This window comes from Miniopterus natalensis, chromosome 17, assembly GCF_054644295.1.
Source record: "Miniopterus natalensis isolate mMinNat1 chromosome 17, mMinNat1.hap1, whole genome shotgun sequence".
Taxonomy (NCBI): domain Eukaryota; kingdom Metazoa; phylum Chordata; class Mammalia; order Chiroptera; family Miniopteridae; genus Miniopterus; species Miniopterus natalensis.
Window position 1 is genome coordinate 24,707,444 of NC_142097.1, and position 141,728 is coordinate 24,849,171.

General features: G+C 42.9%; 6 protein-coding genes across 7 annotated transcripts; 3 read left to right on the forward strand and 3 right to left on the reverse strand.

Moving 5' to 3' along the window:
- Window positions 1-1,260: 1,260 nt before the first annotated feature.
- LRRC3C (leucine rich repeat containing 3C) lies at window positions 1,261-2,994 on the reverse strand. The gene is given in 3 exon segments (XM_087825612.1): window positions 1,261-2,062; window positions 2,433-2,481; window positions 2,676-2,994. Coding segments are annotated over 3 exon segments (1,170 nt in total).
- Window positions 2,995-13,674: 10,680 nt separating this feature from the next.
- Window positions 13,675-20,343, forward strand: ORMDL3 (ORMDL sphingolipid biosynthesis regulator 3). Its single transcript, XM_016202267.2, has 4 exons — window positions 13,675-13,750; window positions 17,205-17,403; window positions 18,116-18,267; window positions 18,684-20,343. The coding sequence occupies exons 2-4, from the start codon at window positions 17,230-17,232 to the stop codon at window positions 18,817-18,819; spliced, it is 462 nt and encodes a 153-aa protein (XP_016057753.1). The 5' UTR covers window positions 13,675-13,750; window positions 17,205-17,229; the 3' UTR covers window positions 18,820-20,343.
- A 3,059-nt stretch (window positions 20,344-23,402) lies between these two features.
- GSDMB (gasdermin B) lies at window positions 23,403-33,494 on the forward strand. The gene is given in 13 exon segments (XM_087826497.1): window positions 23,403-24,067; window positions 26,810-26,986; window positions 27,131-27,254; window positions 28,584-28,761; window positions 29,620-29,704; window positions 30,079-30,117; window positions 31,128-31,154; window positions 31,851-32,011; window positions 32,135-32,273; window positions 32,668-32,738; window positions 33,171-33,299; window positions 33,301-33,343; window positions 33,346-33,494. Coding segments are annotated over 13 exon segments (1,560 nt in total). The 5' UTR covers window positions 23,403-23,829.
- A 4,303-nt stretch (window positions 33,495-37,797) lies between these two features.
- Window positions 37,798-44,192, reverse strand: ZPBP2 (zona pellucida binding protein 2). Of its 2 annotated transcripts, XM_016202215.2 has the most exons (8): window positions 44,144-44,192; window positions 43,941-44,006; window positions 42,695-42,820; window positions 41,612-41,773; window positions 40,645-40,863; window positions 39,993-40,066; window positions 38,833-39,013; window positions 37,798-37,892 (listed from the first exon to the last, which is right to left on the reverse strand). In XM_016202215.2, the coding sequence occupies exons 1-8, from the start codon at window positions 44,190-44,192 to the stop codon at window positions 37,798-37,800; spliced, it is 972 nt and encodes a 323-aa protein (XP_016057701.1). The 2 variants fall into 2 exon arrangements, 1 of the variants encoding a protein (XP_016057701.1); XR_015715831.1 differs by lacking the exons at window positions 37,798-37,892; window positions 38,833-39,013; window positions 39,993-40,066; ... (1 more) ...; window positions 43,941-44,006; window positions 44,144-44,192 and having other exon boundaries at window positions 40,708-40,773; window positions 41,612-41,681.
- Window positions 44,193-106,701: 62,509 nt separating this feature from the next.
- On the forward strand, window positions 106,702-117,291 carry IKZF3 (IKAROS family zinc finger 3). Its single transcript, XM_016202222.2, has 2 exons — window positions 106,702-106,801; window positions 116,588-117,291. The coding sequence occupies exons 1-2, from the start codon at window positions 106,717-106,719 to the stop codon at window positions 117,289-117,291; spliced, it is 789 nt and encodes a 262-aa protein (XP_016057708.1). The 5' UTR covers window positions 106,702-106,716.
- Window positions 117,292-132,310: 15,019 nt separating this feature from the next.
- GRB7 (growth factor receptor bound protein 7) lies at window positions 132,311-136,579 on the reverse strand. The gene is made up of 14 exons (XM_087825613.1): window positions 136,425-136,579; window positions 136,172-136,322; window positions 135,834-135,990; window positions 135,587-135,708; window positions 135,405-135,482; window positions 134,971-135,108; window positions 134,521-134,631; window positions 134,232-134,330; window positions 133,884-133,964; window positions 133,661-133,777; window positions 133,408-133,468; window positions 133,205-133,292; window positions 133,006-133,099; window positions 132,311-132,787 (listed from the first exon to the last, which is right to left on the reverse strand). The coding sequence occupies exons 1-14, from the start codon at window positions 136,574-136,576 to the stop codon at window positions 132,641-132,643; spliced, it is 1,596 nt and encodes a 531-aa protein (XP_087681739.1). The 5' UTR covers window positions 136,577-136,579; the 3' UTR covers window positions 132,311-132,640.
- Between the last annotated feature and the right edge of the window lie 5,149 nt (window positions 136,580-141,728).

Consider the following 141,728-nt stretch of genomic DNA (forward strand, 5'->3'; position numbering starts at 1 on the left):
TACCCCCTGCTCAGATTCCTGCTGAGAGAAAAGAAGATTGCCAGAGGGTAATAGCTTCCTCTCCCTTTGCTTCTTATGTCCCCCCAGCAAGCTGGAGACTGCCAGCTGATGCCTGATGCCCAGACTCTGCCCTCCTCCCCTCCTCTCCTTTCTCCAGGCCCCCTCCATTCCCCATCCTTCCAGCTTGTCATCATTAATTCATAGGCCCTGGCATTTCCAGCAGTTAGACTCTAGTGTCAGGAGCTGAGTGTCTAGTGCCAGGTAGGAAGGGAGAGAGGAGCTGGTACCCACCCCATCAGGAGCACCCACCAACAAAGGGTGAAGGTCTCAGCACCCTCCCCCTCCTCATTGCTAGGCCACATGTGTTCAAGAATTTGAACAATAAAAAAAAGAATCAAAAGCATTAATAAAAGTGACTTTACTGAGTTGTTCTGGGGTGATGTTCTGGGGGTGGGGAACCTTCTGATTCTCCCCACCCCTGCGCCCAGCTCTCCAATGAGTGACCCATCCCTAGCTCCCCAAGAGAAAGAGTTCAGGAACCCTTCAGTATATAAAGGAGGGAGCAGAAAGATAGGGAGTCTCTGGAAAAGGAAGAAGGGGGCCTTAAGCCAGGGGTTCCCCCAAAAAGATCAAGGGAGAAGAGCCTGGGGCCGAGAGAGAGGCAGAAGTGAGGGGGGAGCCTCTCAGTAGAGGCGGGAGAGAGGAGGAGCCCACAGGGTCCTTCTCAGTGTGACCACACCCTAACTAACTTCCCGCCCTCACCTCCAGCTTGGTGCCTCCAACCCTTCGCCCCCTTTGCTCCCTGTTTCAACCCCAAGGTAGGCCTTGCTGCTGCTCAGGCCCTCCGCGTTGTTTTATACCTTCCTTGCCTTTGAGCACTGCCTTTCAGCCAGGGTCCTCCCTCTTCTGCCCAAGGCCCTTCTCATTCTCGGAGTCAGTTCAAACACCCATGCAGGGAAGCCTCTGAGGTCAGCTTGGCCAGGCAGAGGCTCCCTCCCTCATGCGCCCACCGCTGTGGGCTCCGACCTCCGGGCTGGTGCACTCGCCGCCTACATTCTTGTTCTGTCGTCCCCCGCCACTGCGGACTCGGGAGCTTTGAATCTTGCACAATCTGGGCCCCAAGTAGGCACCAAAAACTCCAGGCACCAATAATGGTGTTGGTAGGGGAGACAGAGGAGGAAGGAGGTGCAATTTGGGGGACCGGATGGGGCTGCAGAGGAGGCAGAGGGGGTGGGAGGGAAAGAGGAGGGGGCCTGGTCCTCAGACCATTGTGCTGACGGTGGAGGAGTCTTCCGAACGCATAGGCACCTCAGGGGCCTTCTTGAGGGGGCGTCGGGTCTCATCCCGATTCTGCCACACATAGTGGACCAGATAAGCCACCACCAGTGCCAGCCAGCCCCCCATGGTGACCAGCAGGGCCACGTCTGTGCTCCGCCGGGCACCACCCCGCCCAGTCCCACACAGCTCTTCCTCCCCTGCCAGCGACAGAAACTCCTGCCCCACGAGGTCTGGTGGGGCTCCTGGGCCACACACGATGCCTGTCCCAGTGCCCGGTGCCAGCCTCACCTGTCTGAGAACCTCCTGGAGGGCACAGTCACAGAGCCATGGGTTGGCAGACAGGTTCACTTGGATCTGCAGCCCCATGAAGGCCTCCACAGGCACTGAAGCCAGCTGGTTGGCAGAGAGGTCGAGGTGCCGCAGTGTGCCCGCCAGGCCTTGGAAAGCAGCCCCTGAGAGGTGGGCAAGGACATTATGGGACAGATCCAGCTCCTCCAGAACAAGCAGGTGCTGGAAGGCACCAGCTGGCACCGATGCCAGTCGGTTGGCATCCAGGTAGAGCTTGCGGGTGTCGTTGGGGATGCCAGTGGGCACGGCACTCAGACCTGCCTGGCTGCAGCGGAAGGTCCGCTCACCAGCTTCCTCTGCTATGTAGCAGCCCTGGGGAGGTACCGGGGGGCTGGGCATGGTAACCCCTGTGCCCATCACCAGCAACAGTGACAGGAGGTGACTGGCTGGTGGGAGCATGGCCACAGATTGGCATAGTCCTGGAATGGAGTAGGATCTGGGGAAGAGAAAGTTCCATAAAGAAATAGTGAGCCAAGAGAATTCCATTCCCCACTGCCAGCTCCCTCTTCCTGAGGGCTCCCTGGGGAGTCTCTTTGGACTGGGGACCCTCCTTTGGGGGATCTCTCAGGCCTGGGTGACTTTTTGCTTCATCTTTGGGGTTTAGGGCTCCTCATTCAGGCCCTTTGGGTAAAAGATCCCCTGGGCCTGAGACTCTTCTAGGGTCTCTCTGATTCTGGAGGGCTAATCTATGAAGTCTCTTGGGCCAAGGCCCTGTTGTCATGCTGAGCCTGGGGGCTTCTAAGTTTCTGCTTCTGCCCATGTATTGATCTTCCTCACTGGAATAAAGTCTTTTTCCACCAACTTACCTGGGTGGCTGCCAGGTGGGCCAGGTGGGCACCAGAGGGCCAGTTGGCACTAGTGTGAAGAATACAAAGAGGACAGATCAGTAATAGGACTTCAGGGCATCCAACTAGGCTAGGTGACTAAGGTCCCACCTCTATGCCCATCCACCCCTTTTCCTGGAGCATCCACCTCTCTGCCTGCCCCAGCTTTGTCTTCTCCACCCCACCCCTTCCTGCCCTGTCCTCTCCCTCCTCCAGGCCTCTCACCTCTGTTGGTGGGAGAGCCTTCTCCTGGGCTGCCCTCTCCCCGGAAGTAGCCTCCCTGCTGCTTTGCTCTGGAGACCCACTTCCTTCTCTAGAAGCCCTGCTTGCTCATAGCTGCTAGAAGGTGGAGGCTGGGACCCAAGAGTATTGGGTTTCCTGGCATGTGACTCGAGGCCCCAGGTATCAGATACCTGAGCCATGGCCTGGCCAGACGATGTCAAGGGAGGGCAGATCCTGGACCCTGATGAACTCTGCCTGGGGAGACCAGGCGCCAATTCCATTCCCTCCCTCAGGTTCCCCTCCCAAGGCCTGCCGCTGTCATCTTCCATTCCTCCTCTCTCAGCTGGGGAGGAGACTCTTGCAGCACTTCTTTCCCTTGCCCAGAGCCTGGCTTGGCAGGCCTGTGGGGCAGAACCAGGTGAGCTTGATCTCACATCCATTGCTTCCAGCTCCCCCCAACTCTATCCCTTCCCCCACTCTCCTTCTCTGCCTTCCTACTGCACCCTGTAGCACCTTCTTCCCTGGTGTGCAAACTTGGCTCTGCCTTTTCCTTAGAAAGCTTGTCTCTCTCTGGAGGACTTCATCTCCTGGCTCCTCACAGGGTGCCCAGCCCTCTTGCCTGGCAGGGACTACTATGGTTCAATTTTAGTTTGTTCTCTGCACTGTTGGTAGATGGCCCCTCTAGGATTTGGAAGGGGTTCTTCAAGGTGCCTAATGTCTGATACGGTTGCCTACAAGTTTTCCTGTTGATTTTATGTTCTGGATTGGCACTGACTCAGGTCCCCTCAGTTTGCTGGGGCATTAGGTTCCAAAGTTGGTACTTTTAACTCTGTTTCATGCTCAAGAACCAAGGAAGGCTGGGACAATATTCCCCAGGGCCTCTTGATCCCACCCATCATTTGCAGCCCAAGCCACCATGTTACACCGCCCCCTCCTAATGTTCACTGGGTAGTGAAAGAGAGGGGTTTTGCAAAGACGTGCACAGAGGAGGCTGAGGTCAGATGCTGTGGAGGCCTCTCTGAGAAGGAAAACCTTGCTGGATTTTGTAAGAGACTGTGGGTGACCAGGCTCAGACACAATTGCAGGACCCAGTGCAAAATGAAAATGTGGGGTCCCTTGTTCAAAGACTGTTTTGAATGTCAAGATAGAGCAGTGGATGGCAGAACCAGGGACAGGGCTCTTCTGAGCACAAGGTGTGGCGCCCTGGGCAATGGCACAGGTCACATGCCTACGAAGCTGGCCCTGTGCAGGTGACCTTTGAACAAGCAGTGTCAGAAGCGTAACAGGGGCCAGGATCAGATGGTAGCATACTGGATATCATCTCTGGGGATGTACTGACCACTGACTCATTCTTGTGACATCTACAGGGCATTCCTCACACTCACATTTGTTCAAGGAATCAGTTAAGATACATTTTCTGCACTTGGGCAGGAGAAGCGAAACATTTGTCTGTGGGGTGCTTGTTTGTTAGACCAGGCACTGTGCCAGTGAGTAAATACTACAGTGTCCGTTTTGGGATTGTAGCTGCACATGGAAAAGAAAGCATGTGGAATACAACCCCTCCCACTGCTCTTCTCTCACACAGGGCCGGGTGGTTAGCTAAGGCATAAGAGCTGAGCCTGGCTCTTGATGGAGAGAGCTGCCTCCTTTTCAGATTAAGGTGGTTGCCAAAAAGTGTGGGACTGGGGTGCCCAGCACAGCACCTGAAGGAGAGGCAGAGGTCTGTGCATATAGGAGAGGCCATCCGGAGCATGGATGTGGTTAACTGAGGGAGGCTAAGTGTGGTGCTCAGTAGAAAAGGGAGACCCGAGAGGAAGGAAGAGCCACACTTAGCATGGTGCCCAGGACAGGCTGAGGGTTGACAAGGTTGGAGCAGAAATTCTTCTCTGCCATTCATTCATTCATTCATTCATTCATTCATTCATTCATTCAGTGAGGATTTCCGGGGAGCCCCATGTTTCAAACACTGGGCTTGTCGAAGGGTATACAGACAACTGTTTTTTGTGTGTGTTTTTTAATTTAAAAATATATCTTTATTGATTTCAGAGAGAAGAAGAGAGACGGAGAGAGAGATAGAAACATCAATGATGAGAGAGTGGCCATTGATCAGCTGCCTCCTTCATGACCCCGGGAATGTGCCCTGACCGGGAATCGAACCACGGTCTCCTGGATCCTAGGCCAATGCTCAACTGCTGAGCCAGGCCTTGCGGGGCCAGACAACTGTTCTTAAGAGCCTAGCTCTGTAGCTGTGGTTAACCCAGTCTGCACATTAGAATCACTGGGGGAGCTTCCAAAAATTAGTTATGCCTGGGCTTCACCTGGACCAATTAAATTAAAATTTCTGTGGATGGGGTCTAGGCATTGGTATTTTTCAAACCCTCCCCAGGTATCTTTAATGTGCAGGCTGAGTTGAGAACTGCCGGTCTAGGGGAGACATGGACATGTCGATACATGTCTCCATGATGCCTTAATGCGATGTCTGCCATAACTGATGTGCGTACAGGAGCTCTGAAGTTCAGAGATAATGTCATTGTGGCAGAATCTGTTGGTATTGTAGGGGAGGCAACATTTTACCTCCACCCTCCTAGAGCTTTCCAGCCAGGCCTGAGAATTAAACTGACATAAAACAGATTAACGGGCGAAAAGCATACATATTTACATAAGTTTTCCATGACATGGGAGCCCTCATAAGAAAACGAAGACCCAAAGAAGTGGAAAAACATAAATACTTTTGTCCTAGGTTGAATAAAGAGAGGCAATTGTAACCAAAATATACAAGGGAAAAGTAACCAAAATATACGAGGAGGCCAGAGGAAGATTAGAATTGTTTTAACAAGGTCTGTTTGTGCAGAGTTCTCTCGGCTTTGACTCCTTATTGAAGAATGTGTCTTTTCTCCCAGTACAGGGCGAGCACCTTTCACATGGCAGTTTCTGTCTTCTCTTTTCTGGAATAAAATGGGAGATTGGAATGCCCTTCTGGTGTCTGTTGTTTTTTTATGTTCCTTTAGCTCAAAATAATCCTTATGCCTAAGTGGCATATTTTGGGGTGGCCTATTCTGTCACCCTTCAGTATCCATTCCTTATCTCCTTCCTTGATGACACATACTGATTTGGGAGTAGCAATGTACTCAGTCTGTCATGACAGAGTCTGATTGGTCCTTTCAGTTTATTAGAAATCCTGGCCTTAGCTGGTTTGCTCAGTGGTTAGAGCCTCAGCCTGCAGACCCTAGGGTCCCAGGTTCAATTTCCGCCACGGGCACGTGCCTCAGTTGCAGGCTCGATCCTTAGCTGGGTCAGGGTGAGTGTGAGAGGAAACCAATTGATGTGTTTCTCTCACATTGATGTTTCTCTCTCTCTCTCAAAAATATCATCGAGTGAAGATAAAAATAAGTAAATAAATTAAAATTTTAAAAAAGAAATCCTGTTGCCCACTTTTCCCAGTCACCATTGCAGTTGTGGTGGCCCAATTCTGATCAATAATATATAAGTGGAAGTCTACTCAAGAGGTTTTTGGGACAGTCTTTGATTCCTTTTCCCTACTGCTTTCTCCTGGCTTTGGACACGAAGGGTCAACTATGGCCATCTGTGACCTTGGGGCAATAAAGCAGGAAGGAAAGGTCAAGAGCATCATGGAGACATTGGCCTGGATATCACTGAATCACTCAACCAACACCAGCAACCGTCTACCTCTGGACTCATTAAAAATAAATCCCTGCTTCAGTGCTTTCTAAACTTGGCTGCACATTAGAATGTGGGAGGTTTTGAAAACTACTGATATCTGGGTCCACCATAGAGATTCCGATTAAATGAACCTGGCATGTTTCTGGGAATGGACTTTTAAAACTTCCTTAGGCAATTCTAATAGCACTCTGGGGGCAGAATTATTCCTTTGCTTGTGTTTTCTGTTGCTTTCAGATGAGATCATTCTTATCTGGTACGACTAACTTTTCCAGGATAACAGGGAAGGAGTGACATTTGAGCTGGGTGGTTAAGGCTGAGTTCCTCGGCTGGAACAGCAGAGTAAGTGCAGGAGCAAGGGAGCATGAGAAGGCCTGGCCTCTCCTAGATTGTAGAGTGGAGGAGTGGTGGCAAAGGCTATGGTTAAACTGGAAAGGGACCAGATCCTTGTGGCCTTGTATACCCTGTAAGAATTGGGACTTGGTTTAGTAGCTGATGGATAGAAGGGTTTTAAAATTAGCTTTGATATTTGGGTCACTTTGCTGGCTGTGTGGAGAATGTATTGGTGGAAGAAAGACCAGTTACTACGACAGTCCAGGTGGGAGATGCAGGGCCTGAGTGGAAGCCATGGTGTGGGACTGAAGGAGCCATGAGCTGGGTGTTCCATCCTTTGCAACGGCCTGCGGGGTGCATAGGAAAACTCACAGGCCAGGCTCAAGACCATCCGAGATTTGTGCCATTGGGTACATCCTTCCCCAAATACCTTAGGCCTTTGGTTCTCTGGACCTCATCGTCTCTGAGATCCCTTAATGCCTGATGTTCAATGTATCTATGATGGTGGGGCAGGGAAGAGGCTGAGGCATGGCAGGACCTGGCTCCCAAGTTCAGGGCCCAGGAAAGTGGGCCTCTCAGGTCTCCGCCCTGGGTGGGCTGAATCACAGTTTCTCCCTTCAAGGGCAATAACTGTATGCCCAAAGGTGTGACCTTGAAGGGAAGAAATTCAGCAGGCCTTCAGGCCCCTGCCCGCCTGATGTTGGAAGCCCCCATGTTCAGCCTAGGTAGAGGCGGATAGTTGAAAGGAAAGGAGGAGGGCTAGCTACTTTATCTGTCATGTCAGCCAGGGACCCATCTAGTGCCAGTGTCCTGGGCAGTTTAGGCACGAGGGGCAGTAAAGGGCTCTGCTATTCTTGTTCCTTGTGGAAAATGGCAAAGCGTGTACACACCTCCTGCTTCCAGCCTTGGATGTACTCTCTCAATTGTTCAATGCACATCTCCTGGGCTTCTTAGGTATTGGGGATGCAGAGAGAAGTGAAACATCCCCCAGAAAATGCGGGAAGATGGACGTGGGCACAAATACAGCCACCTGATAGCCTAGGGGAGGGCTCTAGCTGAGGTGTCAGCAGGGGTCAGAGAAGCCCAAAGGATGAAGGAGTGGACGCTGCTGGGACGGTTGGGGAAGGCTTCACAGAGAAGGTGACAGGTGAGCTAGGCCTGGAGGAACGACTAGGAGTCTACCAGATGGAAAAGAATCGGAGGAGAAGCATCATAGGTGAGGTAAGAGCAAGAAAGAGCAAGGTGTGTTCTGAGAGTGGAGCTCAGTGCAGCGCTAGTCTGGGATGTGTGGGTGAGTTACCCCCTCCGGCTAACATTTACTGAGAATCCACCATGTGCAGGAAATGCAGCTGAGTAAGACACGGAGCAAGCACCCTATCAGGGGGAGTGGGTGTGTAATCGATAACTTAAATATAGCACCCTCAGGGCAGGAAAAAGTCTTTACAAGGCACCTATGGAAACATAAGGGACACCCAGGACTGGGGTAGCCAGGAATGGTTTTTTGGGAGAAATGCTACTTCCCAGCTGTGTGGCCTTGGGTAAAATCTTTACACTCTCTGGACTGCAGTTTTCTCATTTGTAAGGATAATGCCTACTTCCCAGGGCTGTTTAAAGAGTAATACAGGTTATACATGTACCTTTGCCCAGCGCCTGGAACACAGCAAACGCTAAATAACGTTAGCTGTGATTGTCACTGAAGGAAGTTGGTTGAAGCCAGGGGAAGGCTGCCTAGTGGGGCCACCCAGAATTTCTAGAGAGGCAGGTTCTACCTGGGGTAGTGATGCAATTAGAAGGGCACCAGAGGATCTTTTCTGAAAGCTACTGTTTTTATATGCATTGCCCCTTTGATCTGTATTATTAAGTTTTCTAAACTGTTTTTTACCTGCCACAGGAGAAAATATCAATTATCCATATCTAAGAAAGTGCAGATCGAAGGGATCCTAAAGAACAGCCCTGCTCTTGGTTCCCAGAGAGTGGTTCTGGTTCCCAGGCCTTGGCTCTGGCCCCGGAGGCCCTGGCGGGCTCAGCCCTTTTCCTCTGCAGCCCAAAATAGCCAACCACAGGGCTGGACAGAGGGAGGAGATGGAGTGCGCACTGGCAATCCTGCCATCCCTGCACCTCCCCCGTTTCCCAAGAGCTCAGTAGCTCTCACTCAGCGCTTGTCTGCTTAGCATCACCGCCCCCCTCTTCACCTCTGCCACCACGTACCTAGGGTGCCCCCACCCAAACAAAAACACAACTGCCAGCAAAATAAAGTTGTTTTCTTCCTTGCATTTGCTCTGGGAGTGACCTCAACACCTCCCCTCAGCAAGGGGCAAGGGGCAGAGGGGGAGCAGAAAGGAACTGAAGGGGAGGAGGGGTAGTAAGAGTGGCGGGGTGCCATTCTTTCCCCCAGAGGAGGGGGGAGAGGGCTTTGTTTGCTACACCCCACCTCCTCACTTCTCACCACTGCCATCACCCTGGAATGTGTTCCCAGTTTATCTCCCGCCCATGTTTGCTATCTCTGCCCACACGGGTGTATCTATGGCAAGCAGAGGTCTTGCCACCCCGCCAGATGGAAACAACCCAAGGCTGGGGAATGCAGCTATCTCAGTCGACTAAGGCACTTGCAGAGGGCAAGGAGAGGCTGTGAAGGCTGCTCACTCTGTTTTCAAAACCCAAATACATTTCATAAAAAATTTAAAGCTGATAATCTCACATTACACAAAGTTTGAAACTAGAGAATGAGAAAGATCACCCCAAAATCCCTCCTTCCTAACACAAGATCTGTTTTTATTTTGTTGAATTTCCATAGCCCAGTAAAGTATATGCTCCAATATCATTTAAATGTGGAATGGGTTAATAAAAGGCAATACATACAAGCAATTACTATATGCCAGGAATTGTTTTAGGTGCTTCACATTTGTTGGCCCATTTCATCTTTACAACAACGTGAGGTGGGCAGTATCATCATTGTTACCACCTCCATTTGGAAATGAGGTAACTGAAGCACAGAGAGGTTCAGCGACTTGCCTAAGGGCACACAGCTGGTAACTACAGGAGCTGGGAGTTGAACTCTGCCACACTGGTGCCAGGATCTCACCAAGCACACTACTTTTTTTTTTTTTTTAATCCTCACATGAGGATATTTTTTCCATTGCTTTTCAGAGAGAGTGGATGGGAAGGAGGGGGGAGAGAGAGAGAGACAGAGAGAGGGAGAGAAACATCAATGTGAGAGAGACACATTGGTTGCCTCCCGCACGTACACCAACTGGGGATGGGGAGCAAACGTGAAACCCAGGTATGTGTCCTTGACTGGGAATCGAACCTGAGACTCTTTGGTGTGTGGACTGGCGCTCTAACCATTGCACCACACTGGCAGGGCACTACTTTTTAAAATCATAATTGCTAATGCATGTGAAGGCTTACAATAAGTTATTATGGGCAATTTCAAACATAAAAACATGGGGAAAATGATGTAAGCAATCTCATGTCCCCATCACCCAGTTTTAATAATCATCACCTCATGGCCCATCTTCTTTGATTCCTGCACGTCCCTAGCCCAGATTATTTTGAAGCAAATCCAGTCATCATATCATTTCATCCACATTTTTTTTAGTATATATCTCCGGAAGAAAAGGAGAGTTTTTTATTTAAAAAATTACCACAATACCATATCATGTCCACGGACACAGACAATAGTGTGGTGAAAGCCCGGGGTGGGGAAGGGGCTGGGTGGGGAAGGGCAAAGATGGGGGGAAATGAGGGACACCTGTAATACTGTCAACAATAAATAAAAAATTATATTTCCTTAATAGCAATTTGACTAGTCAGTGTTCACATTTCCCTGATAATTTATTTTTTATTTTTTAAAAAAATATATCTTTATTGATTTCAGAGAGAGGAAAGGAGAGGGAGAGAGAGAGACAGAAACATCAATGATGAGAGAGTCATTGATTGAGCCCGCAACCCAGGCATGTGCCCTGACCGGGACTCGAACCCTGATCGCCTGGATCCTAGGTTGACGCTCAACCGCTGAGCCACGCCCGGCCGGGCTCCCTGATAATTTAATAAAATGTTTTTAAAAAAAATGTTGGTTTGGCCCTAGGCACTTTTGCTTAGTGGTTAGAGCATCAGCTAACTACTAGCATTAGTAGTTAGTCCATTAGCGGACTGAAGGGTCCCAGGTTCGATTGTGGCCAAGGGCACGACCGGGCCAAGGTCAGGGCACGTGTGGGAGGCAACCAATCGATGTGTCTCTCCCACATCGATGTCTCTCTCTCTCTCTCTCTCTCTCCCTTCCACTCTCTCTGAAAAGCAATGGAAAAAATATTCTTGGGTGAGAATAAAAAAAAAAAAGTTGGTTTGCTTAAATCAGGATCCAAATATATTGCTTAATTTGTTTTAATCTATAAATCTCTCCCTTTCCTTTTTTCTTCCAACTTATTTGGTGAGGGAATTGGGTGTTTTTCCAAGTCTTCCTTTTTCTACATTTTGCTGACTGCAGCCCTGGGGAATGCTCATGCTATTTTCCCCCCTGATCTTTTCATAGAACCTAGCATTTTCCCACACTGCCACATAGTTTTTACAGCCATTAACTATATGGCTTCAAGCTATTCCATCCAACCGATATACCATAATATTTTTCTTGGGCATTTAGGTTACTTTTGGTTTTCTACTATTATAAATAATGCCGGAGGGGGTAGCTCAGTTTCTTAGAGCATTGTGTGGATAGGCCAAGATTGTGGGTTCTATCCCCAGTCAGGGCACATACAAGAATCAACCCATGAATGCATAAATAAGTGGAACAACAAATTGATGTTTCTGTCTCCCTCTTTCTCTTCCTTCCTCTCTCTTTCTAAAATCAATCAATAAAATAAAATAAATAATGCTGGAATGAACATCCTCACATATACTAAGTACATGGGATGCTACCAGGAATGCAATCACAGCTATGAGGTTTCAGTGATTTTTCAGCCTCTTGGCACTGTTACCAATTGTTTGTACAAGGGGTTGTGCATTCCCCAGCACCACATAAGAGTGCTGTGACTCATTCTGAACAGTACTTAGGCCTGCCTACTCATGGCTCAGGGATGATTGGTGAAGACATGGTAATTATGAGGGTAGAGAGATAGAGAAGGAGAAATATGGTAACAGGGACTCAGGCTACGCTGAGCAGAAAGTGATCCACAATTTATCACAAACCTAGAGTGAGTCAGAACTCTGTTCAATCCCATTGTGAAAAAAAACCCTTGATAACAGGAGTTATTAATAGGGCATGGCATGTCCAGTAATCTTTCCGTTATACTATGCATTAGTCAGAACCTTATTTGAGATGTGAATCCAGTCTGGGTCAGTGGACTTCATAGAGATGTGAGGAAGCTGGGAAAGATCCAGACAGCTTTATCAACTCGATGAAGGTTGGAAGAATCCCAGAGAGAAGTCAAAGGACTGAAAGGACTGAAGTAGGTTCACTTTGGAAAAAACAGACCTTTTTTTTTTTTTTTTTGGCCTCAATGCCGTGGAGGTTTCTGTGGGAAGGACAACACTCAGTTATTTGCTTATGTCTTCAGAAGGCAGACTGTAAGGATAGGGGACTCCACAAGCAAGGAGAAACTTCTGTAGGACACAAGGAAGAACGTTTTCAGTTTCTGGGGTGATTATTTAGTCTTGGAATGGGTGCTCTTGTGCCACCGACCCTGGAACTATTAGAGAAGCTGTCTGTTCTCCTGCTCTGAGTGGTTCAGATATCCACCTGCTCAGTGCCCACTAGGTGCCTCCTGGGCCCCCACACCAGGTTTGTGACATCTGTTACTTGGTAGCCCTCTGGGGAAGGGTGGGTGAGGTCTGAAAGGTGTACTCCCCAGACTCCCTGGGCCAGTCTTCTCCTTTCTGTCCCCTCACATTCACTTCAGTGTGTGTTTACACCCAGTCAGTTTGGCATGTCATGATATCATCTGATCCTGCTATTCCAGCCCTGTCATGCACAAATGGACTTAGAAAGAAGTTGGGCGGGGCTAGTGGAAACTACTCAAAAAGGCCTTCTTGGTGATTCAGGAGACCTCAAGAGCCATTTAGTTAAACCTCCTACAGAAATAGCTTCCTATAATGCAACAGGTGCTTTACATACATTCTTTTGAATTTGCACAACCTTGGAGGTAGGGTTTCACAAGTGTGGAGTTAGAGACTGAGACAAGTTATTTGCCAGTGAAAGAGTGCCTGCTAAGTCTGCATGGCAGTAAAATCTGTGCTCTTTCCTTTAGAGCATGCAGATGTGAAAACTACAGAGAAGTGGAGCCTTCCACCCAAAGCCAAACATACCAACCTGGGACTGGAATTCTGTGTCCTATTTTTCAAGGAATCTTCCCAAGACACACGTCCTCTTCTGACATTTAATGTGGGAGGCCAAGGATGTGGCCCGGCTCAGGCCAGCCTTAGTCACCTAACTGAGTAGACAGGCTCTGGACAAATTCTTCCCACAGGCCACTTTCTCTGCTCTCCAAACTCTCATTCTAACCAATGTCATGAAAAGCCCGCTTCTAGAAGGGCCAGGCAGGACAAAGGGTTGGGCTAGTCTGATTCTGAAGGAGCCATTCTGGGGCCAGGGTGGAGGTGGCGAGTTGTAATTGAAATACTCTGACCTGAGATCAAATTCTGAGTTCTGGTTCAGGTTGGGACCCAGCAGGGACCTATGGCGAGTTACTTAAAACTGAGTTTGCTCATCTGCAAAACGGGGCATGTGTCAACTGCACTTGAAGCACCGCAGACGCAAAGGCAGTTATTACGCACCAAAATAATACCATTTGATCTTAGTATCAGGTCCTATTGAGACGCCCGAGGGGCCCAGAGAGACCAGGCCTAGAGTGGGCGGGGCTGGGCCGCGAGGGGACTACAACTCCCAGGAGGCACCGGGCCGGCCGGCGCTGGGCGGTGACGTTGCGGGGGCTGGCGCGGGGCGCTGATTCGGTCGAAGCTGCCAGCGGGGTGGCTGCGGCCGCGGGTTGTTGCAGCTGCTTAAGCAGCAGTGGCCCCCGCCCCCGGGCACCTCTCGCGGGCCCTCGAGGGCCCTACACCTCCGGCCCCGCAAGGTGAGTCCGAATGGGCGGCCTCGGGGTGGCCGAACCGGGAGGCGCCTGGGGATAGAGGTGGGGCGGGAATGGAGGTGGGAGCTGCAGGGGGGTCGCCCGGGGCTGGAGGGGACAGAGGCCGGGTGAGCGGAGGTGGGGGTGTGCATCGGCCCGAGGGATGCCCAAAGGCGAAAGTGGGGGCCGAGGCCGGGGGTGGAGCGTGGGGAGGAGCGCTAGAGCTCGCGCTTGGGGTGAGGGGCCCGGGGCGGCTGAGCTTCGGGGGTGAAGGTTTGGCCGCTTCCAGGGCTGGGAGAACGCGTGGAGGCGGGGGTGAGGCTCCGGACCTGGCCAGGCTCCGAGCGCGAGGTCCTAGGCTGGGGAGCGGAGCGGGTGGCCCCCCTTTGGTTTGAGGTCCCACTTAGAAAACCCAAACAATAGTGAGGACTCTGCCTCTTCTCTTCGCTTCACCTTCTCGCGGACTAGTGGGGGTTCGCTCTAGTACTCGCCTTCTTTCTATTTCTACCGCCCTCCGGAGTCCAGAGCTAAGAGGGGAGCTACTGTGGCCCTGCGGGTTGAGGGGTGGGCAGAATGAAAATGGCATTGTGGCGTGCTGCCAGGGACTCCCCGTCGGGGTCCAGTTGCAGGCTTGGGTGTTTTGTGCTCCTTTACCCAGAAGGGAAAAGGTTTGTTACTTAAAAGGCTGCTCTGCTTGAGGGAGAGAATGGGAATCTCTCACCTGGCAGCTGCCCTGGGACTACCTGTGGCCTTGGCTTAGGTGTTTGACAGACACGCTGGGCAGGAATATTTGTGTTTGGAGGCAGGGGGAAGGAAAGGGAGTAGTGGGAAACAGCTACCAGCAAGAAAGTAGTTAACAGAACAGAGTTGCTGCAGGCTCTGGTTGAGGCAGGTTATGAAACCACATCAGGGACTGGTACAGGCAGCCACCTGCCAGCTATGGCCTCTGAACTTTTCAGTCTCAGATGTTGTAGATTTTCTTTACTTCTGCCAGCTTCTCCCCACATCTCTCCTTCTGGGCTAGGGACAATTTTGGTTATTTTACTAACGGAAATGAAATGTATGTACCCTTAGTTACACAAAAGGCTTGGAGTACTTCCTGGCTGCCAGTCTGTTTTCTTAGTTTATTGATCTGGTCTATCCTTTTTTGGGGGAAGAGGTCTCCGGGGATTTCTGCTCTCAGGGCAGTTAGTGTCCAGGCTCACGAAGAAGCTTCCCAGGGTGCCAGCTCCTAAGTGTAGCCCCCTCATAGACTCATCTGGCTTCATTGGATGCCCTCTTTCAGCCAGAAAGGAGTGTAGAGTGACCTGGGATTCAGCAAGATCCTTGGCATTCCTGGACAAAATACCAGAGAGGGCTAGGGGTCTCTACTTCTACACCCTGTACGTCTAGGTTAGAAGTGGGGAGAGGCAGCAGCTTCTGGTAGACTGGGGAGCTGTTTCTCCTTAGTCAGTAGTAAGTCCTTCAGAGACCTCAGTTGCTAGCCAGCCCCATCTCTCCCCACCTCCCAAGGTGGAAGCTTTTGCATAGTAGGTTCCCAGGAGCTGTGTTAGGGTAACTGAAGCCCCAAGCCCCTGGGAAGGTGAAAACCCAGCCAGTCCTGGTTTTCTAGTTCCCTGAGTTTCTGTTGGGCCCAATTATCCAGCCTAATGGGCTGAGCTGATGTGCCCCAGGAACATCACTTCTTCTGAGATGCACCCTGGGTCATCTCACATATGTTTGCCTATTGGAGAAGTGTGTTGTGTGTCACATTTCCCCTGAGGTCTCTAAGCTTTGAGCTGTCTGAGAAGAGGAAACTTGTTTCCATTATCCTGGAGCTAAGGAACTAATGCTTGAGAAACCTGGTGCCTACACATGCTCGGCTGTGATCTTAGTCAGAGATAGATAGCAACGGAGTCTGGGGGGCTTCACTGCAGCAGGGTGAGGGAGGTGGCCTTCTGGGTACTTCCAGGATATACTTCCATCTGGGACCCCTTTCTGTGTCTCCAGGAAAGATGGGGCTGTTACCATGGTAATGACCTTAGGGTCTTTATCAGACAGGACCTTCCCTCAGCTCAGGAGATGAACCAATACAAAGGCACCATCTGTTCCCACCTCCTGCTGGTCACAGGGCCCTCAGGGATCTGGCGACAGCAGAGCTCTGGACAAGAGACTGCTCATTTCCTTCCTTACCTGCATCCAGGAGTGCAGCTGAGTTGCATTGTTTCCTGGGCACCAAGGGCAATCCTGGTTTCTGCTACTGCATGCTTCTCCCATCAGAGCTGGGCAAGGGAAGGCAAGGTGCTACGAACACCTGGAAACAGGTGCTGGTGCTGGGAAAAGAGGCTAAAGTGAGCCTCTTTTGGTAGACTTGGGGAACTGTTCCTCTCTCCTTAGTCAGTAGTAAGTCCTTCAGAGCCCTCAGTTCCTAACCAGCCCCATCCCTCCCCACCTCCCAAGGTGGGGGCTTTTGCATAGTAGGTTCCCAGGAGCTGTGTTAGGGTAACTGAAGCCCCAAGCCCCTGGGAAGGTGAAAACCCAGCCAGTCCCGGTTTTCTAGTTCCCTGAGTTTCTATTGGGCCCAATTATCCAGCCTAATGGAAAGGGGGCAGGAGAGAGGCTGCAGGTGTGGTTTTGTGACATTGGGAGGGGTATGTTGATGTGGGTTCCAGCTATTGTGGGAGCTGTAGATGTTGGCCATGTTCTCTCTCCTCACCTCTCTGGTGGGGAAAAGGGCCCTGGTGGTTTGGCAGCAGAGTGGGTCACATCACGAGTGTTAGCCTGAGTTGCTGCCAAGTGGATAAAACATCTGGTTGGGTGGTTTTGTGTCACCAAGAAGGAGACTTCCAGGTCTGGGCAAAGGTTGTCCCTAGTCTGCTGTTTTCTCTTTTCTTTTCTCCCTCCCTCTTTCTATCCTGTCAGCCCTCCTGGGTCTGGATTGGTAGACCCAGTACTGGAAAATTAGGGGAGATGGGTAGAAGCAATGACACCTGCCTCCCCCCAGTATTTTATCCAGTGGTCTCCTTGCAGGGCCCACATCCTTTTATTTCTTCTGATGTAGAAGGTGGGGAAAGGGTAGATGTTCCATATCAACCCTCGGTGAGACAGTCCAGCAGGGGTTATGCTGATTGATTTTTTAGGGTACAGGCTTTGTGAGAAGAGGGCCCTTGCGGGAATGCTCTGGATGATGAGACTGAGGGAGGGGTAGTGGTTTCTTTGCTCTGGGGCTGAATGCTTCTTGATGACCTATCCTCCCAGGCAATCTGACTGGAAGGGGACTGTCCCAGTTGGATGATGTATGGTGTTTATCCCAGTATTGGGAAATGAAGAAAGTTCAGTCCACATGGACTTTCTTTGGCCTCCTTGTTTGTGAATCAAAACAGTAGAACTGTCTGGAATTCTTGGGGAGAACAGGATTTGGAGGGTGTGAGGGGGCAGAGAAAGTGGTGTGACCTGTCTCACCTGTGCTGCTTGTTTGCAGAACAGCGGCAGGAGGGGGCAGCAGGATGAACGTGGGCACGGCACACAGTGAAGTGAACCCTAACACACGGGTGATGAACAGCCGCGGCATCTGGCTCTCCTATGTGCTGGCCATCGGGCTTCTCCATGTCGTGCTGCTCAGCATCCCCTTCGTGAGCGTCCCTGTCGTCTGGACCCTTACCAACCTCATCCACAATATGGTGAGGGTCTGCCTGCTGCCCACTCCAATTGTGTGGGCTGAGGAGTAGAAGGAGCCCCCAGACATGGGCCAGAAGTCAGGGTGACATGCTGACAACTTCTGTCACCAGAGTCCAGACCAAGCTCTCTCATCTCTGCCCCACTTCCCCTTCTGGGTTCCAGCCCTGTGCACTCAATGAAAGGACTAAAATCTGCAGATTTCTCCATATCTCCAGGATGAGATAGCTTGTGTACCTGAAAGATGGGCCATTGAGAGCTGAACTAAGGGTCCCAGAGTCCCCAGGACTCAGGCGCCTAGCCTGGTGCAGAAATTCCCCTTCCCCAAATTAGGATCTCAAACCATCTTTGACTCTTGCCTCTCTCTGCTCCCTCACCATCTGCTTGCTACCTTGTACTCTTTTGGTGGACAGGCAGGGGCCTAGTTCCTTCCCACCAGCTTGTCCCCTCCAGGCTGGCACAGGGAGGCTACTGTGGGACTGGAGGGCAGTTCTACGCTACCTCCTTCCATGTGTCTCCTCATGTCAGGCCTGCCCTCTCACCCTTATTCTCTTGCCAGGCTCCCAGCTGCTTCATCCTGACCTCCAGCCCACATGCCCCTGCCCACCAGAGGGAGGCTCCAGATCACCCAGAACCCACTTCTGTGACTAGGGTGGAGGAGCTAAGCTGGAGGGCGTTTTGCCTTTTGTGTCCTCTAATGAAAGCCCCTCCCTCCAGGGCATGTACATCTTCCTACACACCGTGAAGGGGACACCCTTCGAGACCCCGGACCAGGGCAAGGCAAGGTTGCTAACCCACTGGGAGCAGATGGACTACGGGGTTCAGTTCACAGCGTCTCGGAAGTTCTTGACCATCACACCCATTGTGCTGTGAGTGCCCTGGGTAGAGGAGGACTCTAGTAGTCAGGCCAAGGCCTGGGAGACCCTGGGGCCCACCAGGCCTAAACCCCTCGTTAGTTTGGCTCTTAGTATAGGAATGAGGAAAGGAAGGGAAGTTGGAGCATCTCTGGTCATATGTTGGCTCAGGCCTTGCACCTCCCTGGCCCTCTTTCTTTAGTTGGGGCATCCTTCCTGCCAGTGAGGTAGGCCCTCAGGCCTGGGGTAAAGCAGTGGGACTGGGTTGGGAGGGATCTCTCTATCCGGGAGATCTTGCCATCCTATTTCTGTCCTGGGGGCCTTTCCCATAACTTCTCAGCTGTCAGGAATTTGCCTCTCCCCACCCAGGGAGTGAGGGAGGGAGGGGTCCTCCAAACAGAGTCTTATACCTCTCCTTAATTTTCCACCAGGTACTTTCTCACCAGCTTCTATACCAAGTATGACCAGATCCATTTCATCCTCAACACTGTGTCTTTGATGAGTGTGCTCATCCCCAAGTTGCCGCAGCTCCATGGAGTCCGGATTTTTGGAATCAATAAGTACTGAGGGTGTAGCCCCTTTCCCTGCCCAGATGGCAGGAGAGGGGTAGAAGCCTGTGTTGTGTTGCTGAAGACAGAAGGAGCCTCTGGATACTGCCAGAGATGGGGGTTGAGCCTCTGGGCCCTAGTTTCCCCCCTTCCTTCCCCCAGTAGCCAACTTGAAGTAGCTTATAATGGAGTTGGGGTTTCCCCCCACCCACGCCCCCCGGCCTCTAACCCTTCTGATTTTTTTTATCTTTTTCTTTTGCCTTTTGGATAGAGACTCCTGGGGGGTGGTCATGGAATTGGCTGGGCTTCCAGGCTGAACACAGGCCCGTGAGCTTGGGACAAGAGGCAAGGGAAACCCCCTGCTCACTTTCTCGTTCTCAGATCGCTAAAGCACTTTAACCCCTGTGAGGGGACGGTACAGCTTCTAGATTGTTTCACTTTAGTTCTGAAGCTCTTAGGATGACTCTCAGTGTGTGCTTGTATTTATGAAAGCCAGTGGGTGATGGTGCCTCATTCCTCTGGGTAGAGCACGTCTAATCAAAGCCTCATGCTTTTGGTGGCTCTCCTATAACCCACCCTGGGTAGTGGGTGGGAGTGGGGAGGGTAAGGAGAGGGATGGTAGAGCTGGGTGTGGATGGCCTGGTCCCAGAGGTGAGGGGGCCAGGATTGCTGCCATGCTGCCTTGTTGGAGGCCGGGAGGGTATAAGAGGGGGTGGGGATGGTGAGTTGAGACTCAGAAAAAGGGGATCACATAGCAGCAGACATTGGTGTGAGGGAAGGAGGGTGGGGACAGAAGCTAGACCCAACCTCACCCTTTGGGAAGTGGTCAGGGAGGGGGCATGCTTGGAGAGTTAATTTACCTACAGCATGGGGGTTGTAATAGGGAGACTGCTGTGAGTTTGAGGCTCCCAGGTTGGTGTGAGGGGGTGGAGATGGGTGTAAGAGGCCTGTGAGTCGTTATAAGCACAGGTCCAGTTTGACACTGCCTTCTGCAGTATTGTGAAGGGCATGGGGAAACTGGGACAGAAATGATGAACGGTGGGGCCCTTCACTTCTCAGCCTCCCTGTGTAGCTGGCACTGGGGCAGGGCCTCTTGTGCGGCATGCACACATGGGGCTTTGAGGCCACCCCCAAGTGAGTCAGTGGGCTGCAGAGTCCTGCCTGGTCCCTGCTGGTGCAGGGCAGTGGAAGGAGCAAGGAGTGGCCTGTAGGCACTGTCTCCTCACCCTGAGAGGAGGAGAGGTTGGGCAGGAGCCCCAGCAGGGCTGGAGAGGAGCTGCCTTCTCCCTCCCCAATCTGACTAGGGCCTGTGTTACTTTTGAAAAGGTGTGGGTGCCCGTGCCCCTTCCCAGGGCCCCGAGGGACAAGGGGACGTTATTGGCTCTGTTTTCTGCCTCTTGGTCCCCTGGCGCCCACCCCATGTATCATAGGGAACTTTCACCTCAAAATCTTTCTAAGCAAAGTGTGAATAGGATTTTTACTCCCTTTGTACAGTATTCTGAGAAGTGCAAATAAAGGACAGTGTGTTCCTGTTTCCCCTTGAGTCTGGTTTCTGCTTCCTGGAGGGCCCTGGGGTGGGGGCAGGGGGCAGGGGTGTGGGAAGCAGCTCCTGCTGAGGGCAGTGTGGAAGCATCAGTTGGACCGTCTGCCTGGATAGTAGAAGGGACCCTGTGACTGCTGCTCTTCCTACTGTCCCAGCAGAGCAAGGAGCTGTGAGGGAACAAAGCAGCCACAGGCGGAGAGCAGAACTCTGTCTGTGACTTTACCTGGCTGTTCTAACCTCAGGACAGAACTTCCACCTCTGGGCTCCACTGGTGGCGCTGGCAGGAAGATGGCTTATGCCATGGCCAGGGAGGAGGTAAGTCCAGCAATTGCTTCATAAATGAAGCTGGAGGTGCCCAATCCGTTCCGCTGAATGCCTTCCCCTGTTCTGACTTCTCTCCCGTCAGTCCTTCCTCCCCGGGAGGACTGCATCTCCTCCTGGCCTATGTGTCTTAGAGGAATCCTCATGCCGCTTTTCCCTGCCGTAAGGATGAGTGGGAGGGGAGAAGGTAACCCTCAGGACTTACTTAGGCTCACATGGCCAGAGAGGGAGGAGTGCTTTAGCGAAGGAACTTAGCTCTCTGAACTCTTATCTCCAAGCTTCTTAGTATTTCAGTTTGTTCTGAGCAGTAATCATCTGCTATTCCTAGGACAGGTACAAAGTCCTGGGTATAAGGAAGCGGCTCCTCTCTGGCCCTGGCCCAGCATCACAGTGTCCTTGGAGTGGGTGTCGGGAAGAGTACAGGCCCACCTACCGCTGCTACCCCTACTGCCCCTGAGTGAGGCCCACACAGCACTGGGAGGAGAAATGCAGCCACCTGGGCTCAGTCCTAGAGGTGGGGTGTCTGGGAGCTTCTGTAGACCTACAATAGTGCAGTCAGCGCCCAGCTGGTGTGGTTCAATGGTTGAACATCGACCTATGCACCAAGAGATCGCTGGTTCAGTTCCCGGTCAGGGCACATGCCCGTGTTGCAGGCTTAATCCCCGGTGGGGGGTGTGCAGGAGGCAGCCAAATGGTGTTTCTCACACAGATGTTTTAATCTCTCCCTCTCCCTTCTCTCTCTCAAAAAATCAATAAAAAAGTATTAAAAAAAAAAGTATAGTCCGGTGAGGGCCTGGGACACATCGGCAATAATTGGTTCAAATCCCAGCTCTGCCACTTACTGGTTTTGTGGCCTTGTCAAATTACTTCTCTGAGCTTCAGTTTCTTCCTCTGTTGTATAAAGATAATACCTCTTAGGGCTATTGTGAGGATTAGCACAATGCCTGGCATGTAGTAAACACTTAATACATGATAGGCATATTAGTATGATTACTATTACTACCATCATCATCTCCTGAAACGTTCTTTTTTGAACTGAGGGAGGCAGGGGCCAGAAGACAGGATTATCTCTGACCAAGGGGTGGTCCCTGAGGTCCCTCCCTGGAAAAGGAGGTGGGTAAAGAAGACAGGTGCCTGAGAGGGCCACATGGGAGCATGTGGTGGGAGCGAGGCGTAGTCCTCCCCTTTGACCCAGCCTCTGAATCTTCAGTGTTTCCCACCATAGCATGGCATTTGGGTAATTGTTCTAGCTAGATCACTCATATCCCTAACACAGCCATAGCCATTGTCTGCTGGCACTTGGTTGGTACCCACCTGTATTCTATTTATTTCAAACTCACTGAGTTGCATGGCCTAGTGTGCCTCTTTCTGCAGCATTCCCTGGCCCAAGCTTGCCTGCTCACCTAGAATATTTATCAGATATAGATAGAGGTATACCACTTGCTCCCTGGGTTCAAAAGGAGGGGGAAGTTTCTTACCTCTTGCCTTATTTGCCTCCAGCCCAGCCCTAAAGTGGCTTATCTAAAGGTCTGAGAGGTGGGGCACCTAGCCCTACACAGCTTTCCAGTTCCTTTCGATTCCCTTGTTATAGCTTCCTCAGACGCTGTTGCAAGGAACTGTGCAGAGATCTTACAGAAGGGATTCTCATAACCATTTCTGGTGAGCAGCTGAAGACACAGGAGAGGTGGGTGGCACCTGAAATAGGTCTGTGGGCCCTTGGGCACTGCCTTTCCAGACACCCAGAAGAATTCCTAGGTTGGGAGTGAGTTGAGAGTTGGACACCATGATAGGGGCAGGGACAGAAAAGGAAGCACTTAAGGGAATGTGGTCAGAGGAAGGATGGGGAAGTAGAATCCTGGCCTCAGGAGGGAAGCAAAGGAGCCTGAGGGAAGGGAAAGAAATCTCAAAAAGAGGAGTTGCCGAGTGATTGATAGAAGGGGAGAAGGTAAGAAGGATCTGGAGGTAAGAGAGCCTGAAAGGCCTAATGTGGTGGGGACAAAGAGCTACTGCTGAACAGAAACGGGGAGGGAGCAGCTGTGTCAAACTGGACTGGGGATGAGCCTGTGGAGGGTCCCACAGAGCGGGGGACATAGAATGGTTACAGGGGCTACCTGTAGACCAGGAGAGGGTGAAGGGGAAAGTGGGTGGGGGAGATGCCCAGGTGGCATTTTGGAATTCATTTTATTTTACCAAGTGTAAGGAGACCCTTCAGAAGGTGACCAGAAACTGAGGAGAGAGACCTGGAGGGGGGCTGGCCAGGCTACCCAGCTCCAAGCCACTCTTGCACTCCACCCTCTTAACCCCCTCGTTAATCCCCACCCGAGGATATTTTTTCCATTGATTTTTAGAGTGGAAGGGAGGGAAGGGGGGGGAGAAAAAGAGAGAGGGAGGGAGGGAGGGAGGAAAGGTGAGACAGAGACATTGATTGGTTGCCTCCTGCATGTGCCCTGACCAGGGGCCGGGGATCAAACCTGCAACCCAGGTACGTGCCCTTGAAACCTGTCAGCATCAACGATGCTTCTGACTTCAGTAGAACCCGTGATCCTTCGGTGTGTAGGCCGACGCTCTAACTACTGAGCAACATGGGCTGGGAGCCTTTCTCTTTTGTTTCCTTTTGAAGTTTACTTGGGAAATGGTTGGTAGGGGTACCCATGCAACTGCTTTGCAGAAGACAGCAAGGGAGGGAGGCCCAGGAGTCAGAACCAAAGGAAGAAGTAATCATTTGGGGTTGGTAATGTGAGGCCTGGCAGCTATGCCCCTCATCCCTTCCTGGGTCCTCTGTTTATCAACACTGGTGAGAGTCTGGCTAGGGGATGGTGGGCCTGCCTTCCCATCTCTCAAGGTCCCTCTGGGCAAGGGGACAACTCTGCTCTGGGAGATACAGAAAACAGGTCTCACTTTCCATTTGGGACAATCACTATTCCATCCCTCCTCCAGAACGGTTCCATGAGGGGCAGAGGAGAATCAGCATTTGTGGTGATCACTCCTCTTTAGTGTGTAGTGACCACCTTACCTTCTAGAAACAGGGAAGGCAAATAATCCCAAGTCCTGGTTGTCCTAGAACCTTTGGATCTTCCTTGACCCCAAGCTGCCAAAGGTAGATTTAAAAACCTGAATATCTCCCAAACTGAAATTGGCTTTCTTTTCCCAGTTGGTCCAGGCACAATGCCCAGTATATTTGAGACCATCACAAGAGCTGTGGTCCATGAGTTGGATGCTGGAGGCGAGACGATTGCAGCCAGAAGCATCATTGATGCTGACAGGTTTCGTTGCTTCTGTCTGGTGACGGGGAAGAGAAGTTTGTTGGGACACCATTACTACAGTACAGGCCTCACCCTAGAGGACATACTGGAGAGAGAGGAGGATAAAGAGCAGTTTGAAAAATTGGATTCTGGACCCCAAGGTCAGTATGAGGTACATGAGAGATAACCAGCCAGGAGACTTTGCTCCCACCTACTCTACCCCACCCTCAACTCCCCATTGCCAACAACCAAGTCAACCAGTCAACAAAGAAACTGTGGAATTTGTATGAACATGTCCACACACCTCAGTTTAAGAAATACACAGAAGAGCTGCAGGGGAGATGGGAATGGGGGAAGTGGAAATTTGTTTTTCTTGGAAACTATTCCTAACTAGTCTTTTTCGCCCCCATTTTTTACGCCTGGTGGGCATGGGTGTAAAATAATTTTTTTGTAAATAATTTTTTTAAAGCTTTTTAAAATAATTAATTAATTAATTAAATATATCTTTATTGATTTCAGAGAAAGGAAAGGAAAGGGAGAGAGAGAGATAGGAACATCAATGATGAGAGAGTCATTGATTGAGCCCACAACCCCGGGCATGTGCCCTGACCAGGAATTGAACCCCGATCGCCTGGATCCTAGGTCGATGCTCAACCGCTGAGCCACGCCCGGCCAGGCTGTAAATAATTTTTTAAAAATATGTTTTTATTGATTTCAGAGAGAAGAAGGGAGAGGGAGAGAGACAGAAACATCAGTGATGAGAGTCATTGATCGGCTGCCTCCTGCACACCCCCTATTGCGGATTGAGGCGAGAACCTGGGCATGTGCCCTGACCGGGAATCAAACCATGGACTCCTGATTCATGGGTCAATGCTCAACCACTGAAGCATGCTGGCCGGGTATAAATAATTTCTTTTAAAATTAGCTGATGTCTTCCCATGTGTTTATATGTTTATCATTTAAGTGGATAAATAAATAGAGGTTGTTTGCTTAGCAGTTAAGAAAGGCTTTAGAGCTGGGGGCATCTGGTTTCTCAGCCTGGTTCTGCCACCTCCCAGCTGGGTGACCTCTGAACAAGTTTGTTTCTTCATCTGTCAACTCGAGCAGACTGTTGTAAGAATCAAATAAGATAAATTATGTAAATCATTTATCACGGTGCCTGCACAGAGGGAAAACTCAAAGTTCGCCCCAAGCGTCCTGCTGTGGCGGTTATTATTTCATCCCTCGTGTTCCCTGGAGATCATGACTAAGTGGCTGGTGAGCAGAACTCCCCAAGGGCTTGAGGGGATTCATAGAGGAGTATGTTCCATCCCCTGCCTCACACATAGCTATTCTTGGGGTTTTTTGGATTTGGGAAGCCCCAGGGTAAGTGTTGTTGAACCCTCATTTGGAGACTTATATCAATGTCTCACGCCTCATGGAGAGGAGTTTTACAGTTCAGACATCTCGGCTCCCACCCATTTGGGCCTCACCATGAGATGGGAGAGAATTCTAACAGTACCACTGTACAGTTTCAGAGCACCTGCCATGTGCTAGGCACTGCTGTTATGTGACTAAGAACGGTGTCCAGATTACTCAGAGGTGGCGGGTGTTTTCATATTGGAGTTTACTTAGGAAAATTTCAGATTAGCATTTTTCTAAGACTCTGAGTCAATTCTCTGAAAAGCAAATTGCCAAGAGCCAGCTTACTAAAAGCTAGTTCTCAATCAGTTTGCCAAATGACCTGTGCCCTGAAACCAGGACTTAGGATGTTTTGCCAAGATCATAAAAATTTGACTAAGTCAGTTTAACTTCCTTTAAGGGAAAGTCTCTCTGTTTGCATAAAACATTCAGAGGCAGAGGTGAAACCAAACTTTAAAAAAAATCCATAAGAATGAAGTGAATTGGTAATTTGAATTTTTAGCAACTTGACCTGCTCCCTTTTCAAATGGGTTATTTTTTTTTAACTACATGGTGCTGATGGTGTTGTTAAAGTGTGCCTAGGTTTTTTTGGTGTTTGCTTGTCCTTACTATCTAAAGTCCATACTTCACTGAGATTATCTTAATTTATCTAAAGTCCCTTTCCTGTTACAGGGCCCCATCCAAGATATCACATTACATTTAGTCATCATATCTCCTTAGGCTCCTTTTGGCTGTGACAATTTCTTAGACTTTCCTTGTTTTTGACAGTTTTGTAGGATGCCTCTCTACTGAAATTTCTCTCTTGTCTTTTTCTCATGGTTAGACTGAAGTAATAATGGGTTTTGGGAAGGAGGACCATAGAGGTAAAGTGCTATTCTCATTACACAATATCAAGGGTACATACTATCAACATGATTCTCACTGTTGATGTTTATCTTGGTCACCTGTGACCTGCCATAGGCCGAGGAAGTGTTCATCAAGTTTCTCCACTATAAAGTTAGTCTTTTATTCCCCTCTCCATGCTGTACTCTTTTTTTTCCCCCCTCTCTAACATTTTTATTGATTTTTAGAGGGAGAAAAAGGGAGAGGGAGAGAGACAGAAACATGGATGTGAGAGTGAAACAGCAATTGGCTGCCTCCTGCATGCTCCCATCGGAGATCTGCCATTGGAGATCAAGCCTGAAACCTGGGCATGTGCCCTGACCAGGAATACAACTGGCAACCCTTTGGTATATGGGATGATGCCCAACCAACTGAGCCACACTGGCCAGGGTGCCATGCTATACTCTGTGTGCATAAGGTTTGATTTTCCTTTTCTCTCTGATAAAGTACATACAAGCTTTTACACTGCTCAAGAGACAAATGGGTCCTGAGATGTTAGTGTCGCACATACAAGACTGATTCCAGGCACTATTTCCACTTCTGCCATGTCTCGCCAGTTCCAAAATGCATTTTCTCTGGAAATTCAGAGATCAGTGTGACCTTTACCCTTCTCTTTCCAGGTCAAAGGGCTGAGTTCGAAGCTGTGGATCAGGTAGACTCAATGGTGATGTCAGAAGTGAAATTGCCCAAAGACATTACAATTGAAGGGAGCTTTCAGGAGTCCCACGAGCATAACATTATGATTTTGGTGTCCAGGATACCCCAGAAATATCTGAATTCCCTCCAGAACAGGTGAGGTTGGAGGTAGGCAGCAGTGGGGAGAATGAAGAGAAGCCCATTTTGGGCACCAAGGGCACCTGGGGGGCGGGGCAGCCTCACTCCCCGTGCCCAGCACTCCTCCAACCCACTCCTTTCCTCACGCGTGCCACCTCCACCTCCAGGAAGTTGCCTCATTCTCCCAGGATCAGCCTCCAGGAAACCTTCTTCTGAAGCCCTCAATTCACTCACATCCCTGCTGCCCTCCAGGGTGACTGATTTCTCTGGCTTGAACCCTAACCTACTGGTTCCAAGAGATCACTCTCCTGTTTTCTTATACTGAGTGCCCAAATCTGTATTTTGTGCTTTTTTCACTCTGCTTTGTGGCAAGCCAGAGGTTTTCATGCCCCTCTCTTTCACTGGACTAGGAACAACTTGTGATCAGGGACTGACTTTACTAACCTCTCTGGGTTTATCCCCAGCATCCAGCAGGTTCTCAGTAAGAGAGCTGAAGAGAAGCGAGCACAGTGAAATTAAAGCACCTCTGTAGAACATTTCCTGCACAGAAAGTGCCACCACCCCACCCCAGTGCCACAGAGGTTCTTCCTCTGTGGAAGTACCTTGGTGATGTCCTTGAAGTCCCTCTGATAGCTGAGGTGCTTCCAAGGGACTTAAAGGACATCACCAGCCTTCCCCTCAGCAATTGTTTTTGTCGCTAGTGTTGATGTTTTCTTCCATAGCTGGAATTGTTGGAAACTGTGGAGCAGCTCAGGAAAGGGGGCCTCAGGGTTAGCCCTCCCTGAATGGGTGGATTTGTTTTTCCTTTTTAATTAGAAAATGAAAGGCTTATAGTGAAATTTTACTGGTCCTTTGGCCAGTCCTTTGAACTACCTCTCCCCACCACAGTATTGTTGGGAAGGAGTCTTTGGAATTTTTCTAAGGGAGCTCAATTTTTTTCTAGAAGGCCTGTTGTTTCTTGGGTGAGGTTAAGTGGTTTGTGCATATAGAGTTGGGGGGCAGGGTACTAGACAGGTAGAGGAAGGTCGGCAGAGGCAAGGATGTAGGTCTTCTGTAAGGGTCTTTGATTGCAAATACCAGAAGTTCCATTAGGCATTTAGTCACAAAATGAATTTCCTTATGGAATTGGAGATGCCTCCTGGAGCCCAAGGGTGGACAGTGTGTCCAGGCCCCAGAAACCAGTTTGAGGAGGTGGAGCCCTTTCTCAGAGAAGGGGATGTTGTGTGCTGGGTAGATGCCTATCTTGGTGTCATGGGAAAGGTGTACACTTTGGACTCATACAGAGCAGGGTTTGAATCCCAGCTCTGTACTTATTAGGTGTGTGACCTTGGACCATTCATAACCTGCCTCTGAGCCTCAATTTCCTCATGTGAAAATGGGTTCAATTCTGCCTGCATCATAGGGTTGTGGTGAGGGTGAAATGAAATGGCATGTGAAGGAGCTTGCAGTGCTGGCACATTCTCCCATAAATGCTAGTGAGCTCCCTTCCCACTTGCCTCCTCTTGCCCCCATGGTGGGTAAAGTGCACTTAATCACAAATAGGAACTGGCTGATTGAGAGGGACAAATGTCACTGAGAGGTGAGTCCCCTGAGATTCTGAACTTTCACCCCCTACACTCCCTCCAGGAAGCTGAAGAGTCAACTACCTCCTTCGTTTCTATCAATGCAGAGAAGGGGAGAAGACCTGTATCTGGTGACAGAAACTCTGGAGACAAAAAAGAAGGAAACCCTGAAAAGTAAACGACAGTTTACATTTTGGAGCCAGCTGAACTTTCTCAGCCTCAAATGTGAACGCAAGGTTGGGATCTTGGGGAACAGGGCCTGGGGGGAGAGCCAGCCTGGGCCCACCCACTGCCGGTGGAGGAATCCCAGCCCAGACTCCAGGCTCTTCAGCTCTTCCTCCAGGCCTCCCTGAGCAGGCTTGCTCAGGCCTTCTTAGGACTTCCTTCCTTGCCCAAGAAGATGTGTGTGCATCGCTAAGTTCTTCCCCTGGTACTCTCCAGTGATACCCTGTGCTCATCTGCTCCATAGGGCTTCCCGCGGTTCATCATTACATGGGGGTTTCTCTTATTCATTGTTCGCCCCCTGTTCTAAGAGGTAGGCGGGCAGGAGTCACAGCACCTGGAACAAAACAGGTCCTCAATGAACATTTGTTGAATGGACAGTGGAAACAGCATGCATTTTTAAGGTCAGATGTGTGTTCAGCCCTGGCCAGTTTTGCTCAGTGGTTAGAGCGTTGGCCCTCGGACTGAAGGGTCCAGATTTGATTCTGGCCAAGGGCATGTACCTTGGTTGCGGGCTCGATCCCCGGCCCCAGGTCCAGGTGTGTGCGGGAGGCAGCCAGTCAATGTGTCTCTCTCACATTGATGTTTCTTTCTGTTCTCCTCTCTCTCCCCCTTCCACTCTGAAAAGCAATGGAAAAAAATATCCTCAGGTGAGGATTGGGGGAAAAAAAGGTCAGATGTGGGTTCAAATTTCAGCTTTGCTACAGTTTTTAGCTGTGAAACTGGCTGACCTACTGACCCTCTCTGAGCCTCAGTTCTCTCATCTGTAAAATGGGCATAAAATCTCTACCTCCCAGGATTGTTTGGGAGGTCAGGCAAGATAACTATGTAAAGCACCTAGTAATCAATTAATGGGAGTTCCTTTTTCCTAGCACGGAAGGGAAGTGACTATCCCCCCAAATACGGTCCTGGGCTATCGAATAAAGCAGCTCTTCTTCCCCAACATGGAAGGAATGAGTAAGCAAGGCCTGGTTGGGGCAGGGTAGGGGGAGCCTGACACACAAGTGGGGTGGGGGTTGATTCAGCCAGGCTCTGTGTCAGCCTGCAGGGGCCTTGGGCTTGAAGGTGCTCACCAGGAAGGAAGAGGGCGGGTTCAGAGCTGGGAAGAAGGACTAAGGCTCCTTGCTCAGGCACCACTGAACCAAGGATCTGCTCCATCATGACACTAATTCTTCTTTAGAGGCTTTAACTCCCATCTCTCTCCCAGTATTTATTTTTTTTGGTGAGGGGGTGGGCGTGAGGACTGGGGAGAGACTAGAAAGAGGAACTTAAAGAAAATTGGTCTTTCTGATAACTGTTCTCTCTTTCTCTCTCTTTTCGTGTTGGTTTAGATATTTGTTTCTCCGGGAAAACAAAATCCTTTCCAGAAGGTGAGTGAGCTTCTGGGCCTGTTCATCATTCCAGAATGGGCAAGGATACTATTTTTAAAAAGAGGATAACAAATAACAAATGGCCTAGAAATGTAGAGTTATTAAGACTAAGAATGTAATAGGATGCACCAGGGGTGGAGACTGTGGGGAAGGCAGGAGAAAAATGTGTCTGTTGGAGAAGCAGATTGGATTGCATGTTGGCCTAGCGTTTCCAGGCTCTGACAACTTTGACTTGCTTTGTGGGGGTCAGTGTGCTGGATCCCCGGGTCACAGCCCTTACTGAAGCCTTATTGGCCTACGAAGCATATTTGAATTACACGGTCAGTGCCCATATGATAGCACTGGTTGTAAAAGGAGCACTGGATTAGGGAATCAGATGGCCTTAGGGTCTAGTCCTGTCTCTCTCACTCATTAGCTCTATAGCCTCTGGAGCCATGGTTTTCCTGACTTTAAAATGAATGGGTTAGACTAGAAGATCCCTGTGATTCTGAATGTGGCTTCCTTTGGAATTTCAGAGTCTTTCCCTGGATCCCAGGAGAACTGTACTGCCTAATAGGCCTTGGAAAGGGGTAGTGAGGTCTAGGTGTGGTTGAAAATTCAAGAAACTCCCAGGAGTTGTAGAAGTTACAGGTTCAGTCCTCGCAAGGCCTTGCTAGCTCAAAAGGGTGAATCTCTGTCATTCTTAAGTGCTGTAACAGAGGAGTCAGGAGGTGGACTCCAGTTCCTGCTCTGACGCATAGTTGCTGAGTACTGAAGGCATGCCGCACCCTCCTGGGCTGCTTTTTCAGTCATCTAGGCATAATCCTCTGGCTGCCTATCTCTGAGGATGTGGAAATGGGTCTGCAAATATAGTGCTTTGTCATTTATACACAATGATGAGGACACAGGCTCCCTGACATGGGCAGTGAGGGCTCAGAGTCCAGGAATGAAAACTTTCATCACCGGGGGAGAATGTCCACAGGGGGCTGGAAGTGACCTAAAGACTGAGATGACTTTTCCTTTCTTTGCAGAGGAAGGTGATGGTTCATCTTGTGTAGGTAAGGATGGGAGCCAGCTATGTTCAGGGTGGCTGCACCCCTTCACCCTTGAGTCCTCTGGCCTCAAGGACTGCTGTTCAGGTGAGGTAGCTGAGTATGTATGTGTGCGTGTATGTGTGTGTGTGTGTGGGGGAGGGCCCAAAGCATGTTTCGGCTTTAGTCTGGAGGTTGCATCTGTCTCCTCTAAACACAGTGGTTCCATTGGTTGTACATAGACATCACCTGGGGGAACATTAAAAGTAGTGATACCTGAGTCCCACCTCCAGAAATTCTGATTTAATTGATCTGGGGTATGGTCTGGGCATCAGGATTTTTAAAATCACTCCCCAGGTGATGCTCACGTAGTCAAGGCTAAGAACCACTGCTCTAACTTCCTCTAAATCCTCACTACTCTTAGTGTGATCTAAAGACTGTACTTTGAATGGCAAGGACTCAATACGTTTTGATTTCCTGGAGGTGGAGAAGAATTTGGGGTTGGTACTAGACTGGGGATGAGCTAGGGAGATGGAAGTGGGGCCAGTGCGAAGCAGTGATGGTGGATGTCTGGGAAGAAGGATGCTTCATTTTAGCAGGAAGAGATTAGAAGAGGGGAAGATGCAGGAGTGGTCTCCAGAAGAAAAATAGATGAAGAACAGGGCCTTGGTATGGGAGCCTGTTGGGCTGGGTAGGTTGGGTTCTTAATTGCTGCCTCTGCAGGGAAGTCCTTGAGCTTGGGGGGTTTCAGAAACATGGAGAAGATGCAGGACACAGTGAGAGACCTCCAGGATCTGACTGAAAAGGAGCGAGAAGACATGCTAAGCTGCCTCACTAAGTGCCTCACTGAAGATGAGCAGCTGCTGCAGGATCTAGATGGAAGGGTAAGAGGCCCAAGAAAGAACTGGGGCAGAGAGAGGGAGAATCCAGAGTGGAGGGCCGTGGATACACTGCAGGCAACCTGCTCTAGCGGGACTAGTGCTCATCTCCCCGTCTCCTGGTCCTAGGTGTCTGAGGCCCTGACCTCCGGTGAGCTGCAGATGGAGGGCCCAGGAGGCCATCTCATGAGTAGCCTTTTTAATGCTGCTGGGATCTTGGTCAAGGAACGTGGACAAGCCATTCTGGACTTCCTGGATGCCTTGAAGGGTGAGGAGGAGTCTGGATGGACGCTGGCGTGGAGGACATGCTGAGCCCAGGGGCCTATGGGGAACCAAATCTTGGGAGGAAGGTGGTACACCTTGCCTTTACCTCTGGTGAGGAATAAACCATTACATTTCAGAAACTAGCCATCTTCCCCAGGGCAGAGATTGAGGGACTGCCTCCTCTTCCCCCTTGGCACAGTCTGTGACCTGCTGTAGGCCAAGAGGGAAGCAGGAGGCACAGCAGGAGCCCACTTGGAAATACTCCCATCTCCATCTCGTGCTGCCAGGAGTTCTCTGGAACTTCCTCTTATATTTGTCTTGGGTCTGATCAGACACTGAAGCCCTGTCCCACTATGTGCCTCTCCTCTCTGCCAACTGCCCTCTTTTTTTACCCTCAGAGCTGTCTGAGGAGAAGGAGCTTATAGCCGAGACCCTAAAGAAGGGGACCCTACCCCTGTTGAAGGACCAGGTAAGAGAGCCCAGGCTGAGGGCCAGGGTCTTAGTAGAAGCGAATGCCCATGCTCTCAAGGGACCCAGAAGTCTCAGGATTCTGTCCCTTCTGACTTCATAGTTCTTTGTCTGCTCATGTCTATCCAGCTGGTTTGTGGCAATTCCCTGGGCATATAGTTTCCAGGACAATTAGGAATGGGCAGGAGAGGGGGATATAAAACTGTTAGTCCCAGGATGGCAGTTGGCACCATCTCAAGTGCCAAACGGGTTGGTTAGCAGTGCCTGTCACTGTGCTGGGAGAGTATCAGGCTCTCCAGGCTCCGCAGGAGAGGGCCACACTGGATGACTGTGTCTGCCATGGGCTCAGGGTTAAGGAGTGTGGCCAAGTATTATCCATTGCTGGTATATTTCTATGTTTCTAGCTTTTACAGTCTGGTGAGTTTCCTTCCAGGTGGAGTCTATCCTGGCGCAGAACTGGGGTGAGGAGGACCTTGATGTGGATTGTGACCCTGAGGCACGGGCCTTCTGTGCCCTTTACGTTGCTGTCTCCATCCTGCTGCAGCTGAGTGAGAAGCCTGCCTCTGTGTCTTCCTGTTAGCTCTTTAACCATCATCCCCACAAACCTCTGGGTAGTCCCCTCCCCGTCCATCCTCACCCCGCACCCCATCCCCCGAGTTGCTAGAATGAGGTCTTTAAAGCAAGCAGTTGGCTCTTCTTCAATTCATCCCATTCTCCATATGATCATGTACAAAACCAGCCTGCACTGTATGCATAGACTTCTGATTAAAAGTGGAAGATTGAGCATATTTATTTCCTCTCCTCGAAGCTTCACTAAATGACAGTAAAGCAATAGAAAAGACATAAACCCACAAGAATAAAGAGAGTGAGGTAGTAGGTAAGGGATTTCAACACATCTTTGGAAGCTAGAAAAACATTAAAGGAGTGCAAGCCAGGAGGTGTGGGACTGCGGGGTGCAGCAGAGATGGCTGCTTTTCCATCATAAGCCTTTTAGTTCTATTTATATCTTTTAAGACAATGCAATTAAAAGTAAAAGACATATGCTTGTTATAAAGTATTTCAAATATTTCTCAAAGTCAAAGGTGAGCCTCTTTCCCCTCTAATATATAACCACTATTAACATTTCGGGGTATGTTAACATTTTTCCTGTGCAACAGTTTTTAAAATGGTAATTTAAACATGAAGCTAGGATGATGTAACATAAATTTGTTTTGTATCTTTTGAACTAGAGTTATTTTTCCTTTTAAGATTATAAAAATATTATATGAAACGGGAATTCTCATACATGCTGCTGGGAGTGTATATTGGTCAGCCACTTTGGAAGACTGACGGTATCTACTAAAGCTAAACATGCCTGTGACCCAGCAATTCCACTTCTAAGGCATGTATCCAAGAGAAATGAGTGCATGTATTTACCAAAAGACATGCACACACAAAAATGTTAACATAAGAGCCCCAAGCTGAAAACTCTTCACATGTCCAGTAACATTAGGATGGATACATATATTGTACATTTATACAATAAAAGAGAACAAATTACTGCTATACATAACAACATGGATGACTCTCACAGACATATGCTGAGCAAATGAAAGAACTTTAAAAAAAAAATTTATTGATTTTATAGAGAGAGGAAGGGAGAGAGAGAAACATAGATTTGTTGTTCCACTTATTTACACATCATTGGTTGCTTCTTGTATATGCCCTGACTGAGGATTGAACCTGCAACCCTGACATATCAGGATGACACTCTAACCAACTGAGCTACCCGGCCAGGGCAAAACATTCAAAAAAGCATCTATCTACCTGCTGACAAAATAAAAGAGCTCAAGCCAAAATGTAAGTATAAAGAGACCCAGGAGATAAGTGAAGTATCAGAACACTAATAAAACTTTACCACAGGTAAAGGGGGTTGAGATTTGCAAATCCAAGCAAGCTGGCCAGTCTTGTGGATTGATGAGTCCAGAAGTCAAGGCCAAGGACCCACCCAAGCTGGGGAGTCTAATAAAAGGTGACTTTCTCCATATTAAAATGGAATCTCATTAAGGTAAGCGTGAATCATCAGTAAATCCACAGCTCTTGCCTCGCCTGCGGGCAACTATAGGGAAGACTTTTGGTATTAAGAAGAGGTTTATAAAAAGGAAAGGACAAAAGTTCTGAAATATTGTGGCCATAGGCTAGTCCTTTCACAGAACTTAAATTTGAGTTTCAGAGCATCTCAAATTGCAAACTTAGTTTGTGAGGGAACAGGAGTGGCTGTGTGCCTAGATACCTGTCAGAGCCAAACACAGATCTTCTCTGGAGAAAGTTATTTTCATTTCCAAAAAACTTTTAAAGGACAAGAGTGCTTCCCAGTAAAAAAACAACAAAGCATACAATGAAATGACACCATGAACAAGAAGAAGCAGAAACTACAAACAGCTCAGATGTAGATTCTCATGCATAAATGGGCACAATATTTGGGAGAAGTATCATTATAGATTAGTGGGGAAAGGCTAGACTTTTCAATAAATGGTCCAGGACAATTGGGTAACCACATGGATAAAAAACAAATTTGATTCTTACTACACAGCATATATAAAAATTCCAGGTTGATTTTAGATCTAAGTGTGAAAGGCAAAATTATAACTATATTAACATTAAAGACTTCTGTTCATCAAAAGATATAAAGAAGTGAAAAGACAAACCACAGAGTGGGAGAAAGTATTTAAAACATACATAACTTACAAAGCAATAGTACCCAGTATAGGGAGCTTATATGAATCAATAAAATAAAAAAAATGACCCAGCCCAGCTGGGCATGGCTCAGCAGTGCCTACATTCTGCAAAATTTTCTAAGGAGAGAGGAAGAAAAGTCAACTCACAGCTGGCATCAACAGAAAGCAACAGGTGGCAATCTTGTGGTAGTCAGCACTGCTAAAAGAATGAAGAGACAAGCCACCAAATGGGAAAAATATCTGCAAAACACGTATCTGATAAAGAACATGTCTAAAATATACAAAGACTTCTTAGAGTTCAACAGTAATAGAAAAAACAATCCAATAAAAGAAATGGACAAAAGGCTGAACACCTCACTGAAGAAGATACACAGATGACAAGCCTGTGAAAAGATGCTTGGTGTTGGATGTTGTTAGGGAATTTAAAATGAAAACAACAATGAAATACCACTATATACTTATTAAAATGGCTAAAATCCCCAAACTGAAAATACCAAAAGCTGGTGAGGATGAGGAGCAACAAGAACACATTCACTGCTGATGGGAATGCAAAATGGTAAACCAACTGGGGAGACTGTCAGTTTCTTACAAAACTAAACATAATCTTATCATAATCCAGCAATCATGTTCCTAGGTATTTATGCAATTAAGTTGAAAACTTATGTCTACACAAAAACCTTCACACAGCCCTGGCTGGTGTGGCTCAGTGGTATAGAGTCGGCCTGGCCAACAAAGGGTCTTGGGTTCGATTCTCAGTCAAGGGCATGTACCTGGGTTGCAAGTTGATCCCAGGCCCTGGTTGGGGAGAGTGGCACTTGTGGGAGGTGTCACACTAATGTTTCTCTCTTTCTCTCTCCCCCTCTCCCTTCCACTCTCTCTTAAAAAAAAAAAAAAAAAAATCAATGGAAAAAATATCCTTGGGTGAGGATTAGTAAAAACAAAAAAACAAAAAACCTCCATGCAAATGTTTGCAGCAGCTTTATTCATAGTTACCAAAAACTGGAAGCAACCAAGATGTCCTTCATACATCCATACAATGAAATACTATTATTATTATTGTTTTGTTGTTGTTAATCCTCACTGGAGGATATTTTTCCCACTGATTCTGGAAGGGAGGGAGGAATAGGGGGAGAGAGAGGGAGAGAGAAACATTGATGTGAGAGAGACACATTCATTGGTTGCCTCCCCCACATGCCCCGACTGGGGTTGGGGATTGAGCCTGCAACCCAGGTACGTGCCCTTGACTGGGAATCAAACCTGTGACCCTTTGGTGCACGGGTCGACACTCTAACCACTAAGCCACGCCATCCAGGGCACAATGAGATATTATTCAGCAATAAAAAATTATCAAGTCACAAAAAGACATGACAAAAAGACATGGAGGAACCTTAAATACATATTGGTAAGTGAAAGAAGCCAGTCTGAAAAATTTACATACTGTATGATTCCAAGTATATGACATTTTGGAAAAGGCAAAATTATAGAGACAGTAAGAAGATAGTGGTTTTCAAGGATTCTAGGGCAAGGGGGAGAGATGAACAGGTGAAGCACAGGGCATTTTTAGAGTGGTGAAGCTATTTTGTATGAAACTGTAATAATGGTGGACGCATGGCATTACACATTTGTCAAAACACATAGAACTGTATGACACAAAGAATGAACCTTAATGTAAACTATGAACTACAGTTAATACTGTATCAAGGTTAGTTCATTAATTGTACCAAATGTATCATATTAATGCAAGATGTTAATAATAGGGGAAACAGGAGAAATGAAGGTATGGGCTAGATTGAGTATATGGAACTCTGTAATATCTGTTCAATTGTTCTATAAATATAAAACTGTACTAAAAAACAAAGTCTATTAATTATGTAAAAAACTAAAAGCAAAGTGAGAAAAAGAACTTTTTGCTTCTAAATATGAAAGTGATATATATGCCTTTATATCATGTAAGAGCGATTTCAAGCAAATTAATATATGGAAAGTACAAAGTTTTTTATTGTATTATACTTTGCTACTCTTCTTGACCTTAATATAGTCTTAGGTACAGAGCAACAGATTCAGGTTGTAAACAAAACATATTTCATTAAAAATCATCCACTAATACACTTTCTTTTGTACACTGGAGATACTAGATTAAATGCCTTCTTAGAAATGCCATGTCAACTATCCTTTTGTATTTTTTTCAGTTTCTAAAATGTATGTTTTCCAATATTTTGGTCTCGCTGATCTTAGTGAAACTATGATGCTCTGGGATGTGTACAAATCTTATGTCCCCCACTTCCACAAGCAAGTAATAATGCTTTTGCCTCTAGTCTTCATATTGCAATTTTTGTTTGAAGTTTAAGGGCAAGCTTTTGCTCCATAGGTAAGGATGGAAGTGCAGATCTGACAAGTAACACCAGCATCAGGATTAAAAGTTCCAGGACTACAAACCACTGCAGAGGAAAACACATGGAGTAGATTATTATAATTTCAGTTAGAGGTATTTTATACCAATAATATAAATCTGCCTTTAATATCACAATATTTCTATACCTACGATATACTGAGTAGTGTTCAATAAATTAAGTTGTAGAGAATATTTATGAGTTTCAAACATTGTAATTTAATGATTTTAAAGGTAGGAGAAAGTTAGAATCCTATTTTTTCCATTAGTATCAGCATTTTACAGTATCTTCTGCAGTGCCCCATTTATGAGTTCCTATTTCTAGTTTTCTAGTTCCTATTCCCAATTCTGTTTTCTAGGTAGGACCATTCTGGTTCTTTGGTGTTTTTTTTTTAATCCTCACCAGAGGGTATTTTTTCCATTGCTTTTCAGAGAAAGTGGATAGGAAAGAGAGAGAGAAACATTGATGTGAGAGAGACACATTGACTGGCTGCCTCCTGCACACGCCCCGGCTGGGGCAGAGCCTGCAACTGAGGTACCTGCCCTTGGCCACAATCGAACCCAGGACCCTTCAGTCCAAGGGCCGACGCTCCAACCACTGAGTCAAACCAGTCAGGGCAGGGCCATTCTGTTTTCCTTCACAGTATAGTAGCTTAAGTCTGAACACTATAGAAATATAAGAGTACATTAGGAAGAATTAATATACATGAAGATAATTATATTTAGAAATTTTGTCTTTGAATTTTTACTTCCCTTTAGCTAAATATAACTTTTTTTGTAAGAAGATCACTATAAAGATTCAGTTCAATTATCCTAAGTGAATTATTCATTTATTCTTCTGACTACATACCCTAAATATTTAAATATTTACATATTTTAAAAAAATTTTATTGAATTTATTGGGGTGACATTGGTTAATAAAATTATATAGGTTTCGGGTGTACAATTCTATAATACATCATCTGTAGATATTTATATTTTATAATTACCGCAACAGGTAGCACAATTATCATGTAGACCTTCATTTTTCCCAAAGCCTGGACGACAGCTATCCATACGTGCCATTTGAAAACTGTGGTCTATAAAATGCATAGCTGGTAGAGATTTATTATAGTCATGGTAGAAAATATATGCTTGGCTCCGGAAAAATTCTGCTGTTCGATCTCTTGCCTAGATTTTAAAATACCAGTAAGAAGTACAATGACTAAATTGTGAAGCAATTTCTCCTTCTGCATCAGAGATAATGAAACATAAGCACACTCATGCCATCCATGTTTTTACACAATTAGATGAATTCCTGAAAAGCTGTTTGTTAATACTAAAATTAGTCTAGCCTTGACCTTATCAGTTACTATCAATTCATATGTACAATGGTTAAGAAAAATTAAATTGAGGTTAATGAACTCTTGTTTTGAATTATTTGCAGCATGTATTCCATTTGTAGATGACAGTTATTATTTCTAATTCCAAAGAGCCAAGTAAAATGGAAAGTAAAAGTTTTCTCTAATCAGCACTACAAACTAATGATATAAATTTTCTTTTATTTTTTAGCATAGAGTTTAATAAGTCCTCATATAAACTCAGTGCTTCGCATAAGCCATGTACAATATAAAGGTTATGGGCTCAGAAACTAGACCAGGGGAGTGAAGGGATTTTTTTAGACTATGTCCTTAGCCACTGATGATAATTAGTGATGATAATCAGAGGAGGCAGCAACTATTATTATAATCATAGATACAGTTTTGAAAGAACCACTGGTTTAACCTAGGATGACCTGATTGTGAGGTTGTTCTTCAAGCTATTGCTTAGTTAACATTTGGGAAACAAAAACCAGGGATCCATCCTCTGTCATAGAAAAATATATAATATTAACCTGGGGAGCTATAAAATATTCCACATGTACTATTCCAGAACAAAGCATCTTGAAATAGCCAAGACTCTCACAATCTCAGTATAAACAACCAAAATCAAAAGTCAATAATACTTTATATTTAAGTTTTTAAATAAAAGAATAATTTAAATCTACTTGCTTAAAATGTCTTTATTATTGATAAATACAACATGGAGAAATAGATTTTTAAGTAGTTACAAAATTTTAAATAGCTTTATTGACTATTCAAATACTTTTCCCTTATAATGAAATTCTCACCTGGAGGACATTATGATTAGTGATATCTTCACAGCCAACAGAATCATTGCATGCTTTTGGTGCAAAAGGAGTAACTGGAGAGGAAAAAAATTGTATCTTCACTAAAGGATTCTAAAAAGTTCCAAACATTCCAAGAAAGCTCTAAATACTGAATTCAGTATGAATGGGTGCACATGTTTAATCTATCTAATCCTAGTAAGAAAGTTGCATAATTTGAATAATTTATACATTATGATTTTACTCCATCTGGGGGCTAATGGAAGTAACTACAAGACTTTAATAGAAATAAAACAAAAATAAATTTGGTTTGGTTCCTCTCTTTTATTAAGTTCTCCAAATATAATTTAAAATTCTATTAAAAGCTATAGTAAATGTTAGCTGCATAGTTAAAGGCCATATTTATAAAATAATATTGACTTCTAAAAAACAAGCAACAGTATATCACAGTTGAAGGTAAACAATACGTTAATTTTTAAAGCTATAACCAGGCTAAGACCAACAATATACTTTAGTGCTTAACAAACACTTAAGGCCTACTATTTGTAAGACAGCTCACATTAATATGGTAATTACTTTTGTAACTCTGTCATGCTTCAAAATTAAATTCATAAAATTAAAGAAAAGTTAAATTTTTTTTTTTTTTTTTTTTTACCTTGAAAGGCTATAAATAGCTCAGGTATGAGGCCATGATTTGGAAGTTTGACAAAATGGCATTTATACGATGGTTCTATGATACGGCATGACAAGTCAGAGATTAAATTATCCAAGATTTTCTTCAGCACTGTAAAAAGCAGTTCATTATATTTTCCTACACAAGATTTTGTGGTAAAACGTACAGCTATCTGATAGGAATAATCAGGTTCCCGATAGGCTTTAAAAAAGATAAGAATAAAAACAATTGTGCCTAGCATTAATTTTCTGTAACAATTTTCAAATAACATGTAACAGTAAATTCATCAGTCTTGCAAATCAGCATAGAAACTTATCCAATAAAAAGTTTTATCAGTTTGGTCTCATAAAACTATACAAAGCTAATAACTTTAAGGAAAAAAGTTATTTTCATCTGATATATTATTTACTCAGTACAAGTAAAGAAATGGCTTCTGTGGGGTGGCTTATATATATATTTAACAGTAGCAAGGAAAAAATAAGATTGGGGGAAGGGTCTTCATTGGAAGAGTGTCGTTGTCAGAACATTTCAATGAAAGGGATCATTAATTTGCTTTTATAGAATTAAACATCAGTTTTTAAAATACCTGTCAAAATTATGATAAAGTAGATTGCATACCTAAACAGTGGGAAGTGGGAGATTGAAGCGGGATTATTTAGGATATACTATCTTGACATTAATTTAAGAGTTTGCCTGGTCAAATACATCCAAAATACTCTGTAAGTTATAATGATTATATAGGGTGTCCCAAAGATGTATACACACACTTTGAATAATTATAAAGGCAGTGTTTATGAAAATACATTTCATTTTCAAAATCGAGCTGTCAGCTATTAAGGTGTATATACATATTTTGGAAACATCCTGTATATAACTCATTTTCACTAAAGAAACCATACACTAAATTCTGATCCAAACCAAGTATATTAAAATGTGCCTATATTCTTACCAAACATCATAAAGTCATAGCTAAGCTTTACCATCTTTTCTTTTTGGGTTTGTGCGTTGACAATCTTATAAGAAAGAGTACATGTGTAAAGTCCAGATGAAGACTCCAGAAAATCTTTCACCAGCAGCTTTCCTGTTTCTGTTATATTTATTCGATAATTTCCTAAACAGAAATAGTAAATTACTTGGTTATTTAATATATAACAATTCAAACATTATTTAGTAAACTTAGGGTTACCAATAAATACAAAAATTTAAAAATTAATGGACTATTTTAAGAATTCAATAAAATCTTAATTCTGTCATATTATTCTATGGAGAACCACATGAGATAAGTACACCTTTGAAATAGGTTTTGGTTTTCTTTCATTCATTTCTTTTTTTTTTTTTTGATCCTCACCCAAGGATATTTTTTCCATTGATTTTTTTTTTTTTAGAGAGGGTGGAAGGGAGGGAGGGGGGAGAGACGGAGAGAAACATCAAGGTCAGAGAGACGTATCAATTGGTTGCCTTCCACTCCCTCCCCAACCAGAGTGGGGGTCAAACCTGCAACAGAGGTACGTGCCCTTGACCAGAAATTGAACCTGAGACCCTTCGGTCTGCCGCCAATGCTCTAACCACTCAGCCAAACCAGCCAGGGTTTTAATTCATTTCTTGGCATCTAATTTCAATTGGTTTATGCCAGTAACTCAGTAAATAAAATTACATGGCCCTGTAATACTATACAATTTCTTCACATAAGACAGAAATTAATGTTTATAATCCAAAGTACTCTTCTAATATCATGAAAATTACATATTAGATACTTCATCTCCTTTTACAGGTGCTATAAGGATAAATTTTAGGTTTTATAAAATTTTTTGAACCAATACAGCTCTGGGAAGTGGGATGCAAAATTACTGCTTCAGTTTTTTTATAAGGAGAAAATAAGGCACAGACCAAGGTATATGATTTGTCTAAGTATGGAACAAGTGAAACTGAAATTAAAATTAAACGTCAATTTGTTCATCCCAATAAGTGACAGTGCTTCTCTAAAAAATGTTCACATCATTAAAAAAGAAGGTATTAAAATCAAGTAATTTACCTGTTAATATCTTTTCATCAGGCCCAATCCAAAAGTAGGTGGGGTCCACTGTTTCTTTATTAGCAAGTTGTATATCCATACAGACAAGAAATGGGCTATTGTGGTGTAATTCTACATATATCTTCACTGTGACAAGATAAAATAACATATAACATTATATAGCAAAATTAATAAATGCACTACCTACCATTTTGTCCCAAAGATACTCTGATTAGTTCTTTTCAGATTTCACTACCTATATTTTAAAAATCAGCATATCATTCATTATAACATTTAGAATGCTAAAGCCCTTTTTGTTTCTCATAGTCTTTAAAACTCTAGATTACTAGTCAATAATTTTCTCTTTCTGTGACATAGTTTGGCTTATAAAAATGTACACGATACAATGTGCAATGTACAAATTCAGAACTCGCTGCAATCATAATTTTTTGAAGGGTTAATGGAATCCATTTAAAGGTCAGAAAAGGGCTTGGGTTTGGTTTCGAAACTATTTTAAAGATGATCATTGTCACCTCTAAGGTAAACTTAATATTTAAGTATAAATGTCGTCTGTTGGGAACAATAATTAAGCCTATATGGAGCATACTAAGTCGATTTTCTGCAATTACCAATTCTGTTTCAGATTCGGTGGCAGCAGCAACAATCTGCTTGGAACCAATGTGGCCCAAGATACTAATTTCAAAGCCTATTGAATGCCAGGTTCCGAACACAGAAAGACGACACCCTCCTACAATTTCTTGGTGGCGGGGAGGGGCAGGGCTCCAAACCTTGAGAGATTCCAAACATGACCAAAGCTATGAACCGGCCCAAAGTGTCTAAAGTTAGCCATGTGACTAATTTTCCATGGGCTGTGTGGGAAAGTTTCATCACAGTGACAAAGGGCATAAAGAACCTTAAAAGATGTGTAGCAGTTCTTCTAGATAATAAGAGGAGAGACAAGGGCGCTCCAAAGAGATTAACTTCCAGTCCTGGAAATTACTCCTCTGAGTGGGCCTGGTACGATGCAAAGCAGCAGAGACACCTGGAAGTGAGGCGGCATCAGAGAGAGAGATCTGGATGGAATCCTAGTTCCTTATCCTTATGAGCTGTGGGGCTTTAGGCAAGGTGATACAACTAAGGCGCTGCAGGGTCGATGGCGGGCGGTCAACAAGCATTCGCTGCCTTTCCCTCTACGGGAACAACTTGAGCAGGTCCACGGCGCCCCGGCTCTTCTGATGGGCGGTGCAGGCCACGAGGTCCTTATTACCTGTGTGTCCTGGCTTGCCATACACGAAGCCTTTCTCGGTGAATTCAGAAAAACGCTGCCATCCAACTGCAGAGGAAAGAAACCACTGACATTTTAGGTAAAAGAGGAGCCAGGGCCTCAGAGTGGGGCAGGGCGGGGCGAAGCGCCGGAGGTAGGACCTGCGAGACGGGAGAGTCCTGTAGGCCCGACGGGAGGATACCCACCTCCCACGAGGTGCCAGAGCACCGCGCAGACTAAGACCCACGCTCGCATTGCCGCTCAGGGGCTGGCGTCGCGGGAGGCGTCGAGGAGCCGGCTCCTTCCTACCTCGGCCCCGCCCAACGCCTCCCGGTCTCTCCAGCTCAGAGCTGAGCAAACGGCCGCGGTCACGCCCAGGGGCGGGGCGAGCGGGCTCAGGGCGCGAGCGCGGGAGGCCAGCGTCCCGCCCCTCTCGTGCGCACGCAGCCGCAGTCGTGTGGTTGCCTCGTGCCTCCCGTCTGGCGCCATTTTCCCGCGGGATCAGCGGGTGTCTTAGTTCTCTGAACAGCCCTTGAGGGAAGAAAAGAGGAAAGGAGAAGAACCCGAGGCTTGGCGTTTCGGTCACTTCCTTAGTCCAGGGGCTGAACAGTAAGATGAGAAGAACGCTGCGGGTCCCAAGTACGGTGGTGGGATAGGGCGGGTTGAGGATTCGATGATGTTAGGGCCCGGCGATGGGAGAACCTTGTGAGAACTTCTTCCTCGCAAGGAGCATTTCTTATGCCTTTTTTTCTTGTGAACAGAGTCCGAAACTGTGTCACAACCCTTTTCAAACCCTTACATCCAATTTTCACCCAACTGCATTTTTCTACGCACAAAACGAGGAACCCGAAGAACCCCACTAGTGCACCATCATGGCGCCTCCAGGCCTTCCCACTCTAGAGGAACATTTCATCTTCATTGTCAGCTTAATCAGACGACATGAGAGACCTTGCATGCAAATTTGTGTAGGGTTGTGTAGTAAACATGCTCTTAGAAATGGGCCCTGTTGAAAGGCAAGATCCCCAAATCTGCTTTTCCTGTGGGGATCGATAAGGCAAGACCAGAGAGCTCCGAAAGAGACCATGCCCGCGTCTCTCATGCTTCCTTTCTGGCTATTAATTTGGTGGCCTGAAAGCCTCTGTGTGTTGTCTGTTTCTTAGCAGCGGGACACCCTCAGTCGTGGTTTTGAGTAGGCTGGTGGGTAGAGAGCCCAAGGTTCAGACAGGGTGCAGAATGATTATTTTGGGTGAGATCAAGAGGGTTTTTTTTTCTTCTTTTTTTTCAGTTTTATTTCCTTCCAGCCGAGTCAGTACTTGGACTATCTCAGATGGTCCGGGAGCAACCTTTGTCAGTGATTTCGTTTTTAGTCACTGTTAATTTTACCTACATAGCATAAGCCATGAAATGTGATTCAGTGAGTCAGATCCACCCCTGTCAGTTACCGTGTCTAGATTCAGTTTAGCCTCAACTGTTCCTTCTTAAGGTGATGATAATGAAGACAAATTATCTTTGATTCCCTAGAAGTTTATCGTTCCAGTTTTAGTCAAAGTACGTTATAAATCCAGTGCTTTATTAGCTTCCAGTTATAAGTAATTGATCCTTGTAAATCCTGTATGAAAAATTTGAATACTATCAGAAGAGACTTAACCAAATTAATAGTAGTTGTTTGTTGAAAGTACCTGTCAACTTTTAAAATAAACTTTTAATTTTAGAGCACTTTTAAATTTACAGAAAAAAATTGCAAAGATAGTACAGAGTTCTCATGTACACCCACAGAGTTTTCCCTACTATCAACATCTTACATTAGTATGGTACATTTCTCACAATTAATGAACCAATGTTGATATGATACTATTTTTAAAAGCCCATCCTTTATTCAGATTTCCTTAGTTTTTAGCTAATGTCCTTTTTCTGCTCCAGGATCCCACATTACATTTAGTCATCATGTGTCCCTAGGTTCCTCTTGGCTGTAACAGCTTCTCAGACATTCTTGTTTTTGATGACTTTTGACAGTTAATAACAGTTTTGATGACACTGAGCTGACCATAACTGGTCAGGCACTTTGCAGAATGTCTCTCTTGGAATGTGTCTGATGTTTTTCTCATTGTTAGACTGTGGTTGTGGGGTTTTGGTGTGGAAGACTACAGAGGTAAAATGCCATTCTCATCACATCGTATCAAGTGTACATTCTGTCAACATACCTTATCACTGTTAATGTTACCTTGATAACCTGGCTGAGGTAGTGTTTATCAGGTTTCTCTACTATAAAGTTAACCCTCCCTTCATATGGTACTTTTTAGAAGGAAGTCACTATGTGAAGCCCACACTTAACATGTGTGGAGTAGCTACATAAATTATTTTACCCATTTACTTTTTATCTATTGCCTTAGATATCACTTTCTGGAATCTGAGGTACTGAATTCTGAATTATTTAAAGAGTAGTAACACATTCCAATGTTAGTATAAAGAACATTGTCATGGGAGATAAAAGTTTTTCTATAACTTTTTAATAACCAAATAACTATTCATCCTTACACCATCCCTGTGAAATTTTACAGTTCCTCTTCTGCTACTTTTGATGTGCTATTTTTGCTTTTAGAAACTAACAAACAACAAATTTCCCCTTTCAATACTAAAATTAGACCTGGTGTTTAGAGTATTTCTCTGAAATTGATATTATCCTGTAAAACTCCAACCCGTACAAGTTATAGAGATGCTGCCAGAGTACCATGATCTTAAAACAAAGCCAATCTAAGGTATTCACTCATTCAAAAAAATCACACACATACACAGATATGTGCATATATATACATACATGTACACATATATGTACATATATGTTGACCTCCTATTCCAAGGCATATTTAAAATAAACTAAAATTCATAAAATTGCAAGCATACTTTAACTTGTATGAGTGGGTTTCTTCTGATAAGGTCTGCTGATGCAAACTCCCAACCTTAAGTTTCAGATCTATTTATAAACACTAACAATATAAATTTATACCAAGGGTGGAAGTGACCTTTTTGAGAATTACTCACATGTCCAGTTCAACACACTGGGTATCTTTATAAGGGCTAACCTGAACATGTCCCTTAGACATCAGTGTGGAGAAAAGCTCTGCTTGTGAAAAACTGTTATGTGGTCACTTCCCCTTTCCTTTCCCTACAGTGCTTTACTTCTATAAAGTGGGAAGGATGTTGGGAAAAGATGCTTACAGTACATTTTTGTGTACTAACATCTTGGAGTTAATTTTACTATCTTATCACCCCCCCCCCCCCACACACACACCCTTAACTCTACTTGTTAAAATTACTTTTCTGCTACATTATATATGTATTTTAGTAAGCTGTCTCAGGTCCTGTTTGGAGGAAAGTAGGGTAATAGAATATTCACAGGCATGGAGTGTGTAGTATTTTGTGAATGATAGCAAATAGACTAAGCAGTTCCAAGAAAGGAAAACCAAAGTGAGAGAATTGCTCTCCCAAGATGAAAAAGTTGATAAAAGTGCCAAAATCCATTTTGAATTGTGTTAGAACTTTCTGCAAATTTGGACCAAGAACTTTTATCATGGGAAATAAAAAACTGAGGAAGGAAAACATAATACTTAACATGAAGTTAGTTCTCCTCATTATTCATGGCTATTATCCCCGAATCTAGACCAAAAGTTCCAGATCTTGCTCAATTTAAGACAAACCTCTTTTAACTCAAACTTGCAAGAAAGCCATGCAGACTCCCCCACCCAATGTGCTAGTACTCTCCTGGACATATCCTTCTAAAATAGACAATTTGAGACAATTTACTGATGCACCATTTCCATCCTATGAGGGTTCTCCGTTTTGACATTCAAAAAGGGGATGGAGGCGCGGAACCTCCTGCGCTCTTTGGTGAGCGTCTTTTAAAGCCGCCGCCAGCCAGCGCCGCTGTAACCCTGCGCACCGGCGGGTCGCGGGCTCCTGCCCCTTTCGATCTGCGCCGACGCAGCTGCGGATCCTGGGGACTCCCCGCGCCAGGAATCTCCCGCCAGCTGCACGCTGCATCCTGGCGACGGCAGGAGCACGTGGAGTGGCCGGGTAGCAAGAGCTGCTGCTCCAGCCCAGCCCCAGGAAAAGATGGAAGGTGAGCCTCCAGCCCGCTTGTTTTGTAAGGGGTCGTTGTAAAGCTCGACCAGGGCACGCAAGCAGAGAGATTTCCTTCTGAATCTCGGTTTTGCTTCTTTCTTTTGTCAAAATATGAGGCATTTCAGAGGGAAAAACGTGTGGGTTCTCCTGCATCTCTCACTTGCCTCCCCTCGACCCCCTTCCCAACTTTGGAAAGTGGTAACTTCTCCGCAATTTTATTTCTTTAGGGGGTGTTAAATATGAGAGGTTAACTATAAGTCTGCAGAGGAAGAGTACTTACACGGGGCGTCCCTGAAATGGCAGCAAACCTGGGTTGGAATAAATAATCCCTTTGGATGTTTTTTTCATCTATGGCCTCAATGTCTGTTGGAATTAAGCTAATCTGAGTGGCTTGTTTAGAAAGAAAGGTGACTTTTTTTCTAAGAATAAATGATGTCACATGGGAAAGGTAAAATTTAAAGTGGTTGGCACTTGCTGGTCCCTTGGAACTTGATCTTCTAATGATCCTTCTTTACCCAAAGCAAAAATCAGGCTCACATTGATTTTAATTTGAATTAATTTTGAAAATCATAAAATTATCTTTGCTTCTCAAAAAGAAATTTTAGTATGTACTTCCTTGGGATAACTAAAGTTTCACTCTACTATTGTAAACTTTTCAATAGTCTTTCAACAAGTGTTTCTAAAATCTTGAAAATGGCAGATGCATCTCAAGTTGGGGGAGGTGGTAATATTTAGAAAATCAGAATTTATGAGAAATGTATTCATTCAATTAATAAATGAGATAGTGGCACCTAATTAAAATGTTAATTTCATAAATAATATTAATAGCATGGATATTTTCTTCGTAAAAATCAAAGGATCTCTTATTGCCAATGAACCTTGATCTTTGGGAGCCTTAGGTTTAGAGTATCTGAAGTTATTGAAGTTAGATTAAATACTTCAGGACATGAAAATAAATATAATAAAGCTTTTGTTTCACAATATAATTGAGTAGAACAGTATGGTCCTAAATCTTCAGTTTGTACATGGGTTTGCTGACAGTTTTTTTAACTGCCGTGGTCCGTATATACTTTTTTATTCTCTAAGTAGAATGCTAAATAATAAGTCAATGAACAATAAGTAAATAAGTATTTAGTGTGTTCATAGAAACTTTAAAATGGCCATTATTGAATAATGCTTCAAGTGTTTTCTCTTACAAAAAATTCTTTATGCTTTTAAATTTTTTAATTATTAGGGTTTTAAAAATAACTTAAAAATTGGCACTTTGAATATTTTTAAATGGTTTTTGAAGTGTAATTTTTAACATGTAAAGGTTTCACTGGCCAAGGACAGGAAAAAATTAAGTTGCTGTACACTATGAAAAAAGAATTTTAAGAACTCTCATGCTTTATTATAAATGAATTGCTGAATTTGTTTTTGTGAAATTATAAATCAGTACTCCAACACTATTTTTTCCTAGTCTTAACCATTTCACTTCTCAAGAATAACATACAGAATAGTATAAATCCGTGGAAACTGGAGTGATTCTCTATAAATGATACTACCAAGTTCACTTACTTAATGTGAAGAAATTATTAACTAAATAACATAATTTAGGAAATTAATGCGATAAATACATTTAGGTAAGCCTGGATGAAGACTATCTGAATAAGGAAGGAATGAAAACTTATGTAGAATTTAATTCAGAACATACAGACTATATGTGGAAAGAGATACAATGTAGACTATAGATCAGTGATCAATTGTGAGGTTAGACAACTAAATTCATAAGTTCATGGAGATAGATGGCATATAGTAAGCTTAATGCAAAAACTTCAATACTTAAAAAGTAAAAATTTAAAAATGGTTAATGATGTAAATTAGGCTGTTCTAACATCAAGTCCATGAGGACAGAGTATTTAATGTAGTAAAATATCTTGTTCATTCATAGCCACAAAAATTGACTAATATGGCTCATGTGTGTGATAAAGTATTTTTATATTATTTTGATATTTTGGTCTCAATCTAGCATAGAGGTTTGATCTATATTGTATACCTCTCATTTCTTGACATTGTAAGAAAGTGGAATACTTTATGGAATATCTTTTTTTGTGTGCCCAATTTGTTAGCCAAATTAATATGCTACAGTGTATTGTGAAATGTGAAGTTATATAGTCCGTCATTTCTTTAGCATACAAAATCTTTTTTTAATTCATCTTTTTATTCAACAGACATTTATTGAGACTTTCTTTGTGTGAAAATGTCAGATAAAATAAGCTTTTGAAATAGAAATCTTGTTATATAAAATAGTCAATGCACAAAATAAATCAGAAGCTATAATTTTTTTCCTCACAATCTGTGCTCCTAAATATATCCTTTTGTTTGTTTTTCAAAGTACATATTTTATTTATATAGAACAGTGCAAGGTGAGCACAAATAATGGTTTAAATTCCAATTATACAGCATTATATGCTGGTTATATGTCCTGACAATCCTAAATATTTTCTATCAAAGACTCTTTATGTTGCTAAATTTTGTTATTTGTGTTGTAATATCCCATCTACCTGGTACGGTTGAGAAATGAGGTGTTTCACAAATATGAATTTCACAGGTATTGGCATGTTTCTCATTTAGTATAAAACCTTTCTATTTAAACAGTAATAGAGATCTTTCTAAATGTATTTATTAAACAGCCCCCTGCTTTATAAACAGGTATATAAGAGATAACTTTATCTTGGTGACCCTGGGTCACTATTCTGTCCATGAAGTAATGTATTGTACTATAGTATATTCTCATGGGGGTTTTGAACTATGCAGAGGTGAATGGCCCTACACTAAATAGTCCCAGGTTATTGTGTAATTTTTGTCTCCCTTTAAAAAAAAAAATCTTTATTGATTTTAGAGAGAGGAAGGGAGAGGGAGAGAGAGAAATAGAAACATCAGTGATGAGAGAGTCATTGATCAGCTGCCTCCTGCATGTCCCCCACTGGGGATCGAGCCCACAACCCAGGCATGTGCCCTGACTGGGAGTCGAACCGCGATATCCTGGATCATAGGTTCATGCTCAACCACTGAGCTACTCCCAGCCGGGCTTTTGTCTCCTTGATGTCATCTCCTTACCACGTTGCTTTTGTGGAAGCCATTTTTCATGGTTGAGATTTACAGAGTTATAGCCTTTGAATGGTGGAGTGTACTAGCCCTCCATTATGAGCAGATGAAGGATGAAATGATAAAGTTCAAAGGAACAAAAGCCACAGAAAAGCCATAGGGTCCTGGCAGAACATAATTTTAGAAAATTTCCTATAACCCAATAAAACATACTATTTCACACTTCTATGTCTGCTAAAATTTTCACCCCTTTCTTTACCTGGTTGTGCCAACTCATCTTTCAAAATTCTGCTCGGGCATCATCACCATGATCTTCTTTTGATGACCTTCCCTGGTGCCTTCTGGTAGTTATCCTACCCAGTTCCTCACCTCCCTTAGCTAGGCTAGAGGCCTTTTCCTTTCTGTGCATACTTCTGCCAATTGTACTGAAATTATTTATTGATTTAAGTGTTTATTTCCCCATTGGTTGTTAAGCTTCTTATTTTTGTGCACTCAGTGCCAGGAACAGTTCCTGGTTCATAAAAGACCCTCGGAGTTTATTGCATCCAGTTAAGAAAGCAGTGTTGAGAAGTAATCTTCATTATATTTATTATGATGCTTTTTAATTAATTTTTGCAAGTAGGGGATTGGTGCTAGTAATTCTTTGATAGAACTCAGAAAATTCTCAAAATATTTAATAAAATGGTATAATAGAAAAAGAAAGCTTAGAAAACAAAAATGTTACTGTTGTGGTTTTTTTGGCTAGACTATCACTTAAAGCCAAATCTTATCTATTAACTTTACATCACCAGATTTCAGGATCACATATTAGTCCATTGAAATACAGATCAAATATGAGCAGAAATTTGTTTTTTCAGTCGCTAAGATATAGATGGTATCATAAAATTAGCATAAACATTTCCAGTGATATCTTTTAAATACCTTATTATAGACTTGTTATTAATATATAAATGTATGTATACTTATACTTATTTATGACTAAAATATTATTGGTAGATCTTTTATCAGACATACAATGTTAATTGGCTCCTGACTCAGGCTGTAGTTCTTAGACCATGTATTAGTACAGAGTGATCAACACAGGAACCTGCATATAGTAAGTGCTCAATAAATATTTTTGTGTGCTAAGAATTCATTAATTATTGTGAAAAGAGACCCTAAACATCACAAGGATGTATAGTGCACTCTGCTATCTAGGCTTTTAAAAATACAACTCTCACCCGGCCAAGTGTGGCTCAGCAGTTGAGCATCAACCTAGGATCCAGGAGATCACGGTTTAATTCCCAGTCAGGGTTGTAGGCTCAATCCCCATCCAGGGGCATGCAGGAGGCAGCTGATCAATGATAACTTTCTCATCACTGATGTTTCTATCTCTCTCCTTCTCCCTTCCTCTCTCTGAAATCAATAAAGATATATATATTTTTAAATAAAATAAATAAAAATACAACTTTCCATTAGGTGGTACATTCATAATAATTAAAAATCATAAGGGTGACCCTAAGGCCTTTTAAATCACTACAAAAAGGTGAAATAATATAAAAATGATTATAATACATTTCTATTATATTATTTGAAATATGATCTGTGTATAATTCTATTCATTATTACAATGTAATCTCTCAAAATACTTTAAACCCCAGTGATTATGAATGAGATAATTTATGCAGCCTTAACTGAAATCTGCTTTTTGCATCCAGTTTTTAGAGTCCAAAGTGGCATGGAGTAAGTCAAAATAATATGGAGTTGATACTATATTATATTGAATATCTGTCCCATATAGGAGAGGTAAAAAAGTGTTTACTAATGGATATGAAATAGAATAAAATGCATTTATAGACCAGTATTCTTTACTCATTGCCAATAAATTCAAAATCAGCTCACCTCCTGACATTTTATATCAATGAAATTGGCAACACACATATACATATCACAAATTGTATTTATTAAGTGTTTTTAGAAATGACATTTTTGGCACATCAGGTTATTTGTGTGTTTATAAAGGAAACTTTTTTTAAAATAAGAGAAATAGAAAACATTTCAATAATACCACAATTCAAAGCTATATTTTCTACTCTTAACTCTTAATTATCTAAATATTATTTAACTAGATTTCTTGCTTATTTTGGACATTAATATAGCTGTAACCTCTCCTAGACTGTCACGTTCCAAAGTGTTGGGATCTTTTTTACCACCAATGATAATTAGTAAACAGCCCAGTCTCCAGCACATAGTAGGAGTGCAGTCATATTTATTGAATGAATTAATAGATGAGTTGCCTGTATGTTCGGTCATTTGACCATTTGTTTGGTTTTTATGGTAAAAAGAGTAAGGAAAATAGTGACTTTGAAATGAATTCATTTTGCTCGTTAATTTATCAGAGATACTGTTAAAGATTTGGTGGATTTTGGAATGTTGGCTAAATCCAATAGAATGATTGCTACCATCTTTCTAATCCAACATTGACTCTGCTCTGTGCAAAATAATATAATGCCTTCTAACTTTTGAATTTGCTTTTAAAATTTGCTACATTATTTCAGTGAAGCACTGCAATTTCCACAGTAAACCATTTCTTCACAACTAATATTTTCATTCTTAAAGTTAAGAATAATATATTTCACTTGAATTCTCTATCACTATCAGTTCATTTGCAATGTGATGTCTATTTGGGAGACTATTAATTTATCAGAATATTTGGCATATCAGTGCAATTTCCTGTAATAGTAGTTATATAGACACTGGATATGAAAAAAATATCATGCTTAGCAACCTATAAACATTTCTAAAGATGTGGAGTTACATCATAGTGATGTATAATAGTTCCAGTTTGAAAACTGAGGTAACTAATTTTTATAATATTAGCAACAAATCATTTTTGCCATATTTTTTAGTAATTATATATCTGAACTTGTTATAATTATATAAAGATACCCCTTTATCTGTTCTGTGTATGGTACTTTATGTAAGATTTCATTTGAAAAAAATGAAATGCCTCTTTCAAAAAAGTTTAGAAACTACTGGTATATTGTAGTCACTATGGAAAACAATATGGAGATTTCTCAGAAAAGTAATAGAATTACCAAATTACCCAGCTATTCCACTTCTGGGTATTTATCTGAAGAATACAAAAACACTTATTTGAAAAGACATATGCTCCTCTATGTTCATTGCAGCATTATTTACAATAGACAAGATATGGAAAACAACCTAAGTGTTCATCTATGGATGAATGGATAAATTACACACACACACACACACACACACACACACAAACACAAACACAAACTCATAGATACAGAGAACAGATTGGTGGCTACCAGAGGGGATGTGGCCGAAATGGGTGAAGGGGATCAACTATATGGTGATGGTACTAGACTTTTGGTGGTGATAGCTTTCTAGGGTATATAGATGCCAAATTATAATGTACACCTGAAATTTCTATAATATATACCAATTTTGCCTCAAAAAAACCCCCACCAAAACACACAAACAAAAACAGAAAACTAGTATAGGGAAAGATACTTTCCTGCTAAGTAGTCTCTGGAAGCCAGTATTCTCTAAGATTCAGCAAGTTCTGTGGAAATTATGACTGTCAGAAATTAAACCCAGATCCCTTTGGCTATATAACTTTCTTGTATGCCAGAGCTTCCTAATTTTATTTTGGTACTATGGATGTTATGCTGTACCACTCAGAGTTTGAGAAATAGATGCCCCATTGGACTACAAGAAATATTTGTCTAAAGCAGTTATGTGCCATGGATTCAAGGAGGCCAGCTGAGAGATTAATTATAACTTGTATAAACCATTGATTCTCTACCTCTCTTGGTTTGTGAATCATTTCAGCAGGACAAAATAGTGTATGGACCACCCTAACCAACACATTTTGCTTGCCACCATAAAAACAAAATTTCCCATAATTAATAGGAATATTTTTGTAAGTGGACAAAATAATTAGGAGATCATTGTAATGTTTTTCATGCAGTCTAGAAATAAAATTGTGCACTTGTTTGGTAAACAATAAAATAGACCCTTGGCATTTATGAGTATAATCTATTTTGACTCTTTGTGAGTGACTCTGAAAGAATACAACAATACATGGTAATTTGTAAATGTTACCATGGCTTTTGTAAAGATTTAAATAAGACAGTTGGTATAAAAATCATAGCTCAAATTTGAATTAGTAGGACTGAGAGACTGGAATACACAAACAAATATATAGTTTCTAAGTTAGCCAAGCCAATAGCATCCATGCACATCTTAATAAGAGGAATTTGGAGATTCTCAAAGGACCCTACAATTATCTGTTGTAAACATCAGTGACCAAATGTAACCCTATTTGCCCTAAACCTAAACAACTAGAAATTTTTTACAGATAATCTAATTTGGGGATGGAGGCACATTCTATTCAGGGGTGGACAAAAATAGATTAATAATAAATAATACAATAATTAATAAATAATGATACAAATATAAACTCTGTGTTTTGCATACTCACAGCTGTAAACCTACTTTTGAGCACAGTTTATTCTCGTATTATTTATTGTATTAGTCATTATTATTATTAACCTACTTTTGCCCACCCCAGATAATAGGACAAATAATAATTAAACAAACTGATACTAAAAATTAATATAATGCTTATAAATTTTATACCTATTATTCTATACAATGATACTTAATGATTGTATGATGGCCCCTTGAGATATTCCATGGTCAGTCTCTCAAGAGTTAAATGAGACATAAAAACAAGACAAAATTTTTTATCAACAGAATGCCCTTTTATATTCAAATCTTACGTGGGACAGATCCAAGTGTGATATTACATTTGAGATGGAGGAAGAGAGCAAGAGACCATTGCTAGGCCTACCTAGCCTGTTGGCTCTTTCCATCCCCTGCAACAGATCAGCACCCGTGGCAGCATCCTGTGTTCCCTGGACTTCCATAGAACACATTTTGAAAACTGCTGATTCAGACTGCTGATGTTTTTCCTACTGGTAACCCTGTATCTAGACTTGCCTCTTTTCATCCATTTTGAGTATTGCTGCCAAAATGATCTTCCTAAAATACCAAGTTACTCCCCTACTCAAAAACCATTTTAAGTATTTCTTAATTGGGCATTTCGGATGATCATTCACAATGTAGCTTCAGTATTCCTTGCCAGTGGTATCCTTTGTCCCCTCATGTTATTTTGGACTGCTTAGTTTTTCCTGAACATGCATTACTTTGCCTAACTCCTCATTTTTCTAATGCTGTTCAAACTCAACAATCCAAAAATGAACTCGTCTCTCCAACCCAAACCAACTTCCGACTTTTCTACACTGTTAATATTATCACCATCATGCCAGTTGAAATCCTCACTCATCCCTTATGGTCTATCCCAAATGCCATCTCTTACAGGAAGCTGTCCTTCATTCTAAGTTGGAATCTCTCCTTGTTTTGATACTCAGTAACATGTATGTCTAATGACTGCTAGAATCTAACTCCATTTTATGTGATAAACATGAAATATTTTTGCATGGTTTTAATACAATCCAAATTGTCTAAGAAGCAACTACTATATAAATTACGAGATGATTCTTGTTTATATCAGAGCCAAGACTTCGGCCCTTATTGATGCAACCTGTATCCTGCATTTTTAGCTCTTGCATTCATGATGATTCTACAAATATGTCTGACTTATTATTATGTCTTCTAGAATAATTGTTCTGGTACATTTACATATTGAAATACAAATTACTTTATCAATTTCACCTTTATATTATAGTTAGGGCTTTAGTTTTAAAAACTGTGTGTGGATGAGTTATGTTCAATTCATGATGGTAAAAGAGATATTATAAAATATTTTTTCTAAAAGGGGGCACTTGGTAAGGTTGAAAACCACTTTAAGTTTACTGCAAGAGACCAGCCACAGCTTAAATAACATAACATTTATGAAAATCACCTTGCATTATACTAGACACAAAATTAGGGTCCAGCAAATGTAAAGTTTGGTTCACAAATTATGTACAAGGATTCTTTGGACCCTTGTTAATCTAAGTATGGTCTCTAGACCAGCAGCAGGCTACATCTGGGAATTGTTACAAATGCAGACTCTTAGGCCAGACTTGCTGAATAAGAATCTGCATTTTAACAAGGTTCCTAAGGAATTCTTATGCACATTGTAGCCTGATAAATATTGCCCACTGTTTGAAAAGTACCCATGAAATTTATCACTCTTACAGCATATTATGGCTTAGTAGTGGGTCATCTTTAGATACATATTTAGAATGTATTTTTATTGTTTAAATGCTGACTTTAAAAGATAATTGAACAACAAAAGCTTTATAACATTTAATTTTGATGTTGTAATACAACGTAACACAAGACAAGTCATTTTTATTCAAAAAATATTTATTGAATGCCTGTTACGTGCTATGTATGCAAAAATATTAGCAATACAGTGGTAAACAAGACAGACAATGCTTTTGCCCTCATGGAATTTATAGACAAGTAAGAAAAACAGGCCCCCAAACAAGTAAATAACAAAAGAAATAAAACTATGCTATGTATTATGAAGGAAATTTAAAAAATGCTAATGTGGAGAATAGTAGTGGGGACAGGGGTTGGTGAACCTCTCCTCTAAATAAGAGGCTGGGCTAGAGATAGAAATTTGGTTATCCTCAACATGTAAATGATTCTTAACACCATGGTAATGAATGGTGTCGCCTAACGAGAGCATGTATTGTGAGAAGGGAGCTCAGAATTGAGGCCTGAGAAACATCTTATTTAGGTAGTCAGGTAGAAGACAAGGGGACAGCAAAAGAGAAAGCTGCAGGGCAAGACAGGAGGAAAATCAGCAGAATGTGGTGTAACGGAATTCAAGAGAGGAGTGTTCCGTGAAGGAGTGGGTGGTCAGCAATGTTGAATGTTACTGAAAAATCAAGTAAGGTGAGGACCAAAAGTGTGGGTTGGTTTTGGCGACATAAAACCTGATAGTGACCTTAACAAAACTGGTTTTTGTGGAGTGGTGGGGATGGAAACCAAATTGAAGTGGTTAGAGCAGGAATGGGAATAGAGGAAGTGGAAACATTGATACAGACCATTTTTTTCCAGAAGTTTAGCTAGAAGGTGAGAAGCAAGTGGGGCTGGTGCTGGAGAGAAATGTGAATCAAGAGATTTCGTTTGATTGTTTTTAATTTCCAAAGATGAATGGCAAACTACGGGTAGGCTAAGTTTACTGAAAAAAAAATCAAAGACCCCAAAAAATCACATAAAAAATCTTGAAATCTCAATTCTTAGGGAAGTTTGATTGGGGAATTAGCTATCACTGAAACTATCTTCATATTTAATTGTCACATGACATGTAAATAAATTTTCAAAACATGAGAAATTTTAAGATATATAGTGCCTTTTCAGTGGATGGTTATGTAGATATAATCTATAAAAACTATACAAGAATCATGAAAAAATCCTTAAAATTCAAACTTTTTGCAAAAGTTGGAACATACTGCTCTAATTGCATTTCTGAGGTTTGGACTTTTAGATATGTGAGAATGTTTGAATGTTCAATAGATTTTTTTAAAATTAAGGAATAACTTATACAATAAGTACACGTCTTATGTATGTAGCTTGATTCATTTTTACCTATATACACACCTTTCAGATCAAGATATGGAACATTTGCATCACCCCAGAAAGCTCCCTTGTGCCGATTATAATTAATATGTCCCCTTTGTCCCAAGTTAACCACTATTTGGACTTACATCATCATATATCAGTTTTCCTGTTCTTGAATTACATGTAAATGGAATCATACAGTGTGTGCTTTTTTAGTGTCTGGCTTCTTTTTGCTCAATATACTCTTGAGATTCATTCATATTATAACATTTATTAGTAGTACATTCTCATTTACTGTTGAGTAGTATAAATATACCACTATTTGCTTATTCATTCTATTGTTGATGGACACTTGATTGTTTCCAGTGTTTTTCTATATTATGGAAATTCTTATGCATGTCTTTTGGTAGACATATACTACTCATTTCTCTTGGGTATAGATATAAGACTAGCATTTCTGGGTCATAGGGTAGGTGTATATTTAGCTTTAATACATACTGCCAAACAGTTTCCAAAGTAGTTGGGCCAGTTTACCCTCCCACTAACAATATCTGAGAGTTCCAGTTCCACATCTTGCCAACATTTGCTATTATCAGTCAGTCTTTTTAATTTTGGCCGTTTTGGTGGGTGTGTAATGGTATTTCATTGTGGCTTTAATTTGCATTTTCCTGATGAATAATGATGTTGACTACCTTTTCATGTTTATTGGCCATTTGGATATCATCTTTCCTGTAGAGCCTGAATAAGTTTTCTATGCACTTTTTAAAAGTTGGGTTCTTTGTATTTTTAATTGGTTTTGTAGGTATTTAAAAAATATTTTGGAAATGTGTACTTTGTCAAAAGTGTATTGTAAATATTTTCTCCCAGTCTGCAACTTGCTTGTTTATTTTCTTAATCTATTTGATGATTAGAATTCTTAATTTTAATAAAGACTAATTTATCAAATTGTCTTCTTTGGGGATTAAGTGCATCTTATGTCCTGTTTAAGAAATCTTTGCCTACTCCAAGGCCATGAAAATATTCTCCTATGTAGAAATTTGATTTTAAAAATTTTCATTTAGGTATATTACCCACTTCAAATGAATGATTCTGTTTTTTACCCCAGTTATTTTACCTTTTAAAAACTAGGCATTTTCCAGTTATAAAATGAAAATTTTACTAGGAGTATGCTGGATTCACTCATATTAGCACAAACATTTTTTAAAAAGTAGCAATTCTTCCTTTTCTCTCACATGTTCATTTAGTGGCATGTGATATCCATGGTAAAATTGAAATATATTTATCTGTAACTTCAGAGTAACTGACCTTTCAAGGGAAAATAACACTAGATGTTAAATTTGCTGTTTTAAACCTGTGCTCCACAGTCTATAATTTCTTCATTAGACATTTAACCTAGGAGGAAAATGGAATACTTTATTTTTTAAAAGGGTAAGGTAGGAAGAATTGGAATGGTAACATGGGCTGTATTTGATCTGGTATCCTCAGAAAGTAGTCTTGATATTTCTTAACCTTTACCTTAATCCAAGGAAGAAAGAATTTCATGGTTGGAGGGATTCTCTCATTTTAAGGCATGCTCCTTGTTTTTACATTTTCCTTTTCCTTCAATCGTAGTCATTTAAAGTATTTGAAATTAATTGTGTCTGATTCTCTTTTATTTCCGACCTTCTAAGATCTATAATCTGGTACTGTAATTAAAACATTATTTAAGTTCTTTGAAACAAAGGTAAAACTCAGGAAATTAATCCTGCTTCTCTCCTTAATATGTCACTGACATTGTACCCTTGGACAATTAGGTACATTCTTTGTGTTGTGAATTTTGTCTGTAAAATGGGGAGAATAATAAATGGCATTATACCTGTTTATCTTCCAGAAATGCTATGAGATAATAATGAAATTTCATTTGCACTACTGGGCTAAGTGGTTGATGCCACCTTTTTGGAGGACCACAAGCAAACAAAACCAGGTTGAGAAGAAAACTCTCACCACGGTTAGGGAACTGAGTGGTAGCATCTGAGTAATAACTTATCTTGTATGTTCCCAGAAAGCTGAACTAGGACCTGAAATGGACATTTCAGCAAATATGAGTTCAGCTACATTTAAGGAGGAACTTTTTTAACCATTAGAATTTTTCTGAAATGGAAAAGGGTAACTTCTATATTATTGGAAGTGTCTTAACCAGAGGCTGACAACCCAAATAGGGAGATATGGGAGGAAATTCAAGGATCAGGTGGCAGAGGAAGGTCACTTTCGCTAGTTAAGATACCCACTCCATTTCTAATATTCTAATTTCATCAGTTTTAGGGATCATTTTTCATTATCAGAATGCAGAATTGTTCTTGTGATGCCAAGATTCCAGAAATTGATTATATGTGCTAGTAATAAAAAGAAATGGTGAAGGACCTTTCAGAAATAGTAGCTAACACTTCTGTCCTGAGTGTTAATGTTGCAATTGTGAATACATTTTTGTAGTGAGTGGCTCAGTGTCCAAAGCTTTTGGTTAAAAAGTAAAAGTGGACATTTTAGATAAAAGAAACTATTTTTTTCAAGAGGCATGGGGATAGGGGAGTCAGTTTACTCTTATGAAGATAAAAAGGGATGTCAGCGTTCAGAGACAGATTTCTGGCAGCCATCAGGCACCAGTGCTGCTGGCAGCTGGCAAAGTCAATGGAGGAGTCTTTCTGAGATTTTACATTTTGCTCTCCTTTACTACCTACACTTCCTACTGGGAAAACAGAGCAGCCAGTGGAAATCAGATCTCTGAAACTTAAAGTATAATTTTGTTAGCTGGTATTCTCAATTGAATAATAATTACTTAATAGTATCAAAAATGAAGCAAATTCATAACCATTCAAGTTAAAAATATAGTTACAAATTTTGTTGCTAATGTAAATATTTGGTTTTGTTAATAGTTTGTATTAGAGCAAAGAAGTAAAAACATTCACATGTGAATTTTGATGAAATCTTAATTAACCAGGATCTTTCCATTTCCAAATTTAAGTTTTAGTTGTAATTTACTCCCGTTAATTTTGCATCACATAAAATGCTAGAATCTCTGAGAAAAATATCGGTATCATAACAAAAATTCTAACTAGTGAAAAATTTTAAAATGGCATCTTTGTCAATGAAAAGAGAATCTGAAGGAATAAAAACAAATTTGAAATTGTCCTCTCTCAGTAAGCATGTGATGAAGTCTTGTTTTCCGTACTGGTAGAAAACAACTTGAGATTGCTAATAAAGCTTTGTACCTGGGAAGTGCTTTGGAAAGCTACAAAAGAAATAGCCTTTAACTTTTATAGTCTAATATATGTGTCAGTTATCTTAGTAATAGAACAGTTACGCCTTTTCCAAGATTTGTTATTTAAGAGGTAAGGTGTCAGTGGAAAACACTATGATCTAATTAAACCTTAAAAAATATTAGATTGAGTATTTAGTTGTGGGAAGGACAGGAGGGCACCTAATATGAATGAGTGTTAACTAGGGTTTTCTGCTAGTTTATAATTTTGGCTTTTAAATGAGATAAGAAAATTTGTTTTATCTAGTGATACCAAAAAATCCTAATGGAAACATGATACTACATATATATTTGTACACACACATATAAGTGCATTTTAAAATATTTTATGTGTGGTTTTTTTTTTAGCATCTGAAAAGTCACATTAATTTTTCAGTTGGTCACATTTGTAAAATACTCTGTATGAAAGGTGCTGTCTAGGTGATTTGTAACTGCATTAGGAAATCACAACTTTTCCCTAAAATTCCAATTATAAGAATTTTAGGAATATTGATAGGAAATGGACATTGTGAAGCTGTTTCCTTGGTTGATATTTAATTTTTTACATGGTTTGATTTACTTTTTTTTTAATCCATAGTTTTCATGTTTATTTTATAGTGATAGCTTTGTAGTAGTAGTATCCCAAGCAGCAGTGAGATATTCTAAAATCTATAACAGCACTGTTGGGTAGAACTCTCTGAGATGATCAAAATGTTCTTTTTGCTGTCCAATAGAGTAGCCACTAGCTACATGTTCTTTGAGCACTTAAAATGTGGCTGGTGTGATTGAGAAACTACATTTTTAATTTCAATTAAATTTAAACTTAAATACCCCAAGTGCCTAATAACTACTTTATTAGACAGTACAGTACTAGTATTAGAATAGTATTACTAATAGATCTAAAGCAGAGCTTGGCAAACTTTTTCTGTAAAGGACCAGATACTGAAAGTTTTAGGCTTTGCAAGTCATATAGTCTCTGTTGCAGCTACTCGACTTTTGCGCTGGAGTATGAAAGCAGCCATAGACAACATGTAAGTGAATGGGTTTGGTTGTGTTTACAATAGAATTTTATTTATGGACACTGAAATTGAAGTTTATATAGGTTTCAAGTGGCACAAAACAATATTTTCTGATTTTTTCTAACCACTTAAAAATATAAAAACCGTTCTTAGTTCACAGGCCACACAAAAACAGATGGTAAGCTGTGGTTTGCAGAACCTTGATTTAGAGTGTTCATAAGGATCAAGAGATGTAAAAAATCATGCCCATCATGAGTGGGCACTATTTTGGGAGCTAAAGACACAGCAGAAAAGCAATAAAAAATACAGACAACATCCCTGTTATCATAGATCTTACATTCTGGTTGGGGGAGACAGATAAAAATAAAAATGACCAAAAATATGTCAGGAGGTGACAATTAAGAAATTTTATGAAGAAATATAAAGCAAGGTAAAAGAAAACAAAGTGACAATGGAAGATGACATCTTATATAGGGTAGTTAGGTAAAGCTTGTTTGGTAAGGTGACTTTTGAGCACACACCTGAATGAAGAGAGGAAGTGGGCCAGGTAGCTAGCTGGGGGAAGAGCATTCTGTTAAGAGGGGAAGGTAAGTGCAAAAGGTCCTGAGCCAGGAGCATGCTTTACCTATTCAGGTAACAGGATATATATATACCCAATTGATTTATTTTTCAACAAAATCAACCTACTTTGCAATTCTCCCCATCATCTGTACCAGATATGCATAAACATCAGTACAGGAACTATATTTCTATCAAAAGCAATATATGGACTCTTCCTCCTTAGTTTTTTAGAGCGTTCTTTTGGAAAATATTTTAAAGCTATGTTGACTGCCAACATATTAATAGACTCCAGTAAATCCCATCAAATGGAAACTTTTTGAGGGTTGTTTGTTTTGTTTTCTTACTTAAGTATAAGAAACTACAGAATGGTCCGTTAAAAACTAAAAAGTTTTTGCTGCACTTAAAATATTTAACAGGATTCTGGTCTTCAGTTGGGAATTTCTTTACCATATATCCACTACTGGACTTCATATTTTTTATAAAGACCTTGAGTTCAGGGGGAGAAAATGTACTTCAATCTATTTTGTTCTTGTGTTTTAAGTATTTTTTAGTACTTAAGAAGAACATCATGTAGCCTGATTATACATGGTTTCAATGTCTCCTTTAAGTTCTGAATACTAAGGTAGTCAGAATCTTCTCTTATAAACTATACTCAGTTACTTCTGGTGTTATTTACATCACACAAAGGCTCTTGAAAAAATATCGAGAGCTATTTAAATGTCATTATCAGAGGATTTAAAAAGTTCAGGAGACCAGGACCTTTTCCCTGTAGGTCACCAAATCAAAAGCCATCTTGCTCTGTAGTAACTAGAAGACATTTTCACATGAAGGTTGTTCATGTGAAACCTTTGAGCTAGGTTTCTTTCTTTCTTTCTCTGTTAAGAATCCCTTTAGTATGCAATTAAAAGTTTCACAGGTACCTTTTTTTTTTAACTTTAAAAAAACACACACTATCAAACTTACAGAAAAGTTGCCATACAGTACAAAAAAATGATTTTTTCCGGAAATTTTGAGAGCAAGTTGCTGACATGTTACCCTATCACCCTTGAATACTTTAGTATGTATGTTCTTCCTTCTCCTACTAAACAACTTCAAGTCAGAAAATTAACATCGATACATTATTACCATTTAATCCTTGGACCTTGTTCAGTTTTCTCCAGTTGTTACTCTAATGTTCTTTACTGCAAGAGGATTCAGCTCAGAATCACACATTGTATTTAGTTGTCATAACTCTTCACTCTCTTTCAGCCTGGAACAGTTCCTCAGTCTTTCATCACCTTGATACTTTTGAGAATTATAAGTCAGTTATTTTTTAAAAACTTTAATTTTTTTACTTTTTAATCCTCACCTGAGGATATTTTTTTCATTGCTTTACAGAGAGAGTGGAAGGGAGAGAGAAAGAGAGAAACATTGATGTGAGAGAGACACATCATTTGGTTGCCTCCTACCTGGGGGACTGAGCCTGCAACCTAGGTACATGCCCTTGGCTGGAATCGAACCTGAGACCCTTCAGTCCAAGGGCTGAGGCTTTAACCACTGAGCCAAACTGGCCAGAGCTACAAGCCAGTTATTTTGTAAACTTTCCCCCAATTTGAGTTTAGTTTGCTTTCTCCTGGTTAGGTTTATGTTATGCATATTTGGCAGGAATATCACAGAAGCGATGCTGTATTCTCTTCGTTATCAGGTGGCACATAATTTTCATTTGTCCCATTACTGTTGATCACTTTGCTCAATTACAGTGGTGTTTGCTAGTTCTCCATTTTATGGTTACTCTTTTCATCTTTGTAATAAGTATTTTGGGAAGAAGCCCTTTGAAACTATATAAATATTCCCATTTGTCTTCAGACTTTCCATTTATTCACTTATTAATGTCAGTATGGACTCATGAATTTCTGTTTGTTTTAATGAGTTATAATCCAATACTATCATTATTATTTTGATGCTCCCTTGTCCCAGATTTGGCCAGTGGAAACGCATTCAAGATGATTTCTGTGTCCTTTTAACATTTCCTCTTCATTTTTGAACACTTCCTTGCTTTCTGACACAAAATGTTCCACACTCATCTTGTGCTTTCCCTACCCCAACCCTGGAATCAGTCATTTTTCCAATGAGCCTGGTTCCTTTAAGTGGAGAATGATATTTAGAAGTTAGTGTCTGGATTCTAGAAGCTGTTGTGTGTCACTGCTCCCCAGGTGCTTTCAGTGGACAGGGCTAGGGACTATATGTATGTGTACCCATACATACACATATACCTACATTTACACCTATATTTTATATCTTTATATATAGTAGAAGTCATGCGTTTATGCAAGTACCTCCATTTCCAGTACAGCACCACACATTTTCATATTTGTAACTCCTCTGACAGAGAAAAACCTGGCTCTCATTATCATTATTTGTTGTTGTTAATCCTCACTTGAGGATATTTTTCCATTGCTTTTTAGATAGAGTGGAAGGGAGAGAGGGGGAAGAGGAGGTGGGAGTAAGACAGGGTGGTGGGGTGGAAGGGGGAGAAAGAAGCATCACTGTGAGAAAGACACATCGATTGGTTGCCTCCTGCACACACCGTGACCTGGGCTGGGGATCAAGTCTGCAACCAAGGTGTGTGCCCTTGACTGGAATCAAACCCACGACCCTTTGGTGCTCCTGCCAATGCTCTAACCATTGAGCAACACTGGCTGGGGCACATTATCCCTAATATTGATACTTATTTGATCAGCCCTCCTTTATATAACCATCCATTGCCACTACCATATCCTTCTCAGTGTAGATGCTCTCCTTGCCTCATTTGGGTTCTGACATTCTGTACTGTAGCCGCTGTTCTGTGTGGACACACTTCTCAACTGCTTGGATTCTGACGTGCAAGGCTTACTCTAATATGTGGATGCCCCTTTCAATGGCTCCTTTACCCAACTCAAGTTGACACTTTGCATTGGGCTACTCCCATGCATAGAAGCTTTCCTCCATTTTGGTTCTATGGTGCCAGCCTCCACTGTCCCATGTGTGGGGGTCTTGCTCACCCTGTTTAGGCTCTGAGACTCTACACCAGACCACCTCCATGCATAGATGTTTTCTTCACTATACTCAGGCTCTGATTCCTCAAGCTAATTTGTCCTTTAGCTTGGTTACCCCCTTTATCCCTTTCGAACTCCATTACTCCAAGTCAGGCAGTTCTGCCTGAATGCCCTTCTTACCCTGCTCAGGCTCTGACTTTCCATGTTATCTTCCCTCCATGCAGAATCCCTCCTCTCTTCATTCAGACTGCCCACCCCACGTAGGCACACTCTTCATGCTGGTTTGTCTCCAGTAAGCTGCCCTAGATTGCCCTCATTCCTTGCATGGACATTCCTCTCACCTATCTTGGGTTTTGATACCCATACCAGGCTATATTTTGCTCATTTTTAAAGTATGTGTACTTTTCCTGCCTTTATGTTTTGTTGCTAACATCTAATGGTGATGTGTTAATTTTTAAAATTTAGAAAATATAAGTACAGTGACTATATATTTCAAAAATTTGGAATATGACTGCATTATACTATGTAATATTTGAAATGAGTATTATCCTGAACATTTTTGGGTATATGGTTACCCTTAAAATAAAGAACAAAGATTATCAATTTTTTTCTTTTTTAAAATTGAATTTATTGGGGTGACATTGGTTAATAAAATTATATAGGTTTCAGGTGTACAATTCTTTAATATATCATCTGTATATTGTATTGTGTGTTTACCACCCTAAGTCAGGTCTCCTTCCATCACCATTTGTCCTTCCTCTTCTACCTCCCCCGAAAATTTTCAATTTCTGGTAATGGAGGAGTACCTCCTATTATTGAACCAAACTTCCAACAGATAACAATTATGGATTCTGGACAAAATATGAAAAAAAAAATCTATTATCTGAAAGCATTGAAAATAACAAAACCAACTTGTTTTTATAGCTTTTTTTTGTCTAAGTGCAGGCCCCAGTTTTAGCCTCAGGGTGACCAAAACTTGGGTAGATAATCCACAGATTTACTGGCTTAAAAAACCATAGAAAGCCTGGCCAGCATGGCTCAGTGGTTGAGCATCAACCTATGAACGTGGAGGTCACTGTTGATTCCCTGTCAAGGAACATGCCTAAATTTCAGGATCAATCCCCCTTGTGGGGCATGCAGGAGGCAGCTGATCTATGACTCTCTCATCATTGATGTTTCTATCTCTCTCTCCTTCTTCCTTCCTCTCTGAAATCAATAAAAAACATATTTTTAAAGAACAAAAAAAAAAAATAGCAAGGCCCTGGCTGGTGTGGCTCAATTGGTTGAGTGTCATCCCATGTACCAAGAGGTCAGGGTTCAATTCCCGGTCAGAGCACATGCCTGGGATGTAGGCTCAATCTCCAGTAGGGGGCATACTGGAGGCAGCTAATCCATGTTTCCCTCTCATTGATGTTTCTCCCCCCCTTCCTCTCCCTCTAAAATCAATAAAAACATTTAAAAAAAAATAACAAAAAAGAACATAGGAAGTGCAGCAACTGGGAAGTAAATAAGGAGAAATCCTGGAATGAGAAGGCAGGGAGAGCTTTTTTTGTGTATAAATTCTCTGGCTGATGCAAGTCTGTAGCTGATCCTTGAACTACACTTAGATGAGTCACAGTCTGAGCAGCCCATCTGAACACGTTCTGGGAAACACTCAATCCCAGGCATACTGGGACATCTGTTTACCCTAGCTGTTGCCTACCACAAATGAGACAGAATTTGAGCTTGAATCCAGACAAGTATTTGCTTTAAAAAGTAAAATAAAGAAAAATTCTCATACTCTTCAAAGGAATATAATAGAATCCATAAGTTCTGTAACATCATTTACAGTGTCCAGGGTATTAGCCAAAAATTTTAGTTCAAATAAAGAAGGGAAATGTTACCTGTACTCAAGAGAAAAGGAAATCAGTGGTGACTGACCTCAAGATGACATAGATATTGGAATTGGAAGACAAGGATCTTAAACAGCTATAACAATTATACTCAAAGATGTAAAGGGATATATGTATGTAATGAATTAACAAATAGGAAATTTCAGCAAAGAAACTATAAAAAAAGGAACAAAGTGGAAAGTTTTAGAACTAAAAATTATAATGTATGAAATTTCAAAAAGTTCATTGGACAGGCTTACCAGCAAATTAAGATGACAGACAAAAATAAGTGGATTTGAAGATCTATCAATGAAACTATTCAATTTGAACAACAGAGAAAAAAACATTGAGGGAAAAAAGAACAGAGCATCAAGGAACTGTGGGGAAATATGAAAAAGCCTAACATACATATGCAATTGAAGTCCTAAAAGGAAAGGAGCAAGAGAATGGAGGAGAAAAATTTTTGAAGAAATAATGTTTGAAAATTTCTCAAGTTTGGTGAAAAACATAATTTTACAGATAAGAAGTTCAATGAACCCAAGTAGGATAAATTCACATACAATCACAACTAGGCATATCAAACTGCTGAAAACCAAAGGTAAAGAGAAAATATTGAAAGCATTCAGAGAAAAATAATAATATATAAATATTATCACTAACTTACCAGAAACAGTAGAGGCTAGAAGATAGTGGAATGCCATTTTTAAAGTGCTAGAAGAAAACTGTCAACCCAGGATTCAATATCAAGTAAAAATATTTTTTTAAAATTGAAGGCACACCCTGGCCAGTGTGTCTAAGTGGTTAGAGCATTGGCCAGCGCACCAAAGGGTTGTGGGTTGGATTCCAGTCAAGGGCACCCACCTTGATTGCAGATTCAATCCTCGGCCCAGGTCAGGGTGCATGTGGGAGGCAACCAATCGATGTGTCTCTCTCACATCGATGTTCGCTCTCCCCCCCTCCCCGTCCCTTTCATCCTAAAAACAATGGAAAAATATCCTCAGGTGAGGATTAAAAAAATTAAAATTGAAGGCAAAATAAAGATATTTCCAAATAAATGAAAATTAAGTTGTCACATTGTGGCACTACTAAAAATGCTGAAGGAAGCTCTTTAGATTGATGGGAACTCAGGTCTTCATGGAAAAAAATCAGAAGCACCAGAAATATTAAGTACGTGGGTAAATGCAAAGCACTAATTTTTCTTCTTAATTTCTCTCTTTTTAAAAGGACAATGTAGCAAGTTTTTCTTTTTTTTAAAGTTAATTTTAGAGTGGGGAGAGAGAGAGATAAAGAGGGAAACATCAATATGAGAGAGAGATGTAGATTGGTTGCCTCCGGCATGCACCTCTACCAGGGATGGAACCCGAAACTTAGGTACATGTCCAGACCAGGAATTGAACTGAACCCACGACCTTCCCTCATGCATAGGACAACACTCCAACCAACTGATCCACACCAGCCAGGGCTCTTCTTAATCTCTTTAAAATACAATTGCTGTGTTGCTAATACCTTTTATTCTCCTCAAGGCACTTTTTTGGGGAGGATATAGAGAAAGAATAGTCCTGCTCTGAAGAGGAAAATCTGCCGCTAAAGCTTCCAAAATGGTATCCTTATTAATTTTAGGATCCTCAGATCTGTAAAAAATTTACTCTATGCAGCTAATATTTATCATATTTTTTCTTTTCAGATATAAAACCAAATGTAGAACTGAAAAGCACTCAGGAGCAGTCTGTGGCCACAGGTAACATCCGTTCTTTCCTATATAGAACTATAACTTTACTGAAAATACTAAAAAAAGAGGAACATTTTGATTGCAGTAAACCTGAGATCCTCTGGTTTCTGGGCCAACGCCCTAACCACTGGAGCAACACTGGCCAGGGCAGTTTGCTGTTTATTAAGCATGCTTTTATTATGTCTGCTCCTTCTCACTTATGAACTCCCATAACACTATGTATTTCCCTTAATCTTTTGTCAGAGTCTACCTTATAGACTTCTATTATTTCTTGTCTGAGTCTTATATTACAGTTGTGGGCTTGTCTTACCTATATTTGCAGAGTATAAGCTTCTTGGGCACAGGAATTATAACTTACTCAAATCTGTGGCTTTGTCAGCATTTAGTACATATTTGAAGAACTCAAGGAACTTGAGGACCGATATGTTTTCCACAGAATCACATTTATAATGTGAACAGAAAAGGAAAATAGGAAGCTTACAGGCTTCCTCTAAGGAAAGCATCTTTCCCAAATTGGGTTATGTTAGTATTTCTCATCACTGCATATCAATACTTCTTGGTCATAAATAACAATAACATCCTACTGAATATTGTGAGACATCCAAAAGGAGAGAGAATTTCTGTACAGAAGGAACCTGAGTTCATTTTAACTCAGGTGGAAGAAATATTCAAGAAAATCATGTCTAATGGAAAGGTGCATGATCCCTGGATATATTTCTAAACCTCAAGAGTTTTCACATATATCCTACTTGGGGTATATGTGAAAGGGATACTATCACTAAGGGTTTATGTGAAGCTGAGATGGGAAACTACTTAATACATGTTTATAAAATTTTTTTAAAGTTGATTGCATAGTTAAAATTCTTTTTATCTCCTAGAAGGTCCAGTGATTTTAAATGACTACAATTTAACCAAACCTCATGAAACAGAAAATGTGGACAGTGCCGAATGCCCAACCAATGAAGATGAAGATATAGGAGGTGAGCCATAGTGTACAGACTAATAACTAATGGTTATAGATATGGTCAAGACTAAATATGAAAAAGAAATCAGGAACCCTCCAAGAAAAATTTGCATTTGTGGGTTGAGTTGGGAGTAATTCATTTTTATTAATTTTACAAGTAATTATATTTAATAATTTGCTATATAGGATATTAGCAAATCTTGAGAACCTAAGGTGTTTATTCAGTGTTCAAGTTATAATACATTTATTTTTTAAATGTTATTTTTACTCTTTTTCATTATAAAAATTATACATGATCATTGTAAAAAGATTTGTCTGCGGTGTTTTCCAACACCAACAACCAGTTCTCCAAACCTTCAGACACCAACTGGGCACCCAACAATGCAATTTTCATACTAACTCCTGGAGTTAATGCTGAACCCACAGGCTAAGTGGTCAGTTTTACATGACTGCCCTCACTTCAGATGCCAGTTGTAAGTACCAGGTCCCCTGCTTACCTGCACTTCTTCCAGCTTGGCTACAAATTCAGGGTTTTCCACAAACCTCTCTCAGATTTGATAATTTGCTAGAATGACTCACAGAACTTAAGAAAAGTGACTCACTTGACTTACTATTGCCAGTTTGTTATAAAGGGTACAACTCAGGAACAGCCAAATGGAAGAGATGCATAGAGCAGAGTATGGTGTGGGAGAGCTTCCATGACCTCTCTGGGCACACCTCAATGTGTTTATCAACCCAAAAGTTCTCTGAATCTCATTGTTCAAAAGTTTTTATAGAGCTCAATCTATAGTCCCTTCTCCCCTTCTTGGAGGTTGGTGGATAGGGCTGAAAGTTCCAACCCTATAGTCACTTGGTCTTTCTGGTAACCAACCTATCTTGAGGCTATTTGGTGTCTCCACCTTAAGTCACCTCCGTAGTGTAAACTCAGGTCTGACTGAAAGGAGCTTGTTATTAATAACAAAATATACTCCTATCACTCAGGAAATTCCAAGAGTTTAGAAACACTGTGCCAAGAACTGGGGACAAAGACTAAATATATTTTTGTACTATACCACAGTTTGATAATTCATAGAAGTGGAAAGAAAAAAGAAAAACCCACCTCTGTCCTACCACTCAAAGATAGTCTCTATTAGCATTATGGATTATTTCCAGGCTCTTTTTGTGAATTTTAAGCACAATATTCATATCAACATTGCACACATTTCGTGTTAATATTTATGTTGATAAATCTGTTCACTGTTGCTTTATGAATGTCACTCAGATCTCATCTTAGATCTCATTTCTTCAGAGAGATGTTCCTTGACAACCCAGTCACTCTTTTTTTTTTTTTTAAATATCTTTATTGATTTCAGAGAGAGGAAAGGAGAGGGAGAGAGAGAGATAGAAACATCAATGATGAGAGAGTCATTGATTGGCTGCATCCCGCAACCCGGACATGTGCCCTGACCGGAATCGAACCCCAATCGCCTGGATTCTAGGTCGACGCTCAACCGCTGAGCCACGCCCAACAGGGCCCCAGTCACTCTTTTGACACAGTACTCTGTTTTAATTTTCTGCATGGCACTTCCCATAGATAATTTTGGAGTTTTATTTATTTGTTTATTGTCTTTCTCATCCTACCCTTTATGAAGTAGGATCTTAGGCTTTTTTTTTTTGACTGCTAGGTATTTGCAGCCTCTTGAACAGTACTTGGCCCATAGTTGGTGCACAATAAGTATTTGAGTAAATGCCTAAATGAATGCCTTAGTTTAATTGTATGTATTTATATATGTGTTTATTAAAGGAATAAAAGAAAAAAGTGGTTTCTTGGGATCTTTTTCCTTTGTGTTAGATTCTTAAGGGATCAAGAAATAGAGTTCTGTGTCTAAAACTTCTGAGATTCAAATCACAGCTTCAACTAACATTCCAGCTCTGCCTAGCTATACTTTAATTTGTACCAGTTCTTAACCACAGAGACTGAAAAATGCTGCCTGGCACAGGATGTGGTCATTTGTGCTGAGGAAAGGCATATGGTGTTCTACCAGCTTCATGCAACTTCTTGAAGGTGACATCCATGGAGTCACACTCAGAATGAGGCAAATGATAACTGTGCCTTCAGCTTGCATTTTTCTGACTTATAGTTTCTGAGTTCTGGTAGGTAATGCCATTAAGTGTATGTTTGAAATGATGGTCCCTATACAACATTTGGTCTGGGAATTTATAATTTATGTTAGAATTTGCTCTGGGATCAGAAGTAGTTATGAGTTTTATGTTTTCAGATAGTTGGCAGGAAAATAGGTTAAATACCCAAAGTAAAAAAGAAACCAAATAATTTCTATTCAACAGTAGGAATTTAAAACAAATATAAAAACTCATGTGGTTCAGCACTTCCCTAGGAATCTATACAATAGTTTGCAGGCCTCTGAATTTGACCCTGCTCTAGAAGTGCTTCCAAGAAGAAAAGAGAGAGATTCAACCCCTGTGGTTCACTTGTTTTGAAGTCATCTTCAACTGCTGTAGCTGCCTAAGCCATTTCTATCACCTGACCTCTAATACATGTCAGTGGATTGATGGTATATCTGTGAATTTTTCCTCAGTTGTTAGGGCCCTGGGAGTGTCATGCAGTTCTTGGTATAAACTAGAAGATATAATCAATCATTCTAAATAATTTGGGAAAGAGAAAAAATTTTTCTTTTCTCTAAGCCTGACTTAGAAAGAAATGAATAGGTTAACTTTAGTGTTGAAAAACAAATCCATTATTTCATGATTAAATTCCAAACTGATTATTGTACTATTAATGTTGGCATTTAATCTGGATCACATACCTTTGGAAAGGGTTGTAACCAGGCCCCTGCCTTTTGTGAACAGCATAATCAAATTATACATGCTAAATTATAAAATATAGAATTGAAAAGTAGCATTGCCTGGTATACTATTGCATAAGTAACTTCTGCAACATGCAGCATAGGGAAACATTAAGACTAGAGTTAGAATTATACTTTTAAAGGTAATTGGGGAAATTTAGCTATAATATAATAATGATTATAAATAACTTTAAACATGCTTTAGAGTATTTTATTCTGTTTAAGTTTAATGGAAGCATTTTTAATGTCCTCTCTAAAGTTCTAGAAACTAAGACTAAACTAAAACTAGAATGTTTTAAATTCAGTATAATTGTAATCATGTTTAATTTATATGTTAAATAAATGAAATGTCATGTGCATCTTTCCCAATTTCCAGCCCTTAGAAAAATGTTTTATAGAAAATTTCAGGCTCCAATAGCTACAGTCACTTTATTTTTCTCTTGTGGAAAGACAGGTTAAATTTTTAGGTGGAAAAAGTCTACCTAACTAGAATTGTTGTTTGAGAAACAAAATAAAAGATTTGGAAAAAACTTTTTAAAAGTATTAATATTTAACATAAGTTCACTTATTTCCCACCCTACGGATATAGATATATTTTTATATATTCCTAGGATACTAGTGCAAGAGTTAGCAAACTTCCATAAAGGTCCAAATAGTCAAGATCTTAGGCTTTGTGGTTCATATGATCTCTGTTGCTGCGTCTCAACTCTGCTGTTGTAGTATAAAGCAACCGTAGAAGATACATAAATGAATGCAGGTGGCTGTGTGCCAGTAACTTTATTTACAAAAACAGGCAATGGGTCAGACTTAATCTGTAGGCCATAGGTTGCTGACTCCTGGTCCAGTGTGTACATTTGTTGTGTGATGAGTTCAGAAAGCTTTTGGTCCTTGAAAGGAACAATGTTCATATAAACATTTTGAAAAGATATCAATGGGGAGTCTAACACCATTATTTTTAAAATTAGGAAAAAAAAGTATTATTAACAGCTCTGTTTATCACACATTGAGAATGTATATAGCTCTGTGCCACTGCAGGTTACATAACTTAATTGGTCACAAATAAAACCATATGTGGATTAAATATTGTTTTACCATTGAGATGGCTCCTCCTTTCTTTATGAAAATTTAAATCTCATAGACTAATGCACTGGAGATATTTACATCAACTCAAATTTATTTTCTCCATGAGGCCTTCTTGCACTATCCCAGCTTCCCGAAGTGTAGTGTTAGAGCTGAGTTTTTGGACTGTGTTTGATTGGTGCTTGTTTAAGCACCTAATTATATTCTGTCTGGAATTGTTTGTGCATGACAAACTTTCACCCCTTATAAACTTAAAAAAAAAAAAAAAGAGTCCTAATAGCCCACATTTGTATCTTTCTAAAATACTCATCTATGAAGTGATATAATCTACCTGAATTGAAAAGCACAAGAAACGAAGAAGTTCAGAGTTCATTTTCCAGCCTGTTCATTGACCCCTATGAACGATTATTATTTCTCTTGTTAGTTGTGACCTACTGTAACTGTTGTCAGACTGGTCTTGAGCAGTAAGAAATAACCCAGGGATTTCCAAGTCTTTGTTTTTCTGTATTGTTGGATGAACGCTGGGGTATCATAGACATTTCACTGAATACAAAGGATATTGGGACCTTCCTATTGGATCTAAAATGTCATTGAGGCACCGTAATGTCAAAAGCAGAAGTTAAAGCAATATTTAAAACAAATCACGAGAAAGAATATTCCTACTATTGTATCTGACTTGTGTTCACAGAGGAACACAATAAAATAAAAGCCTCTGGGTAGTAGGGCTAGGGATAAGATATGTTTAATGGTAGTGTACACAGGGGTATAATTAGGTAAAGATGAGACACAAGATGATGGAACATCATCCCAGCAAGGCCCTGTAAAAGAGAAATGCAGTTAAGGGCTGCATAACTAAGGTAGAACCTCAGCTTTTTGTTGTAATCCTTCCTCTGAAATTGGATCCTCATCTTTGCCATTTCCCACTTAGAATATGGAAAGAAAGATTATGTCCTGGACATGATTGAGGTTGTGATTCTACATGCATATGCTGGTGGCATTACTTTTCTCTCTTTGAATAATTAGGGAATATGTATTTGGCTACCAGCTCCCTGCGTTGAACACTTGAGTGGCCCCATTTTCAGCAGCCCCCTACCAACCACCATCCCTTCCTACTTATACTAGCCGTTTGTTCTGGAGATACTGTGGGGCAAAAAGTACACAGTGTACCTCAATATCCATCACCATCAGCTATTTACCCTTCCTAAGTTGCACATTTACCCTTTGTTTAGTTTCATAGGGCTTCTACAACAAATTACCACAGTGGCTTAAAACAACAGAAATTTATTCTCTTACAGCTCTGGAAACTAGGAATCCCAAATCAAGGTGTCAGCATGGCCATTCTCTCTCTAAAGGCTCTAGGGAAGAATCCTTCTATGTCTTTTTCTAGCTTCTGGTGGCTCCCAACAATCCTTGTTGTTCCTTGGCTTGTGGTAGCATAACTCCAATCTCTGCTTCTGTCATCACATAACCTTCTTCCCTGTCTTCTCTTCTTGTAAGAACATCTGTTATTGGATTAAGGGCCTATCCTAATCGAATGTGACCTCATCTTAATTAATTACATCTATAGTGACCCTATTTCCAAATAAAGTCACTTTCTGAGATTCTTGACAGACATGAATTTTGGGGGGACATTCAATGCACTATACCCTTCATCTCCTGAATCTACAACTGAATATAAAACATACCTGGTACTCATTATAAAATAGATTTCTTTTTAAAATTGTATACAGTGGTGATCAATGAGTGTATTTATTGAAGTACTTTTGTTGTCTAAGAGTTAGGATCGTACCTAATTCCATGAGAAAAGTTGAATTTGATATTTTGAAAGGCCTTTTCTTTTCTCTATTGTGATACCTTATATGAAGCTTAAAGATAAGAACTGTAATTAGAAAGTTTGCTGAAAAAATAATTTTTTCCTCTTAGGAGATGTAGCTCCCATCTTCAGTAGCTTTCCATGTCAGTCTCAGTCTCTTTTGAGCTGTACAACTTTTTTGCACTCATGAGAAATACGAACTACTTTGATGCATCTGAAAAGGGGAAAAAAACCCCAAGCCACATTTGTGGTTTATGGATGCTAATTACTGCTACATTCAGATGTGTGAAGGAGGGGCCTATGGCTGGAGCAAGCTGGGAGAGACCAAGTCAGCCTCGCCTAGGCGCTCACTGAGGTTCCAGCGGTACCGCTCATACACGCAAATATATGCTTCTAAAGGAAGTGCCGTTTTTTATCAAAATATTACATCTCTCAAGCCCAGATCAAGACCTGTCGCTCATGGGATGCAGGGGTTATCTTACAAAATCAGCAGTACTTTGCTGCAGAAGTTCACTCACAGGGGATTTCTGTAAGTACTCACAATGGGCAGAGAGGCTTTATGGCTTCTACTGTGTCAGATGGGTAAATTCTGTTGACGATAAAACCCAGACACTGCTCCTTAAATTTTTTTTAACAAAAAACATCATCTCTGAATTTTTCTTAACCAAGTTGTGTGAACTAAAAGGAACTTACAAGAAGATATTTGGCATCTGCCAAAGAGAAATGGACTGCTGTAATGGTTGACAGAAAAATGGGTCTTTCCACTGTCCTTAGTGGGTCCTCCAAGACTCTTCCTCTCCTTTTACTTTACTTTAGCTGTGGAGCAGTAGTACTGGTGCCTCCTTGCAGTAGAAGCAAGATGAGTGTGAAATAAAATGGATTCCAGTCCAGTTGGTTAGTGGTTTGTGAAACACCCATATGTTCCTGCTAAATTTCACAGCATCAGCTCTCGCTAAGTGCTCAAAGTTTGACACCAAGCATGGTGTCCTGGGCCATTGTGTACCCTGGTACAGTTTGGTAACCACATGAAGGCACTCTGCTAAGAGATAAGTGAGGAGTCCTGGTGGTGTGCCAGAGTCAGCTCATAATCAGTTATTAAATTTTCAGGAATTTTGTGAGCTGGCTGACTTCACATTAGTAGCTTGAAATGGGCCATGGTATTTATACCACTGACATCAGCAGATGCTACAGAAAAAAAGCTCTTCCTCCAATCTTTGATAGTTAAGCATTTACCAGCACACTGCTGGGCTGAGGAATGAAATCCTGTTCTGGCTCACTAGGTCATTGGTTTTCACAATTTGTCAGAGGGGCTTTTTTTTTTTTTTTTTTTTTTTTAAATTTTCACGAAAGAGAATAGTTTTTGAGATGAGATGATTATATGAGATCTCTCCACAAAATGATAGATAGGATTTAGAAATTTTATCTTTAAAACATGGGGATCACATTACTGTAAAGTTAATGAAATGTAATTTTGGCTAGATACTGTTAGAAAAAGCATAAAGCAACAACAGTGAAGTTTAGACTAGACAACTGACCATACATCAAATTTAAAAAGTCCCAAGTGATCATGAGGCAGTTACTTCCTAGTGAATCCCATAAAGAATTTTAGCTTGCTCCTGTCAGAAAAGGGAGGAGCAGTGGATAACTGGAGGCAATCACCAATCCTGTTAGATCCAAATTCATACATATCACATTGTGTCAGGGCCTCACTGTACTTCATTGTCTCCCAAAGTGTTGAGATGACAAGGACAGAGGTTTTTTTAGTTTTATTCTTCTTTTATGCTAGAAATTGGAGTATACAGTAAATGCTCAGTATTTACCCATTTTTCTTTCTGCCTTTCCACCCATTCATCCATCCATCCATCCATCCATCCATCCATCCATCCATCCATCCATCCATCCATCCCCTGCATTGTTCCAAGTGCTCACTAAATCATTGTTGATTACGTAAAGTGAAGAAGAGTATCTGCATACAACTTGGCAATGGGATCTTTTTTCCAGTGTTCTTCAAACTGCAATAAATGGAAGACTTTCCAAGAATTATGTGAATGTGGATAATTTTAAGAGAATCAATTGCCAGGATTTTTATTTCAGTGTGTTTTCTTTCCTAAAACACTCTACCTTATAAGGATGCTATAGTTGAGGTTCTCCTTTCCCTCCTCCCCTTTCACAATGATCCTTCTTCATTCTATAAAGAAAGGCATCTCTCTCACCCATCCCAAATCTTACTTCTTTGCCATGAAGTGTACATACTTCCAGGATGCCAAAAAATGGGTCAATTGGGTAATTCCTTGAATCAAAAATCTTTCATAAGTGCATTTCCCTTCATCCATCTCATTAAGAGATACATTCCCTAAATTTTACTTTTTATATTTAATAATTATTTATCAAGATTTGTAATGTACCTATATTGTTTTATCAATTGTATGCTAATAGTTATAATAATAACTCAATCCAGAAGAATTTTTTAACACACAGTTCTTCATGGTAGCAAAAAAAATATATATATATATATATATAATTATTGTTGTAGAGACATGTGATAGGATGAGCAATAGAAGACTCAAGCCTAAAAGAATAGTATAAGGATAAAATTCTGTGAGGAAAGTGAAATGAAAATAAAAATTCAAGGAGAAAATTTCTGATTTTTTAAACAACTTATTTATGTGTTTTAAAATTTATGATTGAGTAGATCAAATCAGTAAAATTTATGTTCCATTAGATACATTTGAAAGAGTGCAGTAACAGTTTAAACTATCATTATTTACAATAAACAAAAACTTTTGTTTTATAATTTTTTCAAATTATGAATTTAGATGGCAACTTAATATCCATTTAATGTTCACTCTATATAAGGGAGAAACATAATTTTTCAAAATTCTTTTGAGGTACTTGAACAAAAAATTTAAAGGCTAACCATTGTCATATAAAGTATATAAAGTATAGCACAGAAAGCCTTCAATTTAAACCTCTGCCTATTTAGATGCCTAACACAAAGATTCTCAACCTGAGATCTCAAGGTTTGAGAAACCTATTAAAACTGTGAAATTTTGTGTTTATGGACATGTGTATACTTTTCTGGGCAAAGAGTACAGTTCTCAGAGAGGTCCAAAACCCAGAAAAGATTAAAAAGCTCTGACCAAAGTGTGCAAGGTCTTAAGGCTTTTTGACTTTGCTGTTTTTGTAATAGTTTCATATGTAATATGTAATGGACTATAGAACTGCTTCCAGCATAAATAATTTTGGCTCAGTTTTGTGTGGGCATAAAATAATATATACTAATTATGAAAAAATCTTGTGATAGGCACAATCCCCCTTTCTTCATCACCGACCTGAAACCTGTCTTAGAGCAGTCTTTTGATTTTGTTCCTTGCTGATTCAAAAGTCTTTTCTTTTTCTTAATTTTGATGGGGAAAGTTGCAGATGCTTCATCATTAGTAAAAGGCTAGCCTGACTGGGCTTGGCTCAGCGGCTGAGCATTGACCTAGGATCCAGGAGATTGTGGTTCAATTACCTGTCAGGGCACATGCCCAGGTTGTGGGCTCAATCCCATCGGGGGCGTGCGGGAAGCAGCCGATCAATGATGACTCCCTCATCACTGATCTCTCTCTCTTCCTCTCTCTCTCTCTTTCCCTTCCTCTCTCTGAAATCAATAAAGATATGATTTAAAAAATAGTAAAAGGCTAGATGGAAATTTGGAACAGTTTTGAAAAGAATAGACATCACCTGCCTCTGACAATTCTGTTATGTGGTTTCTTCCAGCATCTAATACTCAGCAGTCTAGTAATAGGTTGGCATAATGTTCAGGCTTAGAATTAGGAAAATTACATTTGGAAGTTAGTGACAACACAGTAGTATTAAAGCTTTGGATTTTAAAGTGTCACACACATAGCAGATGAATGAAGATGTCAGAGCCAGGCCTAAAGGAGGACCCTGGTAATCCACCCCTTGGTGTATAACCTTCAAATACCAATAAACAAGATTATCTGGATTAACATGTGACCTTTCTCATTCTGACTGGTAGGTCCAGATGTTTTCTCATTCAGTTGCCTGGTTGAAATCTGCTTTTTAACTGACAATTACAATTGGATCTAGATTTGAGGTTGCAGGAATGACAGTATTAAAAATTTGATTCTGCAGTGGGTGATGCTGTCTAAACAGTAATATATGGAAACCCATGATTTAATAATTAAAAGTAATTTATGACCATTAAAATATTTGTTAATTATGTCAACTGAGTATGGGATCATAGTAGATATTTCACTATATTAGTCAGTCTGGTGGCATTAAAGACATTGACAAGATTTGTTAGAATCAGCTTTTTCTGCACCTGCGTCTACAGAAGCAGAAATCCCAGTCATGCTTTTGTTATCCTTTGTTAACCTCAAGGAAGTTCATAGCAGCCCTAGAGAAAATAGGAAAGGCCCTTAATTAGATTCTCTTAAGTCAGTCTAGGCTTGTGGCTATGATTCTCAGTCACCAAAATTTGGACACAACTTAATGTACCTTTGTTACCTCTCTTCATTGCTTGGAGCCCAGAACTATTTCTGGCATTTGTATATGAACTGTTCCGTACTCATCATCATCTTGATTTTCTGGTTCTAGTTTTTCAGGTTGTACTAGTTCTCTGAGACTGTATAGAGAAGATAATTTTTTATTTTCTTCTTTTCTTATGGGAGCCTGAGTGAACCCTCAGAGAGCTTCACCATGGGCTTTACACTACTGCTGACTTGTAGGTCAAAGGTAGTGCTCATTAATTAAATAATAATCAAAGCATAGTGAAGCATACTAAGTTATTAAGAGTAGAAAGTGAGGCAGAAAAGCACACAAAAAGACATAAAAAGCACAAAATATTACAAAGAAGTAATATAATTAGAAAAATATGGATGTTTGTGGATTTTAGCAAAATTTAAAAAGAGCAAAAATCAGTAATTACTTAGATATTCTCTGAAGTTGATAATAAAGTAATTAAGTATGGGAGATATACCGAAGACAACTCTCTTACAGTTGATTATTTCAGCCTGCACCTTCTGCAGCTTGTGTTTTTTAATGTAACACTTACTAATTCCTTTGAAAAGGGCATGAAATCAGCTGTATAGGAATAAAAGGAGTTACAGATAGTCTTATGAGGATTTGTAATATGGGATAGCTCAAAAGGCTACACTTGGTATGATGTTTCTTATAATAGTTGGTGAATGAGTAGCTAGACTCTTTTGAGACACAGTATTATCTATCAGTTTGGTTTTCTAAATCCTTTTAGGGGTCTTCTTCTTTTTTTTTTAACAGGTTTAGTGTGGTTATAACTTACATACTTTTAAGTGTTCGATTCACTGATTTTTTAGTAAATTTATAGGATTGTGCAACTAGCACTGTGTTTTAAAACATTTCTTTCACCAGTTTGTAGTCAATCCCTATTTTTACCCTTCTGCCCCAGGCAACCACTCATCTGATTTATGTCTCTATAGATTTACCATTTCTGGCCATCTCTTATAAAAGGAATAATAACAATGTGTAGTCTTTTTCTTCTGGCTTTTTTTCATTTAGCATAATGTTTTATTTAAGTTTATCTAAGTTGTTGCATATATCAGCATTTTGTTTCTCTTCTTTCTTTTTTTTTTTAAATCCTCACCAGAGGATTTTTTTTTTCCTATTGCTTTTCAGAGAGAGTGGGAGGGAGAGAGAGGAGGGAGGGGAGAGAGAGAGAGAGAGAGACATTGATGTGGAAGAGATACATGGATTGGTTGTCTCCCACACATGCCCTGACCGTGGCAGGGGATCGAGCCTGCAACCACGGTACATGTCCTTGGCCAAAATTGAACCCAGGACCCTCCAGTCCCAGGGCCAATGCTCTAACCACTGAGCAAAACTGGCTAGGGCTCTCTTTATTTCTTATTAGTATTCCATTGCATTGATATAGTACATTTTGTTTATCAATTCACCAACATTCTGATTGTTTCCATTTTTTGGCTCTTATGAATAATCCTGCTGTGAATATTTGTGTACAGGTCTTTGTGTGGACATATGTTTTCATTTCTTTTGAGTGGATACCTAGGAGTAGAATTACTGGGTTGTAGAGTTAATTTATGTTTAATTTTATAAGAAACTGTCTATATTAGTGCCCTCTGCCAGGTAGCTCAGTTGGTTAGAGCGTCATCCCGATACGCTAAGGTTGCGGGTTCTATCCCTGGTCAAGACATATACAAGGAGCAACCAATGAATGCATGAATGAGTGGAACAACAGAATGATGTCTCTCTCTCTAAAACATTAATAAAAAAATTTTTTAAAGAAACTGTCTATATTGGTTATCAATTGCTATATAACAAATTACCCCAAACCTTAGGAGCCTAAAACAATACAAATTTATTATCTCAGAAAAACAGTCACAGTTTATCTGGGTCCTCTGCTTCACAGTCTCTCACAAGGCTGACATCAAAGTATTAACCTGACTGTGGTCTCACTTGAAGGCTTGAAGGGGGAAGGATCAACTTCCAGACTCACTCATGTGGTTGTTGAGATTCAGTTCCTTGAGGGTGTTGAACTGAGGGCCTCATTTCCTCACTGGAGGCTGGCTAGTAACTGCCTTCTGTTCTCGCCATGTGGGCTCTCTATCTTACTTTGTCAGAGAAGCACCAGAGAGAGAAAAGAACAAGTGGAAGTCACATCTTTTATAACCTAATAACAGAAATTATTTCCCATCACTTTTGCCATGTCCTGTTAATTGGAAGCAAATCACTAAGTCCAGCCCACATTCAAGTGAGAAGATTATACAAGGATATGAATTCTAGAATTCAGGGATCATTGGGAACCATTTTAGAAGGCTGCCTACTCTACTGCCAAACTTTTTCTAAATGGCTGCACCGTTTTACATTCCCACTAGCAACACATTAAGGTTCCATTTTCTCCACATCCTCACCAACAATAATTGTTGTCTGTCTTTTTGATGGTAGCCATTCTAGTGGGTGTGAAGTGATGTCTCATTGTGGTTTTAATTTACATTCCTTTAATAACTATTGATGTTGAACATCTTTTCATTTGCCTGTTGTTCATGTGTATAATTTCTTTGGTGAAATGTCAATTCAAATTATTTTCACAAGTTTTAGTTTGAGTATTTGTCTTACTGAGTGGTAAGATATTTTCATTTATGAATCATGCTTTTGGTATCAAATCTAAGAAATCTTTGCCTAGCCCAAAGTCACAAAGATATTATGTGTCAGCCACTATCCTAGGCCTTTACATACATTACTTTGCCTAATTTAATTACTGTAACAACCTTATTAAGTGTAGATATTATCATCATTGAAGAAATGAGAAAATTCACAGAAGTCAAGAGACTTGCCGAGATCACACAGCTAGTTAGTACAACTTGAACTTACATTTTGTCTTATTCCAAAGCCCATGTTCTTTCATCAGAACTTTAAAAAAAAGAAAGACATTCAAATCTATTTTCAGTGGGCAAAAGAAGAGGGAAATACCATATTGTCCCTTCCTTATAATACCAATACCTATTCTGATGCTATTTGAATACTGTTAGGAGAAACCTCTCTATCTGTGATCTTAAAAGTTGCCTTTTGAAATGAAAAGGGATGTGTACTCTAGTTTGTTAGTTAGATTTCATTCTAATTTTATTCTGCCAATGTTTCCTCCACAGTTTCTGGTGGAGCTAGGATGCATTTCTGCTTGCAGTCTCGAATTGTTACTGGGCAGCTGTTAAACAGTTGTTATACTTTACCTTCAGGGATGAGCATGTTCCAGTGACAATATAGCTTATTCCTTTATGTGCTTTTAACATTGTACATTCACCTAAGACAAGTCAGTGCTGAGTTTCTTTCATGTTTCTTAGTGCTCTATTCAATTATTTGAAAACCAGAGAGAGAGAAATGGAGGAAGCAGAGAGGAAGAAAAGTCCAAATAATATGTAGCAGATGGTATAAATTTTATATTATTTGTAAATATTTTGGCTTTTACCCCAGAACCTAAAACACTCTCCTTATTAGAAAAGATGTTAAGCCATGCTCCCAATAAAAAAGACTTGTTATAAGTGATAGTTGAAGTCCTTGGGCATCCATTGACTTCATCCAGTGTGACCACTGAAGAATCTTAGATTTGTCTAAGTACTGAGCGTGGTTGCAACCTGAGCACACCAGTTGTCAATGTCATCTGTCACTAAAGAGCAACCAATGGGATGTACGGCTGCTGCTGTTGTTTGTTTGTTTTTAAATTGATTTTAGAGAGAGAGGAAGGGAGAGAAAGAGAAATAGAAACATTGATGTGAGAGAGAAACATCAATCGGTTGTCTCCTGCATGTGCCCCAACTGGAGATTGAACCTGCAACCTAGGTAGGTGCCCTGATCAGGAATTGAACCTGCAACCTTTTGGTGTACGGGATGACGCTCCAACTGAGCCACACTGACCAGGGCAAAAAAGAGCAACAATCTTTTAATTCTTAATTCTTATACTCATTTCCATCTCTTCCAAAAATCCTTTATACCCTTTGGATTTGGTTGACATACCTTAATTTAGAAATGCTATTTGCTGTGGCCTAATATGGTAGCCTTAGGAAAATTACAATCCTTGAAATTTTTTAAAAACACCTCTAACCTTAATTTTGTAGTTGAAGTAAAAAACAGAATAATTATTTATTCTGCCTGCCTTCTTGCCTTCTTTCCTACCTTCTGTTCATTTGATAAGTAGTCACTGAACTGTATGCCAACCACAGTACTAAAGGTTAAGGTGCAAGTGGAATAATATTGACATCAAGCAGCCACTATGTAGAGGGAAAATGGGGAATACTATAGGACAAGCAGATTTAGAAAGGAAGTAAAAAGGAGAGAAATAATGAACTAGGTTGCAATTTTTTGAGTGTGAAACAAGTGTAAGAAATCCAAGAAATGATTGGAGATATCTATTGGGCTCAGCAAGAAAGACTAGGCTGGAAATACAGATTTGAGAGTCATCAGCAACAAAAAGTTGAATCAGGAGAATATGTAGAGTGAAAAGACAGAAGGTTCAAGAAACAGTCCACTGGAAATCATTCATACCTGAGACGGAGAAAGAGGAGTAAACAAAGGAAATAAATAGATGAGGCAGGAAGAGAACTAGGCATGGATAGAGCTCAGGAAAGAGGTTTCAGAGGCAGGGGCTGGTCAGGGGCATCCTGTTCCAAAGTGGTGGAGTAGGAGAGGCAGACGCCAGACCACTTCTGGCACGGGAGTCAACTGGAGAACTGGCTGTCACTGTGGGGCTTGGGCCTTTCTGTGATGAGGGGAAACTCTACATACTACAGCTCACTTTTAAACTGTTGTATAGACAAGTTAGGGAATGGTACACCAAATTGACTTACTACTTCTTCCCTGCCTGGTTTTTTTATCATTAAATTGGTTCAAGTTGTCCAAAGAGTTCATTCATTCATTTATTCATTCAATATCTATAGTAGCTGGGCCCTCTGAAAGATTCTGGGGTCACAGATATTAAAACCTGGCCCCTGCCTTGAAGATCCTCCTCGTCTATATGGGAAATAAACATGTTAACTGCCATATAACACAACACATACTATGTATATCAAGAACTTCTTAATGCTCTGGATATAGAAGATATTTTCATTCCTCCCCTTACTCATGATCCTGAGTTTGGTGTCGTGACAGAATGTTTTTAGCCAATTTAATTATATTCGGATGACAATTTTTTGAAGTTTTTTAAGAATTATATTTTAATATGCTTTAAATTTTTTAATTGAATTCTATTCAAAGAAAGAGTGAATATTCTCTACAAGGTTATTACGAAGGAAAAGAAAATTTTTTCCTCTAGATTTATAAATGAAATATGTACTAGGTGCATACTTTAGTCTTTCCTCCACTATGTTAGGCAACAACTAAAATCTTAATCTTATTACATGTTTTTTCATTCATTAATTTTCAATGGATAACAGTTAGTTTTCAGAATAATATAATACATAGGTTAAATGATCAATAGAAAAAGTTTATAGTTATAATGGACAGAAATGAAAAATACTTTATATCTGTGTACTTTTTTATAGTTTAGAAGGAACTTTCACACCATGTTTTTCAAGCCACACAATTCAAGATAAAGAATTCACTTGGTACCATGATATCTGAAGAGCTTAGCCCAACTGAGCTCAAACCTTACCTACTGCTCATGTGTAGTGTATTCCTGTTGTTAAAAGTAATAAATCTTCTCTTGTCCAAATGAGAAGTCAAAGAATTGCATTGAAATTATTAAACAAAATTATTTTTATTATTATGGCAATGAATGAGCTATTTGATAGTTGGATAATAAAACGAAGATGAGCCTGGCTGGAGTGACTCGGTTGGAACGTTGTCCTATGCACCAAAAGGTTGCCTGTTGATTCCCAGTCAGGGTTGTGGGTGGTACGGAAGGCAACCAACCGATGTTTCTCACATTGATGTTTCCCTCTCTCTCTCTCTCTCTAAGCATGTCCTCAGGTGAGTATTTTTTAAAGAAGACAAAGATTAATGTCTTTAGTAAAATTGCAGGTGGTTCCTTTGCAACTGAAACTTTCTTCATGTTCTCACATTAGGGTTCTTGAATTTGCAGTGACATGCTTTACTAATTACCAGTTTAAATTCTTTAAGGCCAAATTTAAAAGTCAATGTTTTAATGAGAACTTAAGAATATGTTTTAATGAGAACTTAAACCAAACTAAATTTATACTGCTATCTCTTATTTCACCATGACTGAGATATTAATATTTTATCTCTTATTGCTCTGATTCACCTTTTACAGTTTTTTCCTAACTTTAAAATAGGTGTTTTAAAAATTACTAGATGTCATTTTAAGTGATAAAGAAGAGAAAAATGAAAACATAGTGGATAATATAAGTCAATAACCAAAAGTTTTATTTTCATTGAAGCTTTATAATTTTACTGGTTAACAAATATTAAAACTTCTTATTCTTTAGTTCTCAAAATATCACTGGTTTTTTTTCCTCCTCACTTTACACATAAAAATGTAAATTAGAAAATGAAAATGACCCATAATTTCAGTGTTCTTGTTCATAATACAAAGAGGCTATTGTGGGAAAGGAGTACGGACATGAATTTTATAAGGAAAACTGTTCTAGTTCGTCTGTTTATGCTATGTTGGGTCACAGCAACAAACTCTGTAGACTAAATGCCTACAATCCATGTATCTCCCATTTTGCTCTTTAGTGCTTCGAGCTTCTAAATCCTATTAACAGCTGTCAAAACCTGGTAAACTATTTAGATGCTTTCACAATTTGTTTAATTGGATAGTTAGAAAATGGCATGCTAGAAAAGCCCACCCCCCTTTCTTTTAGCCTGGCTGAACATCTGTAGCATTAGGGCCTCATTATCTCTGAATTGGCATAGCAAATCAGTGGCATCATTAAAATGCCACATTAAGATGATTAAGCTTCTTTGTTATCCAGTTGACTTTTGCATGTGCTGAGGATTTCATGGTTATGACCCCCAATCCTTGTAAAACACTTAAACAACATCGCCCTTTTGTGTCTTCCCTGCCTAACAGCCTCTCTTGTTTTGTCCCCTCACAATATCTCTGGCAAACATGAGGCTGTTACTCCAAACTTTGTCCTTCTTTGAGTTGGATTCTGAGATCTCATAGTTCAGAGTGGAAATTCAGAGCCCGTTTTTACACTGGGAAATTCCTACTAACAACATGTTTTCCAAGACACCCAAGTTGCCTCTGTTTTCCATCTTTGATAGGTTCTTCTCTTTTCAACTGAGCATTTTATGTGCCTGTAAAAACAAACTGAGGCACAGTTGGCTGAGACTGCTATTGCCCCTGAAGGATTTAGATGTTGGATCCTTTCCAATACCCATTGTTTTTGCAGTGTCTCAGGTGAAACCAAAAATGTCTACTCTGGAGTGCAAGCCTTTCATGTGATAACCATCACCCCAGGAAATGAAACCATGTGCATCAGCCCCAGTGAGCCAAGCCTTTGTTCTCTTCAGCCTACAAAATTGTCTCTGGGGTGTGTGTGTGTTAGTGTGTGTCATCGTCCTAAGAGGCCTCCAGAACATAGACAAAGATGGGAGCAATTGTACCCCAGAGTAGCTCCTTTAGAAAGAAGTTCAGTTTAATCTAATTTTCAATGGGTTAGATTCAATTTAGACATCTTTTGCCCCCCTCTGGGAATGTTTAGCAATTACCTTTATCAGCAATTTGTGGTTTGTTGATAAGTTTCTTTTTCTTTTTCTCCATAAGTTCAATTATAAAATAATTATTCAGGAAGCCTTTAACATTTTTTATTATGGTATGTATCATACATACAAAAAGGCAAATATAAATATGTGTATAATTTAGAGAATAACAAAATAAGCATCCATGGACTCACCACCTGGCTTAAGAAGCAAAATATTGCTAGAGCCTATGAAGATTCTTGATAGTCTTTCAAGTGGCAATTTTAGTTGTATGTCTAAGAAATTTGAGACATTACAAGAGACTGAAATTTACAAAATTAAAGTTATTCAAATTACAAAAGGTATATTCACTTTACAAAAGACTTCAGGATACTGTAGGGCAGTTCCTCGTGTATACACAAGTATTTCTTGCTAGATTTTAAAAATTTTCTGCTTTTAGGTGTTACTAGTCACTGCCAACTGAAAACAATGAAAAATGAAGATAAACACACCTCTGAATGTATAATGTAAATCAGTGGAACAATATTATTGGTTTTACATGTAACATTTTATGAACACATCAGCTATACAAGGAGAATCTGTAGAGGTTAATAACATCATGCTTAATATAAAGTAGAATGAGGTAGGCATATGAGAAAGCACAGAAACCAGATTTTTTTTTTTCTAGTTTAGGGTATCAAGGAAGACTGCATGGAAGAAAAGGCATTTAAACAGCATCTGGAAGTTTGAATAGAATGTTGATGTGCGGGGAAGACTGGAGAAGAGGCTTTGAAAACTGATTAGTCACATTGCTACTGTGCTTCTCAAACTTTAATGTGCATAAGAATCCTTGAGGATCTTTGATAAAATGCTAATTCTGATCCAGGGGTTTTGGGGTGGGGCCTGATGGTCCGAATTTCTAACGAGCTCCTATGGCATACTGGAACTGCTGATCCAAGGACCTCACTTTGAGTAGCAAGGTTCTAGTCTTGGGAAAAGGATGATTCAAGGAGACTAGTGAGAAATGAGATGATTAGATAGGGTCGGGGCAGGTTCTGGAGAGGCCCTTGAATGTCTCTAAGGGGTTTGGAACTTATTCTGTAAGCAAAATGAAATCATTGCAAGTTTCTGAACTGGGTGCAACAGGATGGTTAATCTGGCAATAGGATATCATATAAATAGAGGTCACATACTCTGTGGGCCAGTTAGGAGGTTAGTGCTGTGATATATTCATGTACTAAGTGTTTATTTGTATGTACTTTATGCAGAACACTATGTCAAACTCTAGAGCAGTCTAAAATGCCATTGTGCATAAGATTTACCTAGAGAGCATGTTTTAAGTGTAAATTCCCAACTAGTAGATCTATGGTGAGACCCCAAAATTTCTATTTTAAAACTACATAACCTCTGGTCTCACATATATAGGTTCTAGGGGATACTAAGTTAAAAAAACAAGCAAACAAAAACCTGTGTATCTTCTAACCTCAGATAGTTTCCATGTCCATTCAAGAGATGAGGCGAGTTTATTACTAACTCAGAGAAAGAAGGAATAGATTTTTTTACAGCTGAGGGAAGGCATAGTGGGGGGAAATGACATATTAGTTTGGCCTTAAAAGATGTGTAGGATTTAGATCTGTGGCAATGTGGGGAAAGACCTTTTAGGCAGTGGAAATAATAACATCAAGAATACTTAGAAGTTGTTTAGTTTGGTTAAAGACATTTAGTAATCAAAATCAATATTATAAAGATCGGTTGGGGCAAAATATTGAAAGGCCCTTTAAAGTCTTTGTTTCTGAGTTTGGATTTTATTTTGTTGACAATGCAGAATATTGAAGAATTTTGACAAGGCCATGATATACCAAAGCTATCATTTAGGAAGAACTACATGGTGGTAATGTATAGTATGACCCGGAAAGGAGAGAGAAAGGCAGAGAGGACAATGTGGAGGCCACCACAATAGATTATGGAGAAGGTAATCAGGTCTGAGATTTAGGATAATGGGCATGCAGATTGGAGAGAGGGTGCAAAAACAGAAGCCATAGGTGATTAAATGTGGGACACAAACAAGAGGAAGGAAAGATGACTAAAGATTCTAGTCTGAGTAACTGAGAAGATACCAGAAGGCCTTTGGGACTAGAAGGAGAGAGAGATTACACCTGGAGATGTATATTTGGGGATTATTCATATAAAATGCTAGTTGAGGCCTTAAGAGTAGATTAAATTACCATAGAGGAGAGGGTGTAGAGGGAAGAAAAAAGAGCGTTGAGAACAGTATTTAGGAGGCAGAGAGAGGAAAAGGAGCTATAAAGAAGCAATCTGAAAGGTAAGGAAAGAAGGTAGTTTCATTGAAGCAGAAGTAGAGGAGAACAAGGAATAGTGATTTATAGTGTCAGGAGATACAGAGAAGTTGGGGAGAATAGCACACAAAAGGCCATTGGATTTAGGAATCAGGAGATTATTGATTTTCAGGGGAGCAGATTCAGTGAAATATGCAGGTTGGAGCCAGATTACAGGGAATTTTATACCAGTATTGAGGCTGTAGGGGCAGTAAGCATAGATTACTTTTGTAGTATGTCATCTAGAAAAGAATAAATCATGTAGAAAAGAATGTTGAGAGAGGATGAGTGTAGATATGATGAAATGATAGGCTGAACTAAATTGCAAAGGGAATGGAAAAGGGGAATTGGCATCTAGAGAGCCTGAGGACATAGAATCGATAGGTCCTGGAGACTGATTTGATGTGAAAATTGAAAGGAAAAGAATTCCAACTTCAAGACTTGCAGACTGGAAGAAGGAAAATGCCGTTTGTAAATATAAAGAAGTCATACATTAGAAGCAGGTTTGGGTTCAAAGATGGCAAGTTTCATTTTAGATACATATTAATATTTTCAGGAGATATTAAGTAGAATGCCCTCTTTTCCTCTGTTCCAATAAGTCTACCTCCCAAGGGATGGAATGACTCTCTTCCTTAGAGCAGTCTAGTGTCTTTCCTGATAGTTTTGGTGAACTATATTTGGAGGCTGGGTGCTAATCCCAATAATCTTTCAGGAATACCAGTTATATCTCAGATACTAATGTATTCTAATATTTAACTCTGTTTACCTTCACATGGTAAACCACAATGAATTGTTGATCCCCTGTAACCATACAGAGAAGACATCTAGATCTTTTATTTAAAATTGGTAAGACCCTAGCCCTGGCTGGTGTGGCTCTGTTGGAGCATCATCCTGTACGCAAAAAGGTCACAGGTTGAATTCCTGGTCAGGGCACATACCTGGGTTGTGGGTTTGATCCCAAGAAACTTCTCTAATGCCTGTCCATTTTCCTTAGGTCTTCCTTGTTTTACAGCTAAGTCCTAAGGGAAAAGTGCCAAGATTTTATCCTGAGCCTGGTCAGTGTAGCATTGAGGTCTAAGTCAAGTTCATTAAAGCCAAAACCCTGAGGGAACGAGCCAACTCATTGTGTTTTCAGAAAGACCCAACACATTGATCTTACTCATTTTTAATTGTCACTGACCATGGAATGGCCTAAGTCTGTCCATATTAACATTTATAACCCAAATTAAAAGGATCCTTTTCTGCTGGCCCTTTTCTATTTGCTGTGTTTTGGTTTTCTGTAGCTGAAGTTTTCCGTTGAGGTTCTTTTCAACGCCTACATGCAAACTGAAGAGCACTCAAGCTTTGGTGGGATATCACCCACAGCTGGAGTGATGGAGGAAGGGAGGAGAGTACACACCTCAGGTGCATCCTTCTCTAAAAAATTTTTTAAAAAAACAACAAAAACCGCTTAAGCAAACAAATTCCACTTGAAAGCAGGCAAGACCTGTCCAGAGAATGGAATGAACCTTTTTCCATCTAGCAAAGGGATATCAATTCATATATAATTCAGATGCATAGGATGAGCAAATTTGAGACATGTTGGACTTATCGTACAGCCCTGCATCTCTTTTAATCGAAGAGTGAGAGGTTGTGAACCATGAACCGTGGTGAGAATCAGTGGAACAGTGTTGCAGCAATGGCTCCTCTGTTGGTGGTTAGGCTCTGTCTTGCTCTATTAAGCAAGCACAGTTAATATAGATGAAAGGTAAGCTTGATAGAAGTGAAAATTGAAACTTGGTTGAAGGTAGCAAGCCAGGCACAGCTGCAGTTGTACTTCCTCCTATGTGGCAACAGGAGCTGCACTCACTGGTGTTTTTGAAGGGATTTTTTTTTTTTAAATAATCTTTTCTTCAGAGTGTTTTGGTTTTTAATGTCTACACCATCGATGGGAGAGTGTGGAATATGTCAGTAATGAGCCACTTAGACTTTATGTGTCTGATGTGTGAGGTCAAATCCAAGTTCAGCATTCTAATCCTATCTGTTATTAACTGGCCCTGTAACCTTAAACAAATAACCAAAACCATCTCCGTTTCCAGATTTTCTTATCTGAAAAACAAGAGGGTTGGATTAGATAATCTCTAAATTCTCTTCCAGTCCTAAAATTCCATTGATTTATGTTTCTTCATGGAGAAGTACAACTTCCAATTTCTAAGAACAAATGTTTGAAAAAGTAAGCACTTATGTAGCGTGTTTTAGATATGAAAAATCCCTTACAAATGTTTATTATTATCACATCAGGCAAATATTTAGGTTTTTGTTAGTGTCAGTACATAAATTTGCTTGGTTCATTTCTTATGTTCTTACATTGCAACTCTTTTAAAGATAGTACCTGGTCAGCCAACTCACTTGGACCAGACCCTCCTTCCTATCCAGTCCTACAATTCTTGGATCTTGAGTTTAGCTCTCCCTAACGTGGGTATAGGTGCCCTTCCCCTTGCTTACATTGAGCTCCATTTACCTATGTCAATGAAAGTGATTCCTCAGAAGGCTATGTTAAAGATTACTTCTCCTTTTATCTTTCTCAACAGTATTTCACTAGTACTGCCAGCTTCCTGTACTTTTAATGTTGTCTCTTTATCAGTTCCAAGAGAGATAGATAAGACTCATTTTAGCAGTTCATCTACATGGAAGGGGAAGAGACAAAGTATGGCTTAAAATCAGAAAAACTGTAGTAACTATTCAACTCTCAATCTTAGTGGCTTAAAATGGATGCATTGGAAGAACTAAAACAGTATTTTCTTCTTGAAACCAAAGAGCACATCACATTGCCTTTTAATTGAAGCCACCAAAACAGGTACTAGATCTGAAAACCTTTCTTCTCCCCCAGTACTGGATAAGAGTTGCTCAAAATGATTTTTTCATAGATTCTTTGAGAAGTCATATCTAAAATCTATTACATCTAATTTTCTGGATGGCCTAAAATGCTGTCGTGTGTGTATGTGTGTGTGTTCCCCTGACTATGGTTCTAAATTCCAATGATGAGTGATCATCTTAATGGTGTTTTCTTGTTTTATATATGTACAATATTATGTTAGCTTCATTTGGTATTTAATTGTCAGTTGCGGGTCTGCTCTCTGAGCTTCTTTGATAGATCCAAATACAATCATTGTTCATTTTTGCATTTTCCTTCCTGCAGATGATTCGATGAAAGTGAAAGATGAATATAGTGAAAGGGATGAGAATGTTTTGAAGCCAGAGCCCATGGGAAATGCAGAAGAGCCTGAAATTCCTTACAGCTATTCAAGAGAGTATAATGAATATGAAAACATTAAGTTGGAGAGACACGTCTCGTATGATAGTAGCAGGCCGGCCAGTGGCAAGATGAACTGCGATGTGTGTGGATTATCCTGCATTAGCTTCAATGTCTTAATGGTTCATAAGCGGAGCCATACTGGTAAATAGTCTCCTTTATCCATTCTTCTGAGAACTGTCCTAATGCAGCCATGTAAGAAATGAAGGGTAGAATGTGGGATGACTTTTGATTACTTTCATTGATTTTTGCTATAATTCTGATGTATCTCTCCCTCTCTGCATTTCCATTTACCCAGTAATTTTTATTTCTGCTTCACATGCATTTGGCAAACATTATAAATGCTATGAATAACAAAAGGAGTGTGTAGAGAGCAGTGTTCTAGGTCAGCCAAATATTTTTTCTTCAGTTAATAAGTAGGAGTTGAATTGTGCGATATACTTCTTAAGCATCTTTCTTAGATTTTTTACATAACTTTTATGAAAAGCAGATCTCATTATATTGGGTTCAAATTTGGTAGATGAAAGGATATCATTTTTATTACCAGTTTTTAAAAACTTACCTTCACCCAATAAACAGGCTATAGAAATGCGTACAAGTATAATAGTCCCATTGAGCCCAATAGATTTCCATCTGTTATGAATACTTTTAAAAAGCATTTCTGGCCCTCAGTAGCTAGTCTGTGGCTCTTTTTTCAGATTGAAATTATTTTTAAAAAGAATGCTAAGTAGTGTAAAAATGTACATCTAGAAAGCTCTTCTAGAGCTACTCTTGTTTTTGTTTTTTGCTCTGATTCAAGACAAGGTGATACCTAAAATAGCCTTACTAGGTGAGTGCTTTTTCTCTTCTAGAGGGAAGTTTCCATAAGGAAGTCTTATGTTTGCCTGGAAATACAGCTCCCAGCTAACCCCAATAAGAACAGAACTGTCTGAAAGATAAGCTTTTGCCATAGGCGTCTAATCTGTGCACAGGCTTAGCCACTTGCCAGTGATCAGAAATCTCCTTTTTGTCCTTTTTAAAGGTGAACGCCCATTCCAGTGTAATCAGTGCGGGGCATCTTTTACTCAGAAAGGTAACCTCCTCCGCCACATTAAACTGCACACAGGGGAAAAACCTTTTAAGTGTCACCTCTGCAACTACGCATGCCAGAGAAGAGATGCACTCACAGGTCATCTTAGAACACATTCTGGTAAGTGAGAGCAATGAGCATTCCATATCTAGTAAATGTATGTTCCTCAGTGCCCATTGCGAAAATGAGAAAGAGTTAAATATGGAGGTTTTCATCTGTCATTCCAGTTCTGAAGGGTTACAACAGCAGAGACCTCTAGGGCTAATTACACTTCCATTAAGGCATTAATTGCTCTCCGTCTGGCTCAATGGGGATGATCATCTCCTTACCATTCTTGCTGCCCTAGAGAACAACACCCGACAGGAAGAGCCTGCCCTATAAAAATGCCTTTTTAATTTTATTTTTGGTGCCTTTTTAATTTTTGCGAAAAAATGATAGCCATCAGTATTCTCTTATGGTGAACTTTATTAAAAGATTATTTTCCTTGAAAACACACACCTTTCATTCAAAGTCTGGGCAACTCAATGTTGTGTAGTTTGTAAATTATGTAAAATTGTAAACTGGATATAAATCATTGGTAGGTGGTTACTTTTGGCTATTCTGAGCTAAATTTGGGGGGTTTTTTTGGGCCATTCTGGGCCAGATTTCTTTTTTATTGAACTGTCATTGGCATAATATATCATTGTATTAGTTTTAGGTGTGCATGGGCTAAATTTCTTAAACCCAGCTTTCTTCTTGATCAGCCCATTTATTTTTAATCTCTAAAAGAGGAGTAGAAATAAGAATTCATACAAAACAATGTTCTGTCTTAATGTTTTTCACTTCTGATTTTAACCAAGCAAGATAATAAATTTGTTTTCAACATTTAGAATTTCCCTCCTACAAAAATAAAACTGACTTTATTTTTCAAATTTGGGACCTCATGTTCTTGATGTTATCTGTCAAAATTTTAATTGAAGAAAAAAAAAGATTTGTTTTTATGCCAATCCACATACTGCTTTGACTAAAACCCAGCCCCAAATCCTCAACTGGTCACAATTCAGAGACTAAGGATTAATCAAGTCATCCCCAACAAAATCCACCGTAAGACGTCATAAGTGGCAAAAGAAGAGTTTTGCTCAAAGCTCAGTGTTCAAAGTAATGAATCTGTTCCAAAAAATTAGAATAGTTCTCTTCTGTTGCTTTTTTCAAGTAAGATCTAACAGTATTAGTCATTTTTAAGACAGATTCTAGAAGACACCAATTTATGCAGAAACTTAACATTTTTAGCCCTGGCAAACCTACATTTATTTTAATTTGGGATTCCATAAGGATCTTTTAGTGCTTTAAGTTCCAAAGGTTCTGTTTTAAACAGAGCAAGAGGATTAGAAAATAAAAATCTCAGTTTCTAAAACTCTGACAGATTTATAGGGTACATTTTATCAACAAATCATAAAGACCAGCCCTGTACACAGAGTTGAAGTTGTTATTTACATGTTTTAAGCAATAGAACATTTGGAAGAGTTGGGACTATAAAGGGCCTGAACTGTATGGATCAACTTTTGAGGAAACCTTTATTTTATCTTAGAAATTAAGGTGAAGTTATTTTTGCAATTTGTTCTTATTTCTAATTATTCAAAATTATCCTTAGTTCATTGCTCAGTTTTTGTTGATTTAGTCCAGACTTTGCTATAACCACTTGGCAATGATGAGCTGAATTTATCCAAATATGTCAATGCTCTAAAAAGGCTATCAATTTCTAGCTGAATGGCTAACTCTCACTAAGTACAGCATTCTTTACTTACAACCAGATGGACATCACAAAATAAGTGACCCTTTTCTGTTTCACTCTTAAACCACACTAACCTCCTTGAAGAATAAAAAAGCCCCATGTTATTCTCCAAAGAAGCAAGATTGGATCTGGAGTCAAACCTCTATATTCAATAATAATCATTAAGTCTAAATCCTTTCATCTGTGAAAGGAGACTGTCCTTTTGAAGAATACTCTGACATAATAATCCATTGTAGACCTTAACCTTACTTCAGTTTACTAAATTTAAAAGTAATGCAGATGCAGAAGTATCCAAATTCTCTGGCTGCCCTCAGCAGTCTCATTCCTAGTAGGCAGTTTTCACAGAGCTCCCATACACTATTTGTTCTAATCCTGAGGATCACTGAGTGTCCCCTGTGCTCTCCTTATAGTTGAGAAACCCTATAAATGTGAGTTTTGTGGAAGGAGTTACAAGCAGAGAAGTTCCCTTGAGGAGCACAAGGAGCGCTGCCGTACATTTCTTCAGAGCAGTGACCTGGGTGAAGCCGGTGAGTTTATTTTGCAACACTCATTCTTCACACATCTACTGTTCTGGGTGGTGGGATACAATAGTAAATAAAAAGACCAAAAAATCTTGCCCTTGTGGAGTTTAATATTTTCATGGGGAAAGACAAACCATAAACAAAGTAAATAATGTATACAGTATATTAGAAGGTGGTAAGTAGTATCAAGAAAAATGATGGGTAGGGGGAAGATAAAGAGTGTAAAGGGGATCAAATATATGCTGATGGGAGGAGACTGGGCTTCAGATGGTGAGCACACAATAGAGTATACAGAAGTTCCATTATAAAGCTGTACACAAAATTTATAGAATGTTATTAACCAGTGTTACCCCAAAAGATTTAATAAAAAATAAATAATTGGGGAGGGGGGGAATGAAGCAGGTACTGGGGGCTGAGGGTGAGTCAGGGAAAGCTTCAACCAGGTGACATTTTAACAGGCTTAAAGGGAGGCAGAGAGAGCCCTGTGGATAACTAGGAAATAGCAAATGCAAAGGCCCTGAGGCTTGAGTTTGAAGAAGTATAAATAGTCCTGTGTGGTTGAAGTGAGTAATAGGACAGGAGGCCAGAAAGGAAATGGGAAACCAGATCTTAACAGGCCTTGTAGGCCATTGTAAAAACTTTTACTCTAAGTGAAATTGAAAATCTTCAGAGGGTTTTGAACAGAGGTGACATGATTGGGCTTCTCCTTTGAAAAGAATCACTCTACTTGCTATTGAGAATAGATTGTATTTGGGGCAAGATTGGAATTTGGAGAGTCTGTTTAGGAGGCCATTGCAATCATTTGAGCAAGAGAAAATTGTGTCTTGGTTGTGGTAGGAGCAGTGAGAAGTGTTCTAATTCTATATATATTTAAAGGTAGCACCAACAGGATTTCCTAACAGATTGGTGTAGGATGTGATGAAGAATGCAGTTGCCATGAACTGAAATAGGAAAGATCGAGAGTAGAGCAGCCTGAAGGGTGGCTAGGGCAGAGTTGATTAAAACCGCAAGGATTTCTTTGCGTAAGGCCCCCAAATCATATACTTCTCTAGTAATATTTTATTCAGTGTTTTGAATTATATGCCTACCAATGATAGGTTGAAACACTAGATTCTTTCCATATATTAGTTGTGGTTTTATTTCCTTTTCATTCTTCAGTGGAAACAGCCTGAAACTTTTTGTGTTGCATCTCTGCAGCTGTCCTTTGTCCCATTCCATTGACCATTAGCCTGGTTCTGCAGCTTGGATTGTGTGACATTTTTATTCGGCCACTTGAACCACTTGCTTAGGTATAAATCCTCATGAGATTTGGTGTTTGACAGTAGTAGTTGCAGTTGAATAGTTTGGACATTCTAATGCAGAAAGATTACAAAAATATGACAGAAATAATGTGGAACTCAAGGAAAATGGATTGGAAATCATGACTTTAACTGTACCCATTTTGAGTGAGAGGAAACTTTTATTGTATTAGGAGCTGGCCAACTGAATTCTGTTGGTTTACACTGCTTCTGCTTTTTATTCTGATGGCATCTTTGGTTTTATCAAGGAGTTGGATTTCCTCCTTATTTCTAAAGAGAAACATTTACTCTCCTTAAAAGAAACCTACCCAAAATGTGGGTTTTGACATCTTAAGTGACATGCTTAAGGTTAGTCAGGCAATACCTGGGCATCTTTGCTTGTAGTTCCATATTTCAGACCATAGACAAAGCTCTTACTGTGAGAAATTCCCAAGTTATGAAAATCTATTATATTCCAAATAGATCATTAATATTTAAAGCTAGAAAGATTAAAGAGAGCATCTAATCCTACCTCCTCATTTTAGAGGTAAGGAAATTGAGATTCATTAAAAATTCAGTGACCGACTAAAAATTCACTAGAACTTTCATTGTTTTCATGATTAACAATATTTTTTATTTTCAAAAATTTATGGAAAGCCTTGGCTGGCCAGCTCAGTTGGTTAGAGTGTCATCCTGATAAGCCAAGGTTTTGGGTTTAGTTCCGGGTCAGGGCACATATAAGAAGCAACCAATGAATGCATAAATAAGTTGAGCAACAAATCAATGTCTCTGTCTCTCTTTCTCCCTTCTGCTCGCTTTCTAAAATCAATCAATAATTTTTTTTTTAATTTATGGAAGAATAATTCACATACCAAAAAATTCATACTTTTAAAGTGTACTATTTAGTAGTTTTTAATATATTCACAAAATTATACAACTATCACCACTAATTCCATAACATTTCATCACCCTGAAAAGAATCCCTGCCCCTATTAGCAGTCACTCCCCATCTCTCCTCTTTCCAGGCCCTGGCAAGCACTAATCTGCCTTCTGTCTTTATGGTTTTGCCTATTCTGAACATTTCACATAAATGCAATTGTATAATATGTGGCCTTTGATGTCCAGGTTCTTTCACTGAGCATGTTTTCAGGGTCTGTCCATGTTGTAGCATGTGTCAGCACTTCATTCCTTTTTATGGCCGAATACTATTCCATCCTATGGATTCACCATGTTTTATTTATTCATTCATTGGTTAATGGACATTGGGGTTTTTCTACTGTTTTCACTTTTGGAAAACATGGCTATATTTTTAAAAGGTTATATATTATTTGATTAGCAAAATAAATATAGTAACACACATACTAATAGACACATACATATGCATATATGTATGTCTTAATTCTCCTGGAAGTAGGGGGAAAATCAGTACCCTACCCTCTATGAACAGTAAGCTCAAAATTATTGATTTTGAAGTAAGGTTACCACCTTCTCACTCCATTACTTTTTTTAGGAATTTCAAATTAGAATGTTATCAAAAGAAATATTTTAGCTATCTTCTGTGGTAGAAGGCGATTCAGGAAATGCTGAAATATAAAGGTTAATTCGCATTTCATAAAGGTGGTTTGATGGATGCATGCAGCATACTTTAAGTCTCAGCAAAAAAAAAAAGGGGGGGGTTAACTAAGCAAGTTTTGATTTTTTTAAAAAACCAAATATGTTGTAATGGCAGTTTCAGGTTACAAAGTGTATAAAGTCACAACTTAATCAGGTATAATAAATACTGCATGTCAGTCAATATATTACTCTTATATTTCAAATAGTTCTTATGATTTTTCCTGAAGTTCAAAATGTAAAGAATGTTTAATGCAACACAAGACAATCATTTAATTATTGCCACTTCTCTCTATATGGTTTCCTTTTCTGTCTCCTAAAATTGGGAGTTCCTGTCTGGACGTGGTGTTCCATTCTGAGCCTGATGATTAGAGTATCACCAGTGGTGCATCTTATCCCTTCATCCCTGACTTTTAAAGTGATGATGCTCCATATCTACTGTGAATGCAGCACTTATTCATCAAGTGCTTATTGTAAATTGAAGTCCAGCCTTGTGTGAGAGCCCAACCTTGGGACCAATCTGCCCCCATCAAGAAGCAGACCATTATGGAAGCAGAACAGAAAAAAGGCCTCAGACTGGAGTCTAGTCTGCAAAAGAAAGCTGTGCTGAGCAACAGGACCTCTGGCCTTACTACTCATTTTTCTTTTATTCAGATAGCATTTGTTGTATTCCCTATGCGTCAGGCTCTGTGTCAGAGCTGTTTGTAAGGATAAGTGAAGGTTAACCCCTACTCTTGAAGAATCACAATCCAACAAAGGAGTGGCCACTTGATCTATTGATATAATAGAGATGTATGATATTGCTACTTCAGCCACGTTTCTTCACCAGATGTCACAAGTGACATCATGAAGGTACTCAAATTCTGCTGTCTTAATGCAGTATGTATGAAAAGAAGAACGAATATAGAAGCCCACAGGTTTTATTTTCTCATTAGTTTGATCCTTATTCCAGAAAGGGACTAACAGCTGGCATAGAGATTCATTAGCCTCATTTCACACAAATTATGAGCACTTGGAGCAGGACATATTTTTGTATGACAAGTTCTAGCAATAAAAAGATTTTTAAAGTAATTGTATAATTATATTTATTAATCTAGGAGTCAAAACCTTTTATCTTCACTCACATTGTTTCAGTTGAGCTAATACAAGCATGAGAGTTTCCAAATAAACTTATATTTTTTCCAAGTAGCAGACCAAAGAAAAAGTTTTAAATGTTTTAAAAGTCTATTTTCCTGCCCTGGCTGGTGCTGCCTAGTGGTTAGAGCATCAGCCTGTGCACCAAAGCATTGTGGGTTCGCTTCCCGGCCCCCTGGTCAGGGTGAGTGCCGGACACAACCAGTAGATGTGTCTCTCTCACATCAAAAAAAAGGTCTATTTTCTTAAACTGATTATTTTGCTTAAAAATCGATACTATCTTACAGGTGATATTCATTTTACTTGCTCAAAAAGGCAATGATTTTTATGTAACATTTTTGTTAGAACCTGCCCCAGTCTTTGATAGCAATCTCTTGTTAGACAATTCTGATTGCACAATAACACCCCTTTGTTCCACTCTCCATTAGCTACTGACACCATAGAAGAGACAGGAAGCATGCCTCTTATTTGAGCTCCATTTAACACTTCAAGATCTAATGAAGGATTTTGAACAAAAACAAAAATACAACAAATTACATATTTAAACCTGCAATCACTTTGAGATAGAAATGGCATCATGGGAACAGGTAACTAAAAACCAGACAAACTATTTCAGACTTGCACAGAGATTAAAGGTAGTAATCTATTTTGTAATTAAGACTTCATATTCATTTTATTATTTTTCTTCAACATGTCTTTTAAATAATTTTGCTGATGAAAATTGATATAGCCACTATACAGTAGGCAAGTGGAATGAAGGGGAATTGATCCAGAATTACAGTCCTACTCCTGTGCTTACTCATGAACCAAGTGTGCAGATAGTTCCTTGCCACCATCCCATATCCCCACACCCACCCCCTTGCAACATTAAACTGCCAAACACCACCCAGGAACGGATTTCCTATTTCGTCATTTAAACCCATTATCTTGTTCCCTTACTATCTTGCCAAACTAGTTTCCCTCCACTTACATTTCGGAGACACGATGCAGCAAGATAACAAGTCTAGACTGTTTGTATAAATAGACAGTTGGGTCTTAGAGTGAAGCAGAGGACCAAAAACCAGTAGTCTCCTTTTCCTTTCTTTTCTGTTATTGCCTAAACTCTTTGTACCCCAAAGATTGTCTAACTCTATAGCATTTCTTTATTTTAAAGGGCACTCATTTAATGGTATCGCACAGCAGCTGTACAAGAATTGCAAGGCAAAGACTAGCAGTTTGGGAAAGAAAATGAGAGTGCAGAATATTCAATTAAAAGTTTAGCCTTTGCCTTGGCCAGTTTGGCTCAGTGGTTGGAGTGTCAGCCCTCAGACTGAAGAGCCCTGGGTTCATTTCTGGCCAAGGGCACGTTATATCGGTTTCAGGCTCCATCCCCAGCCCTGGTCGGAGGTGCATGCTGGAGGCAACCAATAGATGTGTCTCTTTCACACCTGTTTCCCCCACCTCCTCTCTCTCTCCCCCTTCCATTCTCTGAAAAGCAATGGAAAAAAATATCCTAGGGTGAGAATTTTTAAAAAAGTTCAGCCTTTGCTTAACTTGCCAATTAGAAAACACAGTTAACTCAATAAAAATCTCTAGAGTGTATTCACAGGTACAATGAGAGTTTGGCTCTTGGAGTTGGTATTTTGAGTGAGGGTATGGGTGGATGAAGTCCTCTAGTTGAGTTTCAGATTTCTTTCAAACTAACCAGAATTAGGAAAATGGAAAAGTCTCCACCCATGCCTCAAATTACCTGTCTATCCATAACCTCCAGAAGTTTGTGTTTTAAATGTGAGTCATTTGGTCACTGATTTACAGGGTAAGATTTATCTAGAAATAACTGTCAAGACAAGCATGGTGAGTAAACAGGGATAAAAAGGTGATGTTATCTCGGAGGGCTGCCATTTAGTGACATGCCCTAATTACGTTATTTAGGTCAATGTGTCCCCTACTTTAGCATCCTCCCAGATATAGAGGATATTGAGTATGCGTCCTCAGACAGCTGCTGTGGTAATTGATAGTGACTTTGGTAAAATGTAGACAGTGGCTACTGAGAGACAAGGGGGAAAACTAGACTAACAGCAGAATGCTTGGAGAAAGGCCTGGGACTAAACGGACATACCTCTGGGTAATGACAGGGCCATTAGAGGAGAGACTGAAGAGACTAGTAAGAATAGTGCTAAAATGGGGATAAAGTTAAAAATTTCCAAAGTACTGTTACTTTATTCTCATTTCACTCTAAACCTTTTTGATCATAAATACAGAGTGGTCGGGGGAGACTTACCTGGATTTAATCCTCTTCAGAGATGTTCAAACCAGGATGAATGTCCCCAGTCAGACCACAAACTTAGCTGCCTGTCTGATGCTTCTGAGAAAAGGCCTCCATCTAATAGCCTCAGGAACTTACTTCAAATCCCAGGCCTTTGTCTTTCATCTCTCTGCTCTTGGGGATCTGGATACTACCACATCTGGCGGTGGTTTGTGTGAAAGGAAATTATATATATAATAGTTTCCTGTTTGGTCATTTAAACTTATCCCTGTGCTGGACAGAATTTGATCCACTTCACTCAACAGCAGTGTCCTGTCACTAAAGTGACAGTTGTTTACAACGGTTGTCAGCCAAAGTTGCAATACTTCACCACTAGCCCCAAAGCTGCCAAGCCTCTTACTCTGACCCTGTTTTCATTACACAAACAGTATTGTTGATAGCTTAAACTGGAGCCTGGGATTTATTTCTTTAGAGCACAGAATTATTTTTGATAGGAAACTCACAAAGTCTAAGTAAATATGGTCATTACTATCATCCTCTTAATCATTTTTGGAGCCAGATTTCATTTTATTTCTGATTTTTAAAAATTCTGAGTTTTATAATTTATTGTGTAATGTTTGGCATAGGGTTTTAAAAAAACAAAACCAAAAACATGCCAATAATAAAATAAAGAATATTTAACACTTTGATTTATCTTTTTCTAATTTGTCTTTTGTTCTCTTGCCCTGACCATACTTGATAGTCTTGCCCTGGAGGCTTTTTTGTCTCATTTACTGCAGATGTGACCAGTGTTCTCTTTGGATATGTCCATTTGTGGTACTGAATGTCTGAGATACCATGGAATTGGTGACATTATTTCCATTTATTAGAAACTCTTCACACAGCAAACTCTTCAACTCCAGAACAAGCACTGACAGTTCCTAAGTCTGTATATATAGCTGGGGGGGAAATCTATTCTGCAATCATCACTTGCTTTTTACTATCATCATTTAATTTCAATGTCTTCTTCCTTAAAGACATTAGAAATGTATGGATCCTTCATTGTAATTAGGACCTCCTGAAATGCTTATAATGAAACAGAGAGAAATGTTTGTAGTATTACAACATATTTGCTTAGGGCAGGAGTGAGCAAACTATGACCCTCAGGCCAAATGTAGCCAACAGCCTGTTTGTATACATGGGTTTTTACATTTTTAAAGGGTGGTGGGTTGGGTTAAAAACAAAACAAAACAAAACAGAGACTGTCACCCTGACAATAAGTGTTCCATTAAAGTTTAAAATATCTGGCCCTTTGCAAAAAAGTTTGCTGATCTCTAGCTTGGGTTAGCATCATGTGTTAAACTTTAAAGCCTTATATTTAGAGCAGCTTGTATCTCTGAACTTTAAACATGAACTCTTATTGGGGACTGCTTGCTGTACAAGGGTAAATTATACTATATTTATTCCTATTAACTATTTAGTTGATTAGATATTCTTCTAGAGGTTCTCAATTCTGGCTGCATTTTAAAATCATTTGGAAAACTTTAAAAATACTGCTGCCTAGGCCCCTACACCAGAGATCCTGATTTAATTGACCTAAAAGAGGGGCCTGGCCATAGGTGAGTCTTACATGGCCTTTAGGTGGTTCTAATGTTCAGGCACGTCTGAGAACCACAGGCCTACACAACTGGAAGTTCTGTTCATGGACCACTTTCTTAGGCAGTTTTTATTCACACTTTTCATTAGAAATGTAATAAAAATGCATTATACAAATTGCTCTTTAATTTCAAGACAGAAGTGTTGCTCAGGGAAGTTTTAACTGAGACAGAGAAATAGAATTTTAAAAGATAGGAACTGAAAGAAGCATGCTGGAAAAAAAAAAAGAAAAAAACCACTCAGAATTTCAATACACAAATCACTGAGTAGATTTCTTGCTGTCTGGGTAAGTGTATCTATTTTCAAAAGTGCTGTTAACATAAACAGAGCAGTAAATCTGGGGCACCATACTTTTTTTTTTCAAAGTTGTTAAGAAGAATTATATCAGTCTGCAGGTGTCACACGCAGTTACTCAGAATCAGAAAGAAGGCTGATCGGAGGTTAGAAGATCTCTGTCTATCTTTTTGCAACCAACCACGTCCAGTCTGTTTATTTAATACTTCCTCTTGCTAATGAAGGTACTGTTTGGGGATGGGTTGGGCTTTCCCATCTCAGCATAAGGACTGCAAGATTTGAATGTGCCCTGGTGCTGGCTTCACTGACCACAGCAGGTCCCTCAGGCAAGAATCTGAGCAGTAATAACCGGTAACAAGAGTGTGCATCAGATCTCTGACACTTTTCCTTCCAGTTTATTTCTTCTGCTCCCATTTACCAACCTTTTTTCCCCTCTTCTTTTTACATTTTCCCAAACCAGCAAGTGCGGAGGCAAGACACATCAAAGCAGAGATGGGAAGTGAAAGAGCTCTCGTTCTGGACAGATTAGCAAGCAATGTGGCAAAACGAAAAAGCTCAATGCCTCAGAAATTCATTGGTAAGAATAAAACCCTTTTTCCTGCTGCTGTTAGCAGATAGTTTGAATGAGATAACATAGGATGCTTACTACACAGGCCCTTCCTAGCTTAATCTCTGTTAAAATAAGGCAATTGCTTTTTCATTGTACACGTTTATTCTTCATGATTCATTCTGATAACTGGAGCAAATAGAATAAAATGTTTTAACTAAAGAATCTTTACAGTTGAAGACAGGAGTATTTGGTATCCAGTTTCCTAAATGGAGTTGGTGTTATAAATGCTGTTCCTTCTCCTTTATTCTGAATGACATATGTTGCATGAGTTTATGCAGTGTACACCAGTAAGATGTTCAAGATAACATTTTTGTAATTATATTTTACAAGTTGGTTACATTATCATGCTCAAACTTTTTTCATGCTTTAAAATGTATTGGCATATTTTCTTGAATTTGATTCAAAATTGGCTTTAAGAGAAAGTGGTTGGGAAAACATAGATTTAAATAATAAGACTTGATTTAGTCATTTATCTTACTGGAGTTAATTTTTATGCCATTGGTTTTCACATTGTCAAAAAATACAACATAAGGAGATGGCTAAGAAATAATTATGTCCATTAAGGTATTAAGACTGCCGAAAGGCAGAGATATTTTGCTGAACTCTCCCAGATGCTTACAAAAATGTGACCATGATATTTAAAATAGATTTGTATTTGTGAAGTAGGCAGCTAAATTGAATGTATCAATTTTGCTATAAATTGAAAGTCAGTGCTATTGAATAAAAATAGTTATCACATGAAAATAGACCTCCCTCAGCACCGATGATATTTTAGAAATCTCTTGGTCTGTTTTTCCAAAGCTGCTGTTGCTGTTGATTTCTGACTCCCGTCCTTTCGTGTTTATTCTTGCCAATAGCTTTTACAGATATGAAGTGCCTATCTGGTTAAATCTGGTTAAATTTTATTCTGGTCTAGATAATTTTTTACAGGCTGGTATTTTATGTGAATTATAGAGATATGTTGAAAGAACCCATATATTTCAAAATTACATAGTTTGGTATTTATGCTTATTAGTTTTGAATAGCTGAAAAGCGTTTGCACCCTTTTAGTCACTTTAAGAATAAATCATGTCAGACTAAAGTTGTTGCGTTTCAGTTCGGGGAGACCCCCTCCTCCTTCCCATCTTTCCTCTCCTTGGTGAGAGATGTCAGGGGGCATGTATGGGCTTCCATATGGAGTTAGGCTCAGTGGACTTAATTGTGATTCCAAGACATTATCTTAAGATGTTGCTCATATCTCTCTTGAACTTTACATGTATAAAATAGTTCTGACTGGAGTACAAAAGAAAGCTTGAATTGTTATTCTATGCCATGAATGTAACTTAATTTGGGGAAAGTTTTGAGTCTAGAAATGGCTGTAGCTGATGTGGGGAGGGACATGGGAGAAATGGGCAAGAAAAAGGATGTAAAGTGACTTAATTTCAACCTAGTCATGGTCAATTCATTTTGGTCTGAGAGAACTAAAATATGAGAGAAGGTACCTAATTCTTATAGCTGCCCCATGCCTATTGTTATGCTAAGGCCCTACTTAATATAATAAAAGTTGCTTTGGTATTTTCATGGATTTAAAAACACATGTTTCTTATGTCCAAGTCCATGCCATTTTACTCACTGCATCAGGGACTCATGTTCCATTTGTTTGTTACCATTATGGCCAGAGGATTTTTATGCCACCATTTACAGACTCATGAGAGATGCTGATCTTATAGGTTGATTTCTCTCATCTTCTGAACCATCGTCACATTCTCTCTGTGTGGAATCAGGAAACCCAGTAGCATTAGCTCTCTATTTGCACTGAGGTGGCAACTTCAGGGCTTCAGGGACTCCAAATAACTGGGGGAAATTTTTTTCGGTAAATTGTGGTATAGTGCAATAGGAAGAACCCTGGATTAGAAGCCAAAAGACCCAGGTTCTGATTCTAGCTCAGTCATTTCTTAACTGTGTGTGTGTTTAGACAAATCACGTAACCTATCTGGGCCTCTGTTTACTCATCTGTGAAATGAGGAGACCGAATAGGTGATGGAGTGATCAAGAAGGTCCCTCTCTACGAGTCTGTGAGATGAGTTAGAAAAGGCAGTAAGTATGAATACCCTTTTGTGTTTATCAAGCCCATTTGTGTAACTTCAGATAACTCTTTTCTCAAGGTGGTACAAATATGATGTTTATGTTAGGAACCATATCATATATTTTAGGGGTTTTTTTTAGTAAGATGAATCTGAGATTCTATAAAACAGCTATGTTAGCTCAACAGTTATATATTTGACTTAGGGCATCACTATTTGTTCATTCACTCTTTCATCCATTCGTTCATCCTGAAATGGTTATAGAGCTCCTGCTACGCCTGTGATATTCCTGTTCCTGAACATTGCTCTAATCTTCTAGCATTAGCTTATATCCTGAACCTTTGTTTTAGAGATATTTTTTAAAATAAAGCTCTTGAGTCATTTAACTGAATCAACCTTTTTGATAGAAAATAGAAATATCAAGGGGGGCAGGGGAAGGAACACTATGACAGTGTGATATGAAGTGATGTAAAATATATGGGGCTAATGTTTCCCTCCTCCCCTCTTCTCTCTTCTTTCTCCTATATTTCCTCTCCAAGTCACCATTTTCTGAAAACATCAGCTGCCAGGGAAATGGCAATGGGTAAAGTGTGAAGGAAGAATGAGTCACTACCTTTAATCCTTGCTGACAGTTGCACAGCACTCAGACCAACCTTGGCTTCCCTGACCTCTTGAACTGTGAGGGTAAAGGTGAAATTATACCATCAGGTCAGCCTGATGCTCTCCCAGCAGGCTAGAGATAACTACCAGTAAGTAACATTTCTCATCCATTAGAATCAAACTGAGGAAGAGGGACCTATTGGATTAAGTCTAAATGCATTTAGAAACAAACAAAAAAATGCATGCCTCTATTGAAGAGTAAGAATGCAATTAAATTGCCCAAGTAGGAGAAAAATAAAGTCATTTTCCTAATTTTCTAAGAAATTTTGTATCACGTTCTCTAAAATGGGGAATAAATTGATACACATTCATTAGAAACCAGTATCTTTCCATCATCAAAATAATTCTTCTTAGTTGTTCTTTTCAAAGGACAAGAAGACCTTACTTTTAGTGCCCAACCCTTTTATGGGTTGTCTTTTCTCTGAATCTTATTCTCCTGTTATAAACTTGTTGGACTATAATTCTAACTAGGCCATCTTCAAATACTTGGCTCAAAATAGAGGCCAGATTTCTCTCCTGGGGGGAGGAGGAAAATGACTTCATTTCTGCATATTGCTTTTTCTGATTTTCATTCTTTTTCCAAAAACAGATGTGTTATTCAGACCAAAGTGGTTACCATAGCATCTCCTTATTTTTATTTTATTTTATATATTACTTTATTAAAGGAAGTTTTCATGTCTAAACGAACATGAAAAAAGATCTCACTCACCTGCGGTAAACATATGAGTGAGGTTTTGACACTTCAACAAACACCATCAATTCCCCCTGTGAAGTAGCTAAAGAGAAATTGTCCGCTTTGGTTAACAGAGTGACAGGAAGCAGTTTTAATGCCTGTTTCTAAGAGCACAAAGTATCTTCTCCCACCCCTTCCCAAAAGGCTGAAATCCATAATCCTATATGCATTAAAAAATCACAGCATTTTAGAGCTTGAAGGGATATCAGGAACCATCCAGTGAAGTTCTTTTACCAAGAAGGGAAAGGGGAGGAGATAGGTGGAGAGACAGAGCAGGGCCAGAACCTAAGGCTGGAAAGTGCTGCAGTCTAAGGGAGGTCACCCAGAGCAGTGCATGTCCTGTGTGGGACACAGGGCCTTTGCACAGGGAGGAGTCTAGTCATTGAAAGCTTGTGGGGAAAAAACTCTGAAGAAGGGCAGTTATTCTCCCTGTGTTTTCATTTTTTTATTAAATTGAATTTATTGGGGTGACATTGGTTAATACATTATATGAGTGTCAAGTGTACAGTTCTGTGATACATCTGTGTATTGCATTGTGTGCTCACCACCCAGTCTCGTCTCCTTCTGTCACCATAATTTTGGCCCTTTTACCCTCTTCATCCTCCCACCATGGTGTGCTTTCTTGAGAAAAGAAGTGTCTTCTGCTGGTGATTCCATCAGGACAGACAACATCCAAATAGCACTTCACTGTGTCTCACAGAGGACAAAGGCTTCTGCAGCAGAAAAAAAAAAAATGTGGTCTCCAGCTCAGTTTTCCTCACAGCCACCCCCACAGCTCTCTCTGTTCTCTCTCCTTCCTGCTTCTTGTTCTGTGGCTCCCCTCTGCTTTCCTCCTCCTGGAAGAAGTGTTAGTCACTTTAGTCTCATTTAGATTGAAATCAGAGGCATAATCATCATCAGATATTCCATCTACCCCATTTACCCTACTTACCTGCCTTTTTTTTTCTTTTTTGGATATGTGCTTGCAGTAAGTGATAATACACATAGGAAATTATATGAAGGTAGCAGCAAATAAATTCAAGTGACTCAAATAACTTAAATACAAAGCAAACTTGAATATTTCACATTACCCATCATGATGATGGCAATATTGGAATTGTGTTATTTTTATAATGTTTAAACATTTCTCCCCTTCTCAACCACCCCCCCCCACACACACACACACACAAAAGCCAAAACACCTTTCAGTGCCTCCCCATTGGAATAAAATCCAAACCACTGAGGCAGTCTGAGACTTCCACATTCTGTCTCCAATTTGCCTTTTCTAATATTATCATTTCAGCTAACTACTCCTTTAATTCAGCCACAGTGTACTCCCACTTCTATGTAATACTTTTCTACTTCCATGTAATTGTTCTTCCCATGCTCTCTGTCTGAAATGCCCGCCCTCACATCTGCCCTTAAAGGTACACGTGGTCTATATTCATCTACTCTCCTGAGCTCTCTCTTGGCTCTGTTCTCCCTCTGCACTCAAGGCAAGATTAACCGTCTGCTTTCTGTGATATATATGACTGTCTCCACCACCATCACTGCCACCACCTCAGATTACAAGGAGACTTTAAAGAAAATAATAGATTGATATTTGTCACGTGTTATGTGTGGCGTGTTTGAGAAGTGGTCTGTATTTTTCTCTCTTCACTCTCTTGGCTACTCTATACTCAGTTTCACCACATCATATTAAGGATATTGATTTGTAATGAAATTGTGTAAATGCTGCATCTCCTATTGTATTGCAATTATGTCTATATTCCTCAAAGTACCTAACATGGTGTGATGATGATGATGGTGATGATGATAGATCCATCACTTATTGTGTGCTTACATATGCCAGGCACTCTGTTGTGCACCATATAGACATCATAGCTGCGCATCATAGATATTTCTTGAATGCGTGGTGCTGGTCCCTATGGAACAAAGCACAGTTGCTTTTCCCTGAAGTCACTTCCGGTCCTGGGATTGTGCTGACACAGGAAAGGTAGCAGCAGGAAACAGCAGTTAATGCTCAAACACATACTTGGATTGCATCCTGGTTCTTCATTTACCAACTGAGCAGCCTCAGCAAGTTAATCAACTTGTTTGCACTTTAGGTTCTTCATCTGACTAAGAGATGATAAGTCATCTTAGGTAAAATGAGACAATATGCAAAGTACCTAGGACAGCACTGGGTATATAGTAGAGACTCAATAAATAGTAGCTGTTCTTATTAGTATTACCTATAAGGCACAGTACTAGGTACTGTGAAGTATAAAGACCAGAAGTAAACAGATTAGGATGGTGGATCTTGTCCTTTGTCCCCAAAGGGAGAGGACTGAATCCACATGCTCAGTGAAGGTCCCTTTTTAGCTCTAGGCTGTAATTCTGTACTTTGAAGTTGGCACTTAGAAGGCAACAGCCATATGCCCTGGACACACTGCAGCAATTCAGACAAGTGGTTGCTTAGTAGAGTTACCAAAGCCTAAATATTAGAGATTGACACCTTTAAAAAGGATTACAGGTAGGGGATAGCCCAGCCAGGCAGCCTTGGTTTCTAAACTTACAAGTTGCTGCTGCCATTTGTATTTTCATTGGAAGCAAAACCTCTAATTCAGCCTGAAGCTGCTATCATTAGTCATTCAAAGGTGTGGTATGATTTTGACTAGAAGCTGGACTAGAGGCTCCGTGCAGGTTTGGGAGCAGTTACACTGTTGTGGTTTGACTAACCTTTTTTTATGAGTGTGTTACTAAAGAAACGTGAGCTGTTGGCTTTTCAATTACTGTAGCTTACCCTTCTGAGTTTCATACACATTGAGTCATCGAGTCTACAGGTGACTGATAATCATCTGCACGACTCAAGTTACCGTAACTCGGAGATGAGGGATCTGATGACTGCAGGGTGCATGCACGTGAAGATCTGAGGCTCTCCCATCTTCTTCACAATGAACAATGGTCTGCGTTAACCGCAGAACTCAGTCACCTATTTCCACTCATCCAGGGGTTCATTTTCCTCTTAATGTTTTGCCTCTTACAACTTTAGCACTCAGCTGTTTTCTGACATGTGCTGCAGGTGGTGTAGGTTGTGAAATTATAGGCCTAATTAAGTAAAGCCAACTCTTGGGAGAAAGGATAAAAGCAGAGTTTGTGTTTTACCTGCCCCACCCCAGAAACTTTCTGGAGCCTCTCTTGTTGGGTGAAAAGATAAAAAGATTCTCAGGAACCCCTGGTATTTGGGGAGTTGAGCAGAACTGGCCACACTGGAAAATCATCAAGAACTTGAAAAGGCCAAGAAACCAAAGTTCATCATTTCTGTGTCACTCTCAGGGGAATGAACATGGTGACCTTAGCTGGTTTTCCTGTTCTCAGTCTCATTCTTCCAAACAGCCTTGATCAAACAAAGGTGCATCCAATCTAGAAGCTGAAAATAAGAAAGAACCATTGATCACGTTGGTAAATGTCTGCTTTTCTGTTGCTTTTTATTGAGTTGCCAAGGCAGGGTGTTTTTCTTTTTCTTAAGTATATCTTTATTGATTTCAGAGAGAGGAAGGGAGAGGGAGAGAGATATAAACATCAATGATGAGAGAGTCATTGATTGGCTGCCTCCTGCACACACACCACCCCTGCACTGGGGATCGAGCCTGCAACCCAGGCATGTGCCCTGACCAGGAATTGAACCACGATCTCCTGGATCCTAGGTTGATGCTCAACCGCCGAGCCATGCCCAGCCAGGCAGCAGGGTGTTTTTCTTTGCGTATTTTTTCTCTCAGATACTTGTCTAGAAACTATCAGGTTGGCCTTAAGATAGTGGGGATGCAGGACAAATCCATTTGATTACATTAAATCTTTTAGCCGGTCTCTCTGGCTCCAGTTTCTCGCTGTTCTGGTTCATCTTCCACATTGCTGTTACATTAATATCCTGAAAATAACATTTCGACCACAAGCCTCCCTTGCTCAGGGGCATGTAGTGGTTTGCTCTTTGTTCAAATCCAAACCTTATGGTTGACCATTCAGAATGCCCACCATGTGGTATCTTTTTTCAGTATCTCCCAAAATGTGGGATGCAAAATGCCAGGAGGCCCACAATGCATTTAAAAACCTTAATCCACATGGCAAGAAAATTACTTTCTTTTTAGTTCTCTTTCAATCTCCCTGATTATACCAAGGAGAAAGATTGAAACTTATTTTGATGCTAGTTGTTGAACACTCACCTCACACTTGGTGATCTCTGTTTTGAACAAAGACGGGGGATCTTTGTCTCAAGTACTCACAGTAGAGTCTGATCACAATTGAATCGATTGCTCTGTTTCATCGTCTTTATTTTTCATAGTTATCTTCTATTTGTGGCAAGTGATTCTGGTTTTCCGTTTATGTTAGTGATATGAAGTTTCCTTAAAAAACATTTATTTTAACCAAAAAAAAGAAAGAAAGGAAACTGATTCAAACAAAACAAAAAACCCTGATGTTTACCAAGCACTTTCTATGTATCAGGTACTGTTCTAAGTGCTTACCAGTGACCCTGTGAGGTAGATGCGATTATTATCCCCATTTTACAGGAGGGCTCGGAGCCATAGATAGGTTAAGTAACTTGACCAAGGTCATACAACTAGTAACTGATGAGCCAGCATCAAATCCAGTCCATGTGACTCGAGCACTCATGCTGTCAACCACCCTGGTGTGTGAATATTGCAGAATGTGAAGGAATAAGTGAAGTTTGAGAAATACTTTACTTCATACTTCTTGATATTAGCTATACCCAGACTCTTAGTCTTTCCTGCTCAAGGCACATTTCTCTGCCTTCATTTATGCTTCTCCCTCAATTAGGATGTCTCATCTACCTCTGAAAATCTAAATCCTACCATTTCAAAACTCTTCTCAAAATTTAGGTTTTCCAAGAATGATTTCCCTTCCCCAAGTACTTCTAAAATTTTCGCATTCGCTTAAGTAAATGATTTGTGTCCATACTACCTTGCCCATGCCTTATAATTCTTTTTACAGAAGACATATTACTATCCTGCTTAAATCCTTCAAGCATGGTATTTAGAATAAAATCAAAGGTGTCCATAGGATGCATCCCTTTCACAACTTTTAACATTTATTTTTCTCCAGTTCCATATGTACAGGTCTTATTTCTCTCCCAGTAGGTTGGAGAGACTTCAAGAAAAGGAACTCATTCTTCCAGTTCTTTTGTTTTCTTATGTTGTTGTTGTTTTCATTACTGAACTCTTTACTGTATGGTGGTGACAAATTTTGGAATCACAACATACCTAAGAAATGTTACAGAAGAGAGGATATGGTTCAGCAAATCTCTCTATAATCCAATGTCTACAGAACGAAAAAGCATCAGCAATAACCTCAGGCCCACTTCCAGCTCTTGACACATCCTCGCTTTCTCTCCCTTCAACCAGCCACTCACCACTGAGCACATCTGCCATCACTGCAGACCCTGTGCCTGCCTTCCCTGTGGCCAGAGAGCCTCAGTTTTCTAACACACGACACCCACACACCCTGAAGGTGGCTAAACTCTGTTTTCAAAATTTCTCAGCAGTTTGACATGAGAAGTAGGAGAGGGTGACCACAAATAAATTTTTCAGTTAAGTGTGAGATAGGTCCTAATGATCACATTTTTTTCAAGCAAAAGAATCACACACTCTATGAAAGGGGCAAAGATTGTGATCTTTCATCAAGAAAGCTTTTCTAAAACTTTCTATATTTGAAGCTCTTTTACTTGAATCTCAGTCTGACAACTGATGTGTTTGGGGAGTGGCAAGTGTAGGGAGTGGGGGGTTTCTGGGGCTATTATTTCTACCTCTGTAGCTATTTTAGAAGCTGCAGGCCAGTCACAGATCATCCCCTCTTTGGCAATGTTTCTGTCTCCCTTGCTCCTTAAGTTACCAGCAGAAAATGACAAGCAAATAAGAGTTGGGGAATTGACTGTGTCTTAATAGTTCATGAGCAGAAATGCAGATGCCCCCATGCTCCTGCACAGGGAGCCCCCTTAAAAACCTTGTCCTCGTGTTCTCTGGCTTTGTTTCCGCCAGAGTTCCCCTCTAACATGAGCAGTGGAAACAACTCACATTGTAGTCAACTTAATGACATCTCTGACTCCTCCTTTTGCCTGCTAACCTAACTTATTTTGACTGCCCAAACATGTGCTGTCAAACACTGTCCCCTGAGACTTTGGTGCCATATGGAACCATTCTGCCTGGGCTGGGTGTTCCTGAGCAGGCAACATGTCCTTTCTTACTTTTCAAGGACTCTGGAAAATCATTTTATAAATGTTCTGCCTTTGTGTTTTTCCTTTTGTAACTCTTTCACTTGTTCTAGGTGAGAAGCGCCACTGCTTTGATGTCAACTATAATCCCAGCTACATGTACGAGAAAGAGAGTGAGATAATACAAACCCGGATGATGGACCAAGCCATCAATAACGCCATCAGCTATCTTGGTGCCGAGGCCCTGCGCCCCTTAGTCCAGACACCACCTGCTCCCACCTCAGAGATGGTTCCAGTTATCAGCAGCATGTATCCCATAGCCCTAACCCGTGCCGAGATGCCAAATGGTTCCCCCCAGGACCTGGAAAAGAAGAACATCCACCTGCCAGAGAAGAGCCTGCCTTCTGAAAGAGGCCTCTCCCCCAACAATAGTGGCCAGGACTCCACGGACACTGACAGCAACCATGAAGAACGCCAGAATCACATCTACCAGCAAAATCACATGGTCCCTCCTCGGGCCCGCAATGGGATGCCACTTCTGAAGGAGGTCCCCCGCCCTTATGAACTCCTCAAGCCCCCACCCATCTGCCCACGAGACTCCATCAAAGTGATCAACAAAGAAGGGGAGGTGATGGATGTGTATCGGTGTGACCACTGTCGAGTCCTCTTCCTGGATTATGTGATGTTCACCATTCACATGGGTTGCCACGGCTTTCGTGATCCATTTGAGTGCAACATGTGTGGGTATCGAAGCCATGATCGGTATGAGTTCTCATCTCACATAGCCAGAGGAGAACACAGAGCCATGCTGAAGTGAACATCTGATCCCGGAGATGATTCACGCCTGAGCATTCAACATTGTTTTTAAAAACTGATACCCCTGCCTAACAAGTCACTCTCAAAAACAAACTCAGTTCCAAACTCTTTTCCATACCACTTTTATTTGGAGAGTCATGCTCACATGGGCAACAGAGAAATGCTGTCTCCATTCAGAAGTTGTTTGCAGATAATGCCAATGTTACTACTTTTGTGAAATCTTTGTTTTCCCATCAGGGACTTGAATTTTATGATATTTAAAAACCAGAGAAGTATTTGGTCACTCTTTTGCATCAATAGAACAGGCATTCCTTGGAATTTGTTGACAGTCAAAAGAGTCCCCTGTAGTGCTTCATGAGACACTCTTTCTGAGATATGTCAGCCATACGTGCAAAAGCCTTTGGATCATGAGCCCAGGTCCACACAGAAGAAGAGCTGACCAACTGACCTTGTTGGAAGTCTTGTCCTTCTGCACTTAACAAAAAGTGGAAGGGTTAGGATCTAATCTCCCCATCCCACTTAGAGTCTAATAGTTAGGAAAAGAATAGTCATAAAATAAGTCACAAAATAGTCATAAAATAAGAATAGTCATAAAATAGTCATATAAATAACTGAAGACTCAGTCTTGGAGCATCAGATCCATTTCTTATCACATAAGCAAAGAAAACAAACCCAAGTCACCTGATAATACATCTGCTTCTACCCTTTACCTTCTCCAATTAAAAGCTGCTTTGGGTTAAAGCATTCGCCTACAGGAGAAATTCTGTACCAGAAAAACATGGCTTTCAGTATAGACTGTCATGGAAACTCCAGGAAGTTGTTCACCATGGGCTACGGCATCCATTTCCTGTGATCAAGATGGGCAGAGCTGGGCCTTGGCCAGTGTTCTCAGTGGTTAGAGCGTCAGCCCATGCACGGAAGGGTCTCTGGTTCCATTCCCAGTCAAGGGCACATACCTGGGTTGCAGGTTCGACCCCCAGCAGGAGGCAACCAATCTATGTGTCTCTTTCACATCAGTGTCTCTCTCTGTCTCCCTCTCCTCCCTCCCCCCCCTTCCACTCTCTAAAAATCAATGGAAAAAATATCCTTGGATGAGAATTAAAAAAAAAAATGGACATAGCTGGGCTCTGAGGAGGAAGAGGGTTAGCAGCACCGCCAGGGAGGAAAAACAGCAACACCTGCCTGAAGTTCTTGGTCCCCTTCACGGAGTATCAGTGTATAGACCCAAAACAAACTTGCCAACAATTTAAAAACAAAAACCAAAGAAAGTATGACTTAATCTCCCTCTTCCCCACGGGAGAGGACTCAGGGGTAGACACCATGAGTGTCGTTTAGATCAGGGCTGAGCTTCACGATGGGGTGAGGGGGGGACACCTCTGCTGGCAGGCTCTTCATCAGGCAGGTTGGGTTTTTTTTTTCCCATTTTAAATGGAGCTGCTGTATTCCTCAGAGATTCCTGAATGTCTGTCTTGGCTCTGGTCATCTTTATCCTTAATTATTGGAGGCATGCTATCAAGGAAGAGCTCTGTGATAATTGTACAATTAGCACTGGAGTAGGGATCACAGAATCTGTTTGCTAATTCCACTTTTGCCCCTAATTAGCTGTAGGACTTTGGGCAAATTACTTAACTGTTAAAACTAAGTTGCCTCAACCGTTGGATAAGAGTTGGATTTAGACATTCTCTAAGGTCCCTTCCAACTCTAAATTTATGTGATTATTCCATAACCACTTATTTTTCAAAGCTCTTAATGTATGGGTATTAAATACCCACAAATGTTTGAAAAAGTTAGCATTTGTGCAGCATTAAGTATTAAGCAAAAAAGTCTGTATATGAATATCTGTTTCACGTATCTTGGTGTGAAAATGGTAGTGTTGTTAAGTTTTTCCTTTAACCACTGAGTTGTGAATGTGAAGAGGATGGTGGAGGGGAACAAAAAACAGGAAGGTATTTTGATCTTCCCCAAAGTGTACACACAAACTGGCACCTGCAGCTGCTTGCCAGAGCCTTTTTTTTTTTTTTTTTTAGAGCTTGTGTTAGGGAAAATAAATTCTGCTTCCAGGGACAATTTTTACAGAGCATATTTACAAATTAAGAGTCAGCTTCATGAACATTTCTACCAGAGCCAAGAATCCCAAATTCCTGGTAGATTCGCGTTTTATGTATCTGCCTTGATATTTCTAAAGGATTTATGCACTAGGCTCAGACTCGTTTATGTAATTAAAATGTTCCACCTCAGACTGCGCAAATGGCTTATCCCTCTTTGTAGCATGGCGTCTGTCTCAGGAAAAAAGATGGTGTGAAATTCCATGGCAACAGTCCCAACATGTTGGAGATTTCTGCTAAAAGACTAGATGTGTTTCGGTGTGTAGTCTTCACTCTATCACTGTGTTTCCATAATCCTAGACTCCAAGCTGTGCCAGGTTCCTTATACCCATTATGAAAGAGGAGCTGCTTATTATATTCTTGAAATATCACACATCCTGTTGATTCTTCAGGGGACAAAAGAAAGAGAACCTGGAAGTAAGGATTAGTAGGAAAGAAAGCTAGGCAGAGCCAGCATTTCCGCCAGGTTACTGGGAAAGTCTTCACTGAAGACACCAACATTTGCACCCTAAGTAGTGAAACTAAGGCCCATCCCACCCACCTGAGATGCTTTTTGTTGCTATGACCATCATTTTCCCTGTGACTAATGGGTCTTCTGAATGATTTCCAAAGGCTGCACTTTTATTGTAGCATTCTGAGCCTTGATGGGGGCACATCCAGTCCAGAGAAAATTTATATGTGGGAACTCCACATTCTTAAATCTTAAAGTTGAGCCAGGTGGTACGTAGTGGTTACTACCACATAGGTAAACACTGCCTTCTGTAGGCACTTCTACTGACTAATGACCCCCACTCTCCCACCCTCTGCTGGGGGTAGCACAAGAGGGTGAAGGAGAATCTTAGCAAGATTCCCAGAGAAAAGGGCTGGGTCGGGACTCACACCTTCCCCTGGTGGACAGGGAAACCCTGTAGCAGCTTTAGGCAGCACATTTACCTTCTCAGCCCGAGTCTTTCTGGGCATGAGCCTAGTAGGTCTCTCTTCCTCATCTCCCTCCAACCCTCTTATCAGGCGGGGCTCCCACCACATACCCAGGAGGCCACAACCTGAGAAACATCCAACCCCGTGAAAAGTTCCCTTGCAGCCGAGGTGACAGAATTGGGGTGAGGATGGAAAAGGAAGAGAACTGGCTCCCCAAATGTTCTTTTTCATTATGTGAAGTGTGTCCTACTGGTAGAGAAGTAGAGAGAACTGTCTCCCCCGTTAATGTCCACGACAGTTATCAGGGGAAAAAATATTAATAAATCTACCAGTCTTTACATCCCTTAAGTCACTCTCCCAAAAAGATATGTGCCTTGGTACAGATAAGCTAGCTAATCTTCTGCTTTGTTACCTCTGAGCCGTTCCTGACTCAGCTTCTGACTTTGTCAGTGACAAAACTTCTCACCTTTTAAATGCAGCACGTATCATTTTGCTAGGAGGCCCATTCTCACTGTGGCCCAGATATAAAATGACCTCAGATTTCTTTTTGACCTCAGACATTTCTTTTGCAAAGAAAAAAATTTTAAAACACAAAATTTCACTCAGTTGAAACACTGTATTATTTACAAAGCTCACATCAGCATAAAGTTTTCCCAAACAGCCTCTGTATCACTCTTCTTGTTCTCCTTTGCTCAGTGTGAGGTTTAGAATGTTTTACGGGGAAAAGCACTTTTTATATATAGAGTGTCCTCCAAAAATGTATACACACACTTTGAATAATTATAAGGCAGTGTTTATTAAAATACATTTCATTTTCAAAATTGAGCTATCAGCTGTTAAAGTGTGTATACATTTATTTGAGGACACCCTGTATATCCCAGGGCGAGCAGTAAGACCATATTGGAAATGTTAAATCTTTTAAAGTTCTAACTTTTAAAGTGTATCCCACTGGGAGCAGGTATCTTGATCTCTAGTGGAGATATGGAAACTGAGGGACACTCAAGATTTGAGCCTTCAGATATGTCCAAGTTCTTTCACAAAGACTCTATATTAGGAGTTCGTGAGTTCAAGAAGAGTAAAAAACGAGATGAAAGTTTTGTCCTAGAACATAGCATCAGGCTGTGCAGAAGAAGAGAGGTATACAATGATATCTATCTCTTATGTTTTTATTGAATTTATTGGATTGAGACTGGCTAATAAAATTATATAGGTGTTAGGCATACAATTCCATAATACACCATCTGTATGTTGTATTGTGTGTTCACCACCCAAAGTAAAGTCTCCTTCTGTCACCATTTATTCCCCCTTTACCCTCCTCTACCTTCCCCCACACCCCTTTCCCTCGGGTAATCACCACACTGTTGTCTGTGTCTGTGGCACAGTGATATCTATGGCTTATCTTTTAAAGAACTGGTAACTATTTTTGTGCCTAGACAGAAAGTATAGTTCAGAGAGACTGTATAGGCAGAGTTCAGAAAAGCAGAATAGTTGGGTATTTAAGTGCCTATAAAGAGGACAATTGTGACCTGAAACCAAAGGCTAGACTTGGACCACCCTAGGAAGAAGACTCTGTCCTCTAAGACTAAAGGACTGGACAGTTCTGCGAATGATCAGTGAACCCAGAGTTGGGGACTGCTGCCTCTAAGGACTACGGACTCAAAAGAGGTGTCGGCCTTAAACTTGCGCGAGCTCATAACACAAGACTGTATGTCTGTTTATCCAAGCTGTATATAGTCTGTACCCCTCCTGCCATCAATATGATCCCTCCTGCCATCAATATGATAGACAAATCTTTGTACTTGGAAGAAAATGAATGCAAGTTTCCTTTAAATATCATAATAGTGGATATTGTTATTTGAAACTAGAATGTTGATATTTTGATTAAAAAATGTAAGGTCATAATGATATCTACCCCCCAAGAATGTTGTGAGGTTTTATGTAATTTTGTCTATGGGGTAATGTTACTTTTTTTTTGAGGGGCGGGGGAATTATGTTGGATGGTTGCAAATTTTTCACTAGACGTACAGTATCTGGATTTAAACACATGGAAAGTGTTCAAGGATCATACTAGGACCATAATAGTAATTCAGTTGCCAATGGAGGCAACCGATCTCTAACACACAGTTTCTTTCATGTTGTTTTAATGCATAAGAGTAAAGGATATGTTGAGCCAATGTGAGTTAACCACATGCTACAGGTACTTCACGGCATTGCAGCCAGGGAAGTAGAATAGCCTTGCTGCCTCACCGACCTATGAGCCCTCAGCCAGTAATCCCCCAAGCACTGAAGAGGTTCTCCAAATGGTCCTCGCTGTCCATCTCCCACTGACCCACCTGGAGAGCCATCCCATAACGCCTCTCCCAAGCCCATGCCCTGCATCTCTGGGGCCTAGCTCCTATTCTCAATGCAAGTGCAGCTTTGCTTCTTCCTCTCCTATAAAGACTGAGAGCATTTTCACATTAGGAAAATGGGGCAGCCTTAAAAATGACTGATCCCATTGCCAATGACTCATTTGTACAAGGACTCTTCCAGGTTAGCAGACAAGGCCCTTTTCGGTGGACCTGCTTCTGTGGGTTCGCAGAAACCAAATTACTGTGGGTTGCAAAGAATTAGCAGGTCATTTGAAAAGCAGACATCCCTTCACCCAGACTGTGGTTTTACATGCTCAGGTTCTCAGTCTGTGAGCTTTGGTGAAGGATCATTTTGGCGGCTGGAAAAACCATAGCTTATTTTTAATTTCTGGTTGCCAAAGCTACCACATGTGTGGTCTGTGGATGACCCTTGTCTGCAGAATGACAGGGGAGGGAGGGAATGTGGTTTGGGGCTCTGGGTGGCCTTTCCACCAGGAGCGAGGGAGGAAGACTTTGCCGAGCGGTTTTGACACAACCTGTGCTCACAGCATTCTCATCTGGGTTTCTCAGAAACGCCCTCCCTGCCCAGTAGTGACCTTCCCCTCTTGACTTCTCCTGAGTTTTCCCTGGAGCCCAACCTTTTGGAGCTCTGTAAGGTGCCCTACTCTTCATAAAGCATTTAGAGCCAGCTTCTGAAATGTAGCGATGCTAACCTTGCCAGAACCGTAATGAGTGCCTCCTCGCATCCAAAACAACCCTGCTGATAGTTTTCAAGGTTTCTTTATCATGTTTGATTTTTACACTGGAAAAAAATAAAAAAAAAATACTGGTGTGTTTAAAATTAGTCACTGTGCATGCCTATCATTTGTAGTTGCTGCTGTCAGAAAATGGAAGGGTTTAATTTTGCCTCTAGGAGTATTTCCTAATTTAGCCCCTCTGGCTATTGCTTAAAGTCCAAGTACCAAGACAAAAGGAATTATCTACCAACATAAAGCATCCCACCAGACACCTTGCTGAGCATGCCACTGGTATCCTGCTGCTGGCCTGCGTCCCCATGGTGAGGTTCTGGTTCCACTGGTCCTTAATTCACTAAGGGAACCCAAGGAGTTTGTAGCCTGGACCTGACAGGATCAATACACTGAGCACAGTGTCTCCCAATTAATTCCAAGACACCACTCTGCCCTCCCTCCCAGTAGGGATTCTTCCTAAAAGATAGGCAAGTCCTGACTTCATCTCTTGGGTCTCAGAAACATCCATGTTGGGAAACTCAAGTTGCAATTGCTGAACCACATTTAAACATAGTCTTTAGACACCTGGAGGCCCACACCTAAGGTGCTGGGAAAGCTCCTAGAAAAATGGCATAGGGATTGTACAGGTTTCTTCCTATCTTGATGCCTTCTGTTGTCTCTTAGAAAACATCAGAAGAGAGTCTGAGAGGTGGCCTGGCCTTCCGCTCATCCCCATCCAAAACACATTCCCTTTCCCCTCTCTGCGGAAGAGGCAGGAGGAAGACACTTCTGAGGTTCAGAACTAGCAAACGTGGGGCCAGGTTGGTGGCAGCTTTCACTGGCTTTACCTTCAAGCACCATCTCCCTCCCTTCAGCACCACCAGACTGTTTTGAGGATCTCCAGCAGGTTTTCCAGTCTCACTGCCAAGGGCAAGGAGAGAGGATTGGCATTGCAGCCCGTCTTTGTATTGTAACATTAAACACATTCAAAAATGGCCTCGCGGTAGCTGATTCTCAGCCCTGGAGAGAATAGTGGGTGGGCATCTCCATCCACACCCCCTTCTCAACGCAGCTCAGGGAGAAATGAGAGAGCAATGAGTAGCAGAGAGATCCACCGCCGGCTGGTGCTGGGGTTGCAGCTGAGTGGACTTCCAGCCTGAGGACAGTTTCCTGATTCTCAGGAACTAATTTGATGATTTAGGGCGGTGGGCCCGGCAGTGGCGGCCACCCCACACCTGCGCCCTCTTCCTCCCCCGTCACTCAGCACAACCAGGCCATTCACACAGGCTGTGGTGCCCAAGCCTCCACCTGCAGGCAACTGCCACCCAAGGGCAAGCAGAGGGATAAGAACTTCTCTGTTGTCCCTGCATCCCACCTCCTAGCATCCAGAGTTCGAGGAATAGTGGAGGTGAGAGCTCTGGGAAGGCCAGGAAAGCTGAGGGACGGTGGAGGAGTGCATGGGGCCCAGGACACCAGTTCTGGCTGCAGAGCATTCCTGGGTCAGACAGTTGTTTGCATAAAAGCCAAAAGCCACTGCACCTGGGGTGGGGAGGCCCTCTGGGGAGGTACTCCCTGGCTTGGGGGAGAGGGGGGAAGGAAGGTGTCATGGAAAGTCCCTGAAGGACACGGGGTGTTGAATTTGCTGTGGTTTTGTTTTTAACTCTGCCTTGACCTGTGAAATAGACAGCTGCCTCCCTTCCCCCCAATTAACAGACCTTCCCCCAGAATAACGTGAACATACCCAAGGAAAGAGCATTGCAGTGGAAAGAATGGAGGTTAGAGGGTGATGTAAGCTGCCCCCCTTCCCCGGGACTGAGGGGGCAGGAAGCCCCAGAACAGCCTTTCCCATCACCTCCCCTCCCCCCTCAGCCCTCTGGCCCCCTAGCCCAGAAGAGCTACCTAGTCACATAAACCACAGCCCTGGGGTGGCTGATGGATGGGAACTAGGGGGGCAGGTGCCACCTCCTCCCCCAGGCTCATCCTTCCACTGCTTAATCCCCATGCCACCCCCACCCCCACTGGAATTACATTCTCAGCACCTCCACCTCCCTCTCACTCACAGGCCCTAACTGCCCTCCCTAGTCCTGTGTGTGTTGGGGGAGAGCAGGCAGAGTCCATGACTCCAGAAAAGCTCTGAAGGCTCAGTAAAGCGAACGACTGCCTGGTGCAGGCTCCAGCTGGTGTTTGGGCTCCTGGGTTCCTAGCCCAGCCCTGCCACTCTCTCGGTACCCTGGGCACTTTGCTTTCCCTCTTTGGGCCCTGATATTTTTCCCTGTTGTGGGACCTTTGAAGTTCCTTCCAGCTGGGACTCGGCCTGGTCTCAGCCCCATGGCTCCAGCCAGGCCTTTGCTCTACCTCCAGAAACAAGAACAGCAGAGAAGGTCCCGTTCCCTCTCCCTTCTCTCCCCACTCAGGTGGTGCGCTGGAGCAGGGTGGCTGTGATTTTCCCAGGTGGTCGCTTTTTTTTAACCGTTGGATGAAATTCCAGTCCTGGTCCACAGGAGTGCAGGGAACGGGGAGGCGACAGTGGGAGGCTCTGAACATGGGCAGTGAGGCTGGGTCTGAACGCTCGGCCTCTGTCCTCTCTCAGGATCTCCTCTTATTCTGCGTGAACCCAGACACCAGATTCCCGGGTGGGGGTGCCTGAGAGAGGAAAGCTGAGGCCCGGCCAAGGAGGGAAGGGGTGCGGTGCGAGGTGGGAGTTGAGGGGGGTGTGAGGGGAGGGGCAGCTGCACTTCTGAGAAACAGCTCGGCGTCTCAGCAGCCCGCAGCCTAACCCCCTCTGCCTGCGGCTTCACAGCTCGCTCCTTCTGCCGCCCACGCCGCTCGGGGCCTCTCCGGGGGTCGGCAGCCCCCGCGGAGGCGGTGGCGGCTGGGGCGGAGCGGCAGCTCGCGGGACAGCCGAGTGGAACCCGTAGGGCGATGGAAAATGAATGGGGGCGTGGAGCGCGTAACACCCAGTAGTGAAAACCCACCCCCAACTCGGGGTCCCAAGCACTGGACCTCGGCCCGCCCACGTGTCCCCCGGCCCCCTCCCCGCCCCCCCGCGCCCATGTTCTCTCCCATCGCACCCCGGGCAGGATCCAGAAGTGAAACTGCGCGAGGTCACAGCCCAGCGCCGGCGCTGCGCCCCGCCCCGCCCTTCCGGGCACTGCAGCCCTGCAGGATCTCCCAGCGCTCCGGCGACTGCAGGGAGGAAGCTGGGGGAGGGGAAGGGGAAGGGCCCCGCGGGACAGTCTGCAGAGCGCAGCCTTCGCTCCCGGGGGTGCCCGCTGGTAACCACGAGTGGAAACCTCGAGAGGCGCCGACCTCACGCCGGGAGAGGAGGGAACAGCGCTTGCACTTCCCGCCACGGCCGCTGGGTGTCACTGCAGCCGCGCGGCTGAGCCGGCCCGGGCGCGGTGGGGAGGCGCGGGCGCGGGCTCGGGCGCGGGTCCCTGGGAGTGCGGGAACCTGAGCGCGCTGCGCCCGCGAGGTGTTGCCTGGCCTTCGCTGCCCGACGCCCCACGATGCTTGGATGCGGCGCTCAGGCTTCCCAACGTCGTCCTGGTCTCTGGAGGCTGCCACCCAGCCCACCGACTCGCAATAAACAAACTAACCCCCTGGCCCCGCGACCCATGGGCTCATTGCTGTGGCGCCACGGGGGCCTCCTCTCGCCGGCCCGGGGACCGACAGCGCTGAGCGCCGGACACCGCTCCCCGCCACCCAAGCGCGCCCCTGGCGAAGCAGACGGGCCTTCCAGTCGCAGAGACTGAGGTGGCTCTGCCGAGCTGGTGCCTGCAGCCCCCCACAGCCCAGTGCCCTGGGTGGCATCCACCGCGTGCAGGCCGGGTTGTTCCAGAGGGAGAGGGGGCGGAAGGGCGGGCACGGGTGCAGATCGCATTCCGCACGTGCTTTGGTGCCAGGGAGACTGGGGATGGGTGCCACGGTGCATCCTCACTCCCACTCCAGGCTCGCCTGACTCAGGTCATTCCCTACTCACCCAGCCCGTCCTCGCCACCTCCCAGCTCACCCCTTAGATGCGTGGGACGGGGCGGCTCAGTTTGGGAGAAGGTAACCGAAAGGGGGGAACCTGTATGGGGACTGATGGGTGTAAGAGAGCTCTGCGTGAGCCAAGGCTGGGAGAAAGGAGCTAACGAGGAATGCTTTGGAGAACTGGGTTAGCCTGGTGGGAACACCCACTTCTTTTTTCTTTTTTTAAAATATATCTTTATTGATTTCAAGGAGAGGAAGGGAGAGGGAGGGAGAAACATCAGTGATGAGAGAGTCATTGATCGGCTGCAGCCCGCAACCTGAACCCCAATCTCCTGGATCCTAGGTCAACGCTTAACTGCTGGGCCACGCAGGGCTGGGCAGGAACGCCCACTTCTGCCATCCCCTGGATCTAACTCAGGGCCCAGGTTGGGCAGGTAGGTGCAGTGGAACATGCAAGTTGGCTGTGGCTCTGCGGGGGTGCAGGAGGCCCATTCCATCCCTGCCGAGAGCTTCCCCTCCAACTCCAAGGTCATAGGGCCCAGCTCCATTACAGGGATCCTAACAGGATCCATGTGTTAGCCCTAAAAGAATAGCATTGGCCTCCCAATCTCCCAAGATAAATCCATACCATGAAAACTTAGCTACAGCTAAACAGTCCCGGTGCCCAACAAAGAGAAACCTGTCCCTGACTTGGGCCAGATGCAACCCTGCAAGGGAGCACCAGAGGCCATCATAGTTCAAAGTGCATGGAATTGACTGGCAGACCTTGTTAGGGCCAGGTAGTGGACAACCCTTCTCAGCCCAGATAGTATCCCCACTTCCCGACACCCCTTCCTGTAGGAGATCCTAGGGGACCCCTAGGATCTCCCACTCCCTTGTGGCTCTAGACTCCAGTCTGCAACATCCAACTCCTCCAAGAGCCAACTCCCTCTTTTCCCCCTCTCTCCACCCTAGCTGGAAGCTAAGAGTCTGCTATCCTAAGAGGCCTCACTCTGGAGCCCCCAGAGCTGAGATTGTGACAGGAAAGCCAATGCCACAGACCCCGCCACTGTGCAAGCTGGGCCAACTCCTGACCTCTCTGGCTCCCCTTCACTGTCTGCTGGCCCAGATCAGTGGTTCAGTAGTGGAGGCCTTTTTTCCCAAATATACTGGGAAACCAAACTCCCAGATATAAAGGCAGTGCCCCCCCAATCCCACCCCAACCTGGCCCCCAACCCCTGCTGGAACCCTTGGACTCCAGGAAGCCGTTAAAAAACTGCTTATGTAGACAGTTCAAAAGAAAAGATAGTCTCTGGCCTTGGTCTCCCCTGTCTCCTTTCCTTCCCTCCTCCTTCCCCAGGAGGCACTGGGGCACAAGGAAGGAGCCAGGCATTGAACCCTCGGACCTACACAGGCTGCATAGATTTCATTGAACAGGGTGTCTGGGGAGCAGGGAGAGTGTGAACTGTCCAGAGCTTTGTCTATCTGGATGCCCCACCCAAGGCATCCTGGAAAGGTGGGCTCCCCTATAATCATGCCCACCCATTCCCAGAGTCCAGAAAGTTGGCACCATCCTCCCTTCCTTCCACACTTGGGAAGCTGGGGTCTACATGTGTTGACCACTTAGGACCACCCCCCGGGATGTGGGCCCCGCATAACCTTCTCTCAAAGCCTGGGTTCTCTTCAGCATTATGGGAAATTTTCTTTTCCTAAGTCTTTATCTGATTTCTGGAGTGCCTTTAAATAAACACCTATAATTTTAAAAATCAAACTTAATAACTTAATATTGAAAAGGCACTATCTGTGGCACCAGCTTCTACCTTCTCCACAATGTCCCTGCCTCCCTTCCACCAGTCCAGATTTCCTCCGAACCACAAGCATCCACTATTTAGCACTTCAGCTATCCTTGGCAGTTCCTCCTGCTATCTGGCCTCAGTGGGTCATGCTGCAGCCTCGTTAGTGGTAGAGCAGCAGCCTTCCCACATCCTCAGAGCTGGGGAATCTTGCCCTGGGTCCCTCTGCGAGCTGGCCCAGAGGGGCTCTTATCCCCACACTCAACTGCTGTTTCTCCTCCAAGAAGCCAGAGATCTCAGCCACTCACCAAGAATGTCCAACTGCCAATTTCCAGTACCCAGCTCAGGGCCAAGCCAGCTGCCACCTGTAGAGCCCCCTGGCAGCCCAGGTCCCTCATAGTGGCCAGCACTGAGAAGGGAGGCAGAAGAAAACAAAGGGCAGAGCAGGGAAGGGTTGTGTTCTATCACCAGCAAGATGGGCTGAGTCTCACCTCTGTCCCTAACTCCATCTATGACCTCTGGCAGATCACTCCCTGAGCCTCAGCTTCCCATTTATAATGTTATCTGTCTCATATACTCTGATTAGCTGGTTGACATGGAAGGGTCTTGTCTCTCATGCCCAGTGCCGCAGGTTGTGGACGCTGGGTTGTTTTTATGTGGTTTAAATCTCTAGACATGCTTATGAGGTGACTCATTCTGACTACCTCACTCTCACCCCAGCTTGGACCCTAGCACCCACACCTTGGAAGTGGCCCTGGGCATCCATGGCCAGCCACACAGCCAGCTCAGGCCCAAGGAGTAGCCAGTGATAGCACAGTTCTGAGAACCATGGGAGGTGGCAGGTGACAGGCAGCAGGTTGCACTGGTCCCTGCCTCCTCAAGGCATGCCAAAAAGAAACAAAATCCACACCCCTCTCACATCTGGGCTGCAGTAAGTTCTTCAGGGTAAATCCCTAGCAGGTTCCAGGCTGGAGGGTGGATGAGGCCTCTCTGCCTTCTATCCGACAGACCTGGCTGCCCAGCCTGGGATTAGCCATCACAAGTGGCTGCTGGGGCTGCCAAGCCTGGCCCAAGGGCTAGCTGTGGTGGCTGGTCCTTCTCAAGGTCACCTCAGGACAACCCCCCAGCCAGAGACCAGGGCTGCAGAGAAGGGAGAATCTCTCCAGGGGAGGACCCCCTTCTGGCCACTTGGAAGTCAGCCAGGCAGGAGCAGCAGAACAGTCCAGACCTGGTTCTCAGACCTGGGCTGAAATCCTGGCTCTCCCACGCACTGGGACTTGGGGCAGTTTTCCTCACTACGGAAAAGAGGATCCCACCCACCATCTTATGCCCAATCAAGCCCCCATTATTTAGCTTCAATAAACACTTCAGAATGAATTTCTTAAACTTTTTTTTAAAAACACATAACCACAATACTGTTTATCATCACACCTTAAAAAGTTAACTGTAATTCCTTAATACCACCAAATATCTCGTCGGAGTTCAAATTTCCCCCAATTGCTCATAAATGGTTTTTGTGTGTTTTTTGCAGTTAGCTAGTTTGGATTTGAATCAAATAAGGTCAACACATTATATTTGGTTGATAAATGTCTAAATTTCTTGAAATCTAGAGATTCCCCATCTTTTCTTGTAATATTTTTTGTTGTTGAAGCAGAAACTAGGTTAAGTGTTCTTTAGTTTCCAGTCTGGATTTTGGTCATTGCATCTCCATGTGTCATCTCACATGTTCCTGTTCCCTGTATTTCCGATAAACTAGTCCAGAGATTTTCAACCTTTTTCATCTCATGGCACATAAACTAATTACTGAAATTCTGCGGCACACCAAAAAATATTTTTGCTGATCTGATAAAAAAAAATAGGTATGATTTTGATTCATTTACACCAGGAGGCTATTGCTGTGTTGGCTGTTGTCATTTTTTTATCTGACAATCTAAGGGGAAAGAGGTCGGTGCTCCTGACTAAATAGTCAGGTATTGCATGTTTTAAAAATTCTTGCAGCACATCGGTTGAAAAGTGCTAAACTAGTCATTGAACCCAGGAGATCGGGTTTAGACTTCATTTTTTGGCAAAAATAATGTCTAGTCGTGGTTCACGGGTCTGGAAGGCTTATCTCTTTGTGATTTGAAGACAGCAGCAGGTTCCTGTTGCCAATATAACAGCTAAAATTATTTAAAATTTTTCTCTGTTAATCCTCACCTAAGGATATTTTTTCCACTGATTTTGAGAGAGAGTGGAAGGGAGGGGGAAAGGGAGTGGGGGACAGAGAGAGAGAGAGAAGAGAAAAAAAAACACATGGATGTGGGAGAGACACAGTGATTGGTTGCCTCCTGTACCCACCCTGACAGGGGCCAGGGATCAAATCTGCAACCCAGGTACGTGCCCTGGACCGGGAATCGAACCTGAGACCCTTCGGTATGTGGGCCAGTGCTCTAACCACTGAGCAACACCTGCCAGGGCTTAAAACTTTTAAACAAGCCTTTAGACAAAAACATGCTGGCATGATCAGTGAGCAGAGACCTGACCCTGAAGGGTCTATCTGGGTATAAGTGGAAGCAAAGGGGAGTAAGTAGATTTATATTTTGAAAAGATCATTCTGGATGTTGAAGGATAGGTTGGAGAGGGAAGCCAGACTCAGAGGGCTGAGTGCTGTGGGATTCCATCAAGGCTTCCCAGAAGGGGCAGAGCTATTAGGGACAGAAAGCAGATCTAGGGTTGGGGAGGAGGCAGAGGGGTTGACAGTTGGGGGAGGTAATGGAGCCGTTTTATGAGTTGGTGGTGGTGATGGACACATACCTGTGTGTTTGTCAGGACCAGTTAGCCCAGGACTTGCAGAGGGTGAGGATGGGTCTGACGCATCTCCAACGCCCAGACCCTATTAGAGTTACCTCCATAGATTTAGGTCCTATCAGGAAATCTCACCGGGATGACTGTCCCCTGTCCACTCACTCATTTAACAAGCAATTATTGAGCACCCCCTATGGGTCGGGCTCCATGCTGGGCACTGGAGGCTCTCAGATGACCAAGAAACATCCAGGCTGGCCAATACACGGCATCTTTCCATCTGAAAAATTCACCAAGGCCTGGTGCCCCCCTCTCCTGCTCCCCTTCTCTACCCCAGCTAGCCAGGTCTTGCCAGACAGAACTCATAGGGGTATCCAAAAATACTCTTTATTGTCACTAATATAAAACAGAGCAGATCAACTGGCCTCTCAGTCTGTACAAAGTGTCGGGCATAAGACCACCTGGGCTGCCCCCATTTCTCCCATAATGCCTTGTCCCAGGGTAGTGCCCAGGAAGGAGCTCCATGAAGGGGAGAGGGCCAGCCCAAGTGCCTTCCCTTGAGAAGAAGGGCTGAGGGTGAACTGAGTGGGGGCACTTTGTGCCTCAGTGAGGCAAAGGAGCAGAGGAGAAAACTGGAGTGGGGAGAGCCCTCCAGTTATTCACGATGCTGTCCCCGCCCTATGAGCCCGGGGCTGAGACACATGCCTGCTTCTGCAGCCGTCAGAGGGCCACGCAGGTACAGCAGTGGCGCAGCAAGCAGGGCAGGATGCCGCGGTTCAGCTGGTGGAACTCCACGAGCTGCAGCAGGTCGGTGAAGCGAGTCTGGCCCTCGTCCATGCTGAAGTAGAGGCGGCCCTCCTCCTCGCTCTGCGGTACAGCCATGGGGGTGGGTGGTCAGGGAGGGGCATGTGCTTGAGGGGCCCCCTCCTGGGCCAGGGCTAAGATCCCCACTGCTTGTGCAGGGAGAAAGGAGAGAGCAGGGGACCCCAGACACACTGGGGACCGAGAGTGGAAGGCGCAGGGGACAGGCTGCTGGGAGCCTCCACTGCAGGAACCTAGGACTCTGGGAAGGGGGGATTACTCACCGGCAGGATAAGATAATGCTTGACTTTCTGCAGGTGGCACAAAGACAGGACAAAGCCTTGTGGGTTTCGCTGACTATCCCGGACCAGGAACAGTCTGCCAAGGGACAGGGCCACATCAGCCAAGGACACATGGCTGCTGCCTTCACTCAGGGTCTCCCTTACTCCTGGGGCTGCTGGCCTGCCCAACCCTGCCTCTTACCCGTCTACAAGGCCTTGCTTCGAGATGAGCCGCTGGCTCTCCTCACGGGAGATTCGTCCATGGAACCAGGGCTGGGTTCGGTGGATGGCTGGGGTGACAGAGAGACAGATGGGCAGTCACTCTGAGGAGGGGAACCCCCTGCTAACCACCCCCCCGGATGCCCAGAGAAGCCCCCGCGCCCAGGAATGCTGGCCCTCGCGCACCTGCACTGAGGCTCGTGCCCGAGCACGGGGTGGGCAGGCTGAGACGGTGGCTTGTCCTCTTCTGCAGAGCAGAGGGGGACACAAAGGTTGTGGGTGTCAGGGTGTGGCTGGCATATCACCCTGCCCCTCAAGAATGTAGAGCCCCTTTCTGCATCTGGGGCCTCCCCTCACCCCTCTCTTCCTCCACTCCATGGAAACCCATATGGAGAGACGCTCCCCGGTAAAAACATGCAGGTGGGTGCAGGCCCCTCACCCTCCAGGCGTGGGCCTCCTCCAGGGCTGCACTCAGAGCCTCCCGGGGGTTCTCGATGATACGCCCGGCGTGGCCGGAGAAGTCCATGGCCACCAGGGTGTTATCCGAGACACTCCTCTGCACGTGGGAAAGGATGGGGAGGGGAGAGGTCAGAACAGGACCCCAGTATCCCTGGAACAGGGTCTGGGTACCCACCCCAGCTAATGGCCCTGTGTATACTCACCAGGGGCGGAGACCCCACACAGGAAGGGCGCAGGTGGCGAGACTGTGCCTGCTGATAATTCTTATACAGCTGCACCCCGTACTGGAGTGTGGAGAGAGAAAGATGGCCTGAGGTCAAGCTGTGATACCCCCAGACCAGGCCTCCCCAAGAGCAGGGCTGTATCTCTACCCCTGGATAAGAAGCTTCCTGAAGCCAGAGCTGTGACTCCAGCCTTGGACCGGGGATTCTGAGAGCAAGGTTGTGATGTTCCCTCATTCTGGAGACCTCCTGAGGGCAGAGCTATCACTCCTCATCATGCTGGGGATCCCGGGGGCAGGGCCAGCCCCCATGCTACTCCCAGGGCCTCACCTTGAAGAGACGGAAAGCAGACAACCAGCAGGTGCGGCTCTGCTCATCCTCACTGCAGAAGATGCGAAGCCCATTGTGGCCATTTCGAAGTTTGTTCGGCTGCAGGGAGAGCAAACTGGCTGATTTGATATCTGCCTTTAGGATCAGATGTCTGTCTCCCGTCTCCTTGGGGCAGGGACAGGGGGCAGGGAGGGGAGTCTGGGCGTCCCAGACGGTGCTCAGAGCCCCAGGTAGGATCCTGGGGACTGAGCAGTTCCTGATCCCTCCCAGGCCAGGCCCAGGTCCTCACCTTAATACAGAAGCCGAAGTCTGTGGGCATTCCGTACAGCTTGCGGCCCTGAGTTACCACGTACACGTTGGACTCATTCACATCTGCTACGTACTGCAGGTGCCTTGGATCCTGCTCAGAACAAGTGAGAATGACTTGGTACAGGAGACCCTACCCCCCCAATTACTACCCTACTAAGCCAGCTGAGGAGATATCAGGCCCAGAGACAGGCGGAGAAGTGCCCCAGGTCACACAGCAAATAGAAGTAGAGGCAGGACTTGAATTCAGTTCACCTGCCTTTCCCACTGCTACCACCCGGGGACAGGTCAGCTGGGCAGGAAAGAGGAGCAGCTGAGGGTCTCAGGGCCCAAGGTGAGAAAGGTCCAGGAGTTCCAACAGGGAAGGGGCAATGCCTAGCAGGACCAGGATGGGGATTCAGAGGGGCTGGGGCTGTCACCCTCAAGACCTCACCTTGGAGGTGCCCTTAGTGGAGTAATAGAGGCCAGACCGGCGCAGGAAGCAGAAGAAGCGTTTCCAAAGCTTTCGTCCTGACCCCCGCAGCTGCAGGAAGCCCTGGATCTCCGGGAAGCTGCCTGCATTCAGGAAGTTCTGAGGCCAGAGGAGACCAGGAAGAGGGTGAGAGACCTAGAAGGAGCCTGACGGACAGACACACACGCGTGCACACACACATGCACCTTTCCAGGAGGTGCACCTTCCCAGGAGGTGGTGCTCCTCCACGTGCATTTATTGTCCCCACTCAGGCAGGGAGTGATTAGTCCACAGTCACTTAGGACTGCGCTGGGTTCTCTCCACCACACAGAGGGGAGGCACAAGGCTTAAGGGCCGAGAAGCAATGGGGACCCTGGGGAATCATGACTATGCTGTGAAATGGGAGTTCTCCTCACCTGGATGAGGTCTTCATGGGATATGCCCATCTGTGCATCCAGACAGCTGGAGACCATCTTTTCTGGGAACAGAGAGTGCTGGGGCAGATAGGAGTCCAGAGTCAGGGACTGAGGGTCCAGGTTGGGGATCAGGGTGTCCCATTGCCCAGAGGCCCCCCCCCCACACACACACACACACTCACTGGGGAGCTCTTGAACAGCTCATACTTGGCGAAGTTTTTCCGGAAGACGAAGCGGCTGTCTCCACCGATGGGCCAGGCAGCCTGCACTTCCACCACTGACTCATGGTCCTCCAAGCCCCGCTCTGGGGTGAAAGGCAAAAAGCAGGGTCAGTAGAGATCAGCCAGGCCTCAGGGATGAGGCACCTGCCTAGCCCAAGGTGTGAAGCATTGCCTCCTGGCCCAGGCAGCCCCCTGCACCCCAACTCACCCAGTGCTAGATAGGGGTGGCACTCCACCAGCCCCCAGTTCTCATCACTGAGGGCGTGAGCTCGCTGCACCAGCATTTCACACACGTAGTGCGCAGTGGCGCCTGCCGCCACCTCCACCGACCGGCAGGTCCCATCTTCACTATACACTTTTACTACCTGCACCCCAGGAATTGCAGATGACTTGAGGAAAAGCAAAGGGTAGTTCTTCCCCTTCCCCCACCTGCTATATCCTCGGGGACCGTTGACCAAAGTCTCCCACCTCCAAGAAGTGGTGTTATATCCACCCCAGTCCTATAGCGCTCCCATATCCCCGCCTTCTCTTTCCCAGACAACTCACATGGGGGCAGCTGGCGTCTCGAGGGAGTAGCCCCCTTGCACTGCAGGGTCCCCCAATAATGGGGGTCTGTGAAGGAGGACTGCAGAGCTCAGGGAAAGGGTTGGGGATGGAGGGTAGAGAGGTTGTCCGCAGCTCCTCCTCTCGAAGTTTCCTGTGTGGAGTGGGGAAGAGTTGACTTCAAGCTTCTATTGTATTTCCCAAAGCTGACTGCACCCCACCCCCAGCCCTCCTCAGCTCCGTCACCCCATTGTACCTGTTGGTTGGAATGGACAGAGGCTGGGACCTCTTCACCTCCCCAGGAAGAGGGGAATCAGGAGGTGGGGGAGTCCCAGGAGGGGTCCCAGGGGCTGGGTACAGGTCTTCTGGGGAGCTGCTGTGATGAGGTGGAGACAGACCCAGCTCCATGGCATCTGAGGGAGAAGAGGGGGCTGAATGCAGCTGCTCTTGTGCCCTTGTCTTGGGGATACGGGCCAAGAGGACCAGATCTGACTTCACATAGCTGTCAGATGCCCCTTGGAATTTACCCAGCACCTCATTGCTCCCCCTCTAACTGGAGTTTCCCTGGAGCTTTTGGGGAAAGAAAGACTGAGCCCCTCCCTTTTTTAAAATGATTTTAGAGAGAGAGAGAGGTAGAGATAGAAACATCAATGATAAGAGATAGTCACTGATCTGCTGCCTCCTGCACACCCCGTACTGGGGATCGAGCCTGAAACCGCAGCACGTGCCCTGACCCGGAATCGAACTGCGATCTCCTGGATCATAGGTCAAAGCTCAACCGCTGACCCAAGCTGGCCAGGCGAGAGTGAGCCCATTTTACAGAAGAGGACACTAAGTCCTGAGAAGGAAACATTCTTGCTCCCATCACAGGTGAGCCAGGGAGTAGAACCTAGTGTTGGGACTCCTAGTCCAACGCTCTTCCTTTAGCCCCAAGTTGCCCAGGGGAAGAGCTAAGAGGGTCACCCCACCACAAGCCGAAGTGCAACAACAGACTTCACGACCCACAGACTGTCTTGGGCTCAAGCTCCCAGTGTCAGGTCAAAAGGCCACCTCTCTGTCTCTGAGCGTGGGGCACTCGCTTCTCTGGGCTCCGCGCCGGGTTTTCCCAGTGCTTAGTTGCCAGACCTGGGTGCCAGAGCCTGTTGTGGCAACGCACGCCCCAGTGCTGAGTGACGCACAGTGGGGAGAAGGACAGGAATCAGGACAGCAGGAGGCTGGCTCAGCTGTGGTGACAGAGGGATAGCCTGGGGCCCTGGCCCCAGTAGCTTCCAAACCTGTGTGCCCTCCCCAGGCCCTTCCTCCTCCCCAACTTTCTTGAAGTTCTAACGCTAGAGCTACCTCTTCTGAGAAGCCTTCCTGAAATTTCCACATTAAGACCAAAAAGTTCCCAGGGCACCGTGCTGAGGCCTCTGAGCCAATAACTGTGCACCTGTTTTATCCACCCAATGGTCTGAAGACACACCGCTCTCCTAGGCAGGGCCAGGGTCTCCCCCACATCTTAGCACCCACGGGTGCTGCCTGGGAACCCAAGACAAGTAAGAAAAGGAGGAATGAGGCAAAGGTGCCCACTGGGGGTAGAGGTAGTGCAGGCCCCTCCTCCACAAGAACCAAAACCCCTTTGGCTGGTTGAGAACCTGGGAGGACCTGAGAGAACTCATTAGTTCCAGCCCCCTGCCCACTCTCTGGATACTGGACGAGCGTTGTTAGGCTGTCTCGGTCACCTGGGATTGAACCCCCAGGATTCGGCAGGCCCCTGACCCTTAAGTGAGAGAATGAGGGGATTTGGGGGACAGGTGAGTCAGGGTGGGGCGGGGCAGCACTGCCTGGGGTTCTCCATTCAATCTTGACTCATCTGCACAACTTCCTGGCTTAGAAGAAACACAAACAACTCTGCCTCTACCCAGCCCCCTCTACTCCCGCCCCCAACCTACCAGCTTGGGAGGAATGAGAGGCACAGGGCAGGGAACAAGGTGGGGGAGGAAAAGGGTGCAGGGCCTGAGGCTCCTTTGACATCATCTCCTTCCCCACTCCTGACCTACCTCCACTTCTCCACTCCAGGTGGGACCTGTAATCTGTCCCCAGTTCAGTGGCTATCACCCAGCCCAGGAGCCCCCTCACCCAGGAAAGAGAGAAGAAAAGCCCAGCCTGGATTCAGAGGCCCATCTGGAGTAGAGCCAACCTCCCAGTGGTGCTCCTTGTTCACCCAAAGCAGCCTCAAAATGCTCCATCCCCTGTGTGGGGCCTCCCAGGCTTTCATTCTGCAGCTGCAGCCCACCTCTAGCATCCAGGACTCAGCCCCTAGAGACTTATCCACATCCCCACTGGGGGATGAGTGTCCTCCAAACATATTCTCCTGGTGTCCTGGCCAGAGGTGTACCCCAGGAGCAGGACTGAAAAGTCAAGACACCTAGGGAGACAGGCAGACAAGGAAAGGCCCAGGAGAGAGCCAAGGAGGGGCCTCCGGGCCTAGCTGGAAGGGGAAGACACACCCACCATGGACCATCAACAGACACCAGTGTATCAACAACAGAACACAATGCCCCTCGTGCCTGTCTAATAGCAAACAGCCCAGGTAGCTTCATTCCAGGAAGGACTAGGGAGAGGGGCTGCAGGAGCCACCCCTCCGGGGAGGCCGAGACCAACAGTGGGGCGGTCTGGGTCCTCCCCCATCGCAGAGGGGAGAGAAATCAGGGCCCTGTTTGGAAGGGGAGAGGGAAAACTTAAATCAGATTAGAGTCTGGCCTCAGAAGGCGGGAGGACCGACTCCAGACTTGGGTTTGGTCTTCAGACCCCGCCACCCGGCCTTCCAGACCCTCCTAAGGCAGGAGCAGGGTGGCCGAGATGAGACGGGAGGACCGGGGTCCTCGCGGTGGGGCCTGGGCCGCCTACTTGCCAGGAGACCTAAAGTTTTCGAACCGGGGCCCTAGGAAATTCGCTTCTGTTTGAGAAGCCGGACCCCCAAATCAACCTGACCCCCCGATGCTTCCAGGCCAGGCGGCGGCTTCCCCGACGCCTCCTCCGGCCCGCGGCCCCGGCCCCACCCTCCTTCCCGCCCTCCGCGCCACCTTGTTTACTTCCTGAATCTTGCCCCACCTGGCCGGCCCCCAGGTGCGGGGGGTGGCAGGGCCCAGGGTTTAGGGCCAATAGGAAACGAGGCCACCGTCGAGGCTGCCCAGGGCTGGGGGAAGGGCGGGCGGCGCGGCGGCCCCGGCTGGAGGCCCGGACGCGGCGGGAAGGCCCAGGTGTAGTCCGTGCTCCCCGCCCCGCCCCCCTCGGAATTGATTGTAGGGGGCAAGGCTTAACTTTCAGGGGTGCTCTTAGGGTGCAGGGTCCAGGTGAGGAGGCGGGAAACCCCTTTGTGACCCGGAGTTGGGGGAAACGACCAGGACCCTGAGGCCCCGCCCACTCCGTCGCTTAGGGAAGGGAAAAAAAATACACCTAGGAGGGGGGGCAGCTCTTTTAAAGTTTAATTTGGGAAGAATGCTAGAGTGTCCGCCGAGTTAATCATTACCGGCTGCCTGCTTTCACGAAGGGCCCCCAGCGGGGTATCGGGGCGGGGAGAGCGGAGTCCCGGACGCGCCGATGCCCAGCGGGCACTCGGGCGGCTGCGGGCTGGGCCGCCTGCCCACGGCCGACAGGTGCGCCCCCATCCCCGCCGCGCCGCGGTGGCCCATTCTCCAGCCCACTCAGGCCTGCGAGACCATGTCCCGCTCCCCACCCCCACGGCCGCCCGCAAACGCGCGCTGTGCTGCAGACCCCGCAGCAGCCAGCCTTCCCACCCCCGAAGCCCACTTCGTCCAGAAGCCAGGAGGGCCCCCCCCCGGCCTGCTCTGCCCCCCACCTTCCCATCCTGAGCGCAGAGACACAACCCGTAGAGACGGAGCTCTAGCAATCTAGAGAATCCCTCTCTTTCACTGTCCTCCAAACAAATCGGAGGGTGCCCCCCACGCCGCCGTGGAGACGTCCGTCTTTGGTAAAGACTTGGGGAACCCCAAACTGGGGTAAAAGCAGGCAGCTCGCTCGGGGGTCGGACCCCGCTCCGAGGTCGCCTTCCGGGAATGGGGAGGGGCCAGTTTCAGCGGGAAAGTCACGTCCCCTGAAGGAAGGAACCTGAGATCCTACCTCCCGGTCCCCATCACCCGGTTAGTCGGGGGGTGGGGGGTGGGTACAGACAGGGGAGGGCAGACCCGAGAGGGCGGGAAGTGAAGGGGAAGCCCGAGGGCAGGTGGTGGGGAGGGGGCGGGATGAGAAACTGGAGGAAAAGAAAAAGTGCGGCCGCGGGAGGAGCCCCGCAGGAGGCCGGATCTTTCCATATGGACCGCGGGCCTGCCGGGCTCCGCACCCCCAAAATAAAAGGCCCGCTTTGGTCCCTACCTGGACCTTGCGCGCTGGTACACCTGGCGGGCCGCGGGTCTGGGAGGGAGACGCTAGGCCCGTAACTACCTGTCCCCCTCCTGCCCCCGCCCTTGGCCTGACATCATGGGCGGGGGGAGGGGAGCCGGTCGGCTGCCCAGCCGCTCACCTGGGCAGCCAGCCAGCCCCTGGCCCTGAGACGGGCACAGCCCGGGGCCCCGGGGCGTCGGGGGGGTGAGAGCAGGTTGTCATCTTGGGCCGATCTCGGTCCCCTTACCTGGAGAAGCCTCAGCGGGAGCAGCGGAACACGGGAGCTAAAGTCCGGCTCAGTCTAGGGACCCTAGATACCTGGACTTGATTTCAGATCCACTCCCTCGGCTCTACAGGTAGTAGGAGGGTGTCCTGACTTTGGACGTAGAAGTGGGGGTGGGAGGAGAGTGAGCAGCCCTGTTGTGTACAAGCTCCAGGCCCAAGGAAACTAAAATTATCTCGTGCAGGTGGGGGCGGGGCCTGGGTGGAGGAAGCACCCAAGGGGCGGGGACTCCCTGAAACTCTACGCCGGCTGGGATTGTTTTTGCCCTTTTTAGCCTGGCAGCAGGTGCCAGGGAAGAAGCGGAGACAATCGAACTGAACGGCCTCGAGAGCGCAGATGTCTAGCCCTCACCGCCTGAGAGGGGGAGGCTGGGGCGGGAAAGTTAGGGAAAACGGTCCGCCCACTCTTCCCCAGGTCCCCCTCCCCAAACCTGGTCTGTTCATTGGCCCAGCTAGGGGGCTCTAGGTCCTACCCCCTGGGGCAAAGGGCACTCTGCAAAAGAGGGAAGCCAACCAAAGGGAAGGCCCCAACTAGGCCTGACCCTTGACCCCCAGCCGGTGTGGTCACCCAGGCAGCATCCTGGCTCCTCAGAGGCACCCAGGGTATGTCCTCTCTTCTAAGTAAAGTCCAGGGACTCATCTTCTCCTTCTGAAATTGAAGGGGTAAGTCAGGGTCTCTTGGTGGGAGGAGTGAACTAGGCAAAGCTCTTGGTGGGAGGAGTGATCGAGGCAAAGCTCTGGCCCCGTGCCAGGGGACTTGTGAGAGTGCTCACCTTAGCTCTCTCCTTCAGCATTAGACAAACACTAGGGCTGGAGGAGGACCTGGGAAGCTGAGATCAAAGGCAGAGACAACCTCCCAGCCAGAAGTGGGTAATGGTTGGGTAAACAGACAATC

Coding starts and splice junctions, on each gene's coding strand:
- ZPBP2 (XM_016202215.2), bottom strand. CDS start 44,192: ATGCGAGCGTGGGTCTTAGTCTGCGCGGTGCTCTGGCACCTCGTGGGA. Junction 44,007..44,143: donor GCTCTGGCACCTCGTGGGAG/GTGGGTATCCTC, acceptor TTTCCTCTGCAG/TTGGATGGCAGCGTTTTTCT. Junction 37,893..38,832: donor TAATTGTGCTACCTGTTGCG/GTAATTATAAAA, acceptor TTTCCTCTGCAG/TGGTTTGTAGTCCTGGAACT.
- ORMDL3 (XM_016202267.2), top strand. CDS start 17,230: ATGAACGTGGGCACGGCACACAGTGAAGTGAACCCTAACACACGGGTG. Junction 17,404..18,115: donor CCAACCTCATCCACAATATG/GTGAGGGTCTGC, acceptor CCCTCCCTCCAG/GGCATGTACATCTTCCTACA. Junction 18,268..18,683: donor ACCATCACACCCATTGTGCT/GTGAGTGCCCTG, acceptor ATTTTCCACCAG/GTACTTTCTCACCAGCTTCT.
- IKZF3 (XM_016202222.2), top strand. CDS start 106,717: ATGGGAAGTGAAAGAGCTCTCGTTCTGGACAGATTAGCAAGCAATGTG. Junction 106,802..116,587: donor AATGCCTCAGAAATTCATTG/GTAAGAATAAAA, acceptor CACTTGTTCTAG/GTGAGAAGCGCCACTGCTTT.
- GRB7 (XM_087825613.1), bottom strand. CDS start 136,576: ATGGAGCTGGGTCTGTCTCCACCTCATCACAGCAGCTCCCCAGAAGAC. Junction 135,709..135,833: donor CCACCCCTATCTAGCACTGG/GTGAGTTGGGGT, acceptor CTTTCACCCCAG/AGCGGGGCTTGGAGGACCAT. Junction 134,632..134,970: donor CCACTAAGGGCACCTCCAAG/GTGAGGTCTTGA, acceptor TGTTCTGAGCAG/GATCCAAGGCACCTGCAGTA.